This window comes from Squalius cephalus (genome assembly GCF_949319135.1).
Source record: "Squalius cephalus genome assembly, chromosome: 10".
Taxonomy (NCBI): domain Eukaryota; kingdom Metazoa; phylum Chordata; class Actinopteri; order Cypriniformes; family Leuciscidae; genus Squalius; species Squalius cephalus.
In genome coordinates, this window is record NC_137131.1 from 38679241 (window position 1) to 38807168 (window position 127928).

The 127928-nt window shown below is 37.8% G+C and overlaps 7 protein-coding genes across 14 annotated transcripts in view; 4 read left to right on the plus strand and 3 right to left on the minus strand.

Annotated features, from left to right (window-relative positions):
* The first annotated feature begins 5894 nt into the window (after positions 1 to 5894).
* Positions 5895 to 13652, plus strand: cldn10a (claudin 10a). Its single transcript, XM_079882732.1, has 5 exons — positions 5895 to 6194; positions 8115 to 8276; positions 8380 to 8461; positions 8544 to 8648; positions 12512 to 13652. Exons 1-5 carry the CDS (start codon positions 5975 to 5977, stop codon positions 12654 to 12656), a joined length of 714 nt encoding a protein of 237 aa, XP_079738858.1. The 5' UTR covers positions 5895 to 5974; the 3' UTR covers positions 12657 to 13652.
* Positions 13653 to 16073: 2421 nt separating this feature from the next.
* cldn10e (claudin 10e) lies at positions 16074 to 21161 on the plus strand (the record flags this gene model as incomplete). The annotated part of the gene is made up of 5 exons (XM_079883441.1): positions 16074 to 16305; positions 17071 to 17232; positions 17311 to 17392; positions 17542 to 17655; positions 20523 to 21161. The coding sequence occupies 5 exons, from the start codon at positions 16074 to 16076 to the stop codon at positions 20878 to 20880; spliced, it is 948 nt and encodes a 315-aa protein (XP_079739567.1). The 3' UTR covers positions 20881 to 21161.
* Positions 21162 to 24160: 2999 nt separating this feature from the next.
* LOC307165617 (claudin-10-like) lies at positions 24161 to 27294 on the plus strand. Its single transcript, XM_079883443.1, has 5 exons — positions 24161 to 24553; positions 25370 to 25531; positions 25606 to 25687; positions 26620 to 26727; positions 26831 to 27294. The coding sequence occupies exons 1-5, from the start codon at positions 24322 to 24324 to the stop codon at positions 27057 to 27059; spliced, it is 813 nt and encodes a 270-aa protein (XP_079739569.1). The 5' UTR covers positions 24161 to 24321; the 3' UTR covers positions 27060 to 27294.
* On the minus strand, positions 27159 to 50866 carry dzip1 (DAZ interacting zinc finger protein 1). Of its 7 annotated transcripts, none has more exons than XM_079883436.1 (19): positions 50650 to 50866; positions 49521 to 49639; positions 48621 to 49247; positions 41192 to 41276; positions 39674 to 39804; positions 39437 to 39595; positions 37992 to 38120; positions 37854 to 37916; positions 37644 to 37772; positions 37316 to 37364; positions 37167 to 37214; positions 35830 to 35889; positions 34579 to 34727; positions 34299 to 34485; positions 32801 to 32960; positions 30428 to 30756; positions 30208 to 30350; positions 29656 to 29830; positions 27159 to 27537 (listed from the first exon to the last, which is right to left on the minus strand). In XM_079883436.1, exons 2-19 carry the CDS (start codon positions 49521 to 49523, stop codon positions 27455 to 27457), a joined length of 2709 nt encoding a protein of 902 aa, XP_079739562.1. In that variant the 5' UTR covers positions 49524 to 49639; positions 50650 to 50866; the 3' UTR covers positions 27159 to 27454. The 7 variants fall into 7 exon arrangements, with proteins under 7 accessions (XP_079739562.1, XP_079739560.1, XP_079739561.1 ...); XM_079883434.1 differs by having other exon boundaries at positions 50604 to 50866; XM_079883435.1 differs by lacking the exon at positions 35830 to 35889 and having other exon boundaries at positions 50604 to 50866.
* Positions 50867 to 54679: 3813 nt separating this feature from the next.
* cldn10d (claudin 10d) lies at positions 54680 to 60252 on the minus strand. Its single transcript, XM_079883442.1, has 5 exons — positions 59929 to 60252; positions 59661 to 59822; positions 59508 to 59589; positions 56544 to 56651; positions 54680 to 56445 (listed from the first exon to the last, which is right to left on the minus strand). The coding sequence occupies exons 1-5, from the start codon at positions 60158 to 60160 to the stop codon at positions 56208 to 56210; spliced, it is 822 nt and encodes a 273-aa protein (XP_079739568.1). The 5' UTR covers positions 60161 to 60252; the 3' UTR covers positions 54680 to 56207.
* A 32627-nt stretch (positions 60253 to 92879) lies between these two features.
* LOC307166215 (uncharacterized protein) lies at positions 92880 to 97733 on the minus strand (the record flags this gene model as incomplete). The annotated part of the gene is made up of 2 exons (XM_079884430.1): positions 97605 to 97733; positions 92880 to 97486 (listed from the first exon to the last, which is right to left on the minus strand). The coding sequence occupies exon 2, from the start codon at positions 96687 to 96689 to the stop codon at positions 92880 to 92882; it is 3810 nt and encodes a 1269-aa protein (XP_079740556.1). The 5' UTR covers positions 96690 to 97486; positions 97605 to 97733.
* Positions 97734 to 104088: 6355 nt separating this feature from the next.
* The window catches only part of hs6st3a (heparan sulfate 6-O-sulfotransferase 3a), a 46944-nt gene continuing 23104 nt past the window's right edge, over positions 104089 to 127928 (plus strand). The window contains exons 1-3 of one of the 2 annotated variants that reach the window (XM_079883766.1): positions 104089 to 104137; positions 105578 to 105832; positions 105985 to 106607. In XM_079883766.1, the coding sequence (XP_079739892.1) occupies positions 106084 to 106607 (524 nt within the window). In that variant the 5' untranslated portion in view covers positions 104089 to 104137; positions 105578 to 105832; positions 105985 to 106083. Of the gene's footprint in view, positions 104138 to 105577; positions 106608 to 127928 lie in introns of both variants that reach the window. The other variant, XM_079883765.1, reaches the window with a different exon arrangement.

Here is a 127928-nt window from a genome sequence, read left to right on the forward strand (position 1 = left end):
AATTGGTGAAGGATTCAATTGTATGTTTTATTATTCTTTTTAAGCAAGTTAATCAAGAGATGTAGCTACATTTGTAGCTTTGATTGTGTTATTGTGCTTTGTATGTGCTTCGGATGGGGAGGCTTCTTGTCTACCATCTGTTCTTTATTAGCTCTGCATACACAACCCACTCATGCAGTGTGCTGGAAGCAATCATATTTAATTAGAGTGTCTAAACAGAGGAAAACAAAAAGTTACACAACAAATCTAGTCTTTTTAGCATATAGAATGTTTCAAAAATGAATCATTTACTCTTCCTCATGTTGTTCCAAACCCATATTATTTTTTTGTCTTCTATGAAACACAAATGGATACATTTTGAATAATGTAGCTACTGGTTGTTCTTTTCCATTCCATACATTTTCAATAAATAGCCTAGGGATACAAGTATAAAAAAATAAAAGTATCATACACAGTTCCATCTGACTTTTCCAATTCTTCGCGAACACACCAAAATTAGTCTGTAAAATAAAAAGATTTGTTTGTGAACAAGATCGAGCGATTCATAAAGAATTCAAAAGAACGTTTTGTTCACTAAACTTTGAATTTTAAAGCTGAACTATTATGCTCCTTTTTATCATAGACAGTAAAAGAAATGGACACAGCGACCCCATTGGATTCAACGGAGAAAAGTGAAGTCAATTAGAAGCTCTCACTTCCTGATGGCTGAGCGTACTGCGCAGACTCAAACTGAGCTTGATGACGTAGATGTGACGTGAGCAACCCGTCTGTCTTTTAGTAGCTGTGCCAAGAGAAATCTGAATCATTCCCTTCCGAATCTTGCAGAGACGGAGAGTGTGAGTAGGAGCTGTCCATGAACTAGGAGCAGGAGAAACTTCTGCTCAAAATTCTGATTAATTATTTTGTCATTTTGCCTCCACGTCCCCCCGATTGCCCGCGAGCTTCTCCTCCTGTCCATACGGTAGTTTCTCTACTGTGCGACAGAGAGTCGCGTGATTATGACGCAATCGTTAGCCTATTTTTACAAAAACGGCTTCTACGGGGCCATAACGTAAGATATAAGGTAATGGAGCCTTTTATACATTTTCGTGTTTCTTTAGAAATAAATAATGGACAAATGGAGTCTTTAAACGCCTCAGATGTAAAGTTATTCGCTGTCAAAGTGACGCCAAAATGAATGGGAGTCAATGGAATGCTAACAGCAGGTGATGGTCTGCTAATCAATGGCGGCGCACGGGGAAACTTCAGTTTTTTCTGAAAGATTACCCCCTTGCTTTTTATAAGTGGAGGTAAATAAGTTTCAGGTGTCCCAAGAATGTGTTTGTAAAGTTTTAGCTCAAAATACCCCACAGCTCATTTATTATACCATGTTGTAAATGCCCATTTTTGAGTGAAAGGGAAAACATGCTGTTTTCATGCATGTGTCCTTAATGCAAATGATCCGCTGTTGCTCCCCGCCCCGCTTTCCAGAAGAGGGCGGAGCCTGTACAGCTGTTCTGTTTTTATATGCTTTTAATTTGAATCAAGCAACAAAAGAAAAACAGAAAATCACTCACTGCTCTTGATTGAATAACTTAGTAGCATTAATAAAAATAAATCTCTTACTTGAATGCTGCTATTAAATGGTATGGTGAGGAGATAAACATGGCGGACTGTGTACTGCTCACTCAGGGCGTGGTCAGCAGTCGTGGGCGGAGTCTAATCATTTGTGACATCACAAACGCTACAATCTGCAATCTGCTTATGATTTATGGGGATTAAAAAAGAGGAATGGGTGGATTTTTTACCATTATAGGGTGGTTGTGTACACACACTGCCATCACACATTTATGTTCAAAAACATAAATCATTTTTTGCACAATAGGTAAAAGTATAAAACATTAAATCATGACCAACGAGAAGTAGCCTACATTGTAACTCAATCACAAATCAATCTCATTCCTTTTTGAGAAACACACTGTATGTATGTTCAATCTCTCTCTTCCTTCCTCTCTCTCTTGGATTTCCGATATAGATAAAGCACTGAAACAACAGAAGATGAGAGACCCATAATGATACAGGGCAGGTGGCCACTACACTGATAAAGGTAATGCTGACAGACACAGACCCACACACACTCACACACACGTGAGAAGGGAGGCCCTGAACTGAGCCAGAACTGCACATTAGGAATGATTGACTTCCATGCCATGCTCTGTAAAGCCTAACTTGTTGAGTCATTATTACTTTGCTTAATGTTTTATATGTAAACTTTACTCCAAAGGCAGCGCTGAAAGTGGCCAACTATTAACCTTTGCTCAGTTTGAGTATCGTAAATGATATTCTTCAGGGTTATGTAACTCAAATTTGTGTGGTGTAAATACAGTAAGTGGTGCATTGCTCTTAAACATGTACAGACATGTTCAGTCAACTTTCCCGGGAATGCTATCATCATGAAGTCATTCTGATAAACCTTTCTGTCATTTTTCAAGGGTAAATCTTAGTTACTCTACTCTGTCTGGCATGCAAATATTAACTAGTTTTGTGTGACTCATTTGAGTCTTTTACATTTTTCTAAGAAGTCATATTGTTGTGCCATGATGATGTCAGGTTTCCTGAAGATGAATGCCCCATCTAAATTACTCCGCAATCATAAAAGTGCCACATTCTCCCTTTCATATTTTATTCCCTTTCAAGATTAATTTCACACATGTAATTTGCAACAGTGTAATTGCACATTGGGTGATACATGTGTTTAATTTGACTCAATACAGAGATCTCCTCGAGGGAATCTACATGGTTGTTATGATGGCAGATATTTGGTTTGACGTTCTCGCTGACCTTGTATCACTCAGCAACAGCTCACCTCAAAAACAATTACTGGCTGTTTTGAGTCATCCATCCCCACGGGCACAAGAGGGAATGTCTCTCTAACATGTTCAGGGGAAAAGAAGTTGTTAGTAATTTTGTATTTTATTTAGTTGCTTAACTGATCTTCACTCACTGGCCACTTTATTAGGCACACCTGTTCAACTGCTCATTAACACAAATATCTAATCAGCCAATCACATTGTAGCAACTCAACACATTTTATTGTCCCAAATCGCCCACCTATACCCTAAAAGGGTCATTGCTGAACACTGTTGATACTTAAAATCAACCCAAACAAACACACCCCTCCCTTCATCCCAGACAGCAACATAGTGTCGTCCCAGATCTGGGCCACATATAGTACATGTGGATTCAACACACGCACTATATGTGGGCGTGTTGCTTCCCGCTACTCTCTCTCCAGCGCTGGAAAGCTTTTCAATTATTAATGCGGGTGCTAAAACTTTTGCCTGATCATAACTCTTTCTTTTTCCAGTGATATTCCTCTGACCTTTTTTTTTTCTTATTTGAAGGGATCGTTCACCCAAAAATGAAAATGTTGTCATCATTTAATCACCCTCATGTTGTTCCAAACCTGTATGAGTTTCTTTCTTCTGTTGAGCACAAAAGAAGATATTTAAAAAAATGTTGGTAACCAGACAGTTGACGGCACCCATTGACTTCCATAGTAGGAAAAAAATACCAAAATAGTTACAAAAAGGGGTCCAACCCGTTACTAACAAAGTGTACCTAATAAAGTGGTTGGTGAGTATGTATGTATATATATGTATATATGTATATATATATATATATATATATATATATATATATATATATATATATATATATATATATATATATATATATATATATATACATATATATATAGATCAGAGTCATAGACTTGAAGAGGGAGCAAAGCCTTTTGACCCGATACCACGTTTTTGTTTTTGACCAGTAGGCCACTACCTAGCTACACCATAGCAACCATATAGAAATGCAAACATTTTTTTGAAAGTTATTTGCAGAGTTGTGCTTTGTTTCTGCACTGCTCTTATGTGGGGATGAATCTGACAGTTTGTAAGGCCAATTCATACCTATTTTCGAATTAGTGGCTAATTTGTAAGAATTTGTACAATCTCAGTTGTATGTGTTGTATGTTGTATCTGCTTATGCCCCACTAGGCTACTCAGGCCAATAAGAGACAATTAACTACTGTTCTTACTTTTTTATTATACAAATGTGACCTTAAAATAATAAAACTGATCATCTGAGATCAGGTAAAAATATATCGATATTTCGCCTGTTTTGAACATTTTGTAACAGTTATTATTGAACAAAGCCTCGTTTACTGAAACCACATGACTTTTTACAGTTTCTTCAGAAATGATCTAATCCAGTTTGGTCATTTTTGTAGCCTATTTATATTGTAAAGGTTTCGTTACATTCCCGAAATAACGCTGTTGTTTTGTTGACCTAATAAGTTATTAAATGAAATGATCAATGTAACTGATACTACCTTCAAACATTATATAATTGTAATTTATGTGTTCTTGGCTGAGCCGAGCAGCTGTTGACTGAAGAAGCCTCACTGTTTTGGTCAGGTCAGGTTATGTTTTGTAACTCCCTCTGGGGGACTGAGGGAAAACCTTTAACAGGATCTGAGCCTGAGAACAGGCAGGAAGACCCATTTGACCTCTGCTAACTGGAGCCTCCTGGTTACACAAACATGCTCTCCAACTCCCACAAACAAACACATTTACCATTTCAGTATTCTTGCCAAATGCTCCTTTTTTATTAAACAGCAGTAAAACACCGGTGACATTTTAGAAAAGTGAAGATCTGTTATTTTAAGCTCAAGGTGTAGTGTTCACACAGGAAGCATGACTGAAATTCTAGACAGTGTGGATATTTTACATGCACTCTCTCCTACGAGTTTTGAAGCACACTTTTTAACGCATGAAAACATAATTGCAGGACCAATGCAAAAACATGAATTGCAATGAAAGATAAAACTGGTGCTTATATAACGATACATCGTTTTTAATTCATTCTCATATCACAGAGGATTCACCCAAATTCTTAGAGTACCTCTAGATGGCAACGAAACCTCAGATTCGAACCTCAACTTTGGTCCAAATCTTGGTTGTTATAACAAATGTAAAAACATTTTTGATAATAAACATCAACTTAAATAAGAAACCTTTTTTAAAAACTTGACCATAAACTTATTTTATTTTCATTTAATTTAATATGCTAAAATAATTCAAATTAAGACTGAAATAAAATCATCGTAATAAAAAATGTAAACATAAAAAAAAACAATTTACTAAAAGTTTAGCTAAAATGAAAACTAAAATATAAACGAATTAAAAATTTAAAGGGTTAGTTCACCCAAAAGTGTACATGTGTATATCTACATACAGTAGATAAACAGTATCTACATAGAAGAGATCGTAAAATGAATCCAAATGAATTGAGCGGTTTAGTCCAAATTTTCTGAAGAGACTCAATCACTTTATATGATGAACAGATTGAATTTAGGCTTTTATTCACATATAAACTTGTGGTAAACAGAAACTCATGCATGTTCGCTTAACGTGCGAGAACCAATGAGGTTCATTCTCGTGTTACGCAGCGCGTTTGAGCTTCCGCGAGAGGTTTGTTCTCGCGCTGGTCCAAATGAATCCTAAATACAAAATGACAGACTTTAAAGTTCTATCTCTCACATCAGACCCTTATCTGAACATTTTTCCTCAATATCCGCTGGAAGCATTGACTTTTCAGGCCCTTCCAATAACACCCATCTTTTATGTACTCACCTCCTGACCTCCAGCATCTTTGCAGACTCTCTTAAAATGATTCTTGCAGAGTGATGTTTGGGTGGGTGTGTGTGTATGCGAGTGTGTGTGGGTGTCGTGGGTAGTTAATGTGAAAACAAAAAGCTATTGGTCAGCTGTTGAAAAGGTTAGTAGCCAGAGCCCTCCCTGCTGAATATAAAGCAGCTTTGGGGGGAGACCCGTCAACAAACGGTTCAGTCCAGACTCAGAACCGCTTACGGATGAACTGATTCCTGCTGAGACCAGACTCTTCTCTGCATTTAACTTTAATAGAATATTGGGAAATGGGTAATATGGGAACCGAGATTATTGCCTTCCTTTTCACCATATCTGGATGGATTCTGATCTCCTCCACAATCCCAACTGACTACTGGAAAGTGTCATCAGTGGATGGGACGGTCATCACCACGGCAACATTTTGGTCCAATCTCTGGAAGACGTGTGTTACGGATTCGACCGGAGTCTCCAACTGCAAGGACTTTCCTTCTATGCTCGCACTGGATGGTACTTTATTACTTACTTTTCTTGACTTTTATTGACTTTTTATTTCTTGCCTGAATGAATGGTCTGAATGTGTTTGTGAGTTATTGGTCCCTTTTCCTTCTCCCAGAAGATCCAGGTGTCTAATTGTTCGGAAAAAGAGTAGCATGGTGTTGGATTGCCCTAATGCTGCTTTAGCCAGAAACTTCCACAACACAAACAAACCGAAGCCAAACCGATCACTTGACCATTTAAACAGGGAGTTTATTGTGTTATGATTGTGCTTAATGCATTTAACATGATGCTGACACCAGTTTAAGAATGCAGTAATTTGAGCTCTCTGGAGGTAAAAAGAGACACAAAATGATCTGCTTGTCTCAAACTTTATATTTCTGACTCGCTACTTCTGTTACAACCTGCAGGAATGTATAGTATTATCTCAAGGCAAGTAGAAAAATAGTGTTTATAATAACCACAGTTTAGCTTAATTATGTCTGGATGGCACACCCACAAACAGGAGAAAGCACACAGACACAGTTCCCTCAGGCTGCCGTGCAAAAGCTTAATAGGTCATGTATTGAATGTTTTTAATGCATAATTGGCTTGTTTGAGGCACTGCATATTTGTGATGTGACCGCATTGACAGCTAGCTGGAGAGTTTAATGAAAGATGCTACATGTGTTGAGGGAGATCATCATGTCATCTCTGTATGCTTCATACAGGGGGTGCGTCTCAATCTAGTTCATTAGTCAGGGCACTGATCAGGGAATCGGCCATTTTAAGGGCTTTCTGAATCGCGAAATCCTTCCGGTGCACTAGAGCGTTCGCTCCCTAAACAAATCCCACAATGCACCGTGAAATCCTGGGAGCATCTATGTTCCCTTACCGGAAATTATGTCACATTTCTGAAGCACGAAACGCGCGAGCCAACTCAATGAATATAATGACACGTGATAAGACAAACCTCTTTTTATTATATGTCAGCATAAATCACCAGTGAACACATATGTTACAGAACAATGTGTTTATACAGCGTACATTTTTTTAAATAAAAAATATATAGGTCCGGCTAGATGTCGATTTATACCAGCGGTAACATATCGCTGGAAATCGAGTAATCACTGTCCCAGTGAGTAGTGGACCAGGGTCCTTACCAGTGCCCGGATTCGTGGACACGATATGCTGATTCACGAGTGTATTGAGACGCACCCTGAGGGATTGTTAGCATGTTGCTATGTGGTTGCTAAGGTGTGAGGCCCATTTTCAGTGTACATTACTGGGAGTATCAGTGACATCATGACTTGTGTTAGTCTTGGTAGCATCAGTAAGAATGGGTTGAAAATAATAAACCGATCTGTAGTGTTCGTGTAGATGTATTCCATCATTTTCCAGACCAAGTTTATGAATTTATGACTTTATACCTATTTAGTATGACTTTTACCTTTAGCTTTTACTGTAGATTTTCTCTGTAAAGAAAACTTAAAATATTTTTTTTAATAAATAATAGTGAATAATAATTTAAAATACATTTATAATTTACAATAATTTTAATAATACAGTTATTGTATTATATATACACACAATTTATTGTGCTTTACATAAAAAGGATTTAAAAATAATCATGAAATAATCAGAACAGATGAAATAAAATTAACAAAAATAAAACTAGATTTAATTTGTATTAAAAACCAAATAAGCAGAAATATAGGCAAGTAAATAATTATGTTAAATTATAAATTTAAATGATACATTTTCAGTGACTGTATAACATATCATTTTTTTTGTGTGTTGGCACCAGTGAAAATGTTAGTGCAAGCAGAAATCTGATCTACTGGCCCGACCAGGCAAGCAGAAAAAAAAAAATCTTCCTGTTTATCCCAGTGATTGTATAATAAATTCTTCCCTGATATATATATATTGCTTCTGCTTCTGCTGTTCCTGCAGCTTATATCCAGGTGTGTCGTGGACTGATGATCTCAGCTGTGTGCCTGGGATTTTTTGGAGCTATCCTGGCGCTAGTGGGCATGAAGTGTACTAAAATAGGGGGATCAGAGACCACCAAAGCCAGGATCACCTGTCTATGTGGACTGCACTTTATTCTCAGTGGTAAATGTCGCCTTATAGGTCATAGTTTCTTTTCTAAAGCATTTGCAATTCCCACTTTTCAGAATGAGAGTGTCCTGTAACTATACACCCATCCTCTGTGCAGGAATCTGCTCTTTGACCGCCTGTTCTCTCTACGCACACCGGATCACGTCAGAGTTTTTTGACCCCTTATTTGTGAAACAGAAGTAAGCAATAGCATCCCATTGTAACATTCTTCCTTTCTCGTCACCTATTACCAGCACCAGTGTTTTGCCTGTTTGGATTTAGGTTTGAACTCGGGGCGGCCCTGTTCATTGGCTGGGCAGGATCAGTGCTCAGCATTCTTGGAGGATTTATCTTTTGCTTCTCCATGTCAGAGGGATTCATTATCAGGTCTGATTCTTAGATTGTCCACATGTATACTGTTTCGCCTGTTTTAAAGGGGTCCTAATATATATATATATATATATATATATATATATATATATATATATATATATATATATATTTAAACCTCCTATTGCATTTGGGTCCGTCTTGACTAGAAAAAAAAAAGAAAAAAAAATCCATAGTTTTTAGAACGAAGATGAAGTTTTGTAAGTGAAGACGGTAAGATGTGTATTTTGACCGCAAGTAAGATGGTCAAAATACACACACTTTTCCCCCCCAGAATTTTTTAACATACAATGTAAGAGATCTAACCATTTAAACTAAATTTTTAGGCCTTTTAAGTACGGGTCCATTTTGACCCGAGAGTGAACTGTGGCTTTTTTCTTACATCTATTTACATCTAGATTTGTCTAAAATTACTTCTGTAGTAATACATTTTGTTTATAAACATTGCTCGCTTATGCACACACAATAGTCCTGAAATTGAAATAAAATGTCAAACAAATTAATGTGTTTGTAGAGCAAAATTTCATAGACCAAATGGTCTAAATTTGAAAAAGGAAAGAGGGTTTGGAAAAGAAAAAGTCCATATTTCACTTTGCTGCCACCTATTGGTGAACCATTTCAGCGTGAAAAGGAGATTCAAGCTGTTTATTGTCATTTTTTTCATATGAAAGTAAAAGTGTAGGCAAGTAAAATTAATATATTTTGTTAAAACATTTCAGAGTAATATTGATGTTGTTTTGTTAAAAAATAAATAAATATATATACTGTATATATATGTAGGTTTCATAAATTTAGAAGTTTTGAGCTGTCATGAGTAATAAGTTTCAAATAAATGTAATTAAATCCACTGAAGTCAATGGAGTTCATCCCGGTAATTCTCATATTATAAATTTCATCTAACAATATATCAAATACATGTTCCCATAAATATTGATTAAAATATATATTTTCTTGCATCTCACTGGTTTTTGCTAGTTCTTGAAAAATTGTAAATTTCAAAGAATTTATAAAAAAAAAATTAAAGGGGGTAAATGAAGTAAAAGCATGGTAAAACATGGTAACACTTAAAACTCTAAAACATTTGTGCAATAATGAGAAGTTACTGATACAGTATGGTTTTAGTTGAAAAATATTAAGTTATGACTGTTTTACAAGCTTACGTTCCACCGGGTCCAAATAGACCCCATGGAATGAAAAAGGTATACAGTTTTTATAATGCATTAGGAGGGTTTAAAAGGAATTTCATTTGGAATTTTCATGTCAGCATCCTAAAATATTAACAAATGAATGTCCATGTTTACATGTCAAATACACCTCTTTGAAACATAGCCCATCCATTCACAGTCATTTTATTGTAGTATGATATTTAAAAAAATATTCTTAAAGGGGTCATATAATGTCATTTTTGTACAAGCTAATATGATTCTTTAGGGTCTAAATTAAAAGTTTGTAATATACTTTAAAAATTCTCATTAGTATTGTAAGAAAACACTCATTTTACCTGGTCAAAAACAGCTTTGTTTTCAGCACGCCGTTTGAGTGCATGTGTCTTTAAATGATAATGAGCTTTGCTCACCCCGCCCCTCTGTTCTGTGCATACACCGTTTGTTATAGAGCTGGTAAGTCCCGCCCCTTCCGCTAACCCCACTGGACCTCTAGGTTGAAAAATCGTCAATGCAAGTGAATGGGAGAAAATAATTATTTTCTGGTCCCGTTTGAATGTTGCCATGAATGTGAACATATGTTGTCTGTGAATTTTTAATATAATGTTTCGTGTAAAGAATGCTACAATTTAGCTGGTAGAAGTTTGATATGGTTAGACTTTGTGTGAGAGCACTTTGTGGACTACAACTCTTCGCTGCTTTCGACGCGAATCTGAAGAAAGAACAGCCCATTTGGTTTGAATGTTGACATTTGGGTACAAAACACACAGGCATCTCGATCTGACTCCATAGATTATCGCAGCATTAGCACCGTGATTTGACAAGTGGAGGGAAAATGTGTTATGGGGTGATGTCACATAGGCGACATGTAGTCTTTCTCGTTATGTCTTTTCCACAACTGCTAGCCAAAGAATCATACAATATACGGTCAAACTCGTAACATGAAAAATTATATAAAAAATTCACAGACAACATATGTTCACATTCATGGCACAATTCAAACGGGATCAGAAAATAATTATTTTCTCCCATTCACTTGCATTGACGATTTTTCAACCTAGAGGTCCAGTGGGGTTTTACGGATGGGCGGGACTTACCAGCTCTATAACCTAAATAAAATATAATAAAATATATAAAATCTTTTTTTACAGTCTATGGTTATAACCATAACGCATTGTTTATTATAAACATGGGATTATGAATTATTTTGAGATCGTCATATATAGAAAACATGCCGTAATGTACCCTGAGTGTAAAAATAGCCGCATTCATCGTGAAGCGTGCAGCAAGCGATTTGCAAAGATTAATATAAAGATTAATATAAAGGTTAATAAAATGTTACACTCACTCACTTCTTCTAGAGGTGCAGCAGGAACACGAATAGTTCGTACCGATCCTTTTTTCAGGAGCAGCTTCTTAGCAAAACCAGCTTTACTGACCCTCGTTTGTAAAGAAGTCTGGTGAAATGATTCGCGCAAACATGAAAACATTTATGTTGATTGTGGGGAATTCCCTTCGAAAACAAACTCAGCCACTGCGTCTTCAGCGGTTCGGATTTAGGAACATCAAAATGACTGATGTGTTCCTTATTACACCCAAGAACAGAACACCACAATCGCTTAGACACCATTCTACTCCGTGCTCCAGCTATCAGCAATGAACGCGCCGGTTGGCGCGGGCTATGATTGACAGCTCGCTCACGAGGGCGGGTCTGTGTTGAAACGCTGCTGTCAATCAAGCATTGTGGGAGGGGCGTCGATTTTGTGACGTCACAAAATCGAACAGCTTGATTCAGGAGAGGGGGAAACATATAAGAAGATTAAAAAAAAAAACCACTGGATGGATTTTTATCATTTTATGATGGTTGTGTACAGGCACTGCCAACACACATTTCAGTACAATCAACTTGTAAAAGTGCATGTACCATTATATGACCCCTTTAAACATCAGAAAAACTAACAACTTCAGATTGTGTCAAACTGTTTCTTAAAATCAATCAATCAATCAATCAATCAATCAATCAATCAATCAATCAATCAATCAATCAATCAATCAATCAACCAATCAATCAGATTGTCAATAGGAATGCTTCACCCAAAAATTATCATTTGATGAAATTTCTTTCTTCTGTGCACATAGATATTTCAAATAACAAGTATTTTGGGAGAACTATTTTTTTTTTTTATTCTAATGGTCTGAGAGAATGTTGTGCAAAAGAAGTGTAATGTACATTTTTACATGTTTATTTACATTTTTAATGTAAAGTTGCTGCCTTAATTTTAAGTACAATTAACTTGGATGTTTAAGTCATTTCAACTTAAATTACATTAAAGTGATTTTAAAAACGAGTTGATCTTGTATAACTTATAAAAAAGGTGAAAATTGCTTAACTTATTTTGATGAGTTAAGGCAATGTAAAACATGTCAAATATTTTTTTTCTGTATTGTTCTGTATTATTTATATAATAAAGTAGCTATTATTTTATTAATTATATTTCTATATAGCTTTAATTTGTTTAGTTTTTTTATTTCCGTTTTAGTAATTTTAGTGTCTCAGCTTACTTGTACCGCTTGTACTTTTTTTCAAATTACTACTAGTTTTTTATTTTTTTTTTATTTTTTTTTTTATAGTTTTGGTTTTAGTTAACAATAACAACACTGGTTCTGATGTCTTGAAATCATTCCCCTCTCTGACAGGGAATACTCCTACAACGGTGCCACGTCTTTCATATCAAAAAGAACCAAGATCACTGCGATGGGCAAGAACCCTGCGACTCCTCGGAAAGATCCTCCAGACCAAAGCTTTTCTGGCAGGCAGTTTGAGAGGAACGCGTACGTTTGATTTCAGCATCCTCAGTCAAGCTGGAAATGACAACAAGTGATCAAGGCCAACAAATACACACTGTGTGAAGTCAACTATCAAACAAATCCTTGAATGGAGAATAAGGCTGCTTTCATCATTTGAAGACTGCACAGAGGCAAATGTCATATATTATAAATATATATATCCTGTGGGTAAATCCAGATATTTTTCTTTTTCAGAGGCTATTTTGGTTAAGATATACCTATAGACAATACATTTTCAATCCATATATATATATTACCCATTAGAAACCTCAAGAAAGATTCCAAGTATGACATTGTGAAACAATCAGCAGATTTCTTCACTTGGGACTTTGAAGTAAGTCAGGTGAACTGATGACAGAGAAGACGGGGAGAACAGCTGCGCTCCACTGACCACAGGAACATGCTGTCTCAGTTCGGAAATTGCGCCGGTCCTGGAGTCTCTCTTCACCTCCTGATCAGTGGAAACTCGAGACTCTGACCCCAGTTTTTAGAGCTGGAGCTTCCGTGAGCTGCTGCGGGTTGGCAGAGTCTCCTTGTTCTGTCGGATTCTTCCTTAAACAAGCGTGCAGTGTCTCTGTGCTTTTTGTAAGAAAGTTTTAAAGTATTTTAGGGTCAGTATTTTATTTTTTTAAAGAAATTAACACTTTTATTCAGCAAGGATGCATTCAATTGATCAGAAGTGACAGTAAAGACCTGAAAAAAAGATTTATTTCAAATAAATGCTGTTCTTTTTAACAATGATAATAATCCAAAATGTTTTTTTTTTTTAGAATGTATTAGATTATTAGCATATTAGAATGATTTCTGAAGGATCATGTAACACTGAAGACTGGAGTAATGATGCTGAAAATTCAGCTTTGTATCACTAAATTGCATGATTTAAATACACACTGTATATGTTCAATAGAAAACAGTTATTTTAAATTAGAATAATATTTCAAAATATTACTGTTTTTACTGTATTTTTGAGCAAATAAATGCAGCCTTTGTGAACATAAGAGACTTTTTTTTAAAAAAACATTAAAATATATATTTTTCAGTGTAATCTGATTAACTGATTTTTGGATGAATCTCCCAAATGTTACCATCAAAAGGAAAAATAATAATAATAAATAAGCTTATTGAAAACCAAAGTGGGATGAAATATTAGGACAATGCCCCCCACCCCAAAAAAAAGAGGATATTTTGAACGTTCAGAGAACATTGTTTTATCACAGTGCCACAAATCTGCACCAAATCTGAATACTCAGGCTTACAGATTTGGTCAAATATCAAATTTAGAAAAATACTTCTTATAAACAACCAATGACCTTCATCAGGAGTGATCGAGTGTAAAACTGGCCACCAGAGGGCATCATGGTCTTGTTTAAGACTAACAAGAAAAGACATCTCTGACTGGCCCTTCCACTGAAGATAATGTATCTTAGTAAGAGGTGAAGCGCTGTTTCTAAAGAGTCATCGGGATAATGGAGGCTCTTCCAGCAAACAAAGGCGTAATTCAACATCCCAGTCTTGGCTTCATTAGTTTAAACCATGAAGAAAGCACTGATCTTTATATTCTCAGAAGGTCCCTTACATTCTGCAGGAGATAGAACAAGCAAGTCCCCTCTAAAACCTGATCAAAGTTCAGAACGCTACATCAAACGCCGGAATCTGGGACAGTATATTACAACACACACACACACGCATACACCTAATAACTCTTAATTAAGTCTCTTGAACACACACGCACACACTTTTATGAAATTAATAATGTTATGAACCCTGCGGCTATTTTGTGGAAATATAAAGGCCCTTTTGAAAACGGCACCCTGAACAGCACCTAAAAACAGATCATCTAACCTGTGCACAGCCTTGTGAAGAAGTGCACTTAATTGTATTGAATGTGCACTTGTAGTGTATTCAAATCTTAAAAGTATATATTTTTAAAAACTTGACTTGCAGATAATATCTATTAATGAAATAAAAGGCAACTTAAATGTACTTAAAGAGAGTACATTTTCATGACTTTGTTTTTTCTAACACATGCAGTTAAAGGGATAGTTCACCCAAAAATACAAATTCTTTCATAATTTACTTACCCTCAAGTTGTTCCAAACCTGTATGAGTTTCTTCTGCTGAACACAAATATATGTTGAAGAATGTCGGTAACCAAACAGTTTTTGGACCCCATTGACTTCCATTGTATGGAATACTAAGTCAATGGGGTCCATCAACTGTTTGGTTACCCATATCCTTCAAAATATCTTCTGTTGTGTTCAGCAGAAGAAAGAAACTCATACAGGTTTGGAACAACTTGAGGGTGAGTAAATGGTGACAGAATTTTCATTTTTGGGTGAACGATCCCTTTAAGTACACTTTTAAAATCCACTTAATGTCAAATTAAAAGATTTAGTTTAAGTACATTTTAAATCATTATGTTTTAATAATCTTTTGAGATGCACTTATTTTGATGTGTTGACTAAAGCACAAGCAAGGTACTTAATTATAATTTTAACTGAAGTGTGTTATTCAATATTACGTTTAAAGTTATTTTTTAAATTTAATAAATTATAGCTTCATCATTACAAATTTGTACAGATATAAGTTTCAACATAAATTACATTAACATATAATTAAGGGTAACACCACATAAGGGTATTTGGTTACACTTTATTTTAAGGTGTAATTGTTACAGTGTAATTATATATTTAAGTAGGCCTACTGAGTAATATTAAGCAACTACATGTACTTACTATAGGGTTAGGGTAGGATTTGGATTTGGTTGAGGGTTAGTTGCATGTAATTATGCGTAATTTACTGTTATTATATGGTAAGAACATGTAACATATGTAACAAGGACACTGTAAAATAAAGTGTTACCTAACTATAAAGTATGTATAATTACATGCAACTAACCCAAACCAAACCTTTAGTAAGTACATGTTGAATACATTTAAACTACAATACATTTTGTTTTAATTGCAGTTGACATACAATTAAGTGTGTGAAAACATTAAATTCAATTCAGAGTGTACTTCTTCCCTGTGCTGTGTTTCTAGAAATGAAGATAATGATGAGTAAGGGGTTTAAAATGACTGTCCGCCTGCATGTAGTGTGTCCTTTATGAAATATGAGCTGAAAACCGAGGTAAGCATTCTCTCTGTCCTCCATAAACTTACAAACAAGACCCTGGGAACATGGAGAGTCAAACATTCACATCAGCACAAAACAGAAGTGAGTTTATTGACCTGCTAGAGCAAGAGATCCTCATGAGGAAACAGTTTTATGGATCACAGACTGACATGATAATGCAAATGACAGGCAAAGAGATGCTGGAAGTGACAAAGTGTTGAGGACTAAGAAAGGCTACAAAGTGTGAGGTAGTAGGTCGATCAGATATAGGAGTCTTGGAGTGTGAACCAGAGCAAAGATGAAGATCCGTGCTATGCAGATCTGGGGATTCCTGTTAGCGGTACTGGGCTGGATCTTTGTCTCCTGCTCCATGGCCATGGAAGGCTGGAAGATCTCCTCTATCGGAGGGCAGGGTGGGAGCGCCATCATATCAGTGGGCTGGTACTGGTCCAGTCTGTGGAGGGCCTGCTTCACGGACTCCACTTCCACATCCAACTGCTACGACTTCCCTGTGCTGTGGTCCGTGGAAGGTATGGGCATTATTAGAGTCTTTGAATCTACATGTACAATTCTATTAATGGCTATAATGAAAAAATAGACAAAATACATTCATTTAATGTGCTCTGAAATCTCAGATAGATAGATACAGTGGTGGGCAAAAGTGATGTCCGGTCTAGAAAAATTAGTGAGTGTTGTGATTTTGTAAGAGGATTGTGTAGTTGTGCTTGGAGTCAATTGTTTTATTTGTGATAATGCCATGAAACATGCTAAATTGTGCAGACATCATTTTTGGCCAGGCTGCCATAAAAATAAATTATGAACACATGCAAAAACAAGAGAGAACCAATGAAACATAAATAATTGATTATGTTCAACTTTTTCGAAGCATTTTTTTTTGGGATAGTCAAATAAAATCTGCAGCTGTAGCCTCTTTTTTTTTTTTTTTGGCCAAATAATTTTTTCAGATAAAAACCAGAAACCAAGTGTTTGGTTGTTCCTTCATATTTAATTTTTTTTATTAAATATATTGAATATTTTCCTCATATTTTGATGGTTTAATCAAACTTGTAGGGTCTTTAAAAACATCACTTTTTTGCCACTACGATGGATGGATGGATGGATGGATGGATGGATGGATGGATGGATGGATGGATGGATGGATGGATGGATGGATGGATGGATAGATAGATAGATAGATAGATAGATAGATAGATAGATAGATAGATAGATAGATAGATAGATAGATAGATAGATGATAGATAGATAATTAGTTCTTTTGGATCTTGAATGTTCAGGTTACCTTCAGATCGTGAGGGCTCTGCTGATGTCCGGGATGGCTGTCGGAATGCTGGGATTTATCCTGAGTCTCGTAGGGATGGAATGTACTTACATTGGAGGAAAAGACAAGGAGAAGAACCGATCTGTGTTCACAGGAGGCATCTGTCATGTAATCAGCGGTAAATTTCTTTGTAAAATACAGCAGAACTATGGTAACTTAGGTTTACGCATGTGTTTTACTGAGTCTGTTCTCTAAGGTATGCTGGCTGCCTCTGGTTATGCAGTTTACGCTCACAGTGTTTCTGCAGAGTTTTTCAACCCTAGATTTGATGGATTGGTGTAAGTATATCAAGCACCTGATCCTGTTTTATCTATCCTTGTAGTCTTATACTGTACGTTTCCTGAAATCACAATCAATCAGAATTGTATATTTCATTTATTAAATATATTTAATTAATGTATCATTTTTAAATGTGGTAATATTTCAGATTTGACTTGGGAACTCCATTGTTCCTTGGATGGACAGGATGTGCTTTTCAGATAACTGGAGGGATTTTCTTCCTAGTTTCAGTCCGCAAGGTCTGGTCTCAGAAACACAACAGGTAGGCTAAGTGTTCAACTTCAGAATAATAAAAATAACAATAAAAAACCCATGATATTTTTAGACGTGCCAGTGTAAAGTGCAAACTATCTATATTTAACATAGAAAACTATAAATTGCTGCAACAAATAAGCTCTTTCTTGTGCTGCAAATTGGCAGTGCTAAATATATAATGTTTTTTTTTCATGCATCATAAGAGGAGAATTTGAAGAATCTTCATGCATCAACAACAAGGCCAAGGTCCAAGAACACAAAACAACACCCTTAAAGGGTTAACACTTTACACTTTACAGTGAAGGTACATGAATAATCATGTACTAATACCTGAATTAATACTTTAACATGAACTCATGAGTAGGTAATCATGAACCAATGAAGAGCGATCCTTAACTACGACAGGAGTCATAATGATTCATGCATTAATAACAGCTAATGGTAATTGACGCTAACGGTACTTAATTAACATTTAGGGGTAAACTAAACCAATCAGGCTCCATAAAAATAAAAGAAGTAGGACTACTCTGACTTTGAATTAAACGTGATTTAATAGGCTACTGTCATCATTTCAACTGTTAAATCAAAATCTGCCATCTGCAGCTTTGTGACAAATATTTGGCATGGCACAGGATTATTTAGCCATGGACTACATAGATCTGTCTAATCAAACGTGGGAAATAGACTAATAACTACCAGTGATAAATTAAATTTGATCTTAACCATTTTCTGATTTCTGATAGGGTTTGTTTCTGGTGGGACACTCATTAGTGGCGCACTCTATGTATTCTCTTGGCGTGTTAGTTGTGTTCCCACGGTAATAGACCTTATTCACAGTAGCGCCATCTTTGATTTTTTTTTTAGCGGGAATAAAATAGAGACTGTGAGGGACAGACATCTCTTCAGTGGGTTGTATTGTTATTCAATGTGTTTTTGGATTGTTCTGCTGATGAAACACTGCTAAAATATATTTCCGAGAAATTTCAGTAGGCTAGACAAAAAGCTCAACATGAGCTGTGGAAAATTATAAATGATCTAGGAGGAGCTTTAAACAGCTTTTTACAGCGTATGCCATTGAAAGCACGGTAAGTCTATCCCTCACAGGCACAGCCTCGCTCTGAATAGAGGTCTATACTGGCGTTTTAATCTAATCAATGTGGACTGCTTTGGTAAACCGAATTAATAATTAAATACATGTTTGCATGTGTGTTGTATTGGGATTTTTCAGGGAGTAATGTACAGTAATTAACTGTATTTCTTGTCATTTAAATGTATATGGTTCGATTAGCATTGGACGCGCCCTATTTTACACGTAAAGTGCCTTGTGTGTCTTATGTTTGGGCTTTCTTTTTAGTCCATATGTTTATTTACATAAAATAACTAAAAATTATTTTTTTCTTTGGTTTTTGTACTGGTGGTATAATGGAATAAGGATGGCACTCTAAGTGTATGTTTATTCACATTTTAGTTAATGATTTGTAAGTGCGTCATTGTGTCATGACATTTCTTTGAGGGGCACATCATCATTACTGACTCATTATTAACTACCCATACACTGACATCAGCTCATCTCCTGTTAATGCATTATTTTGTCATTAATTTACTTGGGGGCACATTAGAATTAATTCACTGTTTACTATTTACTAAATTCAGCTAATGATTTATCATCGTAAACTTCCTATCAAATACACATCTACTGGTACAACTAGTATTCAGCCCAGTTCAGTGATGTTGTGTGGCTTTTCAAAAAGTCAGAGAGTTGAGGTATGGTATGGTCATGGCCTGTGTCTGCATGGACAGTGAACTGTACTGATACCAGCAAATGTTCCCCTGACCTTAGGCTTAGTGCATGTTTCCGGTTTGGTTCTTTTTTTGGGAACCGATTCCTCAGAATGTTTGTAACCAAGCAGACCCCCCCCCCCCCCCATTGACTACCATAGTAGGAAAAAAATAATATGGTAGTCAATGGGGGGCGATATCTGCTTTGTTACAAACATTCTTCCAAATATCTTCCTTTGTGTACAGCAGAACAAAGACATTTATACAGGTTTGGAACAACTTGAGTAAATGATGACAGAATTTTCCTTTAATTCAGGAATTAGTACATGATTATTCATGTACCTTTATTGTAAAGTGTTACCCCATAAAAGTATATTAAAAATAGACCTGTGCATTAGTATTCCAAAGCTATATGATACATTAACATGATGAAATGGACGACATTTGCTCTTGTATCTCAATTGCGTCCATCTTCAAATTAAAAAGTCCTTACTCCATCATTTAGCCTCACTCCATCATTTACGACATTTGTAACATTACCCAACTGAGGGCAGACTTTTTTGTTAATATTGAACTTCCTTTTTTGTTTTTACAAAAAGTTATCATATTACTTTAAAAGTCTCATTCATTAATAATTGCACAGGGGAACTTCTCACGAAAGATTTCCACCTTACACATTCGTTCGCAAATTAATTTGTTCCTAAACTTGTTCTAATGTTAATGATTTTTGGTGTATTTTAAATGAGTGTCCTTTGCATAAAACCCACCCAATAAGGGCTTTCCGCACACCCTTTCCTTTGTAGCCTTTCACTCTCAGCAAACATATGACGCTCTATAAAGACAGCAAGCAAGATCCTCAAACAATGCCTATGTTTTTTCATACATTTAAAATACTTTTTAGTACGAAAGCTGAATCATGATTTATTTGTGAAAACCTTTGTGCGCAGATTTCACGCGGAGTGTAGGTCATATGGAGTAGGCTACTTTAATTGTTCATTTATGGTGTTTTGGTATGGCTTATTGTCATTGTATGGAAAGTTATGGGAAGATGACATTATTCCTTTAATATTTTAATATTAAAATGTTTGTCCTCAGTGCACCAGCTCTCAGCGTTCCTGTTGTGGAGAGCAATGCCTTGCGTTCTTCTCACGCAAATATTTCCATCATATCTGAACTCTCTACAAAATCCAACATATCAGCCATATCCGAGGTCTCCTCAAAGTCTGAAACATCACCTTCGTCAAATGTTCCATCAAATACCACCTCCAGAACTGGACGTCCCTCAAGATCGCGACACTCTGATAAATCAAGAGGCTCTGTCAGATCAGAAGTGTCACGGTCAGTGAACTCCACACGGTCCTCAATGATCAGCAGATTACATTTAAACAGCAAGAAAGTGTCCTCACCATCTGGAGCCACTACACATCTCTTCAGCAAGAACTCTTACCTCTGAAACATTGAGCTTAGTCTTAGATTATTGGATCCGAAAAAACACTGGTTCAGGAAAAAACACATTGGAAATGACTTCTAACCAGTTAAAACGTCTCAGGTTGCATATGCAACCCGGTTAACTGAGAAGGGGAATGAGGCGCTTTGTCTTTAAAGGGAACGACGTCAGTATGAATGGTGTCTGAAGCATGTGTACAAGCCAATATTCATTGGCAGATGGCAGTCTGTGACGTCACACACGGAGCGCATGTGCGTATAAAATTATTTTGTCTGAAGGAGACGTGCAGGCAAGCCTGAGGCATGGCAACGAGACTCAGCATCTCTATCCTCTTCGCTTTGAGACGCTTTGGGCAACCAATACCAATTATGCTGAAGAAATGCCTGCCTCACTGAGCTGTGATTATGTACAAGCAGAGTGGGCATAGCACTAAATGACTCTACGGGCCTAGGCCGGAGTCAAGAGCCTGTCAACCCCGAGGGCGCATCCTATGCGACTTGAATAGTAGCACCACTCCCTAAAGTCAGAGTGCACAAATGCTAGTGCACCTTACTCCCTGTCTCTGCGGGACAGGCCTCAGCCTAGAGCCCCAGCAGACCTGCAGGGGAATATACAACATCGCCTCTCTGGCATGCCTCTTAGGGAGCAGTCTACCAAAGGGAGCCTGCAAGGTCCTAAAAACCTCAGTAATCGGTACTATCAGACTGAAATACTGAGAAAGGCGCTGGACAAAGAGTGAACTGCTACTTGTTTTTCTAAAATGCAGTCCATCTCTACTCTGTCCCAGCTACCACCTTCAGTATTGCTACCCATCCCAGGAAGAGAACATATCCCTACCCAATTATGATTGGGGAGAGTGGCAAAGAAGAGAATAGGATGCATATGCAACCTACTTCAGTTCTCCTTTACCAAGATCATACACTGACTTGAGTAAAGGCACTTCCAAAACCTGCTATAGGTAGAGAATTAAAATGCCACACTATAGTAGGTATGGCTATATCCCCACCCTAAGGTGAGCGCATATTTCTACTTCAAATCCAACCATAGTTGGGGAGGGAGGTAAATGAAATGGAAGAATGCTTGCAGACTGCCTCCCATATTTTCATTTTGCTTGCCTCAACCCTAAGGAGGTATCGGAGACTCCGACTCCGCAGTGACGCTGCTGACGTAACGACATGAGAACGACATGAGGGTGAGTCATTAAAGGGTGAACTAACCCTTTAAGGGAGCGTTTAGCCTATACATAAAACTCTAATTAACAACTGGAGAGGGTGGAAACCAAGCAATCATCCACAGGGAAGTATACAATTCTACTTTAGACCCTATGGGAGAATAAGGAAGAGAGAAAGTTGGAGAAAGGTACTTTTTGGATATCAGAGCGGAGCAAGAGAGAAATGCCAAAGGTAATTTACCTCTGCTCACAGCTACTGACCAATACTACTCTCACCTTGGGGGGCAGGTGAAGGGGACAGGATGTCCTCAGACATATGCTCATCCCAACTAAATCAAAAAGTATGTTGAAAAAACGTCTTTCAGCGTGTAATAATAAAACAGGGGAGCAATTTCTGCTTCCTGTTTTTCTTTTAACAAATTTTTTCATCAGTCTTGTTGTTTTTCTGACCACTTTTTGTCGATCCCTTCCCTGAGGTCTTGACGACTCCTGGCCTCGCACCTCCTCTGCCCCTTTACTCCTCGGAGGGGGGACACGAGTGGCTTGCCTTCTTACCCAGTTATCCTACGACAGATCAGGAGGGTTGGAGTTTGAGGGAGATGAATTGGATTGGAATATACAGTATATATGTATAGAATACTGTATATATATATATACAGTATATATATATATATATATATATATATATATATATACAGTATATATATATATATATATATATATATATATATATATATACAGGCACGCACTTTCTAATGAACTTCCTGAAGACAAAATAGGTGATGAGGTGTAACTCAGGCATCTTTTATATGCACGGGCGCTGACCTGTCAATGAAAATTGGCATGTATGTACTCGTGCTTCAGACACCGGTCATGGTGATGGCGTTACCTATAGCATCAACAGTAAGACGCAGTGTTGAAGTTCCACTTCAAAAGGGAACTGCAATGTTCAACATAGTTCTCTAGATAATTTTTCCTTTATTAGCTCATAACAATTGCGCCCCTACAAATAAACACAGTGTTAATACCAATATCAAGGTACTCTGCAAATTATGGATTTAAATGCATGCATTTTTGTAACATGAACTGAAAATTGTAAAATGACATGCTGCCTGGAATCTTTTTGAGCAAAAATGTAAAAAAATATATATATTTATTGATGGTTCATTCATTCATTGAGAAAAGTAGATCAAATATTTATAGAGAACCTATTACCCATGACTTACAATGAAATGTGAAATGTGGAACAACAGTTTGTGCTTTGTCAAAACTATTATTCATTTTATGTTTTGTGGAGTTGATGTAAAAAAGCAATGCAAGAAGACAATAAAACATTTTAAAGATGTTTTAAACAAAAGGTTTTTATTTATTTATCCATTTTCTCCTCTTCTCCAGTGCAATGAAAGTATAGGGAGGTCTTATCATTATTCATTAAAAATAAAACTATTAAAAACATCTTTGTACACTGAAATAAAATATAAATATTAGAAAATAAATTTAAACTAAACAAAAATGAGAAATGTTGCTTTGGCAACAAACTGAAATTAGTTGAAGCAGTAAAATTACTAAATAAATAAAACACTACAACTAAAACTACAGAATTGAGCAGTTTCACTTGATTTGTTTCCTTTTCTACAATATGTCTAACATTGCTGTATGTTGTTTATACATAAACAGTATCACTTTCCCTGTACGTGCAGATCTACAGCAATATTGTATAACTTACTGTTATATAAGCCTGTATAGAAGATAAATATCTGATTTAAGAAGAACACTCGACCAATATGATATTGAATACCTAGCCGAACACACACAGGTCCTCCACTAGTATACTGTTTTTACTGTGGACATGAACGACACCTTAAATCTTTTACATTTATAAACTGGCCTGACTTCTGGCCTGAAAACATTTTTCATCGTTTCGTTTCTGTTTCCTTTATCACAAATGATGTCCTGGGAAAGGACAAGTGATGTCCTTTGAGGGACTTGTGACCCTGGTTGTCAGATTCAGAGATTTGATAGAACTCATGGAATGAGAAATTGCTTATGAGGTAAAACCATGTAGTTTTACCAGTTTTAAGCTGTAATATGCCGAAAAAGCATTGTGGAGGCACTGGGTTCAGACACCAAGACGGGAGGAAGATGTCCTTGAAGGGCACACACCACCATGTAATTTTATTCCATGTTGATTTAAAACTTCTCAGCAATTCAGGGGACTTTCTTTCCATCACTCTTTTAACTTGTCTTCCATTCATCCGTCGCATGAAGCCGGCAGCATGAGGCAGCGAACAGTGGTGATGTATGTGGAGATCGGCTGCTTTGTGTCCTGTCTGTGTGGCTGGATGTTGATCTGTTCCACTCTGGCCATCGAGTACTGGGTCTTCTCTGAGGTCGGCTCTGTAGTTCTGACCACCGGGAATTACTATTCCAACCTCTGGATGGACTGTGTCTCAGACACCACAGGAGTATCTGACTGTAAATACTACCCTTCCATGATGGGCTTGTCTGGTGAGGAATCACTGCTTACACTTTATAACAAGGTCTCACTTGTTAACATTAGTTAACGGATTAACATGGACTAACAATGAGCAATATATATTTACATCATTTATTAATCTTTGCTAATGGTGCTTAATAGAAATGTTCATTTTCATGTTAGTTCACAGTGCATTAACTAATGTTAACAAATACAACTTTTGATCTTAAAAAGTATTCGCAAACATTGAGATTAACATTAACAAGTATTAATGAATGTTTTAGATATATTGCTCATTGTTAGTTTATGTTATGCTAACAAATGAAACCTTATTGTAATGATATTGAATCACTCTTCAAACTGAGAAATTGTGTCATGATTTGGTGGGGGGAAAAAATTAATAAATGGCTCATGGCTCTCAGTAAAATCTAGTTAAAAAAAATCATATATATATATATTGGGTGAATGCAGGTTGATTGGGACACTTTTGCCATTAAGATGACTGGGGAAAAGTGTTAAATAAAACCTTACTTTTATTTTAATTTGAATATTTTTTCAGCATTGATAGTAAGAATTTCTTGAGCAGCAAATCAGCATTATTAAAATGATTTCTGAAGGCTCATGTGACACTGAAGACTGGAGAAATGATGCTGAAAATTATAATGCTGCATAATTTCAAAATATATTATTATAAAAACAGTTATTTCAAATTGTATAATATTTCATAATATTACTGTATTTTTTATCAAATAAATGCAGCCAAGGTGATATATAATATTATGATATTTCTCAATCAGGAGGAGATGCTCTCATGTGTTTGGTGAATATTAATATCCTCTCTTTGTTAGTTTTCCTCCATGTGTGCAGGGCTCTGTCTGTGGTCTCTGTGATCTTTGGGTTCTGGGGAGCTGTGCTTGCCCTCATTGGGATGAAATGTACCAAAATCGGAGGCTCTGAACTCGCCAACGCCAGAGTTACATTCGCAGCAGCACTGACGTACATGGCATCCGGTATGAATGTTCCTTCATAATAATTTTTGCATAAATCATAAATTGAGTATCATTAACCGATGTATGTTTTGCAGGGTTCAGTGGTATGATAGTCTACTCTTGGTGGGGAAATAAAGTGCGTTCAGAATTTGTGGATCCATATTACTTAGAAACAAAGTACGTAATTATGACAGTTGTATTTGTCATATTACTGTATGTCTAACTTTGAAAGTGTTCACTATATATATATATATATATATATATATATATTTTTTTTTTTTTATAAGTACGTCATGATGTACCAAAGGGCTTATAGGGGTCATATAATGAGGAATCAAATATCTTTTGGTCTTCTGAGACAGAATTGTTCCTTGGATCATGAAAAAAAAAAAAAAACGTTTGGATGGATGGATAGGCAAAAGCAATGCAAAAGAAAACTTTAATTCTAACGGCCAATTCACACTGCACTGACAGATGTCGACCAATGTGAACAATCACCAGATTACAGTACGAAACTTTTCAGACATTCCACGACCCGACAAACGCTGATTCAACATACAAACTCCAACAGACGCCAACACACACTGACAGAAGTAACACGCTGATCCGACAAAACCCTGGTGCAGTGTGATTGGCTGTAAGATTCTAAGACAGTAATTTGCATTGACAAAGCAGCCGGTGAAATAAGCGAAAGTGACAGTTGGCTTTTTAAATTGACTGTGTAAAACACTTTTTTAAGGGCGTATGAGTCAATTTAACATGTTATTTCAGTGCAATTAGTTATTTTAACAAATAGTTTTTTTTAAAATGTGTGGCACACGACGTAGACGTAAGACAGTTTTTAGTACTCCGTTGTCGTGTAAACGTACTCTCAATTGCAAAATAGATTGTTGTGGACTATAAGCTAGTGGTAGACTTATGTTCAATGAAACAGAAATGTAATTCAACATTAATACCATTTCATTTCATATATTTCATTAAAATTACTTAAAATAAACTCTTCATCGATTCATTCTTAATCATCTGTGGGACTCAATAAAAAATAAAAAATGTTAAAAAGGAAAGCGTTATGATATGGTCCTTTAAAATATGTGACTTTTATTTCTCAGGTATGAGCTCGGTGCCGCTCTCTTCATTGGTTGGGGAGGTTCATGTCTGGTTATATGTGGAAGTTCAGTCATGTGCTATTTCTCTGGGAAAGAGTCATTCCCCAAAAGGTCTGTCCCGTCACACAGTATACATCTACTGTACGTGGAAACAAGCTAAATACGGGGTTGCAATGAATATGTGGTTAAATTGGTACCTTTTTTTCTTCCTCAGATTCAATAAACAACTCATAAGACCCCCAACCAAAATGACGGCACGTACCAGACGTACGTACATGCGGCCCGTCTCGTCCAGACCCACAACAGTCTTCATCCCTCCTTCACAGCAATCATCCAGTGAGAGAAGAGGAAGTAGAGAGAGTAGAGGGAGGAGAGGAACACAAGGAAGCCAGTCATCAAGTACCGTCAGACCCATAAGGCCTCCTATAGACTCAGCTGTGTAACATTTGCAATGTTTGTTGCCACTTTTCCAATAAGAGAGCTTCTCTAATGCAAGAAATTTTAATATAACAGGAGTGCAAAGCAAAGAAGAATCTTTGAAGTGTTATAAAAAGTGAATTTAATAAATCATTTAGCATATAAACAATCAAAAAGTATGAGGCAATTATTTTAAAGTGCAATATCCCTTAGATGTTCCTTAGCATTAACTGTACTTGTACCTTTATATTTCATATAAAGTACCTTTAACACTGTCAATATCAAACTCAAGGAATGAAAGGCTGTTTTTGCACTGCTGTCCCTGAATAAACACTAAGCCTGAGCTACAACAGGTACTGGGTATTGCAATTATGAGGTTTATTAGCTTGTGAATGTTTTGGTATTGCTCTGCTGCATTTTCTTATATCTCATCTGAATCATCCCAGTCACTGACGCTCACTAAGCTGCTCTTGAGAGTGCTGCTGGTTCCTGCGTCTGTGAGGCCTGCAAAACACAAAGAAAGAAATCAGAAACACCGTCCGAAGACTAGCAACAGGTGTTGAGCTGAAGAGCCTCTGCTTATAAGAGAGGGGTCACGACTCACGAAACACTGGTTCAAATGTCTTTTAACACCAGACAAATACACTACGGGTGAGCTCACACTTCAAACCGACTCTGGTGCGATTGCTCTGTTAGTGCGGTTCATTTGAATAAGTGTGAACGCTGCCATCCGAACTCTAGTGAGGTTTGACTGAAATATGAACGCAACACAAATCGGAGACATCTAAACTAACCAAAAACAGGACGTGATGTCACAAGATGCAACCCTAAAGAGGACAGAATGTTCAAGCACACCTGTTTTTTATCGTCATAAGAGCTACGTTGGCCATTACAGTTCAGTACAGCAGATCTTCGTTTGTGTGTGTAATGGAGGAATTCCTGGAACTTTTTTAAACTCCTTTACACGTTTTATACTGGCCAGCTTTACTGAATGGGGGGGGGGGGGGGGGGGGGGTCTGTGGAGTACTGTGCATAACAGAAAATATTATGGATATTTTAAAAAGGTTAATTGAAGTTGGTAAGTAAATAAATTGAACAGTGACTAACATAATTCTTCAAAAGTAAAAATACTACTTTCGTTTATAGCTAATTTAGCTTTTGTTTATAGTAAAATTAAGTTGTAAAAAGACTAAATTAAAGGTTAGGCAGTTAGATATGGGTCATGGACTTAGCCGAGGCTATGCATATTTATTGGTAGCTCTGCTTTTTAGCGCAATTTTCCACTGGACAAAATTGCGATTGTTAACTCATGATTTCTGTTCTGTCTGTGCGCACCAAACTTGTACTTCTATCTACTCCTCAACCAGACCACCTAGAGACTTCACGTTTTCGGCATTATGTTAAGGAAGGTCTAATCTCGGCAACGCACAAAAAAAATCCAGGAAAAGATTTACTATCTCTTACGCCGCCTTCACACTGGCAGTTGAAATCAGCTCCGTAATACGCAATACGCCCCCAGCGGACGTCGTACACAACGGTGAAAAGCGTCGGAAGCACTGATCTATATAGAATGACATTATATATATATATTATATATATATGTCATTATATAGATCAGTGGTCGGAAGCCTCGGAAGCGAGTATATTTAAATATTGAATTATTTATTTGTATTAACTGCCCTAATAACGTTAAAACATCATGAAAATAAAAAAATGACATGACAACTAATCGTTATAAAATCATTATTTATTTTATTAAAAGTTAAGAATCCAGGTTTGTTTATCAGTACCATAGCAACGCTAACTTCCGTTGGGATTTTCGGATAGAAACCGTCCGTAGCCTTTCGCAAGAGTTCAATTTTTTGAACGCATCCGGATGGCCAATGGACACGATTTTTTCCGCACCGCACTCGTTCGCACCTGGTTCGGACCCATTCGCATGCGGTCTGCGAATCTCCATAGGAAATGAATGACTTCCGGTCGTTTCGCTGCCGTATCGGAGCTGATTTCAACTGCCAGTGTGAAGGCGGCGTTAGTGTTGTGATCCCATGACGTCAGAAGTTTTTTTTACTTGTTTTCCTTAAAGCTAGAGTATGTAACTCTCTCATGTACTCGCTCATTATATACATATAGTACATTTTTAACATAAAAAAGTTACATAGTGTAGCTTTAAGAAAAAAAAAACATTTAAAAAAATATTTTTTCAACTCAAAAATGAGAAAAAAAAAAAAAAAAAGGCACCAATAGGTAACATGTTTAAATGTGGATACAAAACAGAAAATATGATACATATTTTAAAATGGTCCATTGAAGTTGGTGAGTAAATAAATTGACTAACTGACTAACAGTGACTAAATGTCCTCAAAGATGGCAATATCCGAAATCCTTGTCCTTGTGGGGACATTTTTTGGTCCCCATTAAGTAAACAGCTTATAAATCATACTGTGATGTTTTTTTGAAAATGTAAAAATGCAGAAAGTTTTTTTTTAGTTGGTCCATATCATTTTTTTTTCACTGTAGCTTTTCGGCAAGCAATCTGAGTCTCTATGATGTAAATCATTTATAACCATGATTTCTTATTAGTACACAAAATATGTTTAGTTAAAAAGGAATTCTATGTACCTGGCTTGTGCCCTTTGCCCGTCGATGAGCCCCACACACTAGTGCTGGTGTCCAGACTCTTGTCCAGGCTCTTCCTGATGACGGGCACGGGACATTGGCTGGGTTTGGGTACATCGGGCACATCCTCTATAGAGGAGATATCCCAGTCATCATCGTCATCATCTTCATCTGTGTACTGAAAGCAACAGAGCAGAAAAACAACACTTTACAAATTTGGTATAGAGATAAAAACAGCATTTATTTAAAATAAATATCTTTCTTAACATTATAAATGTCTTTCCTGTCACTTTTGATCATTTTAATGTGTCCTTGCTGTATACAAGTATTAATTTCTTACTGAACCCAAACTTTTGAATTGTAAATCTACAATATTTCCTACAGTTATGTGATGAGCTACATTATTTGATTGAAGTGCAAAAATACTTAATATAATATCAATATAATATAAAAATATTTAAAAAAATAACCTGTTCTCCATTGTTGTAGATTTCAGTACCATGTTTATGCAACATAATATAAACATCTGTGTCTGTTTAAAGGGGCGGATCTCACCTTTAGAACTTTCTTTGCATCTTGCTTTGTATTTTTGACAGCTGTTGGCTTTTCCAGGAATGTATTAACGCCCCCTGCTGGTTTCTTTGGGCCTCGTGTCGCCAGCTGTTTTTCAAGGCTTTTGCCAATAGCTTTGACATTACCTACAGAAAACACACACAATACAAATATAAAACAAATCCAATGCAATACAACAACTGACATTAGAAGCGAGTCTTACTGTGAGTAATCTTCTCCACATTTCCATTCTGGTCGGTGTGTTTGTGCAGCTGTGAGAGGCTGATCTCCTTGATCTCGCTGCCGTCGGTCCACTCGCTGTCGCTCTCGCTCTCGCTCAGAGCGGTCACATCTGTCCTGTTCGCACTGATCACGGGAGCGGCGGAGCGCACAGCAGGAGTGTGAGGGCTCGAGCGCTGCTGTGTTTTAGCAGTCTGGGCTTTGACTGCGGTGCTGTTAACCAGGACAGATTTTTTCTGTGTTTGAGGGGCTTCGTCCTCAGACGTCTCCTCTTCCTCGGACGAATCTTCATCAGAGCTGAATGGAGGGGTTCTGCAAGTGAGACATAATATGTACACATGTTCAGGCAACACAGAAAAAGCCACTCGATCTAAGTATAAAAATACTGATAAAGAGCGATAACAGGGTATATGCAGGAATCTTGAAGTTCATTTTAATACCTTTTCAAGACTTTTTCAAGACCTTCTCAATATTTTTTAATACCTCACCGCCACTTCAAGCGTGGCCACGAATTAATAATACCTCAGCAGGTTATACTAATTTGTTCCCTCGTTTTACTATATTGTGGCCACGTTGAAAATTTGTAAAACGTGCTGAGGTATTATTAATTCGTGGCCACGAAACAATTCACCTGAATATTCACCAATTCACAAAAAAAAAAAAGGAATAAAAAGCTGTACGAGAATAGTCGGCCTTCACTGAAGAGCTATCTTCACAGGTAAGAAAAACAGTTTAATAATCATTATTAATTCGTGGCCACGAAATAATTCACCTGAATATTCACCAATTCACAAAAATAGGTCTTTAGCATTCACTAATTAATAGTATCAAACTGTTTTTGGCCACGTTGTAATTCGTTAAATCAAAATGAGGGAGGGAATTAGTTCAACGTGTCCACGATTTATTAAAACGAGGGAACAAATAAGTCGTCGTGACAACTAATTATTTAGATCAGTGGAGAGGGCGCAAGAACAAACAGAGAGAGAGAGAGAGAGCCCCGGCCGCGTGCGCGCACTCTCACCGCCTTCAAACAACACGAGCGCTGTATTGCTCTCTCTCCCTCGCGCATATCAACACAATAGTAAAAGGTCGGAAGACCGATTGTGTTTTATAGATTAGTAGTTTGTTCATATAAAGTGTTTGATTAGCAAATACATGTTAAGGAAATGCATAATACAAATTGTATGGGTTAATGTAACGGTACACGGACTCTGCGGGTAAAACTGTTGTGATGAAACTGCGCATGCGTGGGGTAAAACTGCTGGGGTGAAACTGTGGCTCTGCAGACAGATATTATTGCAATCTGTTCATGCGTTCACCAACCTTCTCTTAAAGCATTTCGGTGCGTTGTAATACGCACTGGGAACGCCAGAGCGTACATTGTGCTTTTGAACTTCCGCCCGCCTGCCCGCTCTGGTGCTCTCAGAGGCAATTTACGAACGCACCCACAATAGCCTAGTTTTTTATGTACCTGTTCGTTTTTTTAATAAAAATGACTAAATTCACACACTTTTACAATGTTTTTGGGACTCAAACTGTTGGACAGCTAATTCAGAAAAAATACTTTCAAAATTTAAGACTTTATAAAGCCGTGATAAGACTTTTTAATACTTTTTAAGGGTCTTAATTTTCCCAAAATTGATTTATCACCTTTTAATACTTTTCAAGACCCCGCGGATACCCTGGATAACATAAAATCAGTGATCATTTAAGCCAAAGTGATATCATGAACAGCAAACTAAATAAATTAAATGTTAATGGCATCTGCGAAGCATTTCACTTCTGTAATGTGATGCATGTCTGATTGAAACTTGATTGTGAGTGATTACTAAAAAGTATTATACATTTCTGTTGAATAAAATAAGTATGAACTAAAATAAAATAAAAGTATAAAAAAACCTTACATTTATGCCTAGGCAACATTTTCATGAAATTCTAAAAATAAAATTGAAATAAAATTTGTAAAAACTAAATAGACATATAAACAAAACCTAATAAAAATTACAAAAACAACAAAATTACTATAACTTTTACTAAAAATAAAATGATAACAAAAATGTATAAATAAAACTAATTCTAAACATTAATAAATACTATATAATACATTAATAATACTATAATGACACTGTTGATTGTATAGATTAGGGCATTTTTGGTTAAAAAACTTTGGATATGTTAGCAGAAAACAATTGACAGTATTAAAAACAAACATTAAAAACCTTAAAATAATGTGCATTATAAGACAAGGATTTTTATTATTTATTTTATTTTACTTATTTTTTGTGTGATTTTATTTTAAATTTGGAGTAATTTATCTAAAGATAAAACCCTAACACTGCCATGACCTCCTCCGTACCTGTGATGCTGCAGTGGTGTGGAGGTCTTGGGCAGGGTGCTGGTGCTGGTTCTGCTGCGTGGGACTGGTTGTGGAGTGTGATGCTGTTTGGGAGCAGGACCTGACACCACACGAGTTACTGTTGATGGAAAACTGCTGGATCTGGGTCTGGACTGCATCACTGCAAAAGAACTGAAACAAGTGATCCAAGCGAGAAACAAAACATCAACTAAAATACAAAGCTTTAAAGGAGAACTCCGGTCAATTTTAACATTGAGCTCATTTTTTTGTAAATTTGGAGTGCTGTCAGTACAGAGAACAACGACAAAAATCGGTGTTGCCTACACCGTGTTATCCTCTTTTTAAAATTTGCACCCTGTTGACTTCAATGGGGCAAGTACTAAACCTGCTTTTAGCCTCTTAACATCCTTGATGTGTCATTACAAGTGCACAGGTCATGTGAGTGATTCCTTTAGAGTTAACACGGGTGAATCTGACTGCAGTAGATGTGAAAGATATGAATAAAAATGATGTTTATTCAGCCAGCGCACATACCTGTATTTACATCCTGTTTTCGGTTGAAGTCCACAGTAGTCGATTGTCGAGTTCACGCGCATAGGTTTAGTACGTACGATCATGCGCCCGAACTCGACAATCGATTACTATGGACTTCGAACGAAAACAGGACGTAAATACAGGTATGTGCGCTGGCTGAAATAACATCACTTTTATTCATATCTTTCACATCTACTGCAGTCAGATTCACCGTGTTCACTCTAAAGGAATCACTCACAATGGCTGTGCACTTGTAATGACACATCAAGGATGTTAAGAGGTTAAAAGCAGGTTTAAAACTTGCCCCATTGAAGTCAACAGGGTGCAAATTTTAAAAAGAGGATAACACGGTGTAGGCAACACCGATTTTTGTCGTTGTTCTCTGTACTGACAGCACTCCAAATTTACAAAAAAATGAGCTCAATGTTAAAATTGACCGGAGTTCTCCTTTAATATGTGCGTATTAAACCGTGTATTTGTTCTTCCTTGTCGTTCATTCATTATTTTTTACAAAGCATTATTTTGCTTTGAGTTATGATCAAGAAACATCCACTCTTGCATTTTGGGGCGGAGCAATGAAGGGAGGGGTGTGTTTGTTTGGGTTGATTTCAAATATCAACAGTGTTTCTCAGAAATCGCTTGCTGCACCTTTTGGCAGCGTGTTCACCAAAGCATTTTTAGCCAACTCAAAACACCAGGCACTGTAAACGCACAGCTGTGGGCACTTGAGAGTGCTTCAGAGCGCAGCGTTTTTTTCAGTTGAGACGCTATGCTTGCTATGATATGGAATAACCCGGGAAGTGTTACTAGCGTTCAGATGAAATAGACGCTCGGCGCCTCGTCACGCTGCTGCCGTTTTAAATACGTGCCGCTCACATTGAAATCAACTGGAAAAAACACTTTGGTGGACACACGGCTTTAATGCCTTGTTCTCAGCCTTGAAACTGCAAAGCCTAATCCTGACCTTGTTCGTGTTGTTTGGGCTTGGCTGGCTGCTCCGTGTTTCTCTCCTTCACTCTTTGCTCTAGTTTATGGTTGATCTCTTTCTGCAACCTCCGATACGCTGGATCCTCTTCCTGTCTCTTCTGACGATCAGTGATTATCTGGACCATGGTGCTCTTATACACCCCTTTAGAGAGACCATTGACTCCCTGAACAACACCAGAGACATTGAGGTCATACAGTGCTATGGCTTCTCAACTGTCATAAGTAAAAAAAATGTCATGCAGTTTGACACTCAGTACCTTGATGCCTAAGTTCTGCAGTCTATCATCAAGGTTCTGCTGAGCTGCCAGACGCATGTCTCTCCTCAAACCCGGGTTCTTCAACAGCTCCTGCACTTCCTGCTGCCACGACCGGCTCTCCTCGTGGCTTTCTGAGATGCTAGAGGAATCTGAAAATATAAGATGAATGATTATGGTAACATGTTGGATGGCACATCTTCTGGAATACATTTTCTGTCATTCTACAATTGCTGTGGCAGATGCTGCCACTCATTGTAAAAAACACTTTTAACTTGGAATAGCAATGCTCTATAATGCAGTTTAATGCAGCAAAGAGACTAAATTAAAGTTATGAATATATACACATTACCGTTTAAAAGTTTGTGGTCGTAAGAATTTACTTTTTTGAAAAGAAGTCTCTTATGTTCACCAAGGTTGCATTTATTTGATCAAAAACACAGTAAAACTAGGAATATTTTGAATTATTATTACAATTTAAAATTTATTATTTCGATTTTGATATTTTAAAATTTTAAACACAGCTTTTATTCCTGTGATGGTAAAGCTGAATTTTCAGCATCATTACTTCAGTCTTCAGTGTCACATGATCCTTCAGAAATCATTCTGATATGCTGATTTGCTACTCATGAAATATTTCTGATTATTTTCAATGTTCAGTATTCTTTGTTGAATAGAAAGTTTTTAAAGAAATAATTTATTTGAAATCTTTTGAAATGTCTTTACTGTCACTTTTGATCAATTTAACTCTAACCACAAACTTTTTAACAGTATTGTATATAAATGTAAAATTTCATTATTAAAAAAAAAAAAAAAACATTCGTCACCTGACCACTTCAGATATTAATATTAGCTGCAAATATGGATTCTCTTTATTTATAAAACTATAATTTTTTATAGGAAAGAAGAAAAAATGCAAAAATTAAAATGTAAAATGCACAACCGAAAAAGAAAAGAAAAAAAACTGGAAATGCCACTGCCCTTGTACAATGTCTCTTTTATATTTTTTAAACCCGTAAATAACAGAGAACGGCAAACAATTAAAATATGTTAATTTCCTGTAGCTCCACATTGACATTCCCTTTCTCTTGCTCTGAGCTGCACAATAATTACATGCATGCTGTAACATCTGTGTTTACTGAGGAGACAGATCTTTAGTTTGCTGGCGACACAAGCTCAGACTGAACACGCAGACCTAAGCAACAGATCATGCAGACAGGATGCGAGCATGCCACTCAATCACTACCGCTTTACCTTTCTCCTCCTCAGACAGCTCCACTATAGGATCCAGTTTATGGCCTGAGCTGGACTGCTCTAATAGGACAGCGCAAAGAGGTCAGAGAAGAGTGCAGGGGTTACGGATGGACTGAGGCATATTCAAATCTAAACCCCTGGCCTAAAACATCTCATTTTGCACTGATATTACCCATACTGACCCCATTAAATCACATTTTGTGGCTCTTTGTTAATACATGTACATTAGCTTTGAAGCCATCCAAATGCAAGTGTCCACCAAAAAGACACATGCTGGGGATGCTGCGTCCTAATTTGCATACTGTCCATCCCAACTAGTATCCAAAATTAGAATGAGTGTGTCTCAAATTGTAGTATGTTGAAATGAGTATTCCAAAGATACCCGGATGGTCTACTTTTACCAGTTAGAATCCAAAGTGCAGATCCGTGCTCTCTGACGGCTAATGTTGTCCACAATTTATTGCACAATTTATTACTACAAACACAAATAAAGTGTTAAAAAACTACAATGACTGGCAGATCAACATGCTCTCTCCGAAACGGTAGGATGTGGAGGATGTTAACTGTGACAGATGATTGACAGGGCAGATTAAACAGTGATGGGATGTACGTAACTAAGCATCAGAGAGGTCAGTTAAAGATGCAATTATGATGAAGTAGTATGTCCCAAAACGTACCTACTATTCTGCTACACATTCAAAAGTATGTACTTTTTCATAACAACGTAACAACAGTTAACCGTTAGCAGATATACACTACTGTTAAAAATTTTGGGATCAGTGAGATTTGAAAAAAAAAAAGAGAAGAAATTAATACTTTTATGCACAAAGGTCGCATTAAATGAATCAAATGTGACAGTAAACACATGTATGAGTAAGAGTAAAGAATAGCTCTTTCGGCATTATCCTGAACATAAACATTTGTCTCATGTGTCATTGAGTAGAAGCACACGTAAACATCACATCCTTTTGATTTTCCCGGCAAAAACGTTCTGTGTCCTTCACATAAAAATCATTCTACATGCTTTAATAGAGAACCTAGGAAGTCAGGTCTAGTTTTTTTTTAAAAATTAGGTTTGTTTACATATTGGCATTGGCAATAAAAAAAGTAATTAATACATGAAAATTCTTACATATAGCCCATTTTATGTTTAAAACACAGCATGATGCCATGTCACTGGGACCTGGGCTACCCAGCAAGACTAAATTAAGAAAAAAAAAAAAAAAAATCTGCATGCTCCAAAAGCCTGACATTACAGTATGCAACACCACTGATAGTTGCAGTTGAGATAATGCTCATCTGGACATTGTCTAGCAATATGTCATGCAGGAACTTACCACTGACCACTACTTTAGCTTTTGTCTCTGGAGCCGGGGCAGCAAACACTGAAACAAAAATTTATTCCGATTAAAATTAGGAAGTTCATTTAGCACTGATATATTAAAAAGTTATTTTACGTTTGTCTAAAAACATAATATTTACATACCTTCACGCTGTACTGTTATTGTTGGCGGCTTTGACGAGATCTGTTTCATCTGTAAAAAAAACCCCGCATTTTATTTGCTATTACGAAAAAACAGCAACACGTTATCTTAGCCCCGTTTCATTTTAAATGTAATTGTTTCACTGAGAAGACAACATGCATAATGACAAGCTGACAGCATAATCAGCATGATGATAATAGCTCAAGTGTCCGGATACGTTCCCACATGTACACTCAAGCTCGAACCTAAAGATTACACTGTGGGCCGCCGCGCTAATACAGGATATCCTGAACAATCGAGCCTCTTCCTGTGCTGAGTTACAGTACTGACCTGCTTGTTGTGGGAGGCAATGATCTGCTGCTGTTCCTGCAGCCTGTGGCTCAGCTCCTGCACCTGTCTCCGTGATTCCTCCCTGCCTTCTGACACAGCAGAGCGCAGTTTGAACAGGTCCTCCTGAAGCTGATGAACCAGAGAGAGACATTACGCATATGCGGACATGTGAGCTATTCCCATATTTAAAGAGCTACATGTGATACCTACCAGACTTTTTTCACTGTCATGGTCCTCCTTTATTTTTTGCATTTTCCCTTTCCACTTCACCTCCTGAGTAAAGAAAAATAAAAATGTTATAACTACATCAATATCTATTTCAAATCATCTGAATGCTGCATCTCTTACTTGTTTGTGGAGTTTTTGTTGAAGTTTAACAACTTCCTGCCAGTGTTCATTGCTGGCTGATGGACTGGGCTGTGTCAGTACCGGCTGAAGGCTTTCCTGCATATTTTTCTGCTGCATTTTGATCAGTTCCTAAGGGAAGAAAAGTAAACATTAAATGTCATTTCAGCACAATCACATCACATAATATCAATACTTTTTACCTTATTTGATTAATTTAAATGATCCTTTATAACATTGTTAATTAAAATCCAGCCAAGGTTTATGACATTATATTATAATTAGTGCTGTCAATCGATTGAAAACAATTAACTAATTAATCGCACATTTTTCTGTAATTAATCGAGATTAGTTTTTAATATTTACATTTTTGAAATATTTTAATATTGTAATAATTTCACATTTAATCTACAAATTAATGTAGAAACAACATAAAGACAGTAGCCTATATTTTAAATATTTGTTTAATAGCATATTTTTATGTAAGATAAAATACTGCTAACGTCTGCTAAGTTTTTCTCAAGTTTAGAAGAAAAACTAGAAAAACCGCTACAGCCATTCAGCATTACAGTATAATTGAAATCTATAAATTTTAACATTTATCAGGCTTTAAAAAAATATAACAACTTTTAATTTAAGTGAACTTAAATCTTCACATAAACCCATTATAATAAATGTCACATTTACCTATGCCCTTTAATATATCAGGGCTCAATTTTTTCTATTGACCCAGTCAGACCACTTCAGATTTTTACTTGCCCAGTAGAAATGTACAAAAAGTTATTGTTTTCGTTGTTTTTGACCCATGTAACCTTGTAAACAACGCTTTAAGATTTTCCGGTAGGTCTAACAGGTAGGATATATGCAGAAATTGAATACAGTTAATTATAAATTAAATATAGATTCCTTATTAAAGCTACAAAAGCTTATTCAGTCAAGAGCAGTGAGTGATTTTCTCTTTTTCTTTTGTTCTTTGTTATCCTTATTGACAGACAGCAGCAGGTTTATCTGACACCCATCCCATTTTCTCAGAACTCTTTACGTTCATTTAAGACTTCATTTAACTAATTTCAGACTGTGCTTGTGAGGATACTCAACAAAATGGGCATTTTGGCATAATTTTGTGTGTTTTTGTCCGTTCAACTGCTGATTGAAGCGGCTTTCTGTGCGCACGGATCACGTGTGTGTGTCACACAGACATACGCAGAAGCGCGCCAGTACACCACTGCGTTCTCTTTTGTGTCTTATCACGCTTGGATGGTTTAAAAGTGTTTGCATGAATAAGAGAGTGGTTATACAATGTAATGCTAGCCACAGGATGACTGCGTTAATTGCGTTAAATATTTTTAACGCGTTAAACTGAAAAAATTAACACATTAATTGTGACAGCATTAATTATATTATATATATGGTGACCAATAAAAGCTTTGTCTGAAATAAAAACATACGGTTTCTAGGTTTCTGTTCTTTTGATGCATTGACTCCATGTCCCGTTGACAAGCTTGCTTGATTTCATCTATTTTGCTGTTCATCCGCATTTTCTCATCCTCCCTCCATATTTCCAGTTGTCGCTTAAACTCCTCCTGCCTTTGAATAAGCTCTTTCTCCTGGACAAAATAGAGAATGAAATACTTATTTTAAATAACAAAATATACTATTAAAAACATGGTGTGGTCTTCTCTAACCTGTTTAGCAGTGTAGTCTTTCTGCTGTGTTTCCATTTGGGACGTGACCAGGGTCAACTGCTCTTGTAGTTTGTTGATCTCATCTTGTAACTTCACCGTCTGAATTTTTTTTTGATTATCTGTTATCAGTTCTGGAAAACATCAGATGCTTGAATCACCCTTGTGAAAAAGAAGTGAATTGCATTAAATGTGAACTTGCAATGTACTTCAAATTAGAGGTCTGCAATGCCGTGGATGTGCGGCACAGGACAAGTTTTGAATTGCTGAGAGCGGGCGCAAGAGGGAAGATACTGTTATGTGTGCGGGAAGCAGGAGAAAGAAATGACTTGTGAAAAATGTAATTATCTATGTGGCGAGCAGGACGAGGCCGAGGGCCGTGAGAGAACGGCGCGAGGACGGTGGTGTGATTACTAATGAGCGACACCTGCGCCACACACCGGTCTCGTATCTCTCACAGAAGAGCGGAAGCATAACAGGAGGAGCGACGACAGTGAAGGATGAGAGAGGCCAGGCCTGGATTTATGTTGTGTTTTGTTATATGTGACAGCAGTCGTCCATGAGGGGCTGCTGTCTTTACTTTCATTTTGTATTTGTTTCATTTATTGTATTAAAGTTGTTGAACGTCTGCCAGTTCCCCCCTCCTTCTTCCTACAACAACGAACTCGTTCGGGGGAACTCCTGCCAACTGCCCGAACTCGGAGGAGCCGTCGCCATCCACCAGGCGGCGGAGGAGTGTCGAGCCGTCCACCGAGGGCTATCCAGCGCCACCGTCAGGCATCGCGGAGAAGATCGCCCAGCTGGTGGAGGACCAGATGGCAGTGCGTTGTGGGAACCGGCGAACGTTCAACAACTTTAATACAATAAATGAAACAAATACAAAATGAAAGTAAAACAGCAGCCTCTCACGGACGACTGCTGTCACATATAACAAAACACAACATAAATCCAGGCCTGGTCTCTCTCATCCTTCACTGTCGTCGCTCCTACTTTTATGCTTCCGCTCCTCCGTGAGAGATACGAGACCGGTGCGTCGTGCAGGTGTCGCTCATTAGTAATCACGACACCCGCCTCGCGCCGTTCTCTCACGGCCCTCGGCCTCGTCCTGCTCGCCACAATCTAATAATAACAGCACACACAAGTCTGTCACTGGAGGTCTTAAGCGCTGTGTGTGTGTGGAAATTAGATATAATAGCCTATAGACTCCGGAACAAGACAGAATCTAACTGGACTGGGACTGAAAAATCAGCGTAGACCTCTTCCTATGGGCTTTTGCTTGAGGAAATGGAGCAAAACGTGAAAAAGTTTTGGGTGGGAGCGGGATAAAATAATACATATTTTTAGCTGATTCCATTTAATATCAATTTAAACTGTAATACATTGTCACTGAATTGCAATTAACATGCAGTATAGTGTCCGAAAACATTAGCTTTATTTTGAAAACATTTATTCTTTTACAGTATATTAATTCTGTAATAAGTACTCTTTTTAAAAGTATGCTAAACACTGATGGTCACTCACTGATGTCAAACTCCGTAGGGTGTCTGCGCTGTGTGTGACTTTGCAGGAAAGAGGCATTCATGAAGGCTTTCTCACAATGTTGGCACTGAAAAACAAAAACAATCAGGAGCTTTATTAATTTACATGACATCAAATCTGTGAGGACCAATACTGATTACGTTTTCTTAAATGGCTTGCTTCCCCTTTTGTGTTTCCATTGAAAAATTTGAGGTTGAGTAAATGATGATTTTCGGATGATCTAATTTCTTTAATGTCAATCAACAGGTCGAAAAAAGCAAATGAGCCTGGGAGGATCATTGCTGAAGGTCGGAGTGAACACAAGCCTCACCACAGCTGTCACTCACACTCCGCTCAGGAATGATACCAAGAGACAATGTGGGCATGTTGCCATGGAAACACCGGGTGGTGCAGGGTTGATGTTGCATCTTATCGCCGCTCTACCTCTCGCTCCAATTCACTGAGATGTGGAAAATCCACAACACTGCACATCACACACCACATTTAGCATCCAAAACACCCGTCTGGTACTCTCATTCAAATTTAACCACACTGCCACTGATACCCATCAAAAACACATGCTCTGGATTAGCATTTTTTTCTGCAACAAGAATGCCCTTGTAAAACATTCAGTGTGTGACATAATTGCATTGCTGCACTGACATAACTTCCCAAATCAACTGTGAAATGCAATTATGTTCTAAGGATTCAGGCAAACAGGGATTCACTGGTGTCAATCTGCAGCCTCAGCAGGTTTTGTATTACAGAACGAGGAAGAACCTCACGGAAACAGTCCCATTTCACCCCAGAGTCAAAAGAAAAAATATATATTGCAATGAGAAAAATGTAAGGCTATTTACAGTTTTTTCGAGATTTTTTGGCATTATTTTATGACCCACCCTCCTCCAGTTGCATACTGTTGTGCGAAATAAAATGAAGGCTAATTGTCATAATTGTAAGTAGCCTCTATATGTTATGGTAGCATTCATTGAAATGGTTTGTATTTATTGTGATTTTGATTAATTTAAAAACAGTGCTGCAAGATTCTGGATTCATTGAGAATCATAATTTTTTTTTGTTTAAAATAGAGATCACGATTCTCCCATGACTCCGAATAGACAACTAAACAAAATAGCATGTAATTTGCTAAAGGTTCTGACTAAATGTTAATTGTAGCAGTCAATTTAAAAAATATTGAATTACTTTGAATGATTTTTTAAAAAAATCGGCTTGAATGAATGATTTAATGCTCAGCGTTTTTGAACAAATCTACTAAATGAATGATTCAATGACTCGCTCATAAATCCTTAACTTTTTTCATTACTGGATGAATCAGCATTTTTGAACAAATCTATTGAATAAATTATTCAATGACACATTCATAAAGACTTCACTTGTTTCATTACTGGATGAATCAGCATTTTTTAACAAATCTTTTGAATGAATGATTCAATGACAATGATAATCGATACAATCTTTATTTGACGCGTCAAGTTACTTTCAAAAGGTGTTTTACTCTATTTTGATCGCTACTGTAGACATCAGTGTTTATATCCGAACTACAAACTTTTTTCCTCGAATGTCTGTGATCATTTGAATGTAACAACAGAAATAATGATGCGAATACATAAATAATGTTTGTGAAGCTGTGTCATACCTATATATGTCATGCTCTCTCTGGGTCAGCGGCAGCGAAAATACATATTTAAATGTGATAGTAAGGTTTAATAGACATAGCCGAATCGTTGTCATTTAGGAATAAAATCACGTGGGTGTTTGAATCGAGATCGTAATATTTTAATAATTCGTTATGCAGCTCTATTGGAGATTACAGTATTACAGTACAGTCTCATATTACAGTAATGAGAACAACTGATTTTTACATTTAGTAGTAAAAATTTGGGGGAAAAACATGCTTAACTTTAATGATAATTGTCATTGACAATTCTTATATATATATATACATATGTGTGTGTAAAAAAAATCTTTTTGTTAAATTACATTTTTCCCATTTTGACATCAATTTTATTACATTTCCCCCATTAATACTCATAGCATAATGAAAAAAGCATCTTATTCTCAGTACTGTAATACAAAATAGTTAGACATTTAATATTATACAATTATACTGTATTACAGTTACCAAATGAGAAACTCAAAAAAATGTCATTATATCATCACAATGCAAAACAATATTATCGAAAAATAGGCCTCGTTTAATTTATGCAACATACAACTTCTAATTATCTGATTTTGAGCTACATTTTGGTAACCACTTCACTGCTCTCTGATGAAATCCCTTCATGATCCTGAAATAAACAGTAAATCATGAGCGGCACTTTCATTTCGATTCTGCTGTCAGGCGCCTGTGCTTCTCCTAGCAACCACATGAAACACCAGGTGTTGCCTTGGCAACAGCTGGCCACAATCAGGAAGGGACAGTTGCATGATTACAAATGAGCAAACATCCGATAAAGCCATGAGACAAAGACTGTAACATACATCAGGGAATTTTCTAAGATGAATGCAGCATGCAGTTTTATTTCAATGAAGAGACGAGTGGGAGGGGATGATGGGGGATGGGCGCTTTGATTTGTTTCCTCCACTTAAGGCTCTTTTATAAGTAGAGTACAAGTCATCGTCACCGGCTGACACCATCTGCTCTATTCGCCAAATCCTGAATGCTGTGTCCAAAAAACACAGCATCTGGTGATTAGCTAATCCTGTCCCGGCCTGCTTGTCCTGATTATGGACTTAAAAGTGTTGACAACACTTAATTCAGGATAGAAACTTATTTGCATACATCTGCTGGATAGGAAAAGCACAAATTACACTAGTGATGGTAAAGTACTATTAACCACCCCATTAAATCAAAATTTTAGTCTGTTCTCTTTAATGCCATCTATAAGCTAATATACTCCTAAAGGTAATAAAATTTACTTTTCGGCAGATATAGGCTACACATTAAAATGTTCGATGTGGCAAAAAAAACAAAACTGTTGACCCAATAAAATCAAATTCTATGAAAAAAATGGATGAGCCCATCAATATGTCACACCCCAACTTCCTGGAACTTATGGAACTTATACAACCATTAAAAATATTTGAGGTCAGTAAGATTTTTTTTAAAGGCTGCTTTTTTGAAGTTACAGTCAAGGCATTTATAATGTTAAAAAGGATTTCTATTTCAACATTTTTAACATTAATAATAAAATGTTTTACTTGAGCAGCAGCAAATCATCATATCTATCTATAAATTACAGAAACGTCTGTCTGTCTGTCTGTGTGTGTCTGTCTGTCTGTCTGTCTGTCTGTCTGTCTGTCTGTCTGTGTGTGTGTCTGTTAACCACATATCTCTCGAACCGTTAGTCCGATGGATTTCAAACTCGACAGGTGTCTCGCTACGGTCACGAGTAAGTGCAGTGCCAAGTTTGACGTTGTTTGGATGAGAAATGCTAAAGATATGGTTAAATATATCATTTTTAAAAGGTTGTGGTTTAAAAATAAACATTCTGACATTAGAGAGTTGTATCGGTCAAAGAAGCCCCAAGAAGGTTGTGGTTTAAAAATAAACATTCTGACAATCTGTCAGCTACACTGTTTACTTCTGATTATACTACAGGGCTGTTGAATGCTTGAATCTGATTGGTTGAAGAACGTTCTAAGGTGTGCATTATTTTCAGGGAAACGCACAGCTAAAGTAGTTCCAGGCAGGTCTTGACCGCATTACAGTTCCATATCACTTCGCGTAGTTAACTGTAATAACGGAAAATAGGATACAATTCATAACAAGAAAAAACATGCAGCCGCATGCGCTTGATCTGCAATTTTCAATGTCTAGCTTCACAATTAGTGCAGTACACATGCAGTTTAATTTTAATAAATAAATTATATAGTCCTAGGCTATCTATAATCAATAGAAAATTAAACTGAATATAGGCTTAATAAATGGATAGTCCTGCAGCACGGATTTTTTATTGCAGATAGGCTAATATATAACAAATAAATACTTATTGATAGGCCTACTTGTTAAAATGGCTTTGTGTTTCATTTATTTGGCTATAGTCTACTGTCATCTGTCAATAATATAAAAAAGAATGAACAAATTAATTATAACGAATTGAATTAATAAATAAATAATAATATTGACGCACATGCTTTTCTGTCTCATTATTGCAACATCTCTCTCTAATAACTGCATTAATAACTGCATAAAGCCAGGGACACACTTTAAGGCCGGTTATGAATGTAATTTGATACTTATTATGACTGATCATGCCCAAACGCGTGTTCAAAGTCGGTGTTTAAAATCTGCTGCAGTCGATGAAAACAGTCAGAGAATGTGTCAGCTAGTCGTGTGTCCCCAGCATTAGTCTGCTATTAGTGGCTCAAACCTCCGTTACTAACTCTAAAATGACGTTTTGGAATTAGCAACGGAGGCATGGTATTACATGCGTAAGAAATTAGTCCTACATACAAGAGCGTTTTAATGACAACAACTTTACAAACGTCTTGAAATACATAATCTGAACAATGTTTCGAGGTGTGGTAACTGTAGTATAAGCGGAATAATTGACTTCAGGCCGTTGAATTATTAGACAAATAATGCACACCGAGGTGTAACGGCCACTCCGCTTCGCGTCGTGACCGCATTACCACCTCGGGTGTGCATTATTTTTCTAATAATTCAACGGCCTGTCGTCAATTATTCCTTACATATTATAGTTTGGTTCCAAAATGTGAATGACATTATATAGATCAGTGGATAAATCCATTTTGATTAATTTGAGTAAAAATGTGTTTTCTTTACCAAGAAACCAACAATTACTAAAAACACACACAAAAACTGATTTTGCACGGGCACTTTGCACTGCTCCCTGAATCGACACGCTTATTCATTTGTGGATGTTAACTGAATCTGTAAGTCAGCTATGCTGTTTACTTCTGAATATTATATTTCATTCTGGTGCGCTTAACGTTATCGCTACTGTGTAATAGTAGCCTATGCTATTCACCAACTAAACATATCCTATTCAATGCGTTCACAGTCTCTTTCACGGGCATCATTTGTAGTAGCCTATTCACAAACTGTTTCCTCAAGCATAGCGTTTTCTCGGAGTTCACGGTGTGCTTTCTACCATGCACAAATAAAAATGTCACTGAACTTTTGCTGTGTAATTGTAACAATGAGCACTCAAACACACCAAACCAACAATTACTAAAAACACACACAAAAACTGATTTTGCACGGGCATTTTGCACTAGCACTTAGAAGGTTGTGGTATTCATAAACACTCAGTCAGCTACACTGTTTACTTCTGAATATTATAGTTTATTCACAGCCATCATTTGTAGTAACCTAGCCTGCTCCCTGAATTCAATGCGTTCACAGTCTCTTTCACGGGCACCAAACCAACAATTACTAAAAACACACACAAAAACTAATTTTGCACGGGCATTTTGCACTAGTATAAATTACAGAAACGTCTGTCTGTCTGTCTGTGTGTCTGTTAACCGCATATCTCTCGAACCGTTAGTCCGATGGATTTCAAATTCGACAGGTGTCTCGCTACGGGCACGAGTAAGTGCAGTGCCAAGTTTGACATTGTTTGGATGAGAAATGCTAAAGATATTGTTAAATATATCATTTTTAAAAGGTTGTGGTTTAAAAATAAACATTCTGACATAAACACTCTGTCAGCTTCACTGTTTACTTCTGAATATTATAGTTTGGTTCCTTCTGAATATTATAGTTTGTATAGTTTGGTTCCAGAACGTGATAAATCCATTTTGATTAATTTTAGTAAAAATGTGTTTTCTTTACCAAGAAAGTGGCAAGATGAAAACCACTATTTTCTGTTTCAAACTTTCACATTGCATCTTTAGGTTATAATATCATAAAAAATTCAAATCCAGATTTATTTTTCCCCAAAAATGCAATAAATTCATGACACTTTTTTTTCAAAATGCTATCATATTGAAACTGTTAAAATCAGCCATCACTAAGAAATATTTCCTGAACTTTTTTGACGGCGATCAGCTCACAAAAACTGATTTTGCACGGGCACTCTGCACTGCTCCCTGAATCGACGCGCTTATTCATTTGTGGATGTTATCTGAATCTGTAAGTCAGCTATGCTGTTTACTTCTGAATATTATATTTCATTCTGGTGCGCTTAAAGTTATCGCAACTGTGTAATAGTAGCCTATGCTATTCACCAACTAAACATATCCTATTCAATGCGTTCACAGTCTCTTTCACGGGCATCATTTGTAGTAGCCTATTCACAAACTGTTTCCTCAAGCATAGCGTTTTCTCGGAGTACACTGTGTGCTTTCTACCATGCACAAATAAAAATGTCACTGAACTTTTGCTGTGTAATAGTAACAATGAGCACTCAAACACACCAAACCAACAATTACTAAAAACACAATCAAAAACTGATTTTGCACGGGCATTTTGCACTAGTTAGAATGAGTTCTGAAAGATCATGTGACACTGAAGACTGGAGTAATGATGCTGAAAATTCAGCTTTATAAATGACATTTTTATATTAAAATAAAAACAGTTTTTATAATTATAATATTTTACAATATTACCGTTTGACTTCTTTCAAAAATATTAAATGAAATAAAATAAAAACGTATGACACAGGAAAGAAAACTGTACTTTTCAAACTAATTAATGGGATCTATGACAAACTAGAGATGGGTAACAACTAATTGGGGGTGACTAGTTTTTCCTAGACTTAGTGCTGCTCATATCCATATTTTTAGTTTTGCTATTTTTAGCAGCAGTGCTCTAATTAGCATGCTGATTGTTTGATTGATTGTTGCTTAGACAGCTCGCTGCTGTTATAGTATTTATTATTAATATTTGAAATTTGCCATTATTTGCCTTTTTTTTTTTTTTTTAGTTCAAGTTTGAGTAATTTTGACAAAAAGTGTTTTAATTTTAGTGCTGTCAAAATGATTAATCGCATCTTGCATAAAAGTTTTTAATTATATACTGTATACACACACATTTATATTTACATACTTTTACTCTAGATGCGACTAATCTATTTGACAGCACTATTTTAATTTCCGTCTAGTAATTTTTGTACTTTTAGTGTCCCATTTAGTTTTTCAAGTCCAATTTTAATTGTCATTTCAGTAAAGTCATATTTATATTTGATTTAAGCTTCATTTCAATTAATGAATGATTTTAATCATTTTAGTTTACAATAACAACACTAACTGGAGTACAGCATGCAAATTGAGATTCAGCTCCTTCACGCCATCAAACAGTGAGAAAAGCACACGTTGAATTCCCTGGGGTCAGGGAACAGTGAGACTGGGGTGGAAGCAGAGTCTGGCCTTGGGGGGAGGCGACAGCGACAATGAAAATGCTAATACACACATTCACACTCCACCATGGGGCTGTACAGACCTTGTGGTAATTGGCACCGATCCCCGCGCTGAACATGGCTTGCTGAGAGGCAATGATCTTCTTCCTCTGCTTCAGTTCCTCCTTTAAAGTCTTGGCATCCTGGCTTTTTTTCTGCAGCTGGACGAGGAGCTGCTCTCTTTCCCGTGCCTCCGTCAGGAGTCTCTCCTCGGCCGCCTGCAGACTGACGCTCAGGCAGTCCTGGGAGTGCAGCAGGTACTCCACGGTGAGCTGGGCCAACCGGAAGAGCTTGATCAGGGCCGGGTCTACGGGGCTCTGACAGCGGTGGCAGCGCTCGCCCTCCACGTTGCAGAACGTCACGGCCGTGATGTGCTCCTGTAATGCGTGGAAATCCATTTCGCAGGCCACTCGGTCCACATCCACTGCATTGATCCGACGCCAATCCACATTCTCACGCCGGACTCTGAATTTGAAGGGCGGGGGAATGCTGGTGCTGGTGACGGCTCCGGATGAAGTAAGCGGTCCGGACATGGTGGATGCGGCCGGCCTGCTCTGGCTGCCGGATGAGGGCTGACTCTGTGGTGAGCTCAGAAGAGACGGGATCCCTGCTGAGGAATGAGTTCCCGGGGGATCTGATGGGTACGGGTAGTAAACGTTGTCATAAAATGGCTGAAGGGGAAACAAAGAGCAAGGTGAAATTTATAATTCCAGGTATATAACATTTAATTCAGAAACAAGCCAGTTTCTCAAGGTCACACATAAAAAAACATTCCTGATCGATTCTACCACTGAAAGCTAACCGTTACCAGCTAACAGCAACAACACAGGTCCACATGACTATATGAGCGTTCATTAAACGCGAGAATGAAATGATGAAATCGTTGATATATTTATTAAATTCCACCTTATTTTGCGGCTTCGTGGTGTCTGTTGTCTCCTTACCATCTTGCGGTTTTTGTGAAGTCTTGATGAATGATCAGAGCGGCGCGCGGCACAGCAGTGCAGAGCGTCCTGAGCGTTTCTATGGAAACAAGAGCGCGCGTCCCACTTTGCACAGCACACTGCACGAGAACAGAGAGGAGGAAAGAGCACGTGCATGTTAAAGGTATTTTGGGGTTTTCCGGTTTATTTGTCACTCAAGACAGATCGTTATTATTATGTATTAGTTAATAAATTCATACATTTGAGTTTGGGACAGTTTTCTTCTGCGAAATGATATACTACAAAAATGAACAGATTACAGTGTGTTTTTTGTATATATACACTAACCCAAAACAATCACACATCAAGTATTTTTTTGGCTGTGTAATTACGTTTGACGTTTTAAAATATAAAAATATATAATTATATAAAAATATTTATATTTATCTTACGTTTGCACTAAATTTATATTAACCTTAAAGAAAATTAAACCTGTTTATGCATTGAGAATTATTTTATTATTTAATGGCATTGCTTATTTACATAAGCATATAATAAAAGTCACCAAAAAACAAATACCACGTGCCATGTCAATACTTAAATAATGTATCTCTATTTTTCGCATTAAAACAATGTATTTTTATTCATTGCGTTAATGGGAATTAATTCGGGGTTGTTAAATGTCATGAAAATAATGTCACGATGCAAAAAAAAAAAGGTCCTAAATACGGCTGTCTTTATGGAAAATGTTAAGTGTTAATATGTTCACTCTTTTCGTTTGTTATTAAAGCACATACTCTTGGTTTACCCATAAACATGGAGCAATTTTCTGTTACACAGACTGAACTCGAACGAGAGTCTCTCTCAGGATTTCACCAGCCTTCTTCTCAGATTACTGCCCCTTAAAAACATCTCAAGTTGGGACAGGCTCAGTTAAGAACAAAAGGGGGGGCGGCGTGCACAATAACGACACAGAGAGAATGGTCAAACCAGAAGAAAAAGTTTTAAGTTTTAACCAAACAAAACGAAAAGATAACATGAAGTTCGTCTTCAGCCATTTTCACAGCAAACCAAAGTATTTCGGCGACTCCCTCACTCACTCACCCATCGGCCGCGGAGTAACGGGAAGGACAGATGCAATGGCTCTTACCTCTCGACTAAGAAGTTTTTGCAAAGATTCCAGTTAGAAGTGCGTCAAATCATGTCCATCCGAAAATGCTCTTCACCTCAGCGCTGTGAGTTGACACAGTTGTGGGAAACTTTAACGCACGGGCAGAAGAAGCAAGCCCGACAAAACGATTCCCCCAAAACTGTGAGGATTCAGACAGAGCGGCGTGACGTCACAGCACATTCCTGGCGCGAGCCTCATCTCATCTCTGGGGCTCGAGGAGGGGGAAGGGCGGGCGAACATGAAGGAGTCCCACAGGGAACATCCACAGGCCCGAGAACAGAATCAGTTATGAGCTTTATTGACAAATGGACTTTTCTTTTATTCTTTTATACCAGACATTTAGAAATATGCTCAGGCATGATTCATCAACACCATATCATTTAGCAAGAATATATATAGGCCTATATATAATTTTACACCTCTTTCCCTTAGGCTATGTATTTTGACTACATCATGTTCCTTTTATATATATATATATATATATATATATATATATATATATATACACAGTGAGGAAAATAAGTATTTGAACACCCTGCTATTTTGCAAGTTCTCCCACTTAGAAATCATGGAGGGGTCTGAAATTGTCATCGTAGGTGCATGTCCACTGTGAGAGACATAATCTAAAAAAAAAAAATCCAGAAATCACAATGTATGATTTTTTAACTATTTATTTGTATGATACAGCTGCAAATAAGTATTTGAACACCTGAGAAAATCAATGTTAATATTTTGTACAGTAGCCTTTGTTTGCAATTACAGAGGTCAAACGTTTCCTGTAGTTTTTCACCAGGTTTGCACACACTGCAGGAGGGATTTTGGCCCACTCCTCCACACAGATCTTCTCTAGATCAGTCAGGTTTCTGGGCTGTCGCTGAGAAACACAGAGTTTGAGCTCCCTCCAAAGATTCTCTATTGGGTTTAGGTCTGGAGACTGGCTAGGCCACGCCAGAACCTTGATATGCTTCTTACAGAGCCACTCCTTGGTTATCCTGGCTGTGTGCTTCGGGTCATTGTCATGTTGGAAGACCCAGCCTCGACCCATCTTCAATGCTCTAACTGAGGGAAGGAGGTTATTCCCCAAAATCTCGCAATACATGGCCCCGGTCATCCTCTCCTTAATACAGTGCAGTCGCCCTGTCCCATGTGCAGAAAAACACCCCCAAAGCATGATGCTACCACCCCCATGCTTCACAGTAGGGATGGTGTTCTTGGGATGGTACTCATCATTCTTCTTCCTCCAAACACGTTTAGTGGAATTATGACCAAAAAGTTCTATTTTGGTCTCATCTGACCACATGACTTTCTCCCATGACTCCTCTGGATCATCCAAATGGTCATTGGCAAACTTAAGACGGGCCTTGACATGTGCTGGTTTAAGCAGGGGAACCTTCCGTGCCATGCATGATTTCAAACCATGACGTCTTAGTGTATTACCAACAGTAACCTTGGAAACGGTGGTCCCAGCTCTTTTCAGGTCATTGACCAGCTCCTCCCGTGTAGGTCTGGACTGATTTCTCACCTTTCTTAGGATCATTGAGACCCCACGAGGTGATATCTTGCATGGAGCCCCAGTCCGAGGGAGATTGACAGTCATGTTTAGCTTCTTCCATTTTCTAATGATTGCTCCAACAGTGGACCTTTTTTCACCAAGCTGCTTGGCAATTTCCCCGTAGCCCTTTCCAGCCTTGAGGAGGTGTACAATTTTGTCTCTAGTGTCTTTGGTCTTGGCCATGTTAGTAGTTGGATTCTTACTGATTGTATGGGGTGGACAGGTTTCTTTATGCAGCTAATGACCTCAAACAGGTGCATCTAATTTAGGATAATAAATGGAGTGGAGGTGGACATTTTAAAGGCAGACTAACAGGTCTTTGAGGGTCAGAATTCTAGCTGATAGACAGGTGTTCAAATACCTATTTGCAGCTGTATCATACAAATAAATAGTTAAAAAATCATATATTGTGATTTCTGGATTTTTTTTTTTTTAGATTATGTCTCTCACAGTGGACATGCACCTACAATGACAATTTCAGACCCCTCCATGATTTCCAAGTGGGAGAACTTGCAAAATAGCAGGGTGTTCAAATACTTATTTTCCTCACTGTATATATATATATTAGGGCTGTCAAAAGATTAATCGCGATTAATCGCATCCAAAATAAAAGTTTGTGTTTACATAATATATGTGTGTGTACGGTGTATAATTATTTTGTATATATAAATACACACACATGCATGTATATATTTAAGAAATATTTGCATACATATACTGTATATATATTTATATAGTTTATATTATATATAAATATCATTTTTTATATATATAAATAACAAATTTTTCTTAAATATATATATGCATGTGTGTGTATTTATATATACAAATTTAATTATACACAGTACACACACATATATTATTAAAAACAAACTTTTATTTTGGATGCGATTAATTGCGATTAATCTTTTGACAGCCCTAATATACATACATATATATATATATATATATATATATATATATATATATATATATATATATATATATATATATATATATATATACAGTATATATGAAGAGTTCAGATGCAAAAGCCTCTAAGTGCCATCTGAAATTTTCTTATGATCATTTTTATCAAGCTCGTATATTTAAGTTCAGTAATTTCACTTAAATGGCAATGACGATTACCTATTAATTGTCATTTAAGTGAAATTACTGAACTTAAATACATGAGCTTGATAAAAATGATCATTCTAGAAGAAAATTTCAGATGGCACTTAGAGGCATTTGCATCTGAACTCTTCATATATACATATATATATATATATATATATATACATAATAACAAGAAATAAAATAAATAAAAATAAATAAAAATGAACTCCTATAACCGGATTTAAATAAAACATAATTTACCTCATGACAGGATGGAACCTAACATGATATAAATAATTTTTAAAATTTTGAAATGTATTAATTTATGAAACTTGAACTTTTGAAACTTTTACAATATACTTGTTTTCTGTAGTTTTATTATTTCAAACACAATGCTCATAACACATAAAAGATTTGAGTTTAATATTTTATCCTTTATATTAAGATGTATACATGAAAATATGCAGCATAACAGGAGTGAACCGTGTGTGCTTACAATAATTTTCCACCTCTTTCCCTTAGGCTATGTATTTTGACTACATCATGTTCCTTAATAAAAAAGAATAATAATATAAAATATCAATCATGCTGCTTATATACCTAGTCAAAACCCTAGTTTAACCCTAAATCTATGTTCACATAGAGACCATTTTTATGAAACGTTGCCAATTCAACGATCATCATCATCATCATAAAGTTAGTATTTCTTAGTGAGTGACGCCATCCAGTGGTATTTATTTTACAGTGCTTGTTTGAAGAACATTTCCAAGTAGGCTGTTAGAAATGATAAATTCTATTATTTGTCATTTGATTAAGCTTCTTTAGATGTTCCTTTACAATCTCCTGGTGCTCCCTATTAGTCTGGTGAAGCCTATTTATAAGCAAACTGTAGTATTAACAGTGCAATGCAGAGATATTGTGATTTACACTGGTGCGGATGGAAATTAATACTGAATACTATACAAACAGTGCATGCTGTTATTTTAACTGGGGAACAAATAGCTTCTACATGTTCAATATAGCTCCAAAAGCTTTTATTCATAGACCTGAATCATGAAATAATGAGACTATTGCTTGATATTAAATGCTTGGAAACATGCATTTTCAAAAAGACCATTTTAGATAGGCTACCATACTGCAAAGCAATGTTAATTTTCTTAGTTGAAACATTTTCATTTTCACTGATACATTTTCATTCATATTCACAATCACTGTACCAATACCCATCCAATGATTGAATCATTTTTTTGTTAATAGATAATTATATAAAATGTCTCACAAAAAAAAAAAAAAAAGAAATAGCCTCAAAGGACAAGTTTTTTCTAATGTGAAATATTTATTTATTAAATCCTCTTTGTTTTTGAAAGAAATTACACTGTAAAAAAATAAGTAAAAATGAGTAATGCCAACACGTTTTTACATTGCTTTAACTCATCAAAATATGTTCAACTTTTTCTTATAAGTTATACAAGATCAAACTCATTTTTTTAAAGTTAGTTTTATGTAATTTAATTTGAAATTACTTTCATTTCACCCTAATGACTTATCACACATTTTTTTTTTTTTTTTAGTATTAGAATTAGAAACACTCAACAATTTCCAGATGTTTTTCTTTGGTAACACTTTACAGAAACATTCTGTACATTAGCATTTTAGTTGTTGTAATAACATGAAATAACAATGAATAATACAGCATTTAATCATTTATAATGTTGATTTCATATTACATTTTTCATTTAAAGTAATATAAATTAACATCAGTTAATGTATTAGGAAAGAAGATTAATTAACAATGGGCAAAATAATGTTAAAGGGGTAATATAATGGTACATGCACTTTTACAAGTTGATTGTACTGAAATGTGTGTTGGCAGTGCCTGTACACAACCATCATAAAATGATAAAAATCCATCCAGTGTTTTTTTTTTAAATCTCCTTGTATGTTTTCCCCTCTCTGAAATCAAGCCGTTCGATTTTGTGACGTCACAAAATCGACGCCCCTCCCACGATTGTTGATTGACAGCAGCGTTTCAACACAGACCCGCCCTCGCTCGTGAGCGAGCTGTCATCATAGTGCATTTGCTGGAGCAGAATGCCGTCTAAGCGATTGTGGTGTTCTGTTCTTGGGTATAATAATGAACACAGCATCATTTTGATGTTCCTAAATCCGAACCGCTGAAGACGCAGTGGCTGAGTTTTGTTTTCGAAGGGAATATTCCCCACGATCAACAGCAATGCTTTCGTGTTTGCGCGAATCTTTTCACCAGACTGCTTTACAAACGAGGGTCAGTAAAGCTGGTTTTGCTAAGAAGCTGCTCCTGAAAAAAGGATCGGTACCAACTATTCGTGTTCCTGCTGCATCTCCAGAAGAAGAAGTGAGTGTAACGTTTTATTAACCTTTATATTAATATTTATATTAATCTTTGCAAATCGCTTGCTGCACGCTTCACGATGAATGCGTCTAAGGTTTACACTTAGGGTACATTACGGCATGTTTTCTATGTACGACGTTCTCAATATAATTCATAATCCCACGTTTATAATGAACAACGCGTTATGGTTATTGTGTTATTATTTCAAACGGTGTACGCACAGAACAGAGGGGCGGGGTGAGCAAAGCTCATTATCATTTAAAGACACATGCACTTAAACGGCGTGCTGAAAACTGAGCTGTTTTTGACCAGGTAAAATTAGTGTTTTCTTACAATACTAATGAGAATTTTTAATTAAAGTATATTACAAACTTTTAATTTAGACCCTATAGAATCATATTAGCTTGTACAAAAATGGCATTATATGACCCCTTTAATAAAGTAACATAGATGAATGTTGTAAAATTTGACACAACTTGATTTTATTACTGTTGTGTTATCGTTTCTTTAAACACTGGGTTACACAGCTGAGTCTATAGGAGGCCTTATGGGTCTGACGGTACTTGATGACTGGCTTCCTTGTGTTCCTCTCCTCCCTCTACTTTCTCTACTCTCTCTACTTCCTCTTCTCTCACTGGATGATTGCTGTGAAGGAGGGATGAAGACTGTTGTGGGTCTGGACGAGACGGGCCGCATGTACGTACGTCTGGTACGTGCCGTCATTTTGGTTGAGGGTCTTATGAGTTGTTTATTGAATCTGAGGAAGAAAAAAAGGTACCAATTTATCAACATTCATTGTGCTTTTTTTAGCTTGTTTCCACGTACAGTAGATGTATACTGTGTGAAGGGACAGACCTTTTGGGGAATGACTCTTTCCCAGAGAAATAGCACATGACTGAACTTCCACATATAACCAGACATGAACCTCCCCAACCAATGAAGAGAGCGGCACCGAGCTCATACCTGAGAAATAAAAGTCACATATTTTAAAGGACCATAACGCTTTCCTTTTTAACATTTTTTATTTTTTATTGAGTCCCACAGATGATTAAGAATCAATCGATGAAGTATTTCAAAGTTATTTTTAATGAAATGCAGAATGCAATGAAATTGTGCAATTGTTATGAATTCAATTTCTATTTCATTGAACATAAGTCTGTTGAAAGCAATCTCTTTTGCAATCGAGCTTGTCAGTTTTATCAGAGGTTGGCTTGAGGCCCGTCCCCAAATAAGATGGTTTTGTGTTCAGTTCAGTCTGCAATATTTAAGTTATTTTTTAGTCTATAAAAACATGCAGACTGATGTCCAGTCAGGTGGTACAGGTTAGTGCTCTTTAAGTTTATGTCCATTATTATTGTAAAGTAACGTGCTTTGAGGCATGATGTAGTTCAACCCCTTCTGCTCACATCAAGTTCAAGGCATTGACACTAGCTTGCAGATCTATCACAGGCTCAGCTCCCTCCTACTTTCACTCACTCCTACGAGTCTACATCCCTACCAGAAACCTACGATCGGTCAACGAGCGACGGCTCGTGGTTCCATCACAGAAAGCTACAAAATCACTTTCCAGAACATTCTCATTTAGTTCCATCCTGGTGGAATGCTCTCCCCACCCTCATCCGAACGCAGAATCCCTGACAACATTCAAAAGACAGCTGAAAACCCATCTCTTCCGTGAGCACTTAACCTCATAAAAACAAAAACAAAAACTTTCCTTTTCCTTTAATCCTTTCTTATCGGGCTTATGCTACTCTGAACAATGCCTGAACTTTGTATTTTGAGCACTTTGTTTTTGCCTCTTCACGGTGACTCGCTTAATTTAGTCCTAAATTTTAAGTCGCTTTGGACAAAAGCGTCTGCTAAATGACTAAATGTAAATGTCTCATGACGCTTTTGTTTGCTCCCTGCTCCAAGTACACATGATGAGCCAATCAGAGTGAGTATCAGAGTAAGCAGCCCCGCCCCATTCTGCAGGCTGCAGCCAAATCCTTCTTTCCCACTGTGTGTGTTCATGTGTTTGGGAGGAGCCGTGTATGGCAAGCCATTTTAGCTTAAATTGTACCCAGCGTTACTTGTCGTAATTGCATTTTTACTAGTAAGAATTCAATTAGAGAGCTCTACAATTCAATTCTTACTAGTAGCAATTACAATTAGAGAGCTCTCTAATTCAATTATTACTAGTAAAAATTCATTTGTAGAGCTCTCTAATTGGAATTGTTACTAGTAAGAATTGAATTAGAGAGCTCTCTAATTGTAATTGCTACTCGTAAGAATTGAATTGTAGCGCTCTCTAATTGAATTCTTACTAGTAAAAATGCAATTACGACGAGTAACGCTGGGTACAATTTAAGCTAAAACGGCTTGCCATAGCCGTGGTTTTACAGTCACAGGCCTATTTAGGAAATGTGTTTACTATAGTCTGTTATTAATTACTGTAGTGGGAGTATGATTTACTCAATTAACTTGTCCATTAACTTGTCGAAAATGCACTTGTGTTTATCTGCAAAAAGGTTCACATACATTAGATTGCAGCCTAGGCTACTGTTAATGTAAATATAACATTAGTCGTTTGTTTTTAAAGTCTACATTAGAGAGCTGCGTGGGACGGATTTCTCCCTTAATTCCTAAAAAGCTGACATCCTCACAAATCTCTGTTATTATCAATGAAACTGGCTGCACAATGAATCTTTCATAATATCTACACTTTGTTTGCTATAATCAGATGATTTGCCAGTATGCAGAATTCAGCACTGAACAAAAAGTCCATTTTGAGCGGTGAGGGAATTCTATCTTAAATGCATCTGATTGGCCATTGCGTTCAAGAAATCAACACATATATGTCTGTGATTAGCTACATTGTTCAACGCAGCAAACATGTTATAAATAGATAGAGACTCTGGCCTGTAAATCGTTTCTATTTTGTTTTAGTTGTTCTTGTTGCTTTTGTGCAACAGATGAATGACAATTTATTCGTTTCTAGATGTTCAATTTATAGATATTTCTATTTTGCAGGAGTCATTTTATTCTCCCGCAACCAGCACACACACGAGTGCATTACCGCCCGCGCCCGAGCCCGAGCCCGCACTCGGCCATCAGATCTATATTCCCGCACCGCACTCTGTTGTGTTATGGTCCCGCGGGAGTGCAGGTCTCTAGTCTACATGTGCATACACAACTTTTAATAACTGGCAAATGTACTGAAAGCTTCGTTGACAGATTTAAGTTGAAGTTATAAATTAAAGTCCATTTTATAGTGGGCATAGTTTGCATAGTGAGCAAAGCGCCTTTCTGTTCGGCCGTAGTTTAAAGTATTCCCACACTTTGGATGATCGTGGTCTGTCATTTTCACCATGAGCGGGAGCAGAAGCCGCCATTACTTGATATTTCAACGTAAATAATTGATGTGACGCATCGATGCATTTCATGCGTGTCGACGTATTTTCATAATCGACGTAATCGATGACGCCGACGCGTCGTTGCGGCCCTAGATCTAATGCCTTCGAAGCTCGCTATTGCTAGCCACTCCCAAAATTGCCTACCCTACCTTTAATCGAAATGTCAACAGTCACTGTTGCTTATTTCACTGGTTGCTTCGTCACTGCAAATTACTGTCTGTATGAACACCACTTAGATGCATGTATGTATGCATGTTGCGGCTTCATTTCAATAAATGGTATTTTTGGACTCAAAAAAACTAAGATATTTGATTCCTCATTATATGACCCCATAAGACCTTTGGTATATCATGGCTAATATTTTACATCAACCACTATAGTGGTAAAGTATTAATGTGACCAATATAAAGTCATAATTACGTACTTTGTTTCTAAGTAATATGGATCCACAAATTCTGAACGCACTTTATTTCCCCACCAGGAGTAGACTATCATACCACTGAACCCTGCAAAACAGACACAGCAATACATCAGTTAATGTTAATCAATTGTGATGCAAGTGAAAGAAGTTTCATACCGGATGCCATGTACGTCAGTGCTGCTGTGAATGTAACTCTGGCGTTGGCGAGTTCAGAGCCTCCAATTTTGGTGCATTTCATCCCAATGAGGGCAAGCACAGCTCCCCAGAACCCAAAGATCACAGAGATCACAGACAGAGCCCTGCACACATGGAGGAAAACTAACAACCACACAAAGAGAGCATATTTATATTCCTGCAATGTTAAATATCCCTTTTATATAAAATCATGAAATAATGTCTCTGTTTCAACAGATGTTTTCCTCACCAGACAGGTCCATCATGGAAGGGAAGTATTTACAGTCAGATACTCCTGTGGCGTCTGAGACACAGTCCATCCAGAGGTTGGAATAGTAATCCCCGGCGCTGAGAACGACAGAAGCACTTTCTGAGACGACCCAGTACTCGATGGCCAGAGTGGAACAGATCAACATCCAGCCACACAGACAGGACACAAAGCAGCCGATCTCCACATACATCACCACTGTTCGCTGCCTCATGCTGCCAGCTTCATGAGCAGAGACAGAAACAGAGAGAGAGATATATGCACTGTTGAGAGGTCAATGGAGAAATAAGATTGATGGCAGTGTGTCTCCTCCTGCCTTTGGAACCCTCCTTTTGCACGTACCTAGTTTTACCTCATCATCAGTTTTTCATCCCCAGAGGGCATTCCCAGGCTATCACAGATTCTTAGTATATCTAGGAAAATGGTTTCGAAGAGCTCCCAGTGCACTATAACGTCATGTCTAATGATCTAGAACAAATTAAAGTGAGCTTTATACAAACCAAGCCAATATTAAATAACGTTGAAGCTTATTTCTTAGTTGAATTTATTAAGAAATTGAATTAATGATGGTTGAAAATGAAATGAAAAAAAGTATGAGTTCTTTATATATATATATATATATATATATATATATATATATATAAAATAAAAAATGTTGTGCTAAAACTGACCATATTAAAAAATACATACAAGTATAATGGATTTTACAAAAACGCTGGGTTCAGAAGCGATGCCATTGTGATTTTAATATCATATGTATATTAATATTTTTAATTACCTTTTATTTTTATATTTTTGTTTTCATTTTAATTTTAGTTTTGTGGTATTTTTATGTTCTTTGTGTAAAATTATTTTTTGATTTTTTTTATTAAGCTTTGAATTTTATTTCAAGTTTTTGTACTTTTAGTATTGACTTAAACTAAAAGTTAATGTTTAATTTCATTTTAGCCCTATTTTTATTATTTAATCCATGCATTTGAATAAGTTTTAGTTAACAATAACACTAACTGATGCCTTTCCATCTCTGTTTACTGCTTCATAAAACAAAAAGTGTCTTCTCTAAATATTTTTTGTCAGTTAATATATTTCTTGAGCCTCTCTTGACTTGACCCAGTTTCTGTTGACGCATTCTGTTCCTAATCGTACCTGTGTGTGTGTTTTCATGATCTTGTGTGTTAAGGTTGTCTTGTTTTTGAAATATAATCTCTGACAGGACATCAGCTATTGGATATGAAGTGTCCTGGGAATACTGGGAGTTAAGATGTTTATCTAACACATGTGATGTGTGCAGTGTTTATGTATAAACAATATTTGGCTATTTCAGTGCAAACCAGCATAAAAGGAGAAAATCAATATAAATAAAGAGTCAAAAGAAAAATAAAAGATGAGTCAATTTAACACTAGTCTAGATCTTAATCGGATAAGAATCGCCTGAGGAGTGTAAACACTTCGGTGGCGTTTTCAGCAGAGCTCTGTTTTTTTTAGTTTTAGTTTTTTAATGAATGAAGGGGTTGAAGTTTGGCTGGTTAGCATGGCCTAGTTAGTAGTAGTAGTAGTAGTACAACAACTTGTAACTACAGCATCTGGCTGAAAAAAAAAGCATCTTACAACAGGCCATGTGCTGTGCTATGTATTCTGAAGAAATAGTTTTAAATAAGAATAAAAACGTATAAATCACAAAAATGTTACTATGCTATATTATGTTTGTATGTTTTGTATGTTTATCAGTGACATCATGACTTAACATGAAATATAAATGATTAAGTTGATAATCAAGATGAAGTAGGTCTTAGTAGAATAGTAAAAAAAAATAAAAAAAAATCTTATCATAGGCCCTGTGATAAAGGGGTGTGAGTGACAGGATGATACAAACCTATTTTGAGTGAAAACAGCCTATTTTAAAATAAACCCTTTCCATCTACCGCATATATTCCGCCAGGAGGCGCATTTCTGCTTCTCTTTTTAAATGTTATTCTCACCAGCCAAATGTGTTTTAATGCTGCTGAAATCATGCACGTTGTTGTGGATGTTTTTTTGTTTTACACGTGTGCACACCATAGTGCACACCTGTATTATTTAAGTATTTTGTAATTGTTAAAAAATATAATGTAATGTACACATTCATTTAAACAAAGTGATTATTTTCCAGTGGAGGACAGTAAAGTATTTTTACTTTGGTAAACTTTTACTTTACTACCGTCCCGTCCCAAATGGCACACTTCATGCACTTTCAGTCTTTTGGACACTCGCTGACACGTTAAGTCCATGAGACCGTAGATCGGCAACACTGGCCCGCCAGCAATAATATATTTATAAAATATTATTTTGATAGCGGCTGGTTCTGAAATAGATAGAAACGGTTACTCACAATCACTTCGTCTTTGGTGATTTTGCCTTCAAAATAAAAGTACCAGAACGTTTTTGCAGCAATGTTTAATTTAGAGCTTTTAATTTGAAAAGTTCTGAAAGACATTCAAAAGAGTCTGTGGATCGCTAGACACCTCAAAATTGCCGTCATGAAATGTCTATATTCTTTGCAAACAGCGACAACTTGCAGATAAGACACACCGGCTTTGCATTCAGAAAACTAGGTAAGATGAACTCATAGTTGTCTTTCCATTCTTCTTTTAATGTAAGTCATTGTCTTCAAATGCTATTGAGCTTTAAATATTGCCATATTTTGTGTATGATCCCATTCAGCAGGGCCGGTTCTAGACATTAGGAGGCCCTAGGCAAAATTCATGTTGGAGGCCCCCCACCCCCAACAAAAAACACTTGAAACAAATATGATTCCTAACCTTTTTATTTATACAACATTTAATTTTAAATTTAGTATATTTTTACTTACACAGTACATACGTTTGGACACATTACCATTTTTAATGTTTTTGAAAGAAGTCTCTTATGCTCATCAAGCCTGGATTTATTTGATCAAAAATACAGAAAAATAATATAGTGAAATATTATTAAAATTTAAAATAATGGTTTTCTATTTTACTATACTTTAAAATATATGTCTGTGATGCAAAGCTGAATTTAGTGTCACGTGATCTTTCAGAAAACTTTATAATATTCTGATTTATTATCAAATGTTAGAAATGGTGCTTAATATTTATTTTATAAGCTGTGATACTTTTTTCAGGATTTTTTGATTATTAAAAAGTTGTTTTAAAAAAGTCTTCACTATCACTTTTTATATATTTAACACATCCTTGCTGAATATTCCTGTTTTTTCTGTATTTTTGATCAAATAAATGCAGACTTGTAGAGAATAATAAGAAACTTATTTCAAAAACATTAAAAATAGTAATGGGTCCAGACTTTTTACCGGTAGCTACTGTATGTACATATTAATAAAACTTTATCTAAGGTAATCTCTTTTTTGTTTGATGAAGATGTTATTGTAGTTGTTGTTATTTTGCTGTTTTATTCAATTTATTCACAGTTCCAGAATACCACTTCAGTAGTTGAACATAAGTGCTTTTATCATTTTTTTCATAGCTGCGGTATGGGCAGGACGAGCATTACGAGCTGTGCTTCTTTGCGTGACTATTTAGGCTTTTGCTTCGCAGCATCTGATGGATGCGTTCGTTACATAAACTTTCAGAAGCCGGCACCCGCTTTGAAACGGAAACATTAGTTGGTCCTGGCCCTGCCATACAGTAGTGAAATAAATAGCAATATTTGCATATGGTTTAGCAGTTTATTGTCATAAATATCAAAAATCTAAAAGGTGTGCATCATACATGAGACCTGGGTGAACAGTGTACAGTTTGATTTATGACTGTAAGTCATTGTTTTCAAATGCTATTGAGCTTTAAATATTGCCATATTTTGTGTATGATCCCATACAGCAGTGAAATACATAGCAATATGGTTTAACAGTTTATTGACATAAATATAAAAAATCTAAAAGGTGTGCATCATACATGAGACCTGGGTGAACAGTGTACAGTTGGTTGTATGACTGTAAGTCACTGTCTTCAAATGCTATTGAAGTTAGAAACGTTTATACCAATGTCGCATGTAATTTTGAGACGGTCCCTAAATATGCGAATATGGAACGTCCAACGTCAAACCAACTTCATGCCAGTTTTGTATGCCCTATTTTCGCTTTAAACTTTCCTCTTTAGACTCTTTGATAGCGCAATTTTCTCTCACTAGCTAGCTTAAATGCTAGCTAAACATCACTGCACACGACGTTGGCAAACAATAATAAAAAAAAAGGCAGTTTAGTAACTTACGTGAGGATGCCAAGGAATAATTATAAGTGTAAAAGTAATTACACAAGAATTGAATTGTTGAATTGAATTCCACTACATTTCATAAAAAATATCTTGTTGTTACTCAACAAAAGAAAATCGCGACCAGGACACGACTGGTGTCCGAACTGATCCAACATCTGTTTTCGATTCAACAACTAACTGATTAAATGATCCAGTCAAAATGAGATAATATCATCAGAGGTTGAAGGTGCGTGCGACTTAAGGCGTGAAAAGTAAGTTAGCCAACTCATTTTAGTAGGCTATTGAAATCTTAGGTCAGTTATTTGTGAACTATAGGCTACACTGTTTTGTGTTTGTAGCCACATATTTAGGTGGGCTACACAGTTCTCCTTCATTTATCAAATACTATGTGGGAGCCTATTGTTTCACTGGTTTGCACACTTGAATATCAATAACTTAAATTGATATTTTTGTATATTAAAGTTTAATGTTTTAATAGTTTTTAATATGTTTTGGTAATAAAATAAGCTACATATAGGTCTACTAATGCTGGCTAAATAATAGCATAAACCTGGTTAATTGATTAGCCTACTTTTAACTTAGTAGGCTACATTACGTTTTTTAATACTTGAGTACATTAAAAATCAAGTACTTTTGAGATAGGCTACTGTCATATATCTAACAAATTCTTTTCTTTAACAAGACAGGAATTGTCACTTTTTAAAAAAACAAAATCATGATACTTTAGTTTATTCTTGTTGCAGTTCCCCATTCAATTCTTTGTAGTATTTCACAGAGAAATGACACAATTAAAGAGAGCAGCTTCTCCTCAGAGGAAGGTGTCAGTGTCTCTGCGCTCTTGTTCATACCAGCATTCGTTTTACTTGAGAAAATATTACACTGTAAAAAGAAAAATTGCTGCCTTAAATCAACTTAGATGTTTAAGTAATTTCAACTTAAATTACATTAAACTGATTTAAATTAGTTGAATCTGATATAACTTGTTTAACTTATTTTGATGTTAAAGCAATACAAAAACATATGTTGTCATAACTTATTGATTTAAAGCTACACTGTGTGATTTTTACCCCCATCTAGCGGTGAAATTGTATATGACTACCCAGTGAATATTAGTTTCTGTTCCTCTCAATTCCGAGGGCGTTTTAACTCCTACGGTGGCCGTATTATTCCAAGATTAACATGGCTTCCAGTTATCGACTTCGTCCATGACAATAATAAACAACAGCCTACATCTAAAATGAATAAAACTACAGGACAGATGTCAGGAGGTAACGTTAAACGTCACCCTTGGAATCGGCTATCCCAGCATAATCAGATTAGGCTAACGTTACAACGTGTACAAAGTAAAAGCAATTAAAAATAACTAAAATCTACAGTGTCCTTTTTTTTATATAGCCTAGCTTAAAAAATTGCGCCTTTAAAACTATTCATCACCTGTGATCCGTCGCAGCACAGATTTATGTTACAAGGTAAACAATACTTTTTCACCATTGACGCGAGGATGAAGTTATACTAGAGGTCGTTCTGGCGTTATGCACAACCATGCTATGGTTAGACAAGCAACTATAAAACTTCGCATTTACACAAATGAATTACAACAGGCTGAATTACCTGTCGAGAAGAAAGCAGGCAACCTCGGCGTCCGTTTTAAAATCTTTTCTCCTCATGAGCTCTTTCCATCTGGGAAAAGTTACTCCAATATTGACTATGGTCTTGCTGATTTGTCTGTCGCGTTGTGTTTTAATTCTCTCATTCAAATGTGAGTACGCACGCACGCACGCACACACACACACACACACACACACACACACACACACACACACACACACACACACACTATTTTTCAAATCTGCCGGCACTCGCGAGCTCGCGAGTAATCTCCCCCTCGCATTCATCACGGTGTCACTGAGTGAAAAACGCAAAAGGCGAAGCTTGAATTTACAGGTATGTCCCTCTTTGGCTAATGTAGTTTCAAGATGGAGGGGCAACATGGCGACCGGCATTCGAACCCCTCACCCGTATGTACTTTCAATGGCAGATTATAAACTTAAGAGAATACTTTATTACTTGAAAGAAGTAAATATACATTAATGAGCACATATATTTTTGAAAGAACTAAGTGTTTTTTGCTAAGAATCAACTAAAAAAGTTACACAGTGTAGCTTTAAAAAAAAAAAATACAAATTTAACTACAGTGTGCTGCCTGTTAAAAAGATACATCAAAAGAGGACAGCCTTATTTGGTACTATCCTGTCAAGCAAGTAATGACAGCATTTTAAATGGATGTAATATCAATTCTGATAAGAATCTCTTTTCATCAGTAACGCAAGGAAGCTTTCACTGTGGGATACCTGGATATGACATTCAAGGCTGCCCCCAAAAATGAGGTAAATGTTCTTTGACACAGTCACAGATTACAATTATTGTGAGTTTAATGGCACACATTATAATTGTCTACAATAATCAGCTCATTAAACTCATCGTTCAGAAAACATAAGAGCATTAAAAGAAGCATGGACCTACAGATTTGTTGGTCAGGGTCACGCATGGGGCAGCAGGAGGAGGTCTTTTCCTTAATTTGTTTTGAATCGCATATTGTGGAAACCCTGGTTTTTAAATTTCACTCTGGCAGAATTTCAGGAGCACTGTTGCTGGACCCGCTCCAGCCAGCTAAAGTGTACCCATTAAAACCAAACAGACATCAGCGGCCAACCATCATTTCTCAAACGGCTCTTCCCGTTTTCCCTTCCTGGAATACTCAATTATCTGGCCCTTATTTAATAAAATTCAGCTTTAAAATGATCAATCTCAACATGAAGCTGCCCATATTCCTCCCCAGCACTCCAACCCCTTTTACACTGACATTTACGCACCATTTACTCACAGCACACGCTGCTGCTCTGCCACATTTACGATTCATTTAGGGCCATTTCCTCCTTGAAGGCTTGAAAACCCCTTTTTAAGAATATTTGTATAGAAAAGAAACATTGTCCATTATGTTCAGTGTGGTGAGGTCAGAGAAGAAACCAGAATTAGCAACAGATAAAGTCTGATCTTACCGTGTTCATTCTTTCATGCATCGTCTCAGAGCTCAAGACGCACTTCGTTCTCATTCCCTCCTGAAGCTGCTGAGACCCTTAACTGAAATCTGAGGTGCTTTAGTTAAGATGACAAGAAGACATGCGGAAATATAAACACACACACAGTTACATTCATATACAATATATTATACCTTTTTTGTGCAAAAAAGCAGTTTGCAGTGAAGAAGCTTCATTTGGAGGAAAGAAACGCTTCAGTAACCACATGACAGTTCATCTTTGTTCTGACAGCTACACACACACACACACTATATGCAACGTGTGTCTTATTAAGACTGACTTTGGTCTCGTCAAACAAGAAAAGAAGAAATATGAACAGAAGCGGTAAACACTGTCTAACATCTGGTTTAACAGAAACCTTTTCATTTTCCTCAGTAAAGATTACTTAAACTGCATCACTGTATAAATGGAAACTTTCATCCTTCATATCTTAGAGTGAGTTATGATGCGGATGGAGTTTTTAATATCCATGTGACAACAGCAGTCGATATTTCATTAAGATGAATGTAAGCAACAGTCTAAAAATGTCCCATGACAAATCAGCGTATATGAAATAAAACAAGATGTGCAGACGGACACTGAATAACCTGCTCTGCCTCACAGCACTGATGAAAGAAGTATTATCCAGATCAGTTAAGATCTTATCAGTGCTGACACTCGCTCACACGTCCTCACACACGCGACACGAATGATGACTGAGATTTCTGTGACTTTGAGGCTGTTTTTGAGCAGCATTCCTCCGTGTATGAGTGTAGCGAGTGACCTGAGGTCGAGAAGAGAAGGTGTAGCGTTGTGGAGCGTCCACTGCTGTCAGAAATGAGAAATGTCTTTGTCCATCCCAAATGACTCAGTCCTGATAAACTATGAGTCTTACCCTCAAGTAGAGACACGGCACAATAACATTTTATAAGACATCGGTCTCGTCTCTGTAAACTGAGGGGAAATGAACAGTTTTATTACACTGATCTGCACTTCAGCTAGAAACAATGTTTTGACTTGTGTTTCCAACTCTCTGAAGAATTAGTCTTATTTTTTATCTTTTTCTGCTGGAAGCATCACTACACATCACTTTGACATGAACAGCAAATTCTTGAGACTCTAAAGCCATCAACACAATCTCTAAAACGGGTAATTAATACCACAGCAAACATAATAAGTGCATTAGTGGTTCTGAGTGGTGTCTTTAGATGGAGTTTGATTTGCATAATAAATGAAGTCAGTTATTCCCTCGCTTCATCCAAGACAATTATCTGTTCATCTACCTTACCTGATCAGCTGGATTTTCTTCATGTGAAACAAGATAAGAGGAACTCGGGTTCAAATTCCCTCCAGTATCAACTTGAGTGAGAGCCACGAACTCTCTGGCTGCTCTGATATGATCGGCAGTATTAGTTCATTAATCAAGAAATTACTATTGAATAACTTCCATTTTAGACACAGTAGCCTATTACAAGTTACTTTGTCTAGTTTTGTTTAGCCAATGAAAGTAGTTCCAAATGCAGCTACAACAGATTTAACCATGCACGTCTTTGAGAAACACAGTGGTGGTGCTTTGTTCCTGAATTAATCATTGTTTTTTAGCATTGTCGGTTGGGCAAATGAAAACACAAATAGCCTAATATAACCAAATTACATTTATTTTGAACGTCGAAACAGATATTTGTCATTCAGTGTAGTGCTTTCAAATGTGACAAATTTATATGAATTAATTTATATTACAATTTGAATTAAATTAATGTTTTAATATTTATATAAACACACATGTACTGTATATGTTACAGTTGTGGTCAGAATAATTGGCACCCCTGGTAAATTTGATCAAAGATGGCTGTAAAAATAAATCTGCATTGTTTATCCTTTTAATCTTTCATTCAAAAAATTTGCAAAAAAATCTAACATTTCATTGAAGTAAAAGAATTGAAAGTCAGGGAAAAAATCACATTATGAAATAAATGCTTTTCTCCAAAACACGTTGGCCATAATTATTGGCACACGTTTATTAAATACTTTTTGCAACCTTCTTATGCCAAGATAACAGTTTTCTCTGGGATGAAATGCGGGATGAGTTTGGAAAACACATGACAAGAGATCAAAGACCATTCCTCCATGCAGAATCTCTCCAGATCCTTCAGATTCCCAGCTCCATGTTGGTGTTCTTCTCTTCAGTTCAGCCCACTCATCAGGTCAGGGGACTGGGACGGTCATGGCAGAAGCTTCATTTTGTGCTTAGTGACACATTTTTGTGTTGATTTTGATGTTTGTTTTGGATCGTTGTCCTGATGGAAGATCTAACCACGGCCTATTATACGATTTCTAGCAGAGGCCATCAGGTTTTGTTTTTTTATCTGTTGGTATTTGCTATGATATAAGATACCGTGTATCTGAACAAGATGTCCAGGACCTCCAGCAAAAAATAGGCCCACGGCATTAAAGATCCAGCAGTAAATTTAACACTGGGCATGGGGTACGTTTTATCCCTGTTTGCACCAAACCAATCTGGTGTGTTTGCTGCCTAAAAGCTCTTTTTTTGTTGTTATCTGATCATAGAATCAGTCCATTTTGAAGTTCCAGTCGTGTCTGACATCTGAATATGCTGGAGTTTGTTTTTGGATGTGCGAGGAGGATTTTTCTTGAAACCCTCCCAAGCAACATTGTTCGGATTGTTACTTTGAATTTATAATTTTTTTGACTTTCGACCCCAAGACTCAACTAATCTCTGTAATTGGTGAGTCTTTGGCCACTCAAACTTCCCTCCTCACCGTGCATTAAGACAATATTGACACGCGTCCTCTTCCAGGCAGATTCATATCATCTTTAGTTAATTGGAACTTCTTAATTATTGCCCTGATGGTGGAAATATGAATTTTCAATGCTTTAGCTATTTTCTTACAACCACTTTCTATTTTGTGATGCTCAACAATCTTTTGCTGCACAGAACTGTATTTGTTTGTTTTACTCATTGTGATGAATGATTAAGGGAATTTGGCCTTTCTGTCTCCTCATATTTATACTCCTGTGAAACAAGAAGTCATAGCTAGACAATTTCATATTCCTAGTCACCCTGGTGTGCTAAAAAATGTAAATATCAATGGGAATACTTCAGAGATATTTTACTCATAAAGAATTCTAGGGGTGCCAATAATTGTGGCCAACGTGTTTTTGGAGAAAAACATTTATTTTATAATGTTTTTTTTTTCACTTTCAATTGCTGATAGTTTCACTTTTACCTTATACAAAATATGATGTGGATAACCAAAGAATGTTGTGTCTTGTTTTATTTGATTTGATTTATTTAGCAGAAATTATACTGCACCCTTTTCCCCTTTTTTAAATTAATAATGTTATGTTTTATTTTTCTTGATCTGTCTTGGATTTATTATGGTTCTATTGTGTTGAGCCTTCCATGTCAGTTTCTTGTTGAAAATTGACTATTTATGCCATTTTGCTGACATAAAAAAAAAAAACTTGTCAGTCAGAACGCAGCTGGTCACTTGCAGACTTGAATGAGTAAATTGTTTTGAATGAATCGGCTGAGTGAATAATGGCCCTGTCCGAAATGACACACTTGTGCACTTACGTTCTTGCAAAGGAGGCACTCAAGAGCACTTAAATTGACAAATGGGACATCCTACGGTCTTGTGGACTTAACGGACACATGCACACGGCAGCCATTGTGAGGCCACAAGACCGTGGGTGTCCCATTTGTCAATTTAGGTGTTTGTGAGTGCCTCCTTTGCGGCCGATATGTGCCCTTAATGTGCACTTTTGCGGAGCTTCAGACCTCTACCCAACAGTTAAAGCGGCATTATGTCATGAAACTGTAGACTCTGAGGAAGATCGTGAGGATTCCATTTGGGACAGGGCTAATGAATGAGTGAATGTCCCCTTTAAAGAGTCATAAAGACAATTTGGCGCCACTTACTGGCGTACTAATGTAACAGACTGCATACCTGGAATGTGCAAACACAGTTCAGTGCTGTTGGACTGTATCTCAGCACTATGGGACTGTAAAAAAGCCCATGTTCAGTTTGTGTTAATTTATTATAAGGGCTGTGCAGCTATTATGTTGGTCATTGATTTGAATGTGAGGAGGTGTGGTTTAATCTGAGATCGCGTGAGAGCGGATCATTTTTTCCATTTGGATCCTGAGGGAAATCTGAGGTCCTGCAATCTTACCTGTAAAGCGGTAAAATAAGATAGATTAAAATCTCTTTCTGCATCATTAAACTTTGCGCTGAAGTTTCCATAGTGACGATTCTTGAATGAGCGTCATTGAAGATTGTGAGTTAGCCTACATTTGAATAATATATTTAATTATATTATTATTGTGTCACTTATTCATTGTTTAGCTTGATGTACGGCTGCTACATTATATTTTATGTTATATGAGAGTGCGGTTACCTGATTGTGTGAGATATTATGTTAATAGTGGGAAACATGATCAGCCATTATAGAGTTGTGATGTCTCAGCATTTCTGCCGTGTTACATACAGTTTTCTGTTACTGATTATGTTATTTGTTTATTGTAGAACCACATTTGAGAGTCATACATCGAGTAATACACATCCTAGATTTATATACACCTGCATTTATTATCGCGGAGGATTCATCATGCATCAGGGGGTCTGAGACTGCAGCTCAACGACCAACTTCACATCGCTATTCGGACATCTGAACATCTAAAAGATCTGTAGAGACTAACACACGGACTGTTGCAATCATTATTTTCACTGCCTAATCATAAGACCAGCTAACATCTGTATCCTTGAAATTCAAATCTGTTGAAATAACTCATTGGTTGGGTCTCATTCATGAAACATTCGTAAATAAGTAAATATGTGAGTGATTTGCGTGTAAAGAGACCTTCCCGAAAACTCTTCTCCTGATTCACAAATACATCGTAAACGTCGTCAGATATGGTAGTGAAATGTGTGTGTGTGTGTTAATGAATTCCAATCAGTTGTAAATGGGACGCGCGTGCACGCTCATTCTCAATTACCATAAATCCCGCCCATTAAATCCGACTGACAACTAGGCTATATATGGGCATCATATTATTAGCTGTGTCCCAATGTGAAGGCTGCATCCTTCGAAGGACTGAAGACTTCAAGGATGCAGCAGATGCGTCCTTCAAAGGACGCACAATGTAGCCTTCATAGGATTTCCTAATTGCGCGACCAGGTGTTTCTGATCACCGCTCCTCAACGGTGCGAGAGGACAGCTGCCATCCTGATAATTCATTTGATATAGCCTAATTGAGTAAACAGCTATGGAGCCAGAATTGGCTATTGTCATTTCTATGTTTTATATTTTACTGGAGGACATGTTGAGGATGTTTCAGCCCCGGCGCTGCCAGATGTATTTTCGGTTTGGCCCGGTTTGAATATAAAACCCAATTGAATATAAAAAAAGTCCTGTATTTCTCCCGCTCGTCATCGTCAGCTGTCACAGTTGCCAGGCGACAAGAACAATCCTCCGTAGGCTAGACCGGTCCGAGCGCTGCAGATGCGCCCTTTGATATGGGACGCTGTAGTTAGCAACAATTTGTTAATATTGTGACAATAGACCTACATTTTGTTACTTTAATTTTCGGAACTGCATATTTCGTTAAATATTCACGTACAAATGTGAAGTAACCTACTGAAGTAGGCCTACCTTTTTTCCCTCACATATGATTTTACATTAAACTAGCCTACACAAAAGTAGCTATATAATGTAACAACCTTGAAAATATTCAGAAGTAAAATGCAGTAGTAGCATAATATAAATACAAAACTATAATAAAAACCCTGACAAGGAGTTTTTTCCCCTGTAGAATACATACCTCTATTTTTACTCTTGATACTAAAAACTTATTAAAAGTACTTTTTTCAGAAATTACTCTTTTTGAAAAAGAAAAAAAAACCTCAGTGACATGGCAGCCATCGATTGAGTCAGCCCTGCAAACCTGTTGGTAGACAACTTAGTGGATAGTGGAAATATGCAGTCAAACACTCTGGAGACCATCCCAGATGATGTCCCACCAGCAGAGAGGCCTTACCAGGGGCAGCCCATCCCAGTCCAGCAGCTCCAGGGTCTCCCTGCTCAGCTGAATAAAAGTCTACATCATTTTTTTCTTATTTTATGTACTGTAAATGTTTGTTGATTTTGATATGTTTAACGTATGTTGTTAATAGTTGGAAAAAGTACTTTAATGTAACCTGTGGAACAAATGATTTTCATTTACCAATTTTATTTGAAAAAAAATAAAGTATACGAGAGTTTGTTTCAAGTAGAAATTATGACTGTCAAAAAAATAAACAATGTCCAGAACAATTCATTCTCTTTTAATTACACATTAAAGTTGCATAAAAATAATGTACAGATTTTTTCTTTCCTTTTAAAAAATAAAAGTGAAAAAAGTTAAACAAGAATATGTAGAATTTTTTTTTTTTTTTTCAATCATTCTCTCAAGAAGAGAAAACAGCCTGTCCATCCTCTCCCTACTCTCCTCCTGTGCTCTCCTCGCCTCTGCCTTCGTGCTGGTGCTGGCTCCTCCTCACCGTGGGCACCCACTGCTGAACTTGGCCCTGAGGACAAACCAGGGCCAAGTTTCAGCAATGGGTTTCCCACTCACACCCTCACCTGTCCCAGGACACTTGCAATCCTAAGGGCAGAGCAAATGAACCATGGCTTGTTAACAACAACAGCACAATACATTTCAGCAAAGACGTGTGTATTAACTTTCTTACTTTGTACACTGTAAAAAATAATCCTGTAAAAAAACAGTAAACTACTGGCAGCTGTGGTTGCCATTATCATACTGTTAAAATACGGTGTGTTACTGTTTTTGAAATTAACAGCTAAATACCGTTTTGACAACTACAGTATAAAACTGTAATTTTACAGCCCGGTATTTAACAGCTATATGCTGTAGTTGTCAAAACGGTATTTAGCTGTTAATTTCAAAAACAGTAACACATCGTATTTTAACAGTATGATAATGGCAACCACAGCTGCCAGTAGTTTACCATTTTTTTACAGTATCATTTTTTACAATGACACCCCAATAATTTCAATTCTAAATGCTATTATAACCCTGCACATTATTTTTGTCATGGATTACAAAAAAGGAATAAAGCCAAGTTAGGATTTTTTTTAATTTTATTCTGATACAACACCAGATCAATTCTGCTCAATTATTGTGAACTAAAACAGGCAAATAAAAAAATATAGTAATATAGTAGTCAAGTAATATTCAGTGCATAGAAATAAGCACCCATCAAAATGCAAAAATGGCTTAAGAAAAAGCAAACAAATACACAATATATAGAATTGACTTACCTGTATATAAAATACAAATCTAGTCTCAAATGAGGTTTTAGCAAACATTAGCCCAAAAACAGTTGCACTAAAACAAAGTAATTATTTAAAATAATTAAATCATTAAAAAATATCCTCTTAAATCAGGCTTTAAAAAAAAAACAGCCCTTTTTAATATCTAAAGAACTATGTATAAACAAAATAATAACACCAGGCCACCATGTTTCTGAAAACAAACTGCATGTGTAGGGAGTGTCAGCTACATTTTAAATGAAGTGCCACTTGAAGTACATAAGTATTTTTAAAAGATTTGATACTTTGGTACTGACGGTTATGGTCTTCTTCTGCACGGTTTTCCCAGATTTTTTGGACATCACTTTTCCCCTTGCAGCCTTGGTCCCCTTTTCTGGATTAATTCCAACAAAACGTCTGAAAAATAAGAGGAGAATATCTTCAGTGAACAATGATTTAAAAGGAATAGTTCACCCAAAACAAGAATTTATCCCACAATTTACTCAATCTCAAAGTGTATATGGCTTTCTTCTTTCAGCCAAACACAAATAGAGTTATATTACATCATCCTTCCCAGCTTTGTAATGGCACTGAACAATGCCAAGTTTTTGAAGCTCCAATAAATGCATCAATCAATCATAAAAGTAAAAAAAAAAAAAAAAAAAAAAATGTCTTCTGAAGAAAAGCCATGCATTTTTGTAAGAAAGATATCTGTATTTTATAACTTTATAAAATATAATCACTGGCTTCTGGCATGGCCGTATGTGTGTTCATGATTGAGTTGAGTTCTGGTGGAAGGGTGACCTCTGACCTGAAGTATGGCGAAGACGTAGCGAAAGATTAGGTTGGAATTGACGAATGCGGAAGTGCAGAGGATAGAGTAAAACAAAATGCCGGTCATGAATTATAAGTCTAAAAAGAGACGTTTTGAAAGAAAAGGACTTTGATATAAGATTTCATATGTCGGGTCAGAGGTCATTCTTCTGCCGCAACTCGACTCTATCATGAACTCGTATACGGCTGTTTCCGGAAGCCAGTGATTATAGTTTATAAAAGTTATAAACATGGATATTTTTAAGCTTCAAAAACTCGGGATCTATTTAATGCCATTGCAAAGCTGGGAAGCCAGTATATTATTTTATATAACTCTGACTGTGTTCGGCTCAAAGAAGAAAGTAATATACACCTAGGATGGCTTGAGGATTCCATTGTCCATTGGACACATTTAAAGTATATAAGACAAGAATTTAAAATGTTGTTGTACCTCACTACCATTTACTGACAAAAAAGATTTGAACATGTTTCATAAACACTTATAATTCAAAACTCAAACTTTATAATTCCCTTGCATGCTTGACAGTACAAACGCGTTATGAGTGTGCGTGCAAATCTTACCCATTCACAAACCGGATTCACTGGATATATATTGTTATTTTATAATATAGGCCTACTTGATAACAGGGCGATTAAAATAAGCGCAGAGCAGCAAATTAAGTTACACCAGCAGATAATTTGTCTATGTCTCAAGATAATGTCTCTCATGGACTGAATGTGCATGTTAACTTGCCACACAAGAAGAAAAAATATACATATTTCGTTCATTCCATTAATCTATTACTTGGATAAAGTTTGGTAATGCAGGTTGAATGAAAATTAGGTATTCTTACCTGTGTGTGTGATAAAATGGCTGTATGGCAGTCTGGGCTCAATCTCACTCCGTTGACCAATTATTTGCCTATAGTTAAAACACATCATTTAATGGAGCCATCTTATTTAAATCACAGAAGCTTCATTAGATGTTTAAGATGTTATATTTTAAAGTAATAGGTCATTTAAAGATAATAAAATAATAAATCGTTGAAAACCTACCTCATTCAGATAATCCAAAATGTCGCCTTGTGCACATTGGACGAAAATAGGGTATAATACTGTTAAATAACAGTGACAATTTGTTGTTGATCGACCACACAACCCGAAGTGAACAAGTCTTCCCATAATGCATTGTAAAAAAAAGCAAAATGCTGTTATTACATGGAAACAGCAATTTGCTGTTAAATTTCCATGTAAATTTACAGGAATTATTTACAGTGTATTTAAAAAAAAAAAGCTTAACACAGGGGTGCAATCTTAAGTGCATTGTTAACACTGCAAAATATGACACATCCAGACATGCATACAAAATACTTAAGAAATCATATTTCAATATACTCAAATTTGGTTAAAACCACATAGCTTTCATGACAGCACTACAAAAACACATAAAAGTGAAACCCCATTCCCTTATCAACTGCTTTTCTTATTGTTGTGGGCTTTATAGGGTGACTGATATTTCTTATAATACACAAGTGAGATAGACTAGTGCAAATATTACAAATAGGTCGTTAAACTAATATTAACACAAGTTTACCTGACAAATGAAGCCACGCAATGGTGACGAATGAGTTAAGATTAAGTTTATAATAAACTTTAACTCTGGTTTTGCTAGCTATTTGAGTAAATGAAAACATAATACTTACATTTAAATTTGAATTTGCTGTCCACCACCGATCTCTAGTCTCGACCGCCTTTAAAAATAAATAAATAAATGCTGTTGTCAACGGTCGGCGCGCAATGACTTATGGGGTAGAATAGGGTAGGATAGGCCGCCAAGTGTCCATTTATGTATCCTTCCTTTCATGAGGAAACGAAGGGCGCATTTGGCGTCGCTTTTGAATCTGTTTCTCAATTCCAAGAACGCAGAGAACGGACTTGTGTTCTCGTGGAGACCGTTCTTGCCAAGCTTCCTTGGAAGAACGAACTCGGAACCGGCCGCAATGACTTCTGGGACACCAGGCGAGTACTAGCTCAAGTCTGCATTCGATGCATCCTCGGTATCAAGAACACATCCGGGTTCTTTCATGCGTCCTCTGTACTTGCGTTCTTGAGAATTGGGTCTGAACTTCGACGGTTATGATGACGTAAAACGAGAACACAAGGACGCAAGATCGCTGAAGAACGCATATTGAGAAACACCCAGGGTAGCCTTCGTCGCGTCGCTATGACGCAACCGGCCTTCGAATACGGCCTTCGGAGGATGCAGACAAAGCCCGTCTACGGAAAGCCTGTTCACTCCAACGCCCTATTAAGTCCTATTGGTTGTAGTTCCAATCAGAGTTCCACTGGGGGCGCTCGCCATGAGTGCAAAATGAATGGGAGTCTATGGGGCTAGACGGCTAAATTTGTCTCCCTCACCCGATTGCCGTTGAGAAATCTCAGATTTGATTGTAGGTTTTGCAAGTTCAACATGGGTTATAGATCGAAAGTTGAATGAACGAGTACTTATTTCTTTTCGATTTCTTACAGGTTGAGTTGTTGTTGCCCATAACACGCTAGCATTCTGCTAATGACGTCAGCATTCTGACGTCATTGACATTTTGAAAGACTTTTTAAAGCAAATGAGTGACTCTAAAAAATCTAACACCAAGCAATGTGTAATTTCTTTGCATCCCCTTTCGAAAACAACATTCAAATTACTAGACAAAAAAATATATCCTAAGAAAAGTGGATTTTGAGGGGTATACCACCATAGTCCTCCATTCATTCTGCACTCGTCATGTGAGCGCCCTCATATGGAACAAGAGTGGAGCTGCAACCGGAAGTTTATTGAGTGGCACTTCTCCCCTCATTAGACTTTCTCTGATGCAGAGCTGAATTGGGACAGCCTTCATCGTGCCACGGTGACGCAATTGGCATTCAAATGCGACCTTCCAAGGATGCAGCCTTTGAATTGGGACGTCCTTCGGCGCGCCGCTGTGACGCAATCGGCCTTCAAATGCGGCCAATCGGCCTTCAAATACGGCCTTCGGAGGATGCAGCCTTCACATTGGGACACAGCTATTATGACACCAAACGAAGGATTTCAACATGTCTTCTCAAAAGCGAATGAAAAAGAGAAATTTCTCAGATGCAGAAATTTAAGTTTTATTATCAGAAGTTCATTTAAAACGCCACATTTTATTTTCAAGCGTACATAGTGGCGTATCAGGTCCTAAAAAAAAGGAAGCTTGGCAGCATATTACAGATGCAGTTAATGGAGTTTCATCTGTTAATCGAACAGTCCCAGAAGTGAAAAGAGTCCCAACCCTATTGAAAGCAATTAATTATTTGATTAAAGTGTTCCGTTTGCAGATGCTATTACTGGCTCTCATAATAAAAGTAAAAATAAAAACCGTATGTAATTACTAATATTTTTTCAAAATGCTGTGTAAATATGTACCCGATTAAGGTGAATTAAAATGCAGCCTATTAATGAGCAAAACATTCGGATGTTAAACGCACTATTTACGCGTGGCTGGGAGCAGGTGTAGATTTCTTTCGTACCAACTAACATTTGGAAAATACGAACATTTTAATGAATCCGAAAATTTACGCCAAAACCACTTTACACACGATTTACACAAATTCGTTCTGCTTGTGTTTCATGAATGAGACATGAATGAGATATTATTTTGCGCAGGCCTACGCTCTTCATATGTACATTTTCTTTGCATTTGTGTAATCCTTTGATGGTGAATATGTACACAGTGTATTTAATTATTGTTATTCAACATTCTTAAGAGTAAAATAGTACAATTTAGTACAACTGCCTGCTCTTCATTACTCTCGTGGCCATTGGACATCAAAATGTGGTAATCGACCCTCTGAAACGGTTGGCATCCTAATAGTAATTAGTGCAATACAGTTCCTTTTGTACAGGGACGCTTCTCCAAGATGTCCAATTCAATGACTGGAAGTAATTTTTGGATGATAAACGCAGAATCTCTACACAGTGGCACCAAGTCAGCAAAGGTAACCATTTGGCCTGATGGTGGAAAAGCAATTATAGATATTATTGCTGAAATGTGGCTTAAAATCCATAAAAAGTTATACACTTTTGTATAATAATGCTAGCGGTGGGTTTGATATGTGTGAATACAAACAACTGTTTATGTCTCAAACATAAAAAACACGAAAATGTGTGCACTCTTAAGTATGTGCAAAGGGAATACTTTATTGACAGAACAGTTTTCAGAGCAAAGAAACTGTCACACAGTAGGACATAATGAATATTTCACTGCCGGTTGGAATGGAGAGTAAAAATTCTGTCTAATTCATATCAGATTGCACTTAATCAATCTTACATCGATTTTGATTCCACAAACTCAAATAGTATAATCTTGCCCATTATGCACAATATATTGGAGTATTACACAATGGTTGCATGTTATTTTATACCTACACCTGCTTGCTGTAGAAAAATGTTTGGTTCCCATGCATATATACACTCACCTAAAGGATTATTAGGAACACCATACTAATACTGTGTTTGACCCCCTTTCGCCTTCAGAACTGCCTTAATTCTACGTGGCATTGATTCAACAAGGTGCTGAAAGCATTCTTTAGAAATGTTGGCCCATATTGATAGGATAGCATCTTGCAGTTGATGGAGATTTGTGGGATGCACATCCAGGGCACGAAGCTCCCGTTCCACCACATCCCAAAGATGCTCTATTGGGTTGAGATCTGGTGACTGTGGGGGCCATTTTAGTACAGTGAACTCATTGTCATGTTCAAGAAACCAATTTGAAATGATTCGAGCTTTGTGACATGGTGCATTATCTTGCTGGAAGTAGCCATCAGAGGATGGGTACATGGTGGTCATAAAGGGATGGACATGGTCAGAAACAATGCTCAGGTAGGCCGTGGCATTTAAACGATGCCCAATTGGCACTAAGGGGCCTAAAGTGTGCCAAGAAAACATCCCCCACACCATTACACCACCACCACCAGCCTGCACAGTGGTAACAAGGCATGATGGATCCATGTTCTCATTCTGTTTACGCCAAATTCTGACTCTACCATCTGAATGTCTCAACAAAAATCGAGACTCATCAGACCAGGCAACATTTTTCCAGTCTTCAACTGTCCAATTTTGGTGAGCTCGTGCAAATTGTAGCCTCTTTTTCCTATTTGTAGTGGAGATGAGTGGTACCCGGTGGGGTCTTCTGCTGTTGTAGCCCATCCGCCTCAAGGTTGTGCGTGTGATGCAACAAATGCTTTGCTGCATACCTCGGTTGTAACGAGTGGTTATTTCAGTTAAAGTTGCTCTTCTATCAGCTTGAATCAGTCGGCCCATTCTCCTCTGACCTCTAGCATCAACAAGGCATTTTCGCCCACAGGACTGCCGCATACTGGATGTTTTTCCCTTTTCACACCATTCTTTGTAAACCCTAGAAATGGTTGTGCGTGAAAGTCCCAGTAACTGAGCAGATTGTGAAATACTCAGACCGGCCCGTCTGGCACAAACAACCATGCCACGCTCAAAATTGCTTAAATCACCTTTCTTTCCCATTCTGACATTCAGTTTGGAGTTCAGGAGATTGTCTTGACCAGGACCACACCCCTAAATGCATTGAAGCAACTGCCATGTGATTGGTTGATTAGATAAATGCATTAATGAGAAATTGAACAGGTGTTCCTAATAATCATTTAGGTGAGTGTAGAACCTTCATGGAAATTTAAAGAGTTAGTGGTTGTAAGTTGTAACTCACAGTGTTTCCTCAGTAATTGAGCATTTGCAGTCTTTGATGTACGCTTGTCTGCTGAAGTTACCGAGGCAAGGCTGACATAACAAGCTTTTTCTTTCTCAAAAGATACAGTCCAGAATGCTCTGCCTTCTGAATGTTGTGTGCCTGTGCTCAGTGAAAAGGTTTTCCTTTGAAGAACTCCCTTAGGAAAGGAAACCCCCAATGTGTTTTTCACCGATAATGATTTATAGGGATTCATTCTCAAACTTCTGGCTGCTCACCTTGCCTGCTGAGATCTATAATCCTCTAAAACTCCTGTAAACTCTAAAATCCTCAAATAAACATTCATAAAACAAAATAATGACTCATAGCAGAGTTTTGACAATCTACTTCTTATTCAATGGAGCACAGGCTTGATGATACAGCCTTGACATGCTGTTAGACCTGAGTTTTTTTAATGATGCTTTAGTGGCGCTGCAAGCCGCAGAGGAGTTTCTGTGACATAAATGGGCTGACAGAATTTTTTTTATATATATAACAAATACTTACTGGAGGACAGGATTATTCAGCTGGAGCAAAATCACTCTGAAAGGCATCAAATAAATTTTTAGAAGGGATAAAATTTGCATTTGTGGACCTAAAGTGAATTTTTTGAAGGAATTTATACTGACTCTCTTGTGTAATATGCCAGTGGACTGAAATATATATTTCAAGTGACAAAGAAATTAATTCCAAACACGGCTCACGGAGTATCCTTTAACAAATGTAATATTTTTAAAAGGCATTTTGTGATGACTTACAGAATGACTATATTCTACATTTACCAATGTATTAGTACAATCAAAAGTTGTATCTGTTAACATTAGTTAATGCATTGAACTGACATGAACAAACTGTATTTTTAATAACTAACATTAACAAATGTTAATAAACACTGTAAAAAATTGATTGCTCATATAGTTAGATCATGTTATCTAATGTTTACAAATGAGACCTTATTGTAAAGTGTCCTCTTTTTTTTGTTATTTTGCACTGATAAGCTCACTGGCATGTGTAATCTCAGGCACTATGAGATTCTCATGATGTTGTGTGATAATTTATGTCTTCAGAAACTCCTCATGCTCACAACCTTCCCACAAGCCTAAAGAAAAAAATCTTTTGCAGGCAATCCCATAACCCGTTTTCCTTAGATCCGAAGGGGAGGGTACAAATGCCATCAGAGTTATTAAGATAGACTCGAGAGGATAGAGAGTGCACTTACGAGACTTACACTCTGCACTCCAGCAATCTTACTGCATCAAATATAGCACAAACATGTGTAAGGCATGTCATTTGTTAAATGTGGCTCATGGTGTGTGGCTTCCCCTGTCAGTCCAGAGCTATGAAGTGTGCAGCCAAGCTTATAGCTAGATGTGGTTGCAAAACTGCAGATACCTTACAAACTGATGTGCAATACTGAAGCCCATGATGATGGATAGACTAGGTAGAGAACTAGATCTCTTTTTATTGCACATTGTTGTTGCCCTCTCTCTCTCTCTCTCTCTCTCTCTCTCTCTCTATATATATATATATACACACACACACACACACACACACACACACACACACGCACACACACGCACGCACGCACGCACACACACACACACACACACACACACACACACATACACATACAATCCATTTGTAATCCTTTCTTGTTTTGAGTATATGCGTTCAGGTTAATTGCCTGCTTAACCACATAATGCCTACTGTACTGCAAATTAAGGCCTCTGAATGGTCAAAACTTTGCTGGGGAAAAAAACTGTTGTTCTTCTGTCGTCTGATTTATGCATGTTAGCAAGTAAAAGGCCTTTTAGTATAATTAAAAAAAAAGTAAACATTAGGAAAACTTTTGTTAGTAATATTTTAAACTGAAAACTTACTATACTGAAACTTAAAAAAAAAACTTAAGATTACTTGAAAATTCATGTTAAAATGTGGCTTAGGAACATTTATTTGTATCTCTCATCATCATTGGATTGCATTGCATATTTTTCACATTTTGTTTTTATCCTAATCGGTATATGAGCTCCATATTCTGCTACATCATACTTTATGAGTCATACAAGCCTGATGTGTTAAATATTATACTCATCAAAAAAAGTTATTTTTCTGACTATTATTTTATTTGACATGGTGTCATTCTAATTAAAATTAAGGTGTGCGTTTTTTTGTAGACATGGTTTTGTACTGCCGCAGTAGTAATTTGTTTAAAATCAGTTTAAATTGTATTTGTTGTATAGTTTTACATTGTCTCATTTCCAAATGCCCACTGCAGGATGGCATCCTAGTAACGCCACTGTTGATTATGATCAGGCCAGGCTGCCCAGCAGGGAGGGCACAGAACTCTTGCCCGTCTGAGATCCGGCTCAATGCCACCGCAGTTCAGCATGCTGGGTGAGAGAGCTTTAATGCCATGCCAAGCCCTCCAGAGGGGATGGAGTTGGCACGCAACCAGGCCAGCGGTGGCGGAAAGCTAAGTTCTGCGAGACTGGAGGGTGGCACAGAAGCCTAAGAGAGAACAGAGCAAAGCCAGGGACAGAACCATGCGACAGGGGCCTTGTGCCAAGATCCGACTCAGAATTAGCCTGTATGGTTTAATTCAACCAAATGTTCTCAGCCGAATATATTTAGAATTATAGGAGAGTTCTGTTTTAACTGGATTTTTGGGATCATTTTTTGGTATCTGGTTATTTTGTCCAAACAATTCCCCTGAAAACAATTTTAAAATGCCCCTATTATGCTATTTTAAAGCTCTCTCATTTTGTTTTGAAGGTCTCCTACAAATGGCTTACATGCATCCAAGGTCAAAAAACACTTTAATCTTCTCATAATATACGTGTGTTACATGCCTGGACTCTGCCCAGCTCGCAAGTATGTGCTGTGAATCGAATTTAATACTTCCCTACTATATACAGTAGCATGCAAAAAACAGTAAAAAAGAGTAGTATGTCCGAATACATATTGGAAAAAGAGTAAGCGAAAAGTCCCCAGATGACCTACTACTTGCGGTGAGATTCTGAAGTGTGCATTTGATGGACACTTTGTTACGAGAACTGACAAAGGACTGCACAAAACTGAGAGGAAATATGCATAAATATGATAAACAGGTGAAATCAGTACCCAATCTTCCTCATTACCTTGCTCCTCCGTCCTCCAGCCTGTGACCTGGAAACCGATCGAGCTCAGCCATCTTGAAGGAATTCTCTAACTGCACTGTGAGGAGGCGAGGAACGAGGAGTGAGGAAGCTTCCAGAGGAGCTGTGAGCGAGGATGCACAGGTCTATCATATGAGGAATTTTTTCTTGTCATAAAGCCTGACGCACGTATAAATTCTCCTTCCCCTTCACTTATGTCACAATAAATTTAATTTATGCTTTACCTTTGCAGTTTAAATAAACCATATATCACAAATATTTCAACAGGGCATCTTGCTTTATTATTATTATTTATGAATTTCTTAAATAATCAAACTTTGACAACATAAGGGCAGAACCTTTGAGCGTAGCTGATGACGCAGTGAAGTGACGCTCGAGTGATCAAGAATAGTCCAATATACAAATAAGCTTTCCTTCGATTCCTCTGTACTGATCTTCTTTCCTTGCAGCCTTCCCTCGCATTCTACAGGGGGTGGAGCAGAGAAAGGAAACGAGGATGCAAAAATTAGAAATAAGAAGCATCCCCGGTCTCTCTTAACCCCTCCTTTCCGAGAGCCTACTCTGCTCTGATTGGTCAGATGGCCCAAACTGCTGTGATTGGTCTACACGCGTGTGTCGGGAAAAAAAACGTCCATTACCATATCTGAATTTCTGCTCTGGAGGCTTCCTCAGTGCTTGATATAGTGATACGAACAGTAATGATGGCGTCAGTTCCCTTCATCAGTCACTACTACGTAAGTCAAGACTGACGAATGGGGATCAGCTCCTCAGTGCGTTTCAGCACGTCAGAGCACTTCTGAAAGAGCTAACACGGTCTATCTGCTTCTTTTTCAAGATGTCATTCAGATCGTGTGTTTCTGGATGCGGCCAGTGTTTGACTCCGGCTGACGGGCATGATCGCTGTATCACGTGCTTGGGCTATAGGCACGCTGAAATGGTGCTCATGGATGACTCATGTTCCTCTTCCTCCCTCACTACCCTCGATGGCGGAGCAGCTAAGGGTTACATGGAGATCCCCCCGGTTGAGAGGTCTGTGGCATCCCAAGACCGCTACCTCCTGGCAGGGAAATCCGCACCTCCCCTCTCGGCGGACAAGGCTTACTCAGCCTGTGGAGAAGCTGCCTCCGCCCTGTATGTCATGGCGCTCCTGCAGGTCTACCAGGCCAAGGCGCTCAAGGAATTGCACGAGGGTAGTTCCGACCCAGGGGTTATGCAGGAACTGCATACAGCGACAGACCTTGCCCTCCGGGCGACGAAAGTCACTGCACACTCCCTGGGTCAGGCGATGTCCACGTTAGTGGTCCAGGAGCGACACCTGTGGCTGAACCTGGCAGACATGCGTGAGCCTGACAAGGTGCGGTTCCTCAACGCCCCTGTCTGCCAGGCCAGCCTCTTCGGCGACGCTGTGGAAAACTTTGCCCAGGAGTTTTCCGCAGCACAGAAGCAGATGGAGGCGATGAAGCACACCCTGCCCCGACGATCAGCTGCTGCCTCCACCCAGTTGTCGGCACCCCACTGCAGCCACCCCCGCCCGTGCTCAGCCTAAGCAGCAGCCTCCACCCAGGCAGCAGGTCGCCGGCCGCAAGAGAAACGCTCAGTCTGCCCAGGCCCCCGCTAAATCAGGCGGCAAGCTAAAGGGCAAGCGGCCCTGAGATGGGCGACCCAGCAATGGAGGAAGCTGCTCTCCGGGAGATAGTGTCCGCACTTCTCCTTCCCCTGGAGGAGGACCGGGTGGAGAATCTTTTGTTTCATTTTGTTTCAGTTCCGCCGCTGGCTCCCTGGAGTCCAGCGGTACCCATATTTTCAATAAAAGAACAATTTCTTCCATCTCTGGGTCACAAGAGGGTGCTGATTGCAGTGAGGCTGCCATGCCTTGCCACTGCTTTCCCCCTCTTCCATCGCCAGCGGGCAGCAGTGTGCGGCTTGAGGATGCCACCAAGCCTTCCCACAGACCGTTCCATGCTGTTTGCGTTTGAAGGACGGGCATATCAGTACAAAGTCCTGCCCTTTGGGCTGTCCATGTCACCACGCGTCTTCACAAAAGTCGCGGAGGCGGCGTTTGTATTCTCAACTATCTCGATGACTGGCTGATTCTGGCTCAGTCTCGAGATCAGTTGTGCGAACACAAGGACATGTTGCTCCGCTCTTCAGCGCACCTGCTTCTCATTATATGCTCGCGTTGCAATGCACAGCAGCTGGTGCAATTATCGCATGCCAATGTGCATTGGCTCGTTTAGTTTCACTCGAAGTAGATAGGCTCGCAAGCGATCCCCATTCGTCAGTCTTGACTTGACATCTCCATTCCCTCCTCGGGGAACGAGGGTTACCATACGTAACCGAGACGTTTTACCGTATCAATTTGAGCCCGAGTCCTCATCCTTTGGAAGTGCATACAAAGTGGATTTGCTTTCGCAGTGCAGAAAACAACATCTTCTTGACATGTCGACAACACAAACCAAACTCTTCCAACTATAGTGTCTTTTATGGCGGGTCAAAGTAGAAGTTGTTTATTGGCAGCCAATGAAGACCATAGGCTGCATTATGCAAATGTATAACAAACCTACGTATGTTCGAGCAGGAAGTCAGACTGGAATTCCCAATCACTTGTTTCAGGCAGTTCAGAATCGGCTCTTTCTTTTAAACTCCATAAACTCCATTTATTGTGCAGTTTGATCTTTGAAACTTTGCAGACCTTTTACATACACAAACAGATATATTACATGAAACAACATGACAGGAAATATCCAAAAAAGTATGATGGGGCATGTAATTCCCTCGAAGCACTGGCAGACACAAGTGGTTTTCTTGCAACAGGTTTATTTGAAGCTTATTCTCCATTTCCACCGTGAAAACTAAACACAGTATAACGAGAAAATAAAGACTGCATTAGCTTAATATGAACATACAATGACATGCGCAGCATGTAAAATAACGTTTACCAAAGTAAAATACAGACACAAAACAGCATACCTCGTTGGCTGCATGCTGTACACAAGGGAATAAAGGTTTCCTTAGATCGCTGACATCCACTATAACAACCTTAACACTCTTATCAAAGCATTAAATTGTCCGTGCTTCACTTGCTGTTAGCTTGCCGACTCTCTCACACACGTGCGTCCCATAAAACCTTGCGCGGAAAACTTCAAAATAAAAGCACTTTACTTTTACCAAATAAATCACTAAATAATACTAAATGCGATTTATAATTCTAAATTATGACTTGGTTGAAAACAAATTATACATTATTATAATGTTGCGACAATTACACTCCCACCAAATCACACAAACCTTAATGTGGATTTCTCTACACATAATGGTTGTTGCAAATAAACTTAAACAAAACTTTTAACCTTTTGGTATTTAACCATTTAGCATGGAGTTTCAGTAAAACATTAAACACCTTAGTCTGCCTCAAGCAGAGTAACAACTTTATGTATGGGCCTTTCAAGAAACACTGTTTTAGTTGTGGGTTTCCCCTTTTTGTCAAATGTAGTGTTACTAACTAGCAACCTTACTTTTCTCACCCTACTATCTGACCCTGGATAGACTTCAGTGACCCTTGCTAGCTTCCATTCGTTGCGTGGTACCAGATCATCTTGTAGAAGGACGATGTCATTGACCTTCAAGTTTCTTTTGTCCATGTGCCACTTTTGTCTTGGTTGTAAGTTTAATAGATATTCTTTCCTCCATCGGGTCCAAAACTCATTAGCCAAATACTGCACTCGACGCCACCTCTTTTGAAGATAAAGATCTTCTCCAACAAATTGTCCAGGTGGAGGCAGAATGATGGTTGACTTCATTGTAAGGATGTGGTTCGGAGTCAAAGGTTCAGGTCCAGATGGATCATTCAAATGTTCAGCTGTGAGTGGTCTGCTGTTAACAATAGCCATAACCTCGTACAGAAATGTCCTTAAAGAGGTGCTGTCAAGCCTTTGCGATGACTGGTCAAGTATAGCAGTTAGAACACTCCTTACTGTTCTTATTTGTCTCTCCCAGACACCGCCCATGTGACTTGCCGCTGGAGGGTTCATAAAAAATTCACATCCTAGAGCCTTTACTCTTTCTTGATCCATCTCTTTCATGAGTTTTGCAAACTCTCGCCTTGCACCAACAAAGTTGGTTCCTTGGTCACATCTTAGTTGACGCACATTTCCTCTTATGGCAATGAATGCCCTTAAAGCATTAATAAATGCGTCAGTTGTCATGTCATCAATCATCTCTATGTGTATGGCCCTTGAACATAGACAGGTAAGTAAGAGACCATATTTTTTTAGATCTTTTCTTCCTTCCTTTACATAGATTGGACCAAAACAGTCTATGCCTGCGTAAGTGAAGGGTGGAGTCATCTCCGTTCTGTCTTGCGGTAAGTCACCCATCCTTTGTTCTTCAGTACCTCTTCTGTACTTTCTGCACTTGACACATTTGGAGATGTGTGATGAGACAGGACTGCTGCATCCCAGGATCCACCATCCATTAGCTCGCAGTTCGTTTATTGTCATGCCACGTCCTTGATGTTGTACTCTTTTGTGAAAGTGCTCAATGAGTAAGACTGATATGTGGCAGTTCTTTGGGAGTATTGCCGGATGTTTCACATGAGGATGTAACGCGGCTTGACTTAGGCGTCCTCCCACTCTTAGAATACCCTCTTCGTCCAAGAAAGGACTTAACTTATACAGCTTACTGTCTTTGGTCTTGGGAACTACCCGTTTTGCTTTCAAGCTCTTTATCTCATCTGAGAATGCTTCTTCTTGAACTAGCTTGATGATAGCGAGTTCTGCTTCTTTCCTTTCTTCTAGGCTCGTAGCTTCATTGGTTCTTTGCTTCACACCTTTGTATTCTTTGACTTGTCGTTTCAATCTAGCAACTGCTTTTACTGCTCTTGACCAATCAGAGAACTTCTGTAGGCGATCCAAAAAAGATCTATCTTCCTTGGCTTTAGTATTACACACAAGCACCTTGCGAAGCTCGGGATCATCCGGTCTGATTTCTCCCACCTTGGGTTCTCTTTTAGGTAGATCTTTACACCAAAGAAACTTTGGACCTGTGAACCAGTTTGAGGTCTTAAGTTGCTCTGCGGTTAAACCCCGAGAGGCATGATCTGCCGGATTGTCCTCAGAGGCAACGTAAGCCCATTGCTCAGGCATTGTACTTGACTTGATTCTCTGTATGCGGTTGGCTACGAAAACTTGAAATCTTCTGGCGTCATTGTTTATGTAGCCAAGAACGACTGTGGAATCTGTCCAAAAGAACTCTTGCAGATCTTGGATTTCTAATTCCCTTTGGAGCATGTCACTAGTACGAACCGCAACAACTGCCGCAGAGAGCTCAAGTCTCGGAATAGTTGTGACCTTGGTTGGTGACACTCTTGACTTGCCCATTACCAGACAGCAATGAACTTCGTCGGACATGTTAATGGCTCGCAGGTAGGTACATTCACCGTAGCCGGAGACGCTTGCATCCGCAAAGTGGTGAAGTTCATATCCTTTCACGTTGCCGAAATTTGAAGGTAAAAAACATCTTTTGATTTGCATTTCAGCCAGATTGGGCAGGTCTCTGATCCAGGACTCCCACTTGGGTCTTAGGTTTTCCGGAAGTTCCTCATCCCAGCCAATTTTCTCTCTGCACATTTGCTGGAGTATTTGTTTCCCCAAAAGGACAAAGGGTGCCATGAACCCCAGGGGATCATACACAGAGGCTACAGTAGAGAGCACACTAGAGCCCTGCGCGGGACTGTTTTCTTCATCCCGCTCCCGCCCGCGCCCGCCGAATTTCTGACCATTACCGCCCGCTCCCGCAAAGTATGTGTTACACTCCCGCCCGCTCCCGCAATATGTATGTCCACTCCCGCCCGCACCCGCAAAACTCTGAGAATTTATTCCCGCACAATAATAGAGATACAGTGATTTTGTGTCTTCTCCCGTCCCGCAGGAAAAAAACACGTATTTCTATTGCTATTATTAAAGAGATTCATGGGGTTGTTTGTTTCGTTTCCCTGGCCTGCATGTAAAAAAAAACAAAAAAAAAAAACACACACAATACATTCAAATATAATTTCGTTTTTATCAAAAACTTTGCACATAAAAATAGACTGCTTTGCAAAAAAATAAATATAATATGATAAACTGGGCTACATGAAAAACAGCAGTTTTACAATTATTAGCCAAAGCCAGATGTCGCAGGTATTCTGTTTGAAAAAATACAAATAAGAATAAAAACATTCAAACTTAGGCAGCCTGCTCAATAACACTGGCAGCATCACGCCTCTTGACCTAATTAACAGATGGCAACGAGGGGCTGTGCTCAGAAAACAACACTAATAAATAACATAAAATAAACAACGTTAACGAATGAATTTAACAAATGAATCACTTTGCAATATTGCTGTGGAGGAAGAGAATGTTGCTGATCGACTGCGGTCCCAATCCCGTGCGTCTCTCTTCCAAGATGCGCCCACAGACACTAAAGGCCCGCTCTGAAGGCGCACTGGATGCGGGGATACTAAAGATGAAACGTGCCAGCTTTGATAGCGCTGGGAAGCGCTCTTTGTTGAACTTCCACCATTGAAGCACGCTGTCTGGGTCTGGGTTATCAGAGAGCCGGGAGCTGAGATATTCAGCCATTTCATCATCGATCGGCTTTGGCACTGAAGCAACGGACGAAGCATCGTCTTCCCAGTCTGCGAATCGGTCTGTGCTTTGCTTTTTGGCTGGTGGCTCATCTGCTGTGGCTGGGGGGCCCAGGTGAAACTGCATCTTCTGAATAAGTTCCTTTGCGCCTTTGGATAGGATTTGATTTATATAAAAATTAATATGTATTTTTAAAATGGCTCATGCTGTTATTCATTTAGATTTTTTATTTATTCATTGTCTTTTATCTCCGTTTCTATTTTTTTTTTACTGCTTTTCACTTATTATTATTGTAATTGCACTGTGTTTTGTTTATGTCTGTAATAGGTTACATATAGCCTACCTTTAACCACTTCGTCTTTTTCATCTGGGGGCAGCATCCGTAGCATTCGCATTTTAGGAGTCAGGAGCGTTGCAATTCTGTACATCATGTGGAGAGGTAATGCAGATGTGTCACTGGTGCCCATCAGTTCTTCCAGACGCGAGGCACACACATTGGCGACTCCAGAGAGCAAGGGCTCGAGCATTGCTGCTTGGCAGTGTTCAATGAGTTTCACGGACCACGGCAGTGGAAGTGATGCGCTGGGAGTGGAGTTGTCGGACTCTAAGTCATTAGTAGCTTCCTTGAATAACTTAAGGAACGCAACTACTGTTTTTAAAGTGTTTGCATTGATCTGCGCAATTCTTTCATACTGGTTATTTCTAAGCAGTATTGTGGAGATCTCATCATGCTGTTGCAGTATGGAATCCAACATTTCATAATTTGAATTCCATCTTGTCTCGATGGATTGCTTGAGGGATTTTTTTAAGCTGTTTTGAAGACCTGAATGTTTGAAATATTTCACCAGTTTCTTTGCACTGGTCAACAGTTCAGACAGCTCAGTACTTTCAGCCAACACGTCTGGTGCAAATGCACTTGATAGGGTGACGTTCAGGATGTGCGCGTTGCAGTTCAGCCTGGTGTATCCACGCAGGGCAGCGACTATGTTGGCTCCACGGTCAGTGACAAACACAACACGGCCAGATAGAAGTGACGCATCTATTCCAAATTCACGGAGTTTCTGGAACAGCAGGCTCCTGATATTCTCCCCTGTCTTTGACACACCACTCTCAAAGGGAGCCGCGAATAACACCCTGGAAACGAGGTCGAAGTTGTTATTTGTATAATGGATGGTGCCGGATATGAAGGAAGTTTTATGATAATCCTCCGTCCATATATCGGTTGTGATGGCACATCCATATGTATCAATGATAGGCTTAATCTCCGCTGCCACTGACGCCTGCAGTACTTGGGCTCGCCCCTCGACATGTCTGGATACAGTGGTTGGATGAGGTAAAACATCTTTAACATCAAATTTGCCATATTTTGCGGCGACATCAACAAAGTGTTGCGATATATCAACAAAGCCTTTCCCGGCGACGAAGTCATATGGCCTTATGTCTAGACAGCACATTTCCACACATTTCTCTGTAGTTTCTTGTTTAATGTGTGTAGGGAGATGTTGTTTATCCTTGAAAACCAGCTTACTTTGACCGGGGAGAACAGAGCAGGTGTGTCGCCTCAACCCAGACGTGCCGGATTTGTGCCCATTGTAGATTAATATTTTTGCACATTTATCACAATGAACAAAGTCCAGTTCCTTTCCATCTTTATCACAAACAATTGAGAAACTTCTCCAAATGTCAGACTTGCCTTGCTTAGCTTTTGTGCTGTAAATACCTCGTTTGAGGTTCTTTTCTACATCATTTATTGACATCTCCATTATGTCGCTAGGCAACCTCCCTATCCCGCGGTGTTTTTTTTAGCCGCCCATTCCCGCCCGCAGCAAAATTCAAACCGCCCGCTCCCGCGAGATTTGCGTTGGGTCCCGCGGGACCCGGCGGGACTCAATCCCAATGCAGCCCTCTAGAGCACACCTCTTCTTGTTAGCGGATTAGGTTTTACTTGAACTCTGAATTTGAATGAGTCTGATGTGATGCACCACTCTACTCCTAGAGCTCTCTCCATGTGCGGTGAACTCAAGGCCATGTCTAGATCTTTGATTGTGGCACGTTCTTCTTCTGGGATGGTTGCCATCACTTTCTCACTGTTGGAAACAAACTTGTGGAGTCTTAGCTTGCCAGTGGAGCAAAGTTCTCTTGATTCTTTGACGAGCTGAATGGCTTCCTTCTCAGTTTGGACACTTGCAAGACCATCATCAACGTAGAAATTTCTTTGAATGAAGCGTATGGAGTCTTCACTGAACTGACCTCGTCCTTGTCCTGCCAGATGTTTCAGGCTGAAGTTGGCACAGCCAGGAGACGAGGCTGCTCCAAACAAGTGGACCTTCATTCTGTAAATTGATGGTATGGTTTCCAAGTTGCCATTCTCCCACCAAAGGAATCTTAAATAATCTTGATCTTCCCTTTTCACGTGAAACTGGTGGAACATCCTTTCAATGTCACACATGACTGCAATGGAACCTTTTCTGAAGCGACATAGAACACCCACCAATGTATTTGTCAAGTCAGGACCGGTAAGCAGGTAGTCATTGAGAGATGTTTCTTTAAACTTGGCAGAACAGTCAAATACTACACGTATTTTTCCTGGTTTTCGTGGATGATAAACTCCATGATGTGGAATGTACCAGGCCGGACTGTTGTCAATTTCTTCTTCTGGGACCTTTTCCGCTTCACCACGTGAAATGATATCGTCCATGAAGTTTACGTAGTCTTTGTAATACTGTTGATCTTTCTTTAGTCTCCTTTCAAGACAGTGCAGTCGATGTGTTGCGCATGTCTTGTTGTTAGGTAGTTTGGGTCTTTCCTCTTTGAACGGTAATGGCATTTCGTAGTGACCATTGTGTTTCTGTGTGATGTTTTCTCTCAACTTTGCCAGAAACTTGAGATCTTCTTGAGACACCAGATCATCTTCTCCAGCTCTTTCAGAGAAGTCTGACTCAAGGACCTTTATGATGTCTGAGGGAGTGATCTCTTTTACTTTAGTTCGGCTCACATAGTGTACTTCAGTTTTGAGATTGAGAGAAGGCTCCAAACCTGGTGTCACTTGTCTCACTACTATGCGATGACTGATTCCGATGGCATCACCGTAGTCTACAGTGGGATTCCTATGGCCAACAATGCTCCATCCAAGGTCCGTACGCTGTGCATAAGGTTGATGATCTTCGCCAAACACAACTTCCTTTGGAAGTAGAGCTTGTGAGCAGTTATACCCAATAAGCAGACCTACTTCGCAGTCCTGCAGAGGTGCGATCTCTTCTTGGAGGTGCTCTAGATGGGACCATGCTTTCGCAGTTTCGTTTGTAGGTATGTGCGATCTGTTGGCTGGAATAAACTCACGCGTGTAGACTGGTGGCAAGGAGATGTTCTTACCGGAGTAAAAGCCTCTGACTTGTAGGTTATTTACTCTTTGAGAGCTTACTACTGTGGTTCTTGAGGTCATAGTAGAGAGCTTGAGCTTCACTTGTTCTTTGTTTGCTTCCAAGGCTTCAGCTACTTCACTTAGAACGAAGGTTGTGTCGCTTTGAGAATCCAACAGGGCATATACAAGGACTTCTTGTTCTGGTTGAGTTAAGGATGAAAGCCAGACAGGAATTACTGCAGCTGTTTGTGCATTAGCTTCACCAAGTATTACTCTATTGGAAGTAGCGGCTGTGGTTTCTTCATGTTGGTATGATTGAGGTATTTCTCTGTATCTTTCTTGACTTGGATTTTGCTTGGCTTGTGGCGGTCTTTGTTCTTTCTTGTCTCGCTCCTCATGCAGACAGGTAGGATGCCGCTTGTTGCAAATGTCGCAGACACTTCTACTGTTGCAGCTCTTTGACTGGTGACCAGACCTGAGACACCCAAAGCATAGACTTTCAACTCGAATGAATTTGATTCTGTCTGAAACTGCTTTCTGCATGAACTTCCTGCATTTGTGCAAAGTATGCCCAGTTTTCTTACAGAAAGTGCATGTAGTAAAAGTCTGTTCGCTGGAACTTGTGGTCAGTGTCTTTGCTCTGAAGCTTTGATGTTTTTGGACTTTTGGGTTTTCAGCTTCACCTTGTTTTAGTGACTGCAATGATGTGACAGAATTGCAGGCAATTTTGGCCTCCCTTGCCAGAAATTTGACAAATTGGCTAAAGGAGGGAAATTGGTTTATCTCTTCTTCTATTTCGATAACCTTCCGGTTCCATCTTGACGTTAGCCAATCAGGTAACTTGGAGAGAATTTTCCTGTTCTCATTACAGTCATTCAAGATTTCCAATGCCTTGATGTGAACCATGGCAGCCTCACAACTACGGAGAAAATCACTGAACTCCCTGAGCTCAAGGCTGTCCTTAGATCCCATCTTGGGCCACGCTTGGAGCTTGTCCCTGTATGCTTTTGCAATTGTGAATGGGTTTCCGTATCTCTCTTCCAAAATCTCCCATGCAGCAACATAGGCAGACTCAGTTCCAAGAAGAAAATAACCATCGAGGGCTTTCTTAGCTTTTCCACTCACGTATCTTCGAAGGTAGTATATCTTTTCTTTGTCTTGAAGGTTCTTCTGGTCGATCAGTGTTTCAAAGGAGAGTTTCCAATCGTTGTATTGCAATGGATCCCCACTGAAAACGGAAGGTTCAGGAACTGGAATTCTGTTGGCACTTAAAGCGCCTGCAAGCACCTTAATGAGCTCTGATGTACTTTCATTTGAGGTGGTCATAGCTTGTGGGATGGAGGTCATATGTAGAGACTGAGGACTTGAAGGAGCCGGGACTTTGTTATCTGCTACCATCTCATGCTTTAGTATGTCTTTCCGTTCTTCTTCTTTGACTTTCACTTGATCATATACCTGCATTTTCGCTCGTGCTGCATTAAGACCCTTTACTGCCTCTAGATGCTGTATCTTCCTCCGTTTTTCTTCCAGAGTCTTCTGTAGAGCTCCAAACTCTTCTTCCATTTGAGCCTTAATTTTAGATTCTTCTTCCTCTCTCTGTAGTCTTTGTTTCACTTCCTCTGCTTCTCGTTCTAAACGACGCCTTACTGCTGCTGCTTCTTGATCAGCTATCTTCCTTTTAGCTTCTGCTTCTAGGCGCTGTATTTCCAATTGTTCTCTCTCTTGTTCTTGTAACACTTTCAGAACAGCTTGGCTTGCAGCAGCTTCAGCGGCAGCTTCTTGTCGTTTAACAGAAGACCTACTTGAATGCACCGAGTTGCCTTTCGAGAAGGAAGTGACAGAACCCGACTTGTATGTACTTGAGTCGAAGAGAGAGCCTGCTTCAGGCCAATCTTGCTTTTCTCCTTCTGGAATTTTTCCATCCAGTCGACTTGAGGCTCTGGATACAATGAACTTGGAAATCTCTACACACAGATCCACTTTTCGACGCGTGTCTTGCTCTGGAATTGAGAGGTCACGTAGTTCATCATAAACACGCTGAACATCTGCAGAAAGACTTGTGATGCAATCAATGATGTCATTAAGCAGATCATCAGGTAAGGGCTCTGTTGACTGTGATAATGGCTTCTTTGAAGATTTAACTTGGGTTCTCCATTTGTCGTAAATGTAATTGAACCTTTGTAGAAGCGCTTTAATTTTTTCATCTTGCAATTCTCTACCTTTCTCAGTTAGAGTTCTGACTCTTTGACTTCGTCTTGGCTGCTGCGCTTTCTCTTGCTGGACATCAGCAACACCAACTTGATCTTCTTCTATGCTTTCCCTAACCTGGGTTGTAGGCTCACTTGACTCTGACATTGTCTAATCCTTTAAATTGACCCACTTTTCTAAATAAAGGCTGTAATTAAACTGTTATGTTTGCCTTTAACGCTTACTCAAATGTAAATGTCACTTACATATTGTTACTTGTAAGCTTAAATGACTTAAAGGTTTTCAAATTCCAGTTTTCAATGAGAAGGTTCAAATGAGATTAGAAAATGGAAAATGTGCACAAAAAAACCCCCAGCTAAACTCAACTTTGGATATTACCTTTCAAAAATGTGCTGCAGAGTTTATAGACTTAGACACTTAAATATTAAATGGCCAATAACCTTCACCTATTTCCAAACACACTATTTAAACTTGAATATAATTTCCTTTTAACTCTGGCACTGTGTGTCTACAAAATGGCAAGCTTCAATGTATATTTCATGGTCACATAAGTCAAAACATTTACTACACACACTACAAATGCTATATTGACGCAAAAATCCTTTTGGCAAACCTTAACAGAAGCCCTCTTCTTAGATCACTCTTGACTTATTAGTGTTCCAGTTCTTTATGGCTTTGTCTTGAAAACGTTAATCATTCAGATCTGTGCGTCCTCTTACTTCTGTCTGCGTGCGTGCATGTTTTCGGCTTCAGTCCTTTGATGACAGTTCTGCGCGCTACCGACTGATGCTGATCCTTTGAACTTGCGCGCCGTCGATTAATGTCCACTCGCGTTGATGAACAGTCCGAGTTTTCACTGTAATTCCCTCGAAGCACTGGCAGACACAAGTGGTTTTCTTGCAACAGGTTTATTTGAAGCTTATTCTCCATTTCCACCGTGAAAACTAAACACAGTATAACGAGAAAATAAAGACTGCATTAGCTTAATATGAACATACAATGACATGCGCAGCATGTAAAATAACGTTTACCAAAGTAAAATACAGACACAAAACAGCATACCTCGTTGGCTGCATGCTGTACACAAGGGAATAAAGGTTTCCTTAGATCGCTGACATCCACTATAACAACCTTAACACTCTTATCAAAGCATTAAATTGTCCGTGCTTCACTTGCTGTTAGCTTGCCGACTCTCTCACACACGTGCGTCCCATAAAACCTTGCGCGGAAAACTTCAAAATAAAAGCACTTTACTTTTACCAAATAAATCACTAAATAATACTAAATGCGATTTATAATTCTAAATTATGACTTGGTTGAAAACAAATTATACATTATTATAATGTTGCGACAATTACAGGGCACTTTAAAAGACCCTAAAAGTCTAGTCAACAGTTTGAAAAATAAATAAATATATAAAAAAACACAGGTTACAGCTTATTGGATCAGCAGCTCAAATCTTTAGTCAGCACTGCTCTTTGTCAAGCTCACACACAGCTATCAATCATCATATTAGACCTGTCTCTCTCACTCACAGCAAAATGCTTCTACAGGAGACCTTGGTTCAACCAACCATGTTGTTCAAATTGTGCCCAGCATGTATTTATTGTATATATATATATATATATATATATATATATATTTTTTTTTTTTTTTTAAATCTTGTTTCCCCACTTCAGCATAACAATACACCATTGTGCAGAGCCATTCATTGTAGTGATGCTATGTTATTAAAGACCAAAGCATGTGGAGAACGTGGTTATGAAAAATATTTCAAATAAACAATAAAATATAATGCCAATGTTTTTTGCACATAACAAAGAAAGCAAGAGCTTGTGATATAATTCTTCCAAAATGGTTTTGTTTGCGAAGGTTATTAAAGCTGTTTGTTCACTGAAACAACTGTTGAAATATTTTTTAAGTGGGTTTAAAAAGTCAAGACATTTTAAGACAAATAGAGATTTGGAGTTTATAGGAGTTTTATCATTTTACCTGTATATTATTAGTATATATATATATACTATAGTATGCCGTTACAGAAAATTTATAATTTTTGCAAGAAATGTTTCTTGAGCATCAGCATATTCGATTAATTTCTGAAGGATCATGTGACACAGAAGACTGGAGTAATGATGCTGAAAATTCAGCTTGCCATCAAAGGAATACATTACATTTAAAATATATTAAAATAAAGAATATTTATTTTAAATTGAAAAAAATATTTCACACGATTACTGTTTTTATTATATTTTTGATCAAATAGTGAGCATTGGTGAACATAAGATCATAAAAAATCTTGACTCCAAACTTTTGAATGGTATAGTGTATCAGAATCAAGTATTCTAGAGAGCTGTGTGATAAAATACAGTAAATTTTAGTGGCGTTCGATAAGGCATCACTATACTGTTGCTCATACTAAGCTGTGCTAAGGACATGAATGTTGTGAAATTGTGATTCTTGTGGAGGAATATTTTGAGAAGGAATTGGAAGATATTCATGCAGTCCACCTAAGACAGCACTTTAGATCCATTGAATGTTTCGCAGAATCTCAAGCCCGCTCTCTCAGGGCTGTATATCTGCAATGGTGAGAGACGCTGACTCAGTGATCTTTGGTGAACCATTTCTCAACCCGCTTGGCTGACGGCACCATAAAAATCACAGCAGAAGCAGAGAGCATCATGGCGCATTAGCAGAACGGGCAAACGGCCTGCGATGAGACACACTTTAGAGTAAAACCGGCGGCAGCGCTCCATCACTCCTCCTCAGCAACAGTGCATGATCCTTCTCAAGCTGTCAGAGAATGGGAGAGAAGCCCAGAAATTCAAAAAATTACCCACATACCTGTTGCGTTTTTGGATTCTCTCAAAATCTCTGGCACCTCTTAAAGGAACAGTACACTCAAAAATTCAAATTGTGTTATTTAGGGTGTTTACACGGCAACAGTGTCCTAAAAACGGAAACGTTTTTCCTTCGCTTTTTATTGAAAAGTTTCACGTACACACGACAACAATCCCTGTTCACACGGATCCGAGAAAAAAAAGACTAAAAAGACTGTATTATACATGCCAGGACAGTAGTTGGCACTTTGTTGTTATGGTTGTCAAGTACTCACGAATGCCTATAGACTGATGCATTCAATTGATTAAAAGTGACAGTATGGACTTTTACATTGTTACAGAAATGTTTTTTCATTTTTTAAATAAATGCTGTTCTTTTGAACTTTCTATTCATCAAATAATCCTAAAAAATTACAGTTTCCACCAAAATATTAAGCATCATAACTGTTTTCAACATTGATAATAAGAAATGATTCTCGAGCACCAAAACATCAGAATGATTTCTGAAGGATCATGTGACACTTAAGAAAATTCAGCTTTGCCATCACAGGAATAAATAGCATTTCAAAATATATTAAAATACTAAATTTAAATGTAAATAATATTTCACAATATTGCTGTTTTTATTGTCTTTTGGATCAAATAAATGCAGCCTTGGTGAACATAAGTATAAATGAAAAGAGTATGAGTGAGAGTAAATTACAATATAATATTGTTGGATGATTTTTGGCCCTTCAAAAGTTTGTACACCTCTGGTTTAAACCATAAAGAGGAATAGACGAATGATTTAATTTGAACTTTCTGAGAATACACAAACCCCTCTTGACTTATGTAACTTCATACGAGTAATCTAGAGGAGTGCACTCCAAAAAAAAATAAAAAAAATAAAAAAATAAACCGCAAGGTTATGAACCTTAAAAGCACCAAAGGCACTGGAGTGTTAAGTGCTCCACTTTTGCAATAAGTCAGTAAACCCCCTTTGAGCAACCTCTCTTTTTCAATCACTTTCTCTGAGGCCCCCTGGGAAGTCTAATAGTCGGCATTATCAAATCACATAATCAAACAAACAAGGGAAACATCACGATTATGTATACTGGACGCTCTGCTAATGCCCTCTTGCCTCTGTAGTTTCTCTTTCTTTCTGTCTCTGTGCAGGCAGAACAAGAACACTGATTACTTCTCTCAGCTGGGGGAATGCAGGACTAAAGCTCATTGCTGCTGCATTAATCAAAGTTCTGTATGGATTTCTCTCAAAACCGCAGGCCTACACGTTTGCAGGGTGATGCTTTGGGCGAGTGCATATACTGTGAGCATAGGAGGTTTTATATTGGCAGTGTTGATGGTTCTTGCTCTATTATGATCTCGCACATCCTTTCTCACTGTATTATTCGCCAGTAAGAAATTGTAGCCTATGCAAATCTGTGGCTTTTTTAGGTAAAAAAGATAATTGCGACTTTTTATCTCACAATTCTTCATTTTGTGTTCTCGCAGTTGAGTTTACAATACGCAGTTCAGACTTTTTTTCTCAGAATTGTGTGCAATTGTGAGTTATTAAGTCAGAATTGTGTGATATAAACTCGCAATTCTGAGAAAACTTTTTTTTTTTTACCTCAGAACTGGACTTTATGACTTACAAATGAAAGTTTATATCTTTTCTACGCAATTGCGACTTTATATCTCGTAATTCTGACTTTATGACTCACAATTGCGAGTTAATATCACACAATTCTGAGAAAAGAAGTCAGAATTGCGAGATGTAAACTTGCAAATGCGAGAAAAAATATTAGAATTGTGAGATAAAAAGTCACAATTACCTTTTTTATTTTTTCATTTCATTAATATTTTGAATTAGTTTTTGTTGTTATATTTGCCATTTTCATTTTAGTTAAAGTTTTAGTAATTTTGTTGTGTGTTCTTTTAAAAAAATATTTAGGCTATGTAGTTTATATAGACAAGTTATCACGTCTGGTCTTAGACAAGACACAGTTTTCAACTAAAAATGGAAAACTTTTGATGCGTTTGGCCATTCATTTACACGACAACTGCGTTTTAGGGGCCTGAAAATGCAAACTTTTGAAAACGGGTTTTTAAAGTGCAAGTTTTTGAAAACAATACCATTATTGGGATCACAAAAACGAGAATTTGTGGACATGCTGACATCGTGCACATGCGTATTACGTGTTCAGTCTATAGGCGCATACATTTCTTTACAAAGTGACATTGCCAAGCACTGGCCTGGCATCAGAATACAGAGGTTTTAGTCATTTTTGCGGATCTGTGTGAACAGGGATCATTTTAAAAATGTTGTTGTGTGTACGTGAAAAATACAAAGGAAAACCTTTTCCATTTTTAGTGCATCGTTGTCGTATAAAGCCCAAAAGTCCATGAAAACGAAACAGACACCAAACTGAACGTTATACAGTTTTAGTTATTTCAATACAGAAATGAAATGTTGCCTTGAGAAAAGTTGCCTTGGCAACTATAGCTGAAATAAAATAAGATTAGGCTATGTTTTTAGAAATATTTCCTTAAAAACGGTGACTCTTAAGGCAGCTAACCATTAATAGCCACCAAACTGTGTCATGTGTCTTCAAAAAACAGAATAATTTTCCCTATCTTGTTGTCAAGGCTCCTGTGGTGCTTGATGACTAATGTATGTAAATGCACTCAACAGAAAAATAAATTACAGACTCTGTGTTCATGAGATGTCTACCTTTCCAAAGATAGTCGCTTCCTTGAATCTTCAGACAGAGTCATACCCTCTCTAATAATCTTAAACTTGTCAAAGCTGGATGCTTCTCTAATTATCCTGGGAGAAATTATCTGCACTCGTCTCTTACACAAGATGATTATTATTAAAGTGTATTGGAATATAATTTTTTGCATACCCTCCACTTTTTCACAAATTAAATATCGCAAACAGAATCTGTGATCCAATTGTGATCATTCACTCAGCCTTATCAAAGGTTGCATTTTAGCTTTTGTTATGAAGGGGAGTGGGGATGATTTTGAGGTGGAGTTATTATAAAGTTATTATTGATGCTATTATGTTAAGTCTGTCGGGAGAAAAACAACCCTATATTCTTCCATTTAAATGGTTTGAGGAACAAGAATGTTTTTCCACCCCCACAGACTCTACACAACGAGAAACCTGAAGATACACACAGACAGCCAATTATAGCAAGTTCAACCAAAGCCTAATGATTGTTGTATTGTCTTATTATCTCTGACAGTTAGGCTAGATCTTTCAAATAATTATCTACAATACTCAGTTCAATTATAGATCGTCTTGATAAGTACAATATATTGATTTAATGGCATAAGAAAGAATCTTCCTCTATTATTTTGAGCTGTCCGTGGTGCTGAAATGCTCCCAGGTTGGCAACCAGAAAAAAAAATCTAAATTTTGTACATTTGCTTTTTGTTGTTGTTGTTGTTAATCATTTTCGAAAAGAAATATGTTGTGAATGTAAAGATGATTGCGTCATTAGGCAAATCAAGGCCAAAAATCATAAAATGACAGTCTTTTTAGTTTTCAAACAGTGCATATTGTCCTTTTAATGTTAATTAGCTTTCCAATATTTAAAGCTTGGAGATGTCCATTAACAGCCAACTATCATTCCCTCCAGAATAATGATGTACTCTATTCAAAATACAATCATTTAATATATTATTACGATGACAGTGGATTTAAAGTGCCCCATTATGTTATTTTAAAGGTTCCTAATTTTGTTTTGAAGGACTGTATTTCTTAAGAGTCTGAAAATGGTTTAATCAAGGGTCCTGTTGCTCTGAACCCCTCCTTTCCGAGAGCCTAATCTGCTCTGATTGGTCGGATGGCCCAATCTGTTGTGATTGGTCTTTTAGTGCGTGTTGGAAAAGAAACGCCCATTACCATATCTGAATTTTAGCTCTGGAGGCTTCCTCAGCACTTGATACACAGTGATACGAACAGTAACAATGGTGACGGTTATACCGTATCAATTCAAGCCCGAGTCCTCATCCTTTGGAAGTGCATGCAAAGTGGATTTGCTTTCGCAGCGCAGAAAACAGCATCTTCTCGACATGTCGACAACACGAACCAAACTCTCCAAGCCTAAGCTGAAACTACAGTGTTTGAGGGTCGAAGTAGATGTCGTTCGCAACTTCGCAGGCAGCTAATGAAGTGGCATTATGCAAATTTGTTACATTGTTAAGTAGGTATGTAACAGGAAGTGAGACTGGAATTACTGACGACTCGTTTCGGCAGTTCAGAATCGATTCTGTCTTTTAGGAGACAATAACTTTATTTGTTGTGCACTTGATCATTGATCATTGAAACTTTGCAGACCATTTACATTCACAAACATAGCTATAATACACTGCATGAAAGGTAATATTCACATAATAGAGGCACTTTAAATGAAGCAGGTGAGGTATCATATCTTGCATTATTGATATCAAGTATTATGAGCTTCTAAGTTGTTATTTGCACATATCTTGGTTACTATACTTTGACATCCAATGCTTATGGATTGCAGTTGGTCACTTTTATGCCTGAATTTTGTTTGTAATACTGTTTTGTTTTGTTTTTTACTTTGTTTATTAGCTTTTCGCCTTTATTTGGTAGATCAGTGGAGAAGCAAACAGGGAGAACAGAAGTGGGACATGACCCAGACCGAGCGCGACCACAGGCTCCACAAGCTCCAACAGTGCTTCATATGTCAGGAGCAATGCATTACCTTCTGCACCACAGCTCAAACTATGAGCTTATTTAGAGTAAGGGACACCAAGGGAGTATTGTAACAGGTTTAGTAGTATTTTCTTGCACTTTCAATTAGGATCCAAATGCCACAAAACCTGACATTACACTTTAATTAAAAGCTTAGAGTGTCTCGTAGTCAAAAGCAAAAATGAAGAAATGCCGAGCACTGAAAGCCCTATTCTGGCAAAACCCTGGATTTTTTTTCAGGCAATACTGGTAAAGTAGGACACAAAGCAGGAAACTTTTTTTTTAAGGCTTGTACTTAAATATAGTTTGAGTGTTTATTGCCAATATATGCTTGCATAAATGTTGAAATATTCACTTGTCAAATCAACTTAAAGGGGTGGTATAATGCCCTTTCACAAGATGTAAAATAAGTCTTTGATGTCCCCAGAGTGTGCATGTGAAGTTTTAGCTCAAAATACCCCACAGATATTTTTTATACAGCATGTTGAAATTGTCACTTTTTGAGGGTGAGCCAAAACGCACCGTTTTTGTGTCTGTCCCTTTAAATGCAAATGAGCTGCTGCTCCCAGCACAGAGGGCGGAGCTACAACAGCTTGTGTCCTGAAAATTTCAAAAACTTTTAGCCTTTTATGTTCAAACTAGAGACAGACAAAGATGGAGAGACTCAAGAAGTGACAACATGTAGACAACATTTCTGAATGGTTTCTGAAATGTGTGAAGCTGATCTTCTAGTCATTGATTAGCATATTCTGTCATGATAATCCAAAAATCGCGTTCCCTCAAACAGCAACATTATACACTAACTAACGTAAGAAACGTGAAATCATAATCAACCACCCCTTTAAATGAAAAAATAAGTAGGCTACCCTTAAAATATTCATTATTATGAAACATTTCCTATAGCCCCCTTCACATCTCCCTTCTCTGATTTAAAAACATCTTGCTCATTGTCTTAATCATCCTTTCTTTTATAACATTAAATGATCTTTTACATTAAGGTTTTACCTCAGATCTTTGTCATTTACCTTACCAGTGCCTTCCCCGCCAGTGGTTGTGAATTGAGCACAGCCACATCCCCTGTGACATTATCAACATAGGAAAGCAACTTATTTGCTTCCAAAAGCTCTATTTAGTAATTACTTTGACCATTTAAGGAAACTCATATGGATATAATGGGAATGGAGCCTAACTCTCCCACTTTACTAGGGCTGTCAATTTTGATTTATCGTGATTAATCACATCTAACATAAAAGTTTGTTTATATAATATATCTATATGTGTAGCCTATATTCACATATATTATATAAACTTTTTTTTGTTAGATTTTTCGCGATTAATCGAATTGACAGCACTACACTTTACCCACCTATTTCTACATTTGCCCAATTTTAGTTGCTTTTGAATGAAAGATCAGTCAGATAGACCCAATATGAGGCTCTCATCCAATGAACCCACTGACTCTCTCTCTCTCTCTCTCTATGAGCAAGTTGCAACAGGAACTCAACTTCTTAAAGCTCATCTCAGAGGAACCCGCATCACAAAGCAGTGCAATAATTCAGCGCTGACCACAGAGCGACGGAACGGATATCTGGATGTGTTTTGCGATGAGTCCGGATCTAATCTGCCCGGCCAAGCCTTACGTTATGATCTATGGGACGAGGACGGACACAATTGACGTCAAACATTAAGAAAATCGGCACTGCAAATGGGTTTTCAAAGTCCTGCACTATTTGTTATATCAGGTAGTTTATGAAGCTGTAATTTCCCAGTTTAGTACAATGAGGAAACGCAAGGCTTGTATTTCCTTTATGTCTTCAATTTTTACGGTCCAACTGACCTTTATGTAACTATGATCTAACTAAAGGCGCTGTGTTCTTGTTCTGTGCCGGATCAGACTTTGCCTGCGAGCATCACCCGTTTAAAGCACCTGAAGGACTCATTCAGCGGCTACAGCATCACCAATGGCGTGATCCTCCAGTTCATAGTCACTGCAATGGATGATAAATCCAACAAACTCCTTTTAGTTCCTGTTTTGACCGTTTTATTTGTCATGATCGGCTATCAGTACATCTGTCCAGCGGGGAGCACGTCCTGTCGGTTTGGGAATGGAGAGAGTTTTCCCTTCTCCAAATATCCCAGAGAGCCTCCGGATACGGACGAGGACGGTTCGTTTAGATTCCAGTCCAAATTCAACTTCACGCGCGAAGACCTCGAACGCCACGTGGATTTCGACATCAAGGGAAACGACGTGATCGTGTTCCTCCACATCCAAAAGACCGGAGGAACGACGTTCGGGAGACACCTGGTGCGGAACATCCACCTGGAACGCCCGTGCGACTGCCGCTCCGGCCAGAAGAAATGCACTTGCCACCGTCCCGGGAAAGCGGAGTCGTGGCTCTTCTCGCGCTTCTCCACGGGCTGGAGTTGCGGTTTGCACGCGGACTGGACCGAGCTCACGACCTGTGTTCCTGCTGTGATGAATAAAAAGCAAAAGAAAGATGCGCCATTGAACAGGCGGTAAGTAGCTCACAATAAAAGAGAACAAACGAAATAAAAGTTCATTTGGTGACACTTTAAAATAACTTTCAGCACCAGTAAAACATCAGAAGTTCAGGAGCTGTGTGTAACACTTGCTTTAACTCTAGTACCTTTATACATTCAAACTTTTATAAAACACATATCGGCCACCATATCGGTATTGACTGATCTATGTTCATTTTTAATGTTATTGTTATGGGCCTGATAAGACAATTTGGCCGATACAGCTGAGACACTTCAGATGTGCACTGTTCGCCATGATGTTTTTGAATAGCTTGAAATATGATTGGAATCACTTCAGAAAGGAAAATACAGTTGAGCAAGTAAAAAATTAAATAATTAAATATTATGGCAGAGCAAGTCAGTCATATAGGCTACAATTTGGATTTAGATTTGTCAGCCAATATATTGGTTATCGACTTTCAAATATAAACAATTATCGGTTATCAGCCAAAATGTTCATATCGGTGCAACTTTTGTCTGCTACAAATTGAAATATTATTATAATAAGGACAAACAACGCTAGTGTTACAACTTACCCCACTACTGGAGTGAGTTGTAACACCAATGTAAAACAAAGATTTTTAACATTTTGTTCATGGATTTATTGGGGTAATCAAAATTTAGCCTACCAGAATTCTATGGTCACTTCAATCAAGAGGGTTAATGTAATATAGTGATTTTACCCCTTTAACTCATTTCTAACTGGTTAAACTGATGGTGTTACAATTCGCCCTCATGTTACAAAACTCAAATATGAATATAGGGCCGTAGTTGAATAACATTTGCAGCTGATTTGAAAAAACTATGCATATGTAAAATTGTAAGTTGTTATAAAGTAGTGTTATATCTGCATAGTGTGGAAGCTAAGTGTTGGTGACAGAGAATATATCTTATTTTTTTTGTCAGTGCTTTGCAATATTTTTGCTAGTGTCATGAGTTTGGATTCTTCACAGTCTAAAAATGATCCACATCTGTGAATATCAGCTCCCTGCAGTGCATGGGCCATTCTGAGTCGTACAGTTTTGAATATGTGTGCGACTGAGTGCGAGACAGCTGTAAATATGTTGCACAACTGCTTATGTCAAACTAAACTAAAAGGGAATGAAATGTCTAATGTATGTTTTGTACATTAATAAGGATTAAAGGGACATTCACCCCAAAATGAAAACTCTGTTACCATGTACTTAGAGAACAGTGAAATTCAGTGTGGTCCAATGTAATTTGGAAAATTTCTTCTTTTGTTTTCCACAGGCAAGAATGCCAAATTATGAATTTGGGTGAACTGTTCCTTTTAAGACTTGTTCATTGATCACAGTGAGACAGATTCGTCTTGATGGGCAGGGCCGCTAAACATTTAGGTTGCCTGACCTATTACATGCTAATAAATCCAGTGGGCTGTGGGATACACACCTATTTTTATGTGTTTTGCAGCCACATGAATATTCCTTCTCATTACCCCACTCGTCTCAGTTGGCCTTGCAGAGCTTCCTCAAGCATGTTTATGATCGTCTTCTAAAGGGTCTCTTTACCACAGAACATAAATCGATACTCTCAGCATAGCAAGTCAAAGGTGTTGATCGACTGCACAGGGCTTGTACACTCTTTCTCTCTCTTTAATTATAATGTTATTATGGGCAAGAACAGCCAAAGTACTGCATTATCAACTGCACGTGATCTGTGGCACCCTGTTAAGATCTTGTTTTGAGTTGATTAAATCATTTTTCATTAGTTGCTTCGGCTAAAAAAATGTGCTTGTAGAAATGTTGTAATGCAAAGTGCAGAAGGCAGTGGAACACTATGTATTGCACCGCAGCTTCTCAATTTTCTGCATGCAACAATGGATGTGGTTTCAATTACACGATCGTGTTACGTTGAGAGGTCTACGGCAGACAATAGTGAAAAAAAATCCCATCTGCTTCCACGATTCAGAATATTAATCCCCTCCCCACACATGCACACACACACACACACACTGAATCTCTCATCTTCTAAATCCTCCGTTCGTTCGCGATGCCTCGTCAAGCAGGCACTCCAGCATTCAAGCGGATAAAGGCAAAACGAGATGTGATAGACCAAGAGAGATAGCTCCGAGATCCAACTTAAGGCATCTTTTTATTGAGTACTTTGTGAAGACAAGTGCTTCTGAAATACACTTCCCCTATAATTATGTATTATTGTGTTGGCATTTGAGATACTGTGTTGTAAGTAAAGATGCAGGACTGCTGAAAGCATGTTCACGCGTGCATTCACTGGAGAAGACATGACCTGTGAGGTGCAGATTACTGTGTGTGTGAGATTGGCCCTTGTGTGTGTATATTCAAAAGACAGCATAAGGCATCAGGCATGTTTGGAAATGGAGCACTACAGGCATTACATTAGCAATGCATGAAGGAGTGCAGCATGTCCTATATACTTTATAGAGACTGCTTGGTATTCTCACAATAGAATCATGTTTTGTTGGTGTCTCCCATTAATATAGCTGCTTCTGCGATATTTAGAAGTCTTGCTGCATTGTCAATTTGTGTTATTTCCTTCTTTAATATCCCTAAGGAACCAGTGAGAACTTGACAAGAATGCAACAAAGAAAGGAACCTTAAAGCATTAGTTAAATAAGAGTATGTTTACACGAAAACGATGTACTAAAAAGTTTTTCCTTTGCGCTTTTTGCGAATAGATGACAACGTTGTTAAAACAATCCCCGTTCACATGGATCTGCGAAAACGACTAAAAACGCTGTATAATGCATGCCAGGCCAGTAGATGGCAATGTCACTTTGTAAAGAAACACTACACGCCTATAGACTGAACATGTAATACACATGCTCAAATTTTGTAGTTTACACAGAGACAATAACATTATTGTTTTCAAAAACGTGCACTTTGAATCCCGTTTTCAAAAGTTAGCATTTTCAGGCCCCCAAAACACTTGTCGTGTAACTGAACGTCCAAAATGCATAACAAGTTTTCCGTTTGTAGTTGAAAATGGTGTCGTGTAAACGATTCTGCCACCATTTATACATCCTCATGTCATTCCTTCTTCATGTCAGAAACCTTCTATGGAACACAAAGATGTTTTGAAAAATGTTCATACCGATTTAAATCAGTGGAGTCATTTTTATTAAAGGGTGCAAAACATCAGCTGTTTAATTATTAGTCAATTATAACAGAATTTCAATATTGACAACTCTCGGAATAGTCTTGGCATGTTAACTCTTTCCCCGCTAGCATTTTATTTTTAAGTTGCCAGCCAGCACCAGCATTTGTGACAATGTTTTGTTTGTTATGTGAATATAACAGTGAAAATAATCAAATAAAATAAAAAAAAACATTTAAAACACAAAGCTGAGAAATGAAAGACGTGTTTTGTCAAAGACTTAATCTGGATCAGATTTAGAATAAAGATCAAAAAATGAATTCTTGTAGAACAAGTCCATCAACACCCCCAAAGCTTGCTCAGTCGTGTACCTCTTCATGCGTTCGATATTTCATTCGGTAACGTTAGGCGGTTTTGATTTTATGCCGTTAAATGTGTGCTGATCAGGTTAGCTTACTTGTGCATAAACAACTTGTGTCTGCTCCTTCTGGTTGATGCAGATCTTCGTCTTCGCTTGTTTGTGGATCCAGAGATGCTGTACTATTTCAGAAGACCCGTAACAGCGCCCCCTTGGGGTGAGGGGGCGTCGCCAGACTATCCTTCCAAGTGCATAGGCTTTCTAGCATTAATATTAGGCAACATTTTAGTTAAGGACAGTCTGTTTCACAGTCACATTTTGATTGGCACATTTGATGCACAAACTTCCCGTGAAAGGTATGATGATTTTCTTTTTTTTTCATGTTTAGAGGGTGTGGTAGATTTTTCTCTAAACCTAACTATCTGGGTCTCGTCTACAAATCGACGTCCCCATTAGGTGGTCCTTATTTTTAAAGTATCCAATTGTCATGCTCTTAACCCTTCAAATTGTTCCTTTATATAAGAAAATACAGCATGCCCATTTTTATGGCAGTAACATAATAATTACTGGTAGCTCAATAGCTTTAAACTTTCTGAGATTTTGATGATTTTCGTAAAAACAGATCATTTGATTTGGTATTGTACCTGGCTAGTAAAATTCCAAAAAAATCTCCATAAAAGCATCTAATGCACCATATATTCCTAAATATGTATTTTAGATACATATCTCAGTTTACTTATTGTAGAAACTAAATCCAAATTAATCCATCCATGACCCGGTTTAGCAGATTTACCTTTCCTGGTGGAATCAATACATATTTCTATTGATGATCACCTTGGTTATTGTTTGGGTTTAGAGCACATTTTTTGGTTTAAAAAATTACATTACGTTCCTTGAAATTGACCCGGAACTTTGGCCGAATCAAGCAGATTATCAGGAGGCACAGGCAACCATGCAATGAAAGTAGTCAATGATCACGCCGAGAGAGGAGTGGCTCTGATTCAAGAATACAATGGCTATCTCACACACTCTGAAGAACAGTTGCAGTTTCTCCTTCATGTGGTGGAAGATCACCGACGGAAAAAGTCAACACTGGCTGCTGAGCATCAGAAATGAGGGATTGTTGAAAACTTTGTGCTTTTTTGAGATTGTTGTCATTGTTGTCATGTCAGTGTTGCTCTGATTTCAATAAAATGTAGTTCATTTGCAGCAGCTTTTAATATTACTTGCATATCACAATAATGCCGCACAGCTAGGCAATCTTCCACATGATTGAGCTACCTCTAAATATCTTTTTTTTTTTTGTCAACATTTTTGCATATTTCTAATTTTGAAGTTAAAAGGAACAGTTTAAAAGGTTAAGACACTAACATTTTGCACAAAAAAAAATTGGACTTGATAAGGACCACCCTAGTCCCCATTCAATAATAGTCACCTAACTAACTTGTTCCGCTAAACTAGCTTACTTCCTAAACTAGCTTCCTGCGCAGGAATAAATCGACAAAAAGACTTAAGCAAATGTCCTTTAAATGCTTTAATCACGGCCAGGAGATCTTCCCGAGCAGTTCTCAGGAAATCTCTCCTAAGAAGCAAGGCCGGAGGATCTCAGACAAATCCCACTGAGAATCCCACCCGAAAACACAGATACAACAGTTTTTATAGAATCGAGAAAACAAATAAGACTAACATGTTACCTTCAATATGATTGGTTCAATTGGTTCAAAAGCCCCAACCTTTTCCCTCTGTCACTGGCACAAGCAAACTCTGTTTTTGTGATTACTTATTACAATGTTTGAGAACTAGTCACCTGTCTAGTTTCACTTCCCAAATTGTTATTTATACACACACACACACATTCAAAGTCACAAGTTTTCCCCAAAGAGTTTGGAAACATTTAAAAGCATATGAATGTCGTTCCTGCAAGAAAAACAAATGTTAATTAACTAATTAAAGTTGATTAATTAAAAAATCCATCACAAGGGCTAGTTAGCCGAGTTGTTATTGTTTGTCACCGGTTACAGTTAAGCCTGTTCTAACTTACCATAAAAGGATGCACCTCTTAAACGGGTCGCAATAAGTGTGTGTTACGTGTTATGAAACGTGTTTATTTCATGGATATTGATGAGTTGAATTGATGAGTGCTCTGCCATCTGTATTTGCTCAGTAGCTTTCAGTTTAATAGTTGTAGTATGTCAATGGCAGGGAAAAAGTTCATAGATATGACAATGCTAATGTGTTTGGTCTCGGTGGACTATATACGATTCACATGCTGCTACTGATAATACATACACAGTCAGACACACTGCCGTGAGCATGTAAGATGTAAATCCCTTAGCAGATCTAGGCAAGTGGAGCTGGGGGAGGTGGAGGGTTTCAGAGGAAGAGTGAAAACCGAACCAGACTATTTAAATGTTGAGCTAGCAATCTCATTGGCTGCTGAATCAGCAGAGGCACAGTTTCATGACTGAACTAAATGTATACCACCATCTCTTTCTCTACCCCCTTCCTTCCATTTGTGCTAAATCCATTCTACTATCAATCTTGTCTTTAAGCCCCTGTTGTCGTCAGACACTAATCAGAGTCAGCCATCGCTTCCAGCAAGGTATTCTTGAGATGTTTGTAATCTTCGGATTCCTTCAGAAAGATTAGTGCAAGCGAGAGCGGCAATCTCATCATCTGAGTGAGAGATTACCATCCAGATTTATGCAAAGTCTCTGTCTTGCTACCAGTTGTGTGTCCTCCCGCTGCTCCGGGGATCGCTGCCATCAGCTCCCGTGGTTCTATTCTTAATGTGTTTTTTTATGTCGTGCCCTTTCATCTCTTGAGGATTCAGAGAAAGAGAGGTGTATAATGAAAATTAGGCTGAGATGATACCCATCACTGGCACCAGCACTCCAGAACTGTTTTCAATATGCAAGCATGTCGATTTGTAATACTTAAATGTTTCCAGTTTTATTCAGCAGAAAATTTTATTTCGCAAGCACATTTATTTCAATCAGTTCTCAGTAACGTTTCCTTTAAGTATCAAACTTTGTCTCTGACATGTCTGACGAAATGAATACCTTTCTCTTTGAGTTACCAGTTCTTGGGGAGTTGCTGCTGGGGGTCTCTGGCTGGCTGACAGGCTAAAGGACTTTAAACTGACTCTCAGCTGTTTAAGTAGGGGAATGGATAATTGGACTGTGCCATGTTTTCCCATATCATGGGGGTGGCAGAGTATTCCATTTTTGAGTTGTGTTCTTTTCTTTGTTAGTTATATTTTGTTGTTATGATTATTTAATTGATTTATCTTTGGTTCATATCAGGTAGCGTTGGTTTAACATGTGTTGTAGTTATTGTGGTTTGTTTATATATTATGTGTTTTGTTTACCCCCTTTTGTGTCAGAATGGCCTGATCAGCCACTATATACAGTAAGTTTTCCCCATGTCTCAGTCTAGTAGGTCTGTTTTGTTTGTCCTGGGCTACGTTCAGCCCCGACAAAACGTTGCACAACGTTTTTTAAACAGAAACGGTGATGCGTTGAACACACTGTTCTGATGACGCAAGAGTTGCAACTATGGCAGCTGAGAAGGCCATTCTTCGAGTTCACTTTAATACCGCGTGCTTTATATACATGTTGCTGCTGATTGGACTGCAGTTCTGACACACCCACCAAACAATAGAAAACGTATCTCAAACCCCGTTGCACACCGGTGCATGCCGTTTCCAGGAAACATGACGTTCAACCCGGAAACCGTAGCAAAACGTTGCTTTTGAACTTGAACGTGCCCCAGGTTTGAGTTGTTCAGCCTATGTTAAGGTTATGTTATCTGAGTTAAGTTCTGTTTAGTTGACCTCTTTTATGGGCCCAGAACTTTCTGTTATTCTATAAAAAAATTTTTTTTTTTTTTTTTTGTAAATATAAACCTATATTTTCTTGGAAACCTATTTTCTGACTCCTCATGCCTGCCAGCTTGGTCTCTCACACTCACCAAGGCTGCAACTATTTGATCAAAAATACAGTAAAAACTTTTTTATTATTAAAATATCAGTGTTCTTTTTGAATATATTTTGTAATTTATTCCTGTGATGCAAAGCTTAATTTTCAGCATCATTACTCCAATCTTCAGTGTCACATGATCCTTCAGAAATCATTCTGATATGCTGATTTGCTGCTCAAGAAATAGATATAAATGATGATACATCTTGATAAAAAAAAAAACGTAATAATTAATAGTCTTTCCTGGATATAAGTATTCATTTCTTTATAAAAAAAATGTACTCACCCCAAAATTTTGAACAGAAAAAAATAGCAGTTGTTGATGTATTGTATGAATGTAGAGCTACAGTATGCCATGTATGTATAGCATTGTTCAGGTAACTTGGTCTTGAGAAGGTATGGCTGGTCTAGGTAATGAGAATTAGTACATTTACATTTTTGAGTTCATTTTTTGACTGCGCATATTTTCTTGGCACATCTGAGCATATTTTGAGATATTGTTGAAATCTCTCTAGCAGGAATTTGCATATTGCAGAGATCTTACTTTGATTCAGCTATCCTCATAATCATTCACAAAATGGCATGGGCAAAAAGAGTCTTTTCATTGTGCAAAGTGAAATATATTTATGATATGTATTTTATTTCAATGACTGGACACTAATGTCATCAGGCCGGTCTGAACGATTGTCCTTCTATCATTTGTGACAATAAAATAATATTGGACCGGTGGCACAGCGTACCTTTTAACACTTCGAGACGGATCATATATTGTAAAGTTTGAAACACACTGTGATGTGGCCACCAATCAACTTAAGAGCCAATGCAGAGAGATGCAGAGAGTGCAGTACATATAGAGCTTGATGCCAGAGGTGTGTTGAATCTGGTCCAAGAGCCTTTGGGGTTTGGTGCTGGAGCTCTTAAATGCTATCTAGTTTCAGAGTCCTTGGATATGCAAAGTCAGGAGCAAATATATGCATGAACACACTGCTCTCACACACACAACGCCTCTCTCACTCCCTTTGTTAAATTCTCCTTTTACTCCATTTCCAGTCTTGCATCCCCTGGGGTTTCCATCGTTTTCCAAGAATAGACTGCACTCAGGTCTGGGATCAGCAATGAGGCACAGTGTACGGGCTGCAGTGAAACTGATATGTGTGTACTACCTAGTCTCAGAGCCTAGGTCTCTCTCACTTTTTCTCTCTCTCTCACTTACACACACAGCTGGCTAGTTTTGCTTAAAGTTGTGGCCTCTTTTCCACTAAAAAAGCACATGCCTCTCTGCCACACTATCAAAAAGAAGAAGAAGGAAAAGAAATAGTAATAATAAAAATAATAGCTTTATTAATCAGTATTTTGTCTTGTTTTACAGTCAACAAAATATCTAAACATCCTTAAAACAAGATACAATAACTTAAGAAGCACAGTAATGCTAGTTTTCACAAAAAGTTATCTTAAATTCAGTTTATGTACCTTCGCATTGATGAAGTGTTTTCAGTATTTAAGTTCAGATTTATGATTTAAAGCTGCAGTCAGTAACTTTTTTGGGTTAAAAATTATCCAAAATAATTTTTTGAGCAAGTACATAACCAGCCAGTGTTCAGAACTATCTGCTTGCCTTAGCTCGATTCAAAACGGTAAGCTTGTAATAATGTTTTTAATTCCAGCGGTACTGGTGGATTTCCGCGGGAAATTCGAGCATATCTTTGCGTCATTACGTCACATCTGTACACATAAAGAAGGAGTCTCGGCTAGTAGGCTATATTGCGTGAGGATGTTGGAGGTGGAGATTTATAGCCTTTTCTCACAGCACTTGATATAATTAAACTTATCAATTTGATGGCGGATCCAGAAAGGTTTAAATGACAATCACCAGTGACAACTGGAGATTCACCCATTGTAAAATGCGAAAAACAAGGATAACATCGGAAGGGCATTAAATGTAGTTACGCAATGCTGATGTTGTTAACATTAACAATTAGAAAACAAAGTATCATTTGCATGGTTTGATGTGATATGATAAGCGAAGCGATCGTTAGATTTAATCAGCGCGATTTACTGCAATGCTTTTTTCCCCTTAGTTGGTCAGAACAAAAGTGGATGTTACTTGTTCAGATGACATTTTCCGGTGAAAATTCTTATGTTGGTCATATACTTCCAAAAAGTAGAATCTGTGATTGCGAATGCCAGTATCCACACCGCCGCGGCGACTGACAGCCGCACATTCTCCTAAAAGCATTGGATTCATCCACGCTGTGCCTTGCCGAGGCACAACCCACCTAAAGTTGATAATTCCACGAGTAACTGCAATTGCAGATTTCGAACAGAGATGGCGACAAAGAGGAAAAACTACGGACTGCAGCTTTAAGTACTAAGATTTAAATTGATCTAGGCCAAAATTATTTTCATTTTAGTGAATCCCTATGATATATCATCATTTAAAGCATTCACTCTCTGCTCATTGTGTGCATGTGAACATTATTATTTGCTGTCTATAACAGTAGTTTCTCGTGTTAGTGCCAGATGGAGCAGGAATCTCTCAGTGAGTGTTTGGCTCAGGCTTGTTTTTCTAATAGTATCACAGATCAAATTGGGCAGCAGAGAGAGTGTCAGCATCTTTGTGCAGTTTTTATAGTTGAGTGTCAGTCGGGAATCCAGTGCCAACCAGTTGGCATCAGCCATGAGAAATCACTTCCTTTGCAGGCCTATTTATCAGAGAGACAGAAAGACACGGTTTTATACGTGTGTAGGTGGATAGGAGACAGACAGGGAGAGCGAGGGAGGGAGACAAGAGAAACTGATTGTGTGAGAATATATGTTTTGTAGCTTGCCGTAGTTGTATGTTGTACATGCTCCTGTCCAAAGAACATCCTTCATCGGTTGCTTACTAAAGGGATCATATCATAAGAAATCAAAATACTGCACTCTAAAAAATGCTGGGCTGTTTCAACCCATGTTTGGGTCAAATATGGACAAACCCAACTATAGGGTTTAAAAATGTAAAGTCCCCCTGTAGTCAATCATTTTATCCCTCAAAACTCATCTTTGATCACCAAAATGATTTTTTTTTTTTTTTTCATGACCTTGAAAATGTTTTCTTCGAAAAAAAATTCTTCATGCCTTAAAATAGCTTGAATGTAACTCTACATCCTTGCCTTATTTAGTATACGCGGTTCTATGAATATGCAAATTAGCCCCGCCTCCACTCACTCACAGCAGCTCAGAGATCCGCTCGTTGACGATCACACATTGATGTGATTGGCTACAAGGTAGTTTGTGACGTCAGAAACCCCAGTGGTTTTTGAGACTGTCTTTTTTTCACTGCAGTTTTAAAGAGAAAATACTCAGCAATGGTGTTGACTTATGAATTTGAATATGGTTTGTCTTAAACCATATTAAAAACACCACATAGGCATATAAACAACATTAAAAATTAGATTTTCACCACAGGGGGACTTTAAAGGGGTCATCGGATACAAAATTCACTTTTATATGGTGTTTGCATATAAATGTTAGTCTGGCCAGCCAGACCCACATCAAGATGTTGGTTCTGGGAACTCACCTTTGGCAGGGCTCAATCCGAGGGGCGGGATAAACGGTTGCCTTTCAAATTCCCTCTGCACGCAATAGGATAGCGCTACAACCAACCAGAGCGTTTTCCCACCAGCGGAGCTAGTTGATAGATTAAACTTTTGCCGTATCCAGTCGGCAAAACTACGAACACATCTTCCTTTTTTTAAGAATGACTTAAGTGCCGTTTTTTGTTGCTGCTTTATGTGTCTTGTGTGACACCCCCATGGAAGAGAGGGGTGGGGTGAGCAGTTGCTCATTATCATTTAAAGAGACCGAAACGGGTCGCTGTGAACAGAGCTGTTTTTGAGGAGGTAAAAAGCGTGTTGTTTCACACAACCATTGAGGAATTTTAACCAAAGTATGTTACAAACTTTACATGAAGACCCTAAAGAATCATACCAACTTGTGGAAAATGGGCATCCGATAACCCCTTTAAACCAACGGTTGGGTTTGTCCATATTTGACCCAAACGTGCGTTGAAAGAACCCAGCATTTTTTAGAGTGTGTGTGTATTCAGAAAAGCGAGCATGAAACATACTCTAATTTTCAGAACTCAAAACTCTACAGTCAAGAAGTAACCTGCAGAAAATAACTTTTTCTGAACTTCTGCAACTTTGTGGTGTTACAGATAATAACACTGTGGGATAATAAGAAGCAGGATAGATACTATTATTCCTCAACTTCTCCAGAATTAATATGGAAAGTTTACCAAACTTTGGGCCAAATTGACTAAACAGGGAAAATTATTGTGAGAGCGCAATTCCAAAAACGCGCAGATGGAAGTGGAAAGTTCTGCGCGTGATCCACTGACGACGCACAAATTATACATACATGCATATACTGTATTTATACACTTTTTAATATACTTTTATCCAAGGATGCATTAAATGGATCAAAAGTAAAAAAAAACAAAAAAAAAAAACAAAGATTTTTAACAATTAAAATAGTTTACATTGTCAAAATATATAGTCAGTAGTTTGTCTGTTCAGGAAGCATCAAAATAAAGTGTTAGCAGATATTAATCAGACATTGTTAGGCTACTAATACATATTTTTAGCGTTAGTTGACATGTAGTTGACATGTACAAATTTTTTTACATTGATAACTTAAAAGGTAATGTAGTTTTGTTGTCCAAATGAACTAGACAGTTGAATGATTGATACTTTTAATCACGGTCCCTTCCTTTTTTATATATTTGTACCTGAATAAGTTCATATTTAAGTGCTCTTGTGTTGGCCCTTGTGTTTTGATTGTGACAGCTCCCCAGTGAGCGAATGCTGAAGTCCTGCAGCGATAACCGTTTCAAAACACAAGTAAATAAATAAGCAAGACATTATTAAACCAAACAAAGTCATGAAAGCATGAAGTGTCAAACGTCGGAGTGGAAATTTACATTCAAGCACAGACTGTTTACTTTGGGGCCCTGGTGGCATTGAACATGAGCATTTCATCGGTCACAGTGTGACAAGCACTTCAGTACAGCTCTCAGAGTCTCATGACGATACCTGAGCCAGAATAATTCATCCAGACAGTTATTTACTTCTCTAAACATCAGTGCAAACTTCAACCATGATCTGCACAATGTATAGGACGGATCAAAGGCTAGCATTTTCCTTAAAAGTCATCATGAAATCAAAATGGACAATTCTTATTTTTAATGGAAAACTGCAGTATTTATTATAAATGATTTATCCATGCACATCATTATTTTTTTTTAATTCATGTGCCCTCCTCGTAATCTTTAATGGAAATTAACTTCCCTTCCCTCTTGCAACGACATCTCATCTCATCTCTTCTCTGATGACGTGTTTACTGGCGTGAGGGCGGGGCAACCTGTCACTCACATGAGATAGCGAACAACAACCATCCAATCAATAGAGCGTATTAGTGCCCGCCCACTTTTTCGGTGGCGCTGGTTCCGGAAGTATTTTTTTCCATTAATTTTTCCCATAGGGATTTTAAAATAGTCTTTGTTAAAGAGTGATGAGCCCTGAACAAAGCCAATCAGCTACAAAGTGAATCACAACACTACAAACTTTGATTTGAAGCAAAAAAGTTTTTGAGAATCGGACAAGAAGACAAAGGTACAAGACTTTGTACTAAACGGTTTTAGTGGGGGAAAGAACTACAGTCTCATGAAGCATTGCGAACAGCATAATCAAATTAAAAGTAATATACAAATAGAATTATTTTTTTGTACAAATATTGATTATGTGTTTAAAAACAATACATTTTAAATTTATTGCAAAATATGCATATTTATACAAACATTTCAGTGTTTTGAGAGTGTACTGGTTCATGGGAGTGGGAGGAGCTAAACAGCTTTGGAGCGTGCTGATTTTTTGGACTCTCTGATTGGTGTAATTTTCTGTACAGCATCATGGGTAATGTAGTTTTTCACCGGGAATTCCCCTGTTAAACTCGATTATTTAAAAATAAGCTGAAATAATGCCGGCTGACGTCTTCAACAGAAGCGAATGCCATGGATTAACAACCTCGTAGCTCACAGTAGGTCTGTCTATAAAGGTTTAGAAGTTATCGTTCGAAATCAATTTCCTTATGGAGAAAATAAATGGAGTTTTTACTTCCGGAACCCGACTGTTGCACTCAGTCCCGAATGTTCCCCATGGACAAAATTTACATTTACATTTTGTTCTAGTTCCAGAAGCCGTTTCACTTTAATATATTTCACAATGGGGAAGAAAAGACTATCGCAACATCCGTTTCATGCCGACTTTCAAATCAGACATTTATCATTTTGCTTGGGCTTTGCCCCATTCTAGAATTTTTCAATTCTTATTTTTAATTTTTAAATAAAGTTTTTTTTAACCGGTTAGCTGTTATACCTGTGGTCAAAATGCTGACACATGTATATATTTTCCAAACACACAGGGACGCACATTACTTTGAGCTATAGCAAAGACAGTGTGCTTTTCCATGTGGATCACAGCGGGACGTCTCGTCTGCAGCTCATACGTAATGATAACAGATCAAAGCAAACCTCCTATCAAAGCCTTTTGTTACACAAATGAGCTAAATGAGTGAACAAGTGTTCCCCTTATCTGCCCTTTATCTTCTTATTTTAGCATGTGTTGGAACACATTTTTCTTTTGCAGTGTCTTATGTTCCCTCATTAGCTGCTCATTATCAAAAGGAATGGTAGCAATCTTTCCTATTTAAACCTGTATCTGTGGCGAACACTTTGTTATCTTATGAATAGGGGACACTTTATGACACATAGTTGCTTGTTAACAAACAGCAAATCACAAAACTAAAGCAGACAGATGCATCGTAAACAAGAAAGATAGCGGTCCATATTGAGTCAGTCTAAAGAAATGGTGCTATTAACTCATAATATTTCTGGAAAATGATTATTTTTTCCTTTTAGAAGGGATACTGTTGAAATTTCAGGCCCAAAGTACTGGAGCTGTAATTGTCATCGACATTATATTTTTGCCAGTGCTGTTACGATTAAAATGCTTTGGGTTTGAATGGGGTTGAGGATCAATGCAAACATGTCTAATAAACTTTAACTATTAAATGAAGGTCTCTGCATAACAGGGTTGAACAGAAAGTGCAGAGTCAAAGACCAAGATACATTTCTGTCAGTCCATTCAGAACATATTATTTGCATTTCAGAAATATTATAAATGAGATTTAATTATATTTTAATTTCAGTATATAAGCCAAATGTGTTTGAAATACATCTCTTATGCTCACCAAGACTGCATTTCTTTGAAACACAGTAAAAACAGTAATATTGTGAAATATTATTACAATTTAAAATAATAGTTTTCTATTTGAATATATATTAAAATGTAATTTATTCCTGTGATGGTAAAGCTGAATTTTCAGCATCATTTCTCCAGTCTTCAGTGTCACATGATCCTTCAGAAATCATTCTAATATGCTGATTTGATGCTTAATAAACATTTCTGATTATTATCAATGCAGTTTTGCTGCTTAATATTATGTGGAAACTTTGATAAAAGTTTTAAATCTTATTGACCCTAAAGTTGAATGGTAGTGTAGGCCTTACTGTGTAATTGGACATGCAAATGTGATGCTTGTTTTTCATCAGAATATACTTTAATAATAAAATTAATGTTTTATTATATAATGTATTTTGCTTTACACACTAAACTGATTGTCAGCTGTCAAACACTGTTGATTATATCAGTAATCAGTCATGGGGACTCAAATGTCACCTGTTAGGGGTAAAAGTTTAGGACCCAAGGACCAGATGTTTGAAAGAAGACCCGGAGTCAGAATTATAATAAATTGAAGAAAAGTTTTACTGAGGATAGTTTGCAGTTTCATCAGCAGAAGTCAGCTTCAAGTCTCACATCAAGATAATGTGTTCTTTCTCTCAAGGAGAGCAACACTTTAGTCTAACTGGAAAGTAAGGCTTTAACAAAGAAATGGTCCCTTAAACTATTGGCTTCAATGACCCCTATATGTTTTAACACGTTGAAGACCTTTCTCAAACACAAACCAAGTCCCTATTTCATTTCTGGAAGCCGGGCTGAATAAGCAAGCACTGTTACTGCATTCAGATATCAAATACAGATTAAAAAATATGAAAAGAACATCACACTGGTAACTTCTATAAGAAAGTAAAATCTCCAGAGAAGTCATTCAACTCATTTGATATTTAGAAGGAAAAATATTGATTAATACGTTGATTATAATCACTCATTACATAAACATTGAAGCAGCAGTGGATTCCAATCCACCCCCTTCAACCGTTTCCTGAGAATCCCTCAATCAGCTTTTCAGGAGTATCAGATCAGAGTGAATGTGGAATTATTCACCTAAAGCAGTCCGTGTAGCCTGTGATCTCGCGGCAAATTACAAATCTGTTGTTGCCTTGGAGGTTGAAGATTTGAAGTGTTGTTGGGACTGCAGGCTTGATTTCTTTTAGCCCTGATCCCTGGCAGTTGTATCGACTTTTGGCCTCTTTTAGATTAGTTTTAAACTGCTACTAAAGAAGCAACTAGTAAAGTCAGAGAAAAAGTGGCAGAGCTGTAATGCTGACATGGTGTCTGTCCATGTCAGTTCTCTCTGGAGTTTGCTAGTTGTGATGTACAGTAATTGCAACTTTTTATCTCACAATTCTGACTTTTTCCCTCACATTTGCAAGTTTATATATCACAATTCTGACTTTATAACTTGTAATTGTGAGTTTATATCTCTCAATTCTGAGAAGAAGAAAAACTGAATTGTTTTGTCTCAAGATGCACACCACAACAGTAGTTTTTTTCTAAGGCACATTTATAAAATCTACTTATGTCCTAATTGAACTAAGGTCTAATCCTGGCTTAATCTAAGCCCTGTCTGTGAAACCAGGCCTATAAATCACAATTGCAAACTTGTATCTTGTTATTTTGAAGTCAGAACTGTGAGATTTCTAATAATTATTTATTAGAAATAAACACAGAATTTGTTTTGAGTGGCTTGTTAAAGGGGTACTTCACCTCTGGAAAGATGAATGTGTATTTAAAATAGGTCATTTATGTAGAAGAAATGTGAAATTATTTTTGAATTTGGAGCTTTCTAGACTGAGAAAAGGCAGAAAATGTATTTTTGGCTTATGTGGATGAAAGACAACAACTCCCAGAATGCACTTGCTTCGCTGCCCTACGAGGCCACTCCCAAGCCACGCCTACCGGTAAGAGAGCGCAGTTGAAAACAACAAGGCTAGGCTACTAGTGAGACTCTGTGACGAGTTTGCCCGGGATTTCGAGATCGCCCAAAATGTCCGGGATTCGGCTTTTGCGTTCTACAGTCGCCATTCATTATGTTTACAGGACGAGGCTGAGGGCCGCGGGAGAACGGCGCGAGGCCGGTGGCGTGATTACTGAGACGCACCGGTCTCGTATCTCTCACGGAGAGCGGGAATTTTCTTAGCAATGTTAAAACACACATCAACCGATCACTTGTTTAGCGTTCATGTAAACACTACATTCAGATTCACCAATCAGAATGAATTCAGTTAGATTGAAACAAAAGGTGTGCATGTAAACAATGAATGGCGACTGCAGAAAGCAAAAGCCGAATCCCGGACATTTTGGACGATCTCGACGGCCGGACATGACCGGGAAAAAGAGGATAGTAACCCCTACTACTCAGCTTTCTCCACAGAACAAGAGCCTGCTAGCTTAGCTTCCAAAGAAAGACGGCTGATACTATGTGTACATTCAGTGAGTGTGATCCCACCTCCTATGGGCGGGTTGAAAACATGCGGGACAGCTCCTCCTACTGGCTGTAGTCTTTAGCCTCTGGCCAAAAAATCCTCCGATGACGCAAAATGACGATTTTTGCGTCATCGGAGGATTTTTTCCAGACAAAAAATACATAAATCTCTCGTCTCAGGGGGATATGAGGGTGGAAAGCACGGTAATTCGAAAATACTACAGGTTTTCTACTAATACAAAGCTTAATGCTAAATCCTGAAGTATCCCTTTAAGAACATTGCAGTCTGTTAAGGCAGACCCACACTAAAACATTTTTAAAATCTTATCAGATTTTCTAAATATGAGAGACCACAAACATGACGATAAAAAATCATAGATTTATTTTTGTCCCTACAGTATAGTGTGTGGAGTGCCACACTTATGTGACAATGAAAGCACACCACACACTAACAGATTGGCAGACAACGGGCAAGAAGACATGTCGATAATGTTTGGACTGCCGTCAGCTCGCCGTCTTCCGTCAGCTCGCTTTCTGATTTGGTATCGTTTGGTTCCTCGTCATAATCTACAGAGCGTGCGCGTTTGTCCTCGGGGTTCTCCCCACACAACAGGATTTCTGATCGTAAATACAGCATTTACGATTTGAGATCGATGTGGCCCCGACGTTCTTCCGAGAGATTCAATAACTCACACACATCCCACCACAGGAAAATCTGATACGATAATCTATAGAATCATCAAGATAATCGTGACTTTATAGGATTGTCGGAAGGGTAGAATTGAGCCCAAAATCGGCCTGATTATCTTAGTGTGCGGTGCCTTTAGTTGCTAAAGGTTGGATAAACAATAAAGAGATATTTTTCCCAATGTATTTCTGAACTAAAATGCTGAAGAATGTTCTTCCATCTCTTTTCCTTACAATGACGGGTATTAGTGATGTCTGTCAAGCTCCACAAAGGACCATAAACATTTGGAATGACATGAGGTTGAGAAAATAATGGCAAAATTTTCATTTCAGAACTAAAAATGTTAAAACTGACATTGGATGCTGTAAATTGATATGGTAAAATGTAAGGTTTACAGTGTGCCTGTAAAGTGTATAATGCTGTGTGCTCAAGTCAGCATGGCTCTAATTGGCTGCTAAGCAACTCTTGTTGGTGAATAGGTGACAGGCTGCCGTCAAGTTTGATTTACTATGCTGCAATTAACAATCACTATCTTGTCCTCCATGCGGTTTTGTGGAAAATGAATATGGTTAGATGTGTAGTGGAAATTGTTCTTGAGTTTGTTGGGTTTTCATAATGAAAATCACAATGCATCTTTTGATATATGATGGCTTTGTCAAGGGATGCTGCCGACTGCTACTGCAATTACACGAGAACCAATTATTAACAGGATGATGACATGGAGAATGGATCTCGAGATGGAGGCGGGAATCAACACCAGTTGCTTGATGAATACACTTTGATACACATAGGCCTGGTTTCACAGAGTGTCATATTATGCCAGAATTAGGCCTTAGTTCAATTAGGACATTTAAGTAGCTTTTATAAACGTGCCTTAGAAAAAAATATTACTGATGTGCATCTTGAGACAAAACAATGGCAGTGACATATTTTAAGATATGTCAGTGCAAGTTACTTTCAGTTGAAACAGCTCAAACTTGCATTTTAGTCTGGGACTAGCTTAAGCCTTGTCTGTGAAACCGGAGATTGATTTGTACTAATAAATAGAAACAAAATCATACACAATTGTCATGATAGCACTTCAGAAAGAGGTCCTCTATTAGCTGGCAGTGTTGTGCATAGGGTCGCCATTTCCATAACACCAAAAAGGAGGACACTGCAGCAGCATTTAGTGAGGCAAGAATAATTGCATACTGTAGGACTCTGGTGTACTCGCAACTACAGTACAATTTTGTTCATCATATCGATGGTATCATGATACAGTGATTCTGAAATAGCCTACTCTATTCATTGCCAGACAATTTGATCTACGATATATCTTGATGTAGACCTATGTGTAACAGAAGAGGCAAAAAAGTGTTTGTTCACAGTATTTGCATTTATTCAAGACATTGTTATGTCTGTTTCAAAAACTGACCACTGAGATGAACCTGTCTTGCAAAGTGCACAGTGCCTGAAAACATAACATTTCTGTACTTAATAACAGAAATACATAAATAAACAAATAGTGAATGCGAAAAATAAATACACATTTCAGTTCTTAACAAAGTTCCCCCTCTGCAGCAGCTCAGGCGACAGCAGCTCCTCTAGGGGCATCATGGCCAAATTCGTGCTCTTTTGTCCATTCCGGATTAAATGAGGTCTGACGTTTCGGCATGTTAACGTTATGATATGACTTAGCCAGCACGTGAACTCCACGTAGTGGAGGCTTGTTTACGTTTTTAACCAATGATATATCAGATATTGATTTGACACCGCTTTCAGCCAATCATTTGTTTGACCAGAGATCTTACGGCGTTAGACGATATGCTGCTGCGTCCCAATAAAGATTCTAGAGCGGGGTTTTTTCAGGCTAATTCAGCGAAACTCCAAAAAGGAGGACAAATGAGTGTCTGGCTTGAGGCTGCGCCGGACGCCGGACAGAGGGCTTAAAATCCGGACTGTCCGACCAAAATCCGGACATATGGCCACCCTAGTTGTGCACTATTCTGAACAGAGAATGCCTCCTGAATTTGCATTGAGCAGCTAACAAATTGCGTGCAGAATTTGAAATTAAACTGAATTGTGTTCCCCAAAGAACCTGTCAGTGTACAGTTCTTAAAATAAAATAAAATTTCTTAGTGCAAAGAACATTTTAATAATCTAAAGAACCCTTTTCCACTATAAAGAACCTTTTGTGCAATGGAACGGTTCCATGGATGTTAAAATTTCTAATAAAGAAACTTTATTTTTAAGAGTGTGTGTATAGATAGATAGATAGATAAATTCATGTCAACACCATTGTTGAGCATTTTCTCCTTAAAACTGCAGTGAACGAAAGACAGACTCAAAAACGCTCTTTGAAATCGCTGGTGTTTCTGACGTCACAAACTACCTTGTAACCAATCACGTCAGCATGTGATCGTCAACGAAGTGGATCTGAGCTGGTTTGAGTGGGTGGAGGCGGGGCTAATTAGCATATTCATAGAACCGTGTATACTAAATGAGGCAAGGGTGTAGTAGAGTTACATTCAAACTATTTTAAGGCAAGTGTTTGTTTTTTTTCAAGGGAAAACCGTTTAAATATGTAATTTTTGTGATCAAAGATGAGTTTTAAGGGATACAATTATTGACTACAGGGGGACTTTAAGTGAATCCAGGATGACAAGAGTTGTCTATTGCTTTGATTTTTACCCTTTTATATATTTTCTCCATCTACATCCAGTCTCATTTGATGCAAGAGCCTGAAGCAGTGGCGATAACGGCAGCGAGCGGCCGATGACTCAGCACATCGAGACAGAAACGCCTGTGAGGCGTTCATGCTTTGCTGTCTGTATGGAAATGGCAAGCTGTTCCTGCCACAGCCTCTGCAATTGATGATATGACTAGAGCTGCCGCATGCCTGATGACTGCAAAATCTGCCATCTGCTTTCCTTAAGTGAAAATGCTATTGAAAGTAATGCGCACTTTCCGATTATGCTGCGGTAGAGGAAATACAGAAAACAGCACAGTTCTTGAGCCTGTCGTAGAGAACATCACACAATTTTTCATACGTTTTAATTTTGTTTGCCAAAAAAATGTAAGAAGTTGTTTAGATTTCATTTGATTACGTTGTATAAGGATTAAATTGTTAAAAATTTAAACAGGCAACACAAAATTTCCACAAACAAAACATTTCATATTTCACTTATGAATTCAATTGATTAGATTTTCTTTTTGATCAATAAAAAGTATTTGAACCATTAAAATGGAATCCAGACTAAATTAAACGAAAAACTGAATTAGTAACGGATTTTAAAGGGCCCTAGAATGAGTCATATGGACTACCTTTGATTTTTCATAGTGTTTTTCTGTCATTTTTTAAGCTTGAAAACCTCATTCCTCATTTATTGAAAAGTTGAACAGTTCCTTAAAGGAAAGAAAGTCATACGGGT

Excerpts from the sequence above, each read along its gene's own strand:
- cldn10a (XM_079882732.1), top strand. The coding sequence starts at position 5,975 with ATGGGTAATATGGGAACCGAGATTATTGCCTTCCTTTTCACCATATCT. Across the intron at positions 6,195-8,114 it reads TTCTATGCTCGCACTGGATG|CTTATATCCAGGTGTGTCGT; the intron begins GTACTTTATTAC and ends CTGTTCCTGCAG. Across the intron at positions 8,462-8,543 it reads CCCTTATTTGTGAAACAGAA|GTTTGAACTCGGGGCGGCCC; the intron begins GTAAGCAATAGC and ends GTTTGGATTTAG.
- LOC307165617 (XM_079883443.1), top strand. The coding sequence starts at position 24,322 with ATGAGGCAGCGAACAGTGGTGATGTATGTGGAGATCGGCTGCTTTGTG. Across the intron at positions 25,688-26,619 it reads CCATATTACTTAGAAACAAA|GTATGAGCTCGGTGCCGCTC; the intron begins GTACGTAATTAT and ends TTTATTTCTCAG. Across the intron at positions 26,728-26,830 it reads AAAGAGTCATTCCCCAAAAG|ATTCAATAAACAACTCATAA; the intron begins GTCTGTCCCGTC and ends TTTCTTCCTCAG.
- dzip1 (XM_079883434.1), bottom strand. Across the intron at positions 37,917-37,991 it reads AACAAAAACTCCACAAACAA|GAGGTGAAGTGGAAAGGGAA; the intron begins GTAAGAGATGCA and ends TTCTTTACTCAG. Across the intron at positions 35,890-37,166 it reads AGCTAAAGTAGTGGTCAGTG|AGCAGTCCAGCTCAGGCCAT; the intron begins GTAAGTTCCTGC and ends CTGTCCTATTAG.
- cldn10d (XM_079883442.1), bottom strand. The coding sequence starts at position 60,160 with ATGAGGCAGCGAACAGTGGTGATGTATGTGGAGATCGGCTGCTTTGTG. Across the intron at positions 56,652-59,507 it reads CCATATTACTTAGAAACAAA|GTATGAGCTCGGTGCCGCTC; the intron begins GTACGTAATTAT and ends TTTATTTCTCAG. Across the intron at positions 56,446-56,543 it reads AAAGAGTCATTCCCCAAAAG|ATTCAATAAACAACTCATAA; the intron begins GTCTGTCCCTTC and ends TTTCTTCCTCAG.